The following is a 144,179-nucleotide window of genomic DNA, read 5'->3' on the forward strand; positions in this document are numbered from 1 at the left end:
CTCTATGTCTGTCTGTTTTACCCAGTTTGTTCTTTCAGTGTGTCATTAGTTGTAAAGTGCAACGGAATCTACTGCCCTATATAAGAAACCAAATACATTTCATCTGAGAGTGTTTCCACTACCGGCAATCTTGAGTTTTTGCACGCTTCTGTGGTATTAATGAAGGCATGTCCACCAGGGCAGCTGAGAGGAATGTCGGGCCCTGGTAAAATGTTGGGGGCGTGGCCTAAGTGTGGGAGGTGTGGACACCCCCAAAATGTTAAAGAGGAGGGTGAAAGAATACTCTAAAAATTCTAAACTCCGCAGCAGCAGCAGAACACACCTACAGCATGTGCTGTGCTGACAGTAGGCTCAGCATGAGCTCATATGCTGTCAGTGAGATGCTCATGCTGAGCCTGCTATCAGCACAGAAGAAGTGCGGGACAGAGGGGGAAGGGAGGGGTCAGACCAGGGGCGCTCCAGCGAGCCTGGGCCCGGGTAATTAGTACCCGCTCCCCCTCCCCTCTCGGCTGCCCTGATGTCCACATGTAACAAGAACAATGTTTTAACGGGTGTGGATCAATTGGTCACCAGCAAGTTGTTGACAGTCATTAGGTTGACACCATTAGGTAGACATGCATTCAGGTAAAAAAAACTGTGAAAACCCCATGTCGACCTTTTGACTGTGGACCTAACCCATATTGACCTAATGACCCTGTCGACCTTACCCATGTCGACTTAGAGTCATGTCAACCTAAATGCATGTCGACCTAATGACTGTTAACAACTTGCTGGTGATCCAATGACCGTATCCCGTTTTAACATGAGGAGGTGAAAACTGCAATACAAAGAATGATAGTTATATCATGAAAGTATACTATTCCCTAACATCACAAATGAATGACTCCAATCACCCTGATGAAGATTGTGGTGTCATATGCACCTCTATATAAAATAAAGCCCATACTGTATATAACACTTGATAATATAAAAGGCAGCATATACCATAGACTAAAGCCGTGTACACATGGCTGCGATAGGGGCTGATATCGCTGGGAATATGATCGCTGGCGACCTTATTGCCCACGACGGGAGTGTGCACTGGCGATATATCGCCGGGTGCGCTCTCCCGTTTTCTCCCCCCGTAGTGATCGCTGGTCGCAGGAACATGCTCCTGCGACCAGCTGATTTTCACCCCCCCCGGCAGTTTCTTTTTCATCAGCGACCATCTCTGGTCGCTGATGCAAACGGGACACTGAGCGATATATATCGCTCATCGCGAGCGATATATCGCTCGCCGATATATATCCCCCCGTGTGTACGGGGCTTAATAGTAAAAAGGATGTTATTACATTGGAATGTAATGACAGTTGGAATGTCCTCTGACCTTACCTGTGTCAGAGATGCACAGGAAAGAGCGAGAGGGGGCATTACAGCTAGTTTTCTATGCGAAGCGTCTTGTGACCAATCCACTTTCCATAGATATCAGATCACTGCAATTACTAAGATATTTTAATTATATGTTTATGGATTGGAACTTTGTGGTTACCTCATAGCAAGCGTTACCTTCTCAGCAGAGTAGTATTAGGTTTGTTTTGATGTGATCTATACATACATAAATAGTGCACTCTAGATCACTGTGTTCCAGCAGTCTCATGACAAATGTTTACTAAAGCCACACTGACTTTCTTGCTTTCGTCATGCTCCCTGCATTCCAGATTCATGGTCTGCTGTTAAATTTTATAAGTCACAGGTGATAACCCTTGGTGGCCCTATCCTTTGTTCTTCCCACATCTGTCCAGGCAATTCCGCTACAAGATAACAAATAATTAAAATCCATGAGTTTATGTATATACATATGGCCAGCGTAATGACTGGATTAGAATGCTACATTGTCAAAGAATATAAAGTTAGCAATTTGTTGCTTGTTTTCTCTGCTTGGATAACTCATGTAGTCATCTTTAGATAAATCTCCCACGTGTTGGTTGAGTGTTGAACCGATGACCTCTAATCTTGCGGAGATGAAGGTTCCAGTTGGACTGTCATACAGAATCTGCTTCTAGATTAGTAAGCACTAAGCAGGCATCTGTACTCCAGATGCACTTCAGTTTATAGGCTTCTTTGCTTTGTATTGCAAAGAAACCAGGCCTGTAGAAGAGCCTGATACGATGGGGCTCTTATATATTTTTTTTTGGTGCAAATATACTCATTTACACAATGCGTTTAAGAACCAAAATTTAGATGTGGCGATTCAAGGAAGTCAAGTCATTTTGGGGCCCATTTACAATAATCAACCCTTTTGGCCAAATGTATCCTCCTGCAGGTTTCAGTGAAAAGGGCTTCGAAAGGACCTGCTTTGATGGGTGCCTGTGGTCTGCACATGCGCGGTTAGCACTGACCCTGGCTGATCTAGCTGATCTGCTGTAAGTAGCCCATAGTAGGGATGGCCATCAACCATCGATGATTTGAAATCATCCATGGTTTATAACCAATGTTGAATACTTTTGCCATCAATGTGGGAGAACCAGATGGTTTCCCTATATCGATGGCAAAGGAGCACAGATGTTTCCGTTTTTGTTATTTTTTTCAAGGTGCCGGGACACGGAGCATAGCTCCGACCCTTGACACCCGTAAATCCCTTCCCCAAGTTCTGATTGGCCCACGGGACATTCAGTGACATATAATGGATGACCATCAATAGCTAAAACTATTGATAGTTATCCATCAAATAGTTTACTACTATCGATGGCTGGGTGCAGAATCACCATTGATGGCAACCATCGATGGCATCTGCACCTATGGCCATCCCTAGCCCATGCTCTACAATTACTACTAGCCCATAGGCTACAGTGGGGTAATGGCATCTCAGAATGGTGGTAGCCGCGAGACCTGGTGCTATGCTGCCCAATATTGATACATCAGGCAGCATTACATTGCCCATAAAAACCTATGGGAGATGCGGCTGCCATTTCGGCAGGAGGGATCGCTGCAGGGATCGGAGATTCTTGCTGCAGTCCCTCCGTGGTACATTCGGGGAATACTTAATATTTGCGACTAACCACAGAAAACGGGTGTTTTCCGGGAATTAGCTGAAAATATTATATGGGAAATGGGCCCAAAAGTATCATAGCTATCACGCAATAAAGCAAGCATACTGTATATGGAATACCATTTTGCTAGTGGCGGAACTTGTGATTGGCCCAGGTGCAAAAATATAATTTGGACCCCCCCCATCCTCCAGTCCAACCCTAGTTCACAATATGCCACACAGCAGTGGGTTACTGGTAGGGGCTGCGGTGACAGAGTAAAGCAGGGGGAGGCAGTGGATAAAAATGGAAAGCATGGGTGTAAGAAGGGAAAGGGGAACCAGTGGGTAACTGGGAGAGGCAGAGGGTGACAGGGTATGGCAGGGAGAGGCAGAGGTTGATATATAGAGGCACACAGTGATAACAAAAGGCAAGGGGAGGCCGAGAGTCACAGTGGCAGGCAGAGGGAGGCAGAGGGTGATGGAGAACAGTAGGTGACAGGGAGAGAATGACAGTGATGCAGGGATTAGAAGAACAATGTCCTGCATGGTATGTAGAACAGGGAACATGCATTTTTGTTGGTGCAGATACACCCCCGCCGTTGGTGCTTTCTGTGTTTGAGTTGCCTTTATTTCACAATCTATAGAGGCAGTATACAGTAGGAGCAAGTTTCATCTTTGCTCCTTTGCCCATGACTAGCCATGGCTAGCCATGGCTATTCAATTGTTCTCAGCTGCAATACGTATTGTAGCCATGGCCAAAGGAGCAAAGATGAAACTTGCTCCTACTGTATGTCTGTGATCAATAGTGCAGATAGGTGGCAGGACTCCTCCATAGCTGGCACAGAAAAGGTCAGCCCTGCAGCCCCAAGGTAAGGGGCAGGTCTCTACAGTGGGGTCCAGCCTGCTCTCTTAACTGAACCATGCATCTGACATTGCTCAAATGGTCTGCGGGGGGGGGGGGGGGGGGCAGGGTCAAATCATTGCTGGTCTGGGTCGAAGTCGGCCCCTTAGTCCTCAGGAGACTAAGCTTCGCTTCTGCACTTTGCTGTCCTGTCAGCGTTATGAAATATTATAGAGATGCAGATATTTGACTAATTTCCTCCCAATTAACAAATTCACAAACTCACTATGGGGTCTATGGCAGTTTGTGCCTCGGAGCTCAAGAACAACCAGACCTGAATGAGGTCTAATTCCACAGACGTGGGGCATTTGCATGAGAATGCCCAGCGCTCTCATGGGAACGCCCAAGAAACACTGGGCACTCCCATATGCAAATGGCCTGGCCCACTGCCCCACGCCTCTCCATGCCTCCTCCCCGCACACTTGGGTGCACGTACCTGGCAAACACCCTGTTCGCCGTGGCCGCATGCGCCCTGCATCGGCACATGCCCAGATGTAAAACATCGCTCCCCTGTGTGAACACACAGGGGAGCGAATGAACCAGAGAGTGCTGCAGTGGTAGAAAAGAAAATAGATTAAAGAAGCTCCACACTGCAGCACTCACAGTGCCAGCCTGGCACACTACTAAACGTACAAAAAAAAAACATTCCAAAAGAAGCAGTGGGTTTGTTTGCCTTACTGGGCCTTCAGGCCCACCTACCGGCCGGAACCCATAACAGCAGCATCCACTGCACCTTCTATAGTTACCCCACTAATTGTGCTACTTACAGCAAAATCAATCTTCATCTATTTTGCATCACTAAAAAAAAAAAAACAACATTCCCATGCAAAACGTTTTGCTCCCACTAGGTGGCAGATGAAACGCTTTTATCAGTGGTTCCCAAACTTTCTGGAATGATGTGCGGCACCATCAGTGTTTGTAGCCAGAATGATAACCACAATTTTAACTGCAGCCTGGGTGCTCACTCCTGTCTCTGGGGGTCAGGATCCAGACTGTCCACTCAAAACATAATGGAAATTAGAGGGTCAGTTACCTGCTGGAGAGGAACCACTGATGAACATGGGTGCTTGGCCCACTTCTATACAAACTACACCACAATTATTTATATATATTTCTAAAGGGTTCCAGACCAAGCACTCTAACGTAAGCCTCTGTGGGGGCTGGCCAGTCCACTTAAGTATTGGCCTCTTTGACTATATTCCTGAGGTGTGTACTACATGCCCTAATCTGACACCGGCTAGCCCTAGTGTATAGGCATTATAGGCAAATGCCTAGGGGCATCTGGAAAGGCCTAGGGGGTCTGCGCAGACTGGAGATCTAAGCTCCATTGCGCCATAGCCATAAATTTCAGAAGTCTGGCTGACAAATGGGTGTAGAGGCTTTCTGGCACTTCCACACTGTTATATGACAGGCAGCAGAGTAGCAGCAGCAGAAAGCCTGTACAGCCCCACACCAATCAAACAGCTCCTCCATCAGTGTGACTTAAAGTCATGCCAGTGCCATTCACAGTCGAAACTGTGCTGAGGGGGAGAGATGTGATTGCTGGAGACACAAGGCAGATAGATGTGATTACTGGAGACAGAAGGGGGAGAGATGTGATTGCTGGAGACACAAGGGGGAGATATGTGATTGCTGGAAACACAAGAGGAAGATATGTGATTGCTGGAGACACAAGGGGGAGAGATGTGATTGCTGGAGACACAAGGCAGAGAGATGTGATTGCTGGAGACAGAAGGGGGAGAGATGTGATTGCTGGAGACACAAGGGGGAGATATGTGATTGCTGGAAACACAAGGGGGAGATATGTGATTGCTGGAGACACAAGGGGGAGATATGTGATTGCTGGAAACACAAGGGGAATATATGTGATTGCTGGAGACACAAGGCAGAGAGATGTGATTGCTGGAGACAGAAGGCGGAGAGATGTGATTGCTGGAGACAGAAGGGGGAGAGATGTGATTGCTGGAGACACAAGGGGGAGATATGTGATTGCTGGAAACACAAGGGGGAGATATGAGATTTCTGGAGACACAAGAGGGAGATATGTGATTTCTGGAGGCACATGGGGGATAGATGTAATTGCTGGAGACAAGCAAGTGTGTCATAGCTGCCTACCCTTCTGCATTCTGCAGGAGACTCCCTGAAATAACAGCAATCTCCCTCTCTCCCTCATTAGTCTACCAATCTCCCTCATTTCACCTAGCCCACATTACATTGTTATATTTTTTTGGGAAAAATGAATGAGAGATAGATACATTTACATTGAATCATCAGCACCATTTCCCAGCACTTTACCAAGTATAGTATCTTTTCACAATCTCTCCATAAATGGAACTAGACACGCCCTGTAAGTGGAGCATGACACTCCCTCTCAATGGGGTGCTGTGCAAAATTCTACTACCTAACTATAATCTCCCTGAAACTAGTTTTCAAAAGTAGGCAAGTATGAAGTGTGTGCGATGTGATTGCTGGAAACACAAGGGGGAGATATGAGATTTCTAGAGACACAAGAGGCAGATATGTGATTTCTGGAGGCACATGGGGGATAGATGTAATTGCTGGAGACAAGCAAGTGTGTCATAGCTGCCTACCCTTCTGCATTCTGCAGGAGACTCCCTGAAATAACAGCAATCTCCCTCTCTCCCTCATTAGTCTACCAATCTCCCTCATTTCACCTAGCCCACATTACACTGTTATATTTTTTTGGGGGAAATGAATGAGAGATCGATACATTTACATTGAATCATCAGCACAATTTCCCAGCACTTTACCAAGTATAGTATCTCTTACTAACTGCTTTGGGGCTCATTTACAGTTGGATATAAGTCATTTTAAAAGATTCCTCTCAGATATAGCAGTACACACCCATGCTTCTAGGTGTCACGTTCACAATCTCTTTTCACAATCTCTCCATAAATGGAACTAGACACGCCCTGTGGGTGGAGCATGACACTCCCTCTCAATGGGGTGCTGTGCAAAATTCTACTGAAACTAGTTTTCAAAAGTAGGCAAGTATGAAGTGTGTGCGATGTGATTGTTGGAGACACAAGGGGGGACATTTGATTACTGGAGACAAAAGGGGGAAAGATGTGATGGTACTTGTGTATTATAGCGGCGCCCCCGATGTACATCGCGCAATGTTTTTAGCGCATCGCATGCCATGCACCCGATGGCATGTGATGCGATGCGATGCGACGCGATTTTGGCCCCCTATGCGATTAAACATTGTATAAGCACCCTAAAGGGTGCTTTTAAGCACCCAAATGGGTGCTTACAATGTTAAATGCACCCCCACGCCACCCCCCCACTATAAACCTGAACCCGAAGCGTGGCAAGCGCAGCGAGCCCGCAAGGGGCGGCGGTACGCGTCCTCCGACCTTTTCATACCCCCACTATCCACGTCGGCGTGGAGTTGAGAATAGAAAGTGTGGCGAGCGCAGCGAGTGACCGAGCCCAAAGCGTGGCGAGCGCAGCGAGCCCCGCGAGGGGACGCGGATACCTGTGAAGCCCGCGAGGGGACGCCGATACCTGTGAAGGTATCCGCGTCCCCTCGCCACGCTTCGGGCTCGGTGGCTCGCTGTGCTCGCCACACTTTCTATTCTCAACTCCACGCCGACGTGGATAGTGGGGGCATGAAAAGGTCGGAGGACGCGGGCTCGCTGCACTCGCCACGCTTCGGGTTCACGTTTATAGTGTGGGGGTGGCGTGGGGGTGCATTTAACATTGTAAGCACCCATTAGGGTGCTTATACAATTTTTAATCGCATCGCATCGCATTGTATGGCATTGTATGCCATACACAATGTCATACAATTTTAAAATTGTATGACATTGTACAATATCGCGCGATATTGCGTCGCATCGCATACCATCGCATGCCTTATGGTATGCGATGCGATGGGCGCCGCTATAATACACAAGTACCGATGTGATTGCTGGGGATACAAGGGGGAGATATGTGATTGCTGGGGACACAAGGGGAAGATATATGATTGCTGGAGACAAGCAAGTGTGTGAGATGTGATTGCTGGAGACACAAGGGGGAGATATGTGATTGCTGGAGACAGAAGGGGGAGAGATGTGATTGCTGGGGACACAAGGGGAAGATATATGATTGCTGGAGACAAGCAAGTGTGTGAGATGTGATTGCTGGAGACACAAGGGGGAGATATGTAATTGCTGGAGATACACAAAGGAATTTATGGCTGAAGATACTGGCACCCTCTGACGCTAGGCCGTGTCAGGTAAGGAACTAGCAGAGAGGGTTAGGCTGTGTGGGGGGCAGGAGGAAGGTAAGCATACTTACCAGACCCCTACCGCAGGGATGGGGAACCTTCGGCCCTCCAGCTGCTGTTGAACTACACATCCCAGCATGCCCTTCTACAGTTTTGCTATTTTGTCATGCTAAAACAGTTGCAGGGCATGCTGGGATGTGTAGTTCAACAACATCTGGAGGGCCCGATCCCTGCCCTATCTGAATGAACTCCTTCTGAATGTTGGCATTGGATTTAGGGCACCTGCCTCCTGTCTGTCGGTCAGCCATATGTAATCCGTCATGAAAGCTGCTGCACAACCTGTGCGAATGTAACATAATTGCTCTGTATATACTTTAGAGAGATCACTTTTTATTCTATTTAACAACACTACTATATTATAATTTTTGAAATTGAACAAAAGATCATGACTGGAGACTTCATGCCGACCCGATGGAACAGTCCTGATTTGAGGGCACTGATCTGTGTGGACATATGTGTCCTGCAGTAATAATAGTTATGCAGTCTGAATGGCAGAGCAGGGATTAACAGATGCCATATACACCTCCTTTAGCATCATCATGCTGAATGGGTGTTCAGACATGAAGTAGCGAAGGGGCAGATTAATACATAACAAGTGGTAGGCAACACCAAGGCCCTAGTCCGTCCTCCCCCCTTCCCCCTCTGTCCCTCCTGGGCGGCAGCAGCAGCACACACCTACAGCATGTGCTGTGCTGACAGCAGGCTCAGCATGAGCATCTCACTGACGGCATGAGAGCTCATGCTGAGCCTGCTGTCAGCCCAGCACATGCTGTAGGTGTATTGCTGCTGCTGGGGGTGGGGAGGGGGGGGGGGGGGGCAGGTGTAACACTCCCCCCTCGACTTTAGAGTGTCCCTCCCCTAAACATTTTTTTGGGGGTGGCCTAATCACGGGAGGTGGCCACACCTCCCGCTATTAGGCTACGCCCCCAAAATTTTACAGGGACCCGGCATACCTCTCGGCGGCCCTGGCCATACATTCACTGTAACATGACTGTATCCCCTATTTCGCATCTTTGGTCTAAAATATTGCAAAGTGTGATACAGATGGCTGTGCCATATGTATTCGGAGAGACATTTGTGTGGTGCTATTTGCTTTGATTTGTTTTCATCTACTGTATGTTGGAAATATGGAAATTATAGCAATTGTGTGGCCTACACCTTTCCAGCCAAGTTGCCTGAGCATCAGATTTCATAACTGTCTCCAAATGTCTTCATATTCTAGTCTTTGTCTTAAAGCGAGATTGTCCTCACATTACATCACAGAAATGTGCAGACGTGTGGATGTTATATTGGGAAACAGCACTTTGGGGAGGTCTGTCTGGTACCATGGTCCAAATATATAGTATGTGTGGACATAGCTGATATCCCACATCTAGTTACCTCAGAATGTATGTCATATAATTAGGAACAACAGGGCCTCAGTACAGAACTTCAGGTACTAAGCATAAGACAGCAATACAGTGTCTAGGACATGATTATTAATTTAATGTAACATATACATGGTTTGCCAATGTATCTTCACATGCAGAGCATTGCGTCCAAATGCAAAATGAGGCAAATGTTTTGCAGGGCAGTTTTGAACATTTATCTTATCTCCTATTATATTATTTGAATGAGTGTAACTTATATATTGTGTGACCCTGGACAGGGCTGTCATCAGTAATTTTGGGGCCCAGTACTCATTTCATGTCCAGGCCCTGGCCCCCCCCCCCCCCATCTCACGGGAAACGGTCATCTGTCAGATCACACTTAGGTCGACAGTCATTAGGTCGACCCCCAAGGTCGACAGGGTTAAAGGTCGACGTGGGCCAAGGTTGACATGTTTCTAGGTCGACAGTCATTAGGTCGACATGAGTTTTTCACTGTTTTTTGAGCCGACATGTGCCGACAGGCGGTATTTCATGCCCTAAAATCCACTAGGGCGTGGTGGGAGAATAAAATTGTGTGCCTAGCGTAGCGAGGCACCGTGCCCGAAGCGAGCGATGCGAGGGGCTGCGCTTCAACTCCAACTGTGTCCATGTTGACCTAATGACTGTCGACCTAATGACTGTCGACCTAGAACCATGTTGACCTTGGCCCATGTCGACCTTAAGTAATGTTGACTTGACCCATGTCGACCTTTAACCCTGTCAACCTTGGGGCCAGTCGACCTTCCGGGGTCGACCTAATGACTGTAGACCTAAGTCTGTTCTGACAGATGTACCGCTTCCCATCTCACTTGGCTTACCGTAACCTGGCTCCTGCTTCCCCATCTCCTGAGTTGCAGCCTGGTGGCCCTGGAGCGCAGGCTTCTTCAACTCAGGTTGCCGGCGGGCAATTAAAATTCAGCACCAGCTGGTGAGCCATTCAAAGCTTGCATACCGGCAACCGCTCTGCCAGTACACGAGCTCTGATTGGCTCAAAAGCCGGTGCAGCATTTTAATTGGCCGCCAGTGTCTTGGGTTGAATAAGCCTGCGCTCCGGGACCTGCTTTGTTCAGCACAATAAGCACAGCCCAGTGGTAGGAGTTGGGGGGCGGGGGGTTTGTTGCGGTGGGCAAAATGAGCTGCCAGTGCCTTTCCAGAGGCTGGGACAGCTGTACCCACAGCACCCCCCTATTGGCGGCCCTGACCCTGGAAGTGATTCAGCGGTGGATGGAGGAGAGTAGCTTCTGCGACGCTATGGTTGCTCATACTGTCTGCTACGGTAAAGTCCCTGGAAATGGCATGTCCCTGTCGGGTCAATTCAATGTTGCCAGAATGGAAAGTTATTGTTCACCACATTTTTGCAGCTTATGTATGTAAGTAGCAGGCGAACGTCCAGCTTTTTTTGTTTATACCCTTGAAAACGCTGGGCGCTCCCCTGCAAACGCAGGCGCGTCGATGCCTGCTCGGGGAGGGCAGCTGATGTCACATGACACCAGCGCCTGCCTCCTTTTCAACCTCCAGCATGCAAGGGGATGTGTAAACATACACATCCCCTGGCATGCAAATGTGTAGTTTCACGCGACGAGGGGGCGAGGGGTCGGATGTTTGCTCGGCCAGTGCGCAGGCGACGGGTGGTGTTTATCTGTGCGCTAGTTAGCAAAAATAAGTCAGCAGGTCTGAATTAGGACCTATATACAGGATGAATATATGGTTGCGCTGTCAGTCAATTACATATAATACATTGATACCAATGGAAACAATCCTAAAACTTTATGTTGTTACACAACACACAAATATCGTCCCAGTTATCAGACAGTTGCATGTTATCATGTATAGCACATGGAGAGAGAGCAAGTTTGGTGACATGAAGTTAGGAAACTAGAGGGGGGGGGAAAAGTTGAAACCTGATTCTAGAGATTTATGAGCTCAGGACTGGCTTGCATTGGTAGAACCGGTCTGGGGGCGGGGAGAGAGTGCTTAGCATAGAATACAGGCTAAAAGCACATTTGTTTAAATACTGTAGCTCGCTCAGCATCAGTTGGAAAAACGTGGAGCTGACATGCAGGGAATTTGCAGACTTCCTCTGGATCTGTGTGAGCTTAGAGCGCGTGTACAGCCCAGCCTGCAGATGTCTATCCTGGGACACAGTCTGTGGTAAGCACTCCGAGTTTAATCTACAAAAGTTATGGCAGGAATTTATGTAATCTGTATAGTTCAGCATGCAAACTGGAGCCATTGGAAGCAGGGTTTTTTTTTATAATAGAAAAAAATGATTATCTGAACGTATACTTAGAATATATATATTATATATAATCTGCAGATCTGTACTTTTACACATTGTTTTGACACTCTGTTGCCTGTGCTATCTACTATCCTAAAAGATCTCTGGGAGAAATTTACTAAAGTTGCCCATACACAGTGCGAGGGTGCTGTTCGGTACTATGCGCGCTCCCGCAGGCATCCCATCGCACAGCACATAAAGTCTGTGCCGCCCGAGCTTTTCGAACTAGGTCATGATCACATTGCACCGCATGCGAATTGCGATCTAGTTCAAAACGCACAGGGATATTGTACCGTGTATGGGCACCTTGAGATGGGAATTCTATTACACAGGGGATGTTGCTAATAATCTACTTCTTATTTATTTAACACCTTCTACAAGATAATAGATAGTGGACCTTATTCAGATCCATTCGCTGGGCGTTCTCATGCCAATGTGGCCGTGACGGACATGCGGGGGGTGGACAGCTGACATCACCGGATTTCAGCTGCCCGCCCTGTCCTCGAACAGGGCGCCTGCAGTTTAAAGTGACTATATAGGTGTCTCTGAACTGCGTGCGCGGGAGAAATGATTTCTCCTTGTCTGCGAATGGATGATTATGGATGATTATGTAAATCAACCATTCACAGCCGTGCGGGGGGGGGGGGGGTGGTCCTGCATGCGAGGGTGGGTGGGTGGCCGGCACTGCGGGCGGCAGGTAGCGTCTGATGGACTCGCAAGGCTGCAAAATGCGCAACCTTGTGAGTCAATCAGAATAAGGTCCAGTATCTGATTGGTTGCCTATAGCAAAATCCCATCTGAATTAGAACTCACCTCTTTGTAAATCCCCCCCCCCCCCCTGTCTCATGCGGGAAGATACTTGGAATGCTGTTCCCAACAGTAGAGGGCAGGTCAGGTAATAGCCTCAGGCTAGGGAGAAGCTGTTTATCACAAGGGACTTGAGTACATGTCTGTACATAAGCAGGCACCAGTGTCTTCTCATCCTCACAATGCAGGTTATTCAGACCTGATCGCTTCTCTACCCCCTTTACACCAAAATCCCTGGTCAGACCCTGGTCTTTAAACATGGGAGTTTCCAGGGTTGGACCCAGCTTCATACCCCACACAGCACTATGACCCAGGTCGGACCCAGGTCTGCGCTGTTACACTAAACCTAGGTCAGCCCTGCTTTTCCCTATGGATGATATTAAAAATTACCATTTTAGGACTGATTAACTGCCAGCCAACCTTCCCTCAATGATTTAAAATAAAAATGAAAAGACATGACTAGTTAGCATTGAAAAATGTTGGTTTGTTTATTTTGTAAAATATTTTTCCAAAAAGTTATATTCAGTTCTTAGCACACATAGCGGTATAAAAGTGCAGCATCTCCCATGTGGTCCCCTCCTGCCCCCTTCCCCTGCAGCAGCAGACCGAATCTCCAATTTTTCCTGACACTCAGCAATAATGGGCATACAGCGGCTTCCTGTCATCAAATTCCTCCGGTTTGCGATAAAAAAAATTGCATAATTTTTACGCTGTTTGGCATTGCACATGCGTACTGTGATCCAGTGCAATTATTTTGATCATATATTTATTTACAGTTTCTTATATAGCACAGCAGATTCTGTCGCGCTTTACCATTGTAATTGATCGCTGTGCAAATTCGCACAAATTCACACAACAGCAATCAGGTGTAAATAACTTCCAATGTCCTTTACACCAGAGGACATTTTTACTATATTTATTTATTGACAGTTTCTTATATAGCGCATACATATTCCGCAGCGATGTACAGAGAATATTTGAACATTCACATCAGTCCCTGCCCCAGTGGAGCTTACAATCTATACTCCCTACCACATGTACACGCACACACAGACATCCTAGGGTAATTTGTTGGGAGCAAATTAGCCTACCAGTGTATTTTTGGACTGTGGGAGGAAACCGGAGTACCCAGAGGAAACTTACGAAAGCACGGGGAGAATATACAAACTCCGCACAGTTAGGGCCATGGTGGGAATCAAACCCATGACCTCAGTGCTGTGAGGCAGTAATGCTAACCATTGCACTGTCCGTGTTGCCCTATATAAGTTATTAAAAAATGGAGAGCTGTATTTAGGCATTGGAGATTGATATAGTGAAGAGTTATAAGCCCCATACTAGCCGATCCACTCTATGAGCTCTATCGTCAGTGTTTCCCCCTGAACTCCTGGGCAAAGGACATTCAGTGTACACCATACCTCCCAACAGTCCCGATTTCAGCGGGACAGTCCCGATTATCAGGGCCTGTCCCGCTGTCCCTCCCACGGCCGGCAGTGTCCCGCGGTGAGGGGGGGCTGTTGGGAGTCCCCCCTGTCGGCTGCTAAGCAGCGGGGAATAAACGCTGTGTGCATGCGCACAGCGTCTATTCCCGCAGCCAGGGGGCTGGGGGCATGGCTAGAGGCTCACAGAGCCTCTGGGTCATGCCCCCTAGCGGCAAAATGGGGGCGTGGCCTCGCGGGAGAGCCGCGAGTATAGGCCACGTCCCCGGAATTAGGCCACACCCCTCGCAGCAGCATCGTCCCGGCTCCATCACATCAAAAGTTGGGAGGTATGGTACACACTGAACAATATTGTTTACTGATCATTCATTGATGCCACCGGGACCCAATGAACAGTTGTCTATATAGCCAAAATTGACCTGAAGTTTGACAGAAGCATGTACAAATCAGGGAGATCCGTGCATGCTTTTGTCTGAGAACCTATATAAAAATTTAAAATTACAAATAAAAATAGCATGGGGTATCCCCCCCCCCACACACACACACACACAAAAAGAGTAGGGGTATTTCCATAACCAGCACCACGCTCTTGGATCTGCCCTGGTTACAAAAAATATGGGTAGTAGGGTAGGGTTCCCCCGTATTTTTACAACCTGCATCGGCCGAGGGGACACTTTTTATACAAGGTAGTGGGGACCCTCCCCCAATGAAGGGGTCCCCTCTCCAGGCCACCCCCGGCCAAAACTGAATCCTGGGGCTATCCCCAGCACTCCTGGGCAGTGGGTGCTGGGGTGATAGTTTTAGTGTAAAATAAAGGATTAAATAAATAGCATTGGGGTTCTGCTACAGGACGTAACTAATACCCCTTTCACACCAGAAGCAAATTACCGGGTTAAAGCTTTTCAACCTGGGAATTTGATGAAAAACCTCGGTATTTCTTTGGTGTGAAAGGGTCAACATGGGTCCTAAATCCCTGCACTCCGACTCTGCTCTTGAACAAGGTCAGAGTGCCGGGATTTAAGTCCCATGTTGACCCTTTCACACCACAGAAAAACCAGGGTTGAAAAGTTTTAACCCGGTAATTTGCAGGTGGTGTGAATTGGGGCCAGGCTGCACCCGGCAAAATGACCCAGCACTAAAAAATGCTGGGTAATTGCCGGATGGCCATTAGTATTAAAGTCACATCAAGTCCCTGCATCCGGGGGAGGCTTGCTGGGACTTTAAGCTGCATTACACTGCTGATTGTTGGAGCTTGGTGCTGGTTGCAAAAATACGGGGGACCCCTACTCTTTTTGTCCTCTGTATTTCTGAAACCCAGACTGGCTCAAAGAGCACAGAGCTGGTTATTCTTGTGGGTAGTCTGACACCACGCCATTTTTTTTACACCTGCTTAAAATAAATGCACATTCCCATTCCTAAAAAAATCACACTTTGCCTAAATCAGTTGCATTTTCCCATTACTAAAAACTTGCCAGAAATTGCAATCGATTTCGGTCTTGTACTAGCCCCCCATGTTTGATCCCTACCATGGCTCTAACTGTGCGGAGTTTGTATATTCTCCCCGTGCTTGCGTGGGTTTACTCCGGGTACTCCAGTTTCCTCCCACAATCCAAAAATATACAGGTAGGTTAATTGGCTTCCAACAAAATTAACCCTAGAATGTCTGTGTGCGTGTACATGTGGTAGGGAATATAGATTGTAAGCTCCACTGGGGCAGGGACTGATGTGAATGTTCAAATATTCTCTGTAAAGCGCTGCGGAATATGTGTGCCCTATATAAGAAACTGTCAATAATAATAGGCAACTACTAAAATGAAGAATATTTTAGGTGTCAGCAACGAGAATTGCTCAGCATGTGGAATATAATCTTGAAACTGCAGGGTGTGGGTCGGTTATGGTATTTTGGATCTACAATGTCTAGGTCTGCAGTCAAAGGTCGACCACTAATGGTCAACAGTGAAAAGGTCAACAGTGAAAAGGTTGACAGGGTTCAAAGGTCGTCAGTCAAAAGGTTGACATGGTCAAAAGGTCGACAGCCAAAAGGCCGACAGGGTCCAAAGGCCGACAGTGAAAAGCTCGAAAGGGTCAAAAGGTTGACAGTGAAAAGCTCGAAAGGGTCAAAAGGTTGACAGTGAAAGGTCGACAGGGTCAAAAGGTCAACATGATTTTTCTTGTTTTTTGTGTCTATGTCGACATATGCACACTATTATATTCTCCCTACACGCCGCGGTGGATGGTAGGCATAGGCGAATCTAGAATTATGGAAATGGGTGGTCCCAGATCTAGACATAATTTCAGGAGGACCATTGCGCGGCGTAGCCACGTGCCAAAAAGGGGCGTGGCCTCATGGGAAGGAGGCATGGCATCACACTTTAGACCATACACAGTAATGCCCATTACACATTTTAGCAAACTCCGTAATACCCATTACACATAAAGCCACACGCCGTAATGCCAATTACACATAAGGCCACACCATAATGCCCATTACACATGGTGCCACACATCATGATGCCCATTACATACTATATAACAAACCGTAATGCCCATTACATATTTGCCACATAAGTGCTGCTTACCTACGTGCTCATTGCTAGGGGGTTCTTGCTTGATGGCACCATAGTACCCATTACACATGATGCCGCACACCATAGTACCCATTACACATGATGCCGCACACCATAGTACCCATTACACATGATGCCACACACCATAGTACCCATTACACATGATGCTGCGCACCATAGTACTCATTACACATGATGCTGCACAGATAATGTCCTTTACACATGATGCTGCACACATAATGCCCCTTACACATGATGCTGCACACCGTAATGCCCCTTACACATTAAGCCACACATTATGCGTAATGCCCCCACATACCACCACTTGTAGCATCCCTTAAGCAATGTCCCCAAAAGTGCCACTTAAAAAAACGCTTTAACCTCAATATCCCTGGAACTAATTAACCCATATGAATCCAGCCTGGTATCAGATTGAAGGCCCAGCGATTTGGTTTTGACTGAGATCAACCTCGAGCTTCAGTGATGCCGAAGGGGGAACTGGCAGCCGTTGAACTGAGTGATGGTCGGAATTAGCGGGTCCCATGTTATCCTATAGGGAAAACATTCCAGCTTTGCCTGGCAGTATCTCCGGTTCCCAGGGGGCTAGAGACACGGGGCTGGGCTCGTTGGAAAGCTACAAAATGCTACAAAATGGGCTAATGGGTGGTCCGGTGCACCCCCGGACCACCCCCTAGATTCGCCTATGATGGTAGGGTATGAATTACCACCTGTCGGCACATGTTGGATCAAATGGTTGTAAAAAAATGCATGTCAACCTTTTGGCTGTCGACCTTTTGACCCCATCAACCTTTTGACTGTTGATCTTTGGACCATGTTGACCTTTTGGATGTCAACATTTGACCCTGTTGACCTTTTGACGGTCAACCTTTTGACCCTGTCTACCTTTTGACTGTCGACCAATGTCGACTTTATGACTGATGACCTGGAGTCAATATATCATAGTCCGGATACCTGCAGGTCCGGTATTTGGCTAGCTAGAACGGCCAAACGATGCTCCGGGCAGGCACTCTGTAGTGTGTAGAGCTGCCCAGAGTAGCCAAAAGCTGACAGTGGACCTCCCTTGGATGAATTTACATGTACAGGGATGGCACAGGATGTCCTTTAGCGCTTCTCCAGTGGGCTAGCCATCCGCTATAAACATTAATGGCAGCATTGTTGGTAAGCCTTGATGGAACCATCCATTGGTCATCCCTTACTCATCCGGCAGTGGGCCAATCAATGGTGGGGATGGGGCTTCACAGGTGGCATCAGGGGCAGAGATAGGCTCCATGTTCAGGCAGCAGGGAGGAAGAAAAAAACATTGCCATTGATGGTGGAGAAGGCATCCGGTTGATTGGTCGACACAAGAAAAGGATGACATGGTCTAGATTGACTTTGTAAAAGCTGGACACAAGCAAAAGTTCAACATGACAAAGGTCGACACATGAAAAGGTCGACATGAGTTTTTTTCATTCATTTTTTTTTTTATAAACCAACTTATTCTTACCTTACAATACAAATGGACATTGAGTTAGACTAGAATAGTGTGCCGGTTCCTAGGGGTTGTGGTACACTTATACAGTGTCTATGTCGCCAGATTTTGACATAGACCCCAAAAAAGTGAATAACACGTTGACCTTTTCCCCTGTAAACCTTTTTCATGTCAACATTTTGTGTCAACCTTTTGTCAATGTCTACCTAGACCATGTCAACCGTTTTTATGTGTCGATCTATTGACGACCTAGACACTGGGGCAAGGTTCTTCAGCTGAAGTTCCGCGAGACTAACTTTAATTCAGTGAAGGCAGATATGTCAGGAGTAGCAGGCCACAGCACCCACAGAACTTGCTCATTTGTCTTCAGTTCATGTTTTGTCTTCTACTTATCATTATTTGATGGACTTTAGCATCAGTGCTTCATGCGTTGTACAGTAAATACAATAAATAGTAGGGATACTTACTACATACTTAAACCCGATTCTCAGCATATTAATATTACGCAGATAGGCATTCTCTACATAGCTGGGATGCGGTTAATATCCTGGCTGTCGGAATGCCTGCAGTCAACGTCAGAATCCATACAGCACCACGAAGCCTGGTGCTAGCCAGACGGCCAGACTCCTAACATTGATAGAGATGCCGACGTTGGAATCATGACTGCCGGCATCACAATCGTAACTGTGTGGGTCAAGTTAGCAGTAGGCCGGGGGGAGGGGATGGTTAGCTTTAGGCACTAGCAGGGGACATAAGATCCCCACACACAGGCCAGACTTGTCCTACGGACAAGTCGGACCAGATTTCCCCTACGGACAAGTCGGACCAGATTTCCTTTGAAGCTCCCTGCCCGGGAGGGCTACATACGATTTGGGAGGGCTCCATAGGACAGCTACGTACGATTGGCACTTGATGTGCCATTTTTTACATACAATTTATCACATACAATTAATTGTATATAAAAGGACTCCTTGGGAGCTTTGCTAGCAGCGGGCAGGCAGGAGATTTGAAAACTCCCACACAAATGAATGGGCTTCCACTGATTGGCTGAAAAAGTGCTACTAAATAAATAAAATCGCCATTGCCATATCGACCCATTGCTTGTGTCAACCATTTGGCAATGTCAACTATACATATGCCATATGGTGTCGATCTTTTAAATGTTGACCTAGACATTGTCTGTCAACCATCTGGATACTGTGAAAATAATACTGTAGCCGGACGTCAATAAATAAATGTTCTCTAAACTGAATTATACACATTAAAGGCCTATAAAACTTACATAGCAAATATAGCAAATTATAAACATACGAAAGCTAAAAAGTACATGCAAACAAACTAGAAACATACTGTTTCATTTAGTACTTTGTATTGTACTATAATAACATAGTATGCAATATTGAAACATTTAAACATATTATACAATAGATTATGACGTAACCAGACATCAGCTGCCCGCCAAGTTCTTGGAGCAGGGCACAGTAGATCTAATTCAGCAGAGATTGATATATACCCCTTTCAGACCGCACTTTTTACCCGTTATTTTGCAGTTTTTTTTACCGTTTTAAAACGGTAATATGTGCAGTCTGAAAGGTGCCGAGTGAATTTACCGGTTCTATTGAACTGGTATTTCTAAACAGTAATAAAGCAGGGTCCTACCTGTTTCAGACCCTTTTTATTCATCCACTGTGTTCTATGGGTTAAAACGGGTTCAGTGTTGTGAAGGAACAAAAACTGCACTGAAATACCGTTTAAGGACAAAAACTGCACTGAAATACCGTTTAAAGACATGCGGTGTGAAAGGGGTTTTAGCTGGCAGGCCCGTTTTTAGAAATGTTTTAAAATACCTGGTCAAAGCCAGTTTTGCGGTCTGAAAGCAGCATTAGATTTGCGGGCGCTACAGAAATCATTTGATTTTGGGCCCTCGCGCAGCCTGCGAATGGAACTTTATGCAAAACGTACATTTGCAGTACGGTGAGGACAGTTGCCGTGTAGCAGGGGGCCGGCTAGCGGCGTTACATGGCTCGCAAAGCAGTGAACTACCGCTCCTTTGTGAGTAAACCAGAATGACACCCTAAATTCCCTTCACCCAAATGGCACATGACACATAATGCACCCACTGACGTGATCTATATTTGATTAGATATCTTCACATGTGATAAATGGCATCCAGAATCTAATTGGTTATTCGGTGAGTCCACAACATGTGTCCTATTAGAGGGATGTTTGGCCCTGATTCTGGTCTCTTCGCTCCCCATAAACATTTATGCGCATGTGCAGCTGCTGGCACGGTGAATTGCTTATTTGCTGGCCCCTTCGCACCTAGCAGTGCGGACGTGGGGCATAGGGTGGCGGAGAGGGGAACATGGGTGCCGGGGTTGGGCAGCTGATGTCAGCAGATGTCAGCTGCCTGACCGCTTCTCGTACAGGGATGCCATAAGTCTAGGGGCCTTTGAGCCGGGGTTTGCTGGTGCCTCTGGAGTTTCTTGTGAGGCTAATAGAGATTGTTGCCCAGCTGCATTGGTTGTGAATTACATAAAATCAGAGCTGCCGGGAAACATTCCGTAAAGCCTGCAGCCAAACAGTTACTGGCTGTAAGCTGCTAATTGCTGGATGGCTGACAGCAGGTGGAGAGACACCGCAGGAAGCTATGATTTCTATACTTAAGTAGGGGCCCCGTTGCATTGCTTTGCCTAGGGCCCACAATGTCTTTAAGATCATTACACTTCCTTCTGGCCAGCTTCAGTAGGGCAGAATCTTGGGAAATACTCTCCTGGGAATTTGGGACATTCCAGTATACAAGTATGGTGCTTAATGAATACACAGTGATTATTTATTTTGACTGGGTACAAGTCATCTAAGAAGAGCAATATAACTGTCATACAGTGGGGGATCTGATTAGGCCCTATTGTGCTTCCTAGATTTTGGGGCCAATTCAGAGCTGAAAAAAATTCAGGCAGAGGCGGCCATTGGCCATTGGATCTGCCCAGGGTCATCCCAGCACTGCAAAAGCACCACCCCCGCTGCACACGGGGGTGGTGGTGGGGTGAATCCATTTGATGGTTAGTGATTGCTAATGGATTCCCCCCTCTTTGCTTGGCTGAATCGGCCCCTTTGTTTGAAATTTATACTTGTAATTTTCAGCACTTTAAAGTACAAAAGCAATTCCAGAGGTGGCATCCGCATATTCTTTGTAAATAAGTTTCTTCTTTTAGTAAGCTGGAAACCTTATTTATATTCTCTACCAATATTATGGATTTTAGTCACTGGGCCTAATTCAGTCACTGGGCCTAATTCAGCATCGATCGCTAATAAGACAATTCGCAAATCGTGCGATTATTGTGTGGGTGCAAATAGTGGAAAACTATCCATGCACATAAAAGCGCCAGAGGTTGATTAATGGCATTTTTGTGTTTGTGAAAATGCAGGCATGCCCGGGAGTTTCTTGGGTGGGTCTCTGATGTCAGTGATGACCATTACCAGCCAGGTTCGTAAGTTTATTAGTGGTAGCCCTAGATGGGCGCAGATGGAGATGGAGAAAACTGTTTTTGCAAAAGGATCTGCGAAAACATCTCTATTTGCGGATAAACTGCACATTTTCTAATAAGAAATCCATGCTGAATTAGACCCATTGTGCACAGTCTATTACAAGCAGAGGTGATGGGTCATAACCGTGGGTCTGCCATGTACATTATCTCCTGGGAAAGTGCTCACTTTCGTCATAGGACACAGGGTAAAAGATTACTAAAATAAAATGCAGAGTACAGTGTTTACCTTGGAATAAGTGGAACCTGCGCTCAGACAGTACAAAAGAAAAGCACAGGTGGTCTGTTCCCGCAGACAGCGAAAATAAATCAATCTCCCTTCCCTGTCAGCAGGAACAGAGTAATGTCAGAGCATGAGGCAATCAGACTCTCCACATGTCTCTAATGCAGAACAATTGTTATATACCGACCGGGTTTGCAATAAATACTTAAATTAGCATGGCAAAGTCTATGACAGTATGGCAAACAGGATGTACTCAGCACAAACTCCAGGACATGGTAAATACTTGTAACACAAGTCACAACATATACTGTATATACTTATTATGCTCAGGGCCGGCGCTACCACTAGGCAGGACTAGGCATTTTCCTAGGGCGCCGTCCACTGGAGGGCGGTAATGAGCCGCCGAGGAGAGGTACCATAGAGGTACCATAGAAAGCTGGGAGCAGGGAGCAGGTAAAACAGAGGGCTTCCCTCCCCCCCCCCATCCCGCCTGTGAATTAACGCTCCCCCCACCCCTGGACGCAGGGGCTGCGGCAGCAGTATTGCCCGCACCCCCCCTCCCAGAGTGCAGGCACCCGCTGCAGTATCGCCCGCAAACACCCGCCCCCCCCCCACCCCCAGCTCGGGTGCCCGACGCAGTATCAGCCCCCGGAGCGCACAGGGGGTGGGGGTGCATCTTGCGGCGGGCGGAGGATTTGCCTGGGGCGGGGGGGAGGCTTGCACCGGCCCTGACTATGCTGCAAATATAACACATGCTAAAAAAGATACACTAATTAGTTTTAAAATAGCTACACTGAGCTAAAAAGTACAGCAAGTATAGCACATGTAAATTAGCGGTGCCTAGAAGACCCAAATATACAGGGAAGATGCAGGTACGTTATTTCATTCCAGTCACCCCAAATTTTGTGTGCATCTGTATATACCTTCCAACTTTTGCATTTTTAAATTCAGTACCTGCCGCACCAAAGGCGAGGGTGGCCTAAGAAGGGTGCGATCTACACGACAGGTAAGGGTCATAGGCAATGTTCCCTCTAATTTTACAAAGCTCTGTGAGGCAAAAAATATTGGCTGTGCAACTTTGGAAGGAAATTTATATTTTTGTGCGTTGCTTATATATAGAACTGGAAAACGACGTTCAGCATTTGTGTCAACTTTACTTCAAAATGATTAAACATTCAAAACACAGCAGACAATGTAGTTAATGGGTGAAACACACATTGAGTCCACAACTGCAAAAAGGGGACCATTGCTGCTTTGTGCGCTCTGTTGTAATGTCTGTGCGTGCACTCGGCAAGTTGTGTGCACGCGCACAGCTTAGAGGGAACACTGGTCATAGGTGCCGATTTATGTTTTTGCTGGTGGGTGCTCAAGCCAAAAATATAGTGGAGTGGCTTCATGGGAAAGGGGCGTGGCCACAACATAATACTGATTTATATGAAGCAGCACAGTTGTCTCCAATATTCAAATTATGGCAACAATGCCAAATACATAAATGCCCACACAGTGCAGGTACAAAAATCCTCCCCACAGTGCCAAATACATAAATGCCCCCACAGTGCAGGTACAAAAATCCGCCCTACAGTGCAAAATACATAAATGCCCCCACAGTGCCAAATACATAAATCCCCCCACAGTGCAGGTACATAAATGCCCACACAGTACCTGTGCCAGCGACGAGGGAAGGGGAGTGCAGTGGGACACGGGCGAGTGGGCCGCTGCTGAGCGGGTGGGTGCTCTTCAATTTCCATGGGTGCTCGGGCCCTCAAGCACCCACAGAATCGGCACCTATGGTAAGGGTGGCCTTAGACAGGCCTTAGGATCTGTGGGGGCATGTTCGGCACTCCCCAAGCAGCTGAGCAGCCCCCACCTCCCTCCTTGCACTTCAGCAATCAACAGCTCCCCCCAGCAGTGATCTCTGGCTCCCCCAACTGCCACCCCACCCGCAGGATACTGCCACCTGCGGTAGGGACAGCGGGACAGTCATCAATTGAGGTATGTGTGTGTATATTTATTTATATACACACTCACACGATTTGCAGCATTATATAGATAGCAATCTCATTCGGTACATGTACTGAAGGCTGCAGTAAATTGTCTGGACTCCAACTTTGCTGTGTGACAACGGCCAGTGGGTCAGGGTCAGACTCACAAGATTCAGCCAGAATCTGACAGCTGCATGTACAGACGACGGTGGTTGTCACTAGCGACCCATGGAAGCGCAAGTCACTAATGATGTAGTGGGTGCACACTGGACGTTTTTAAGAATTTGTCGTAATGACATGTCTTTATTGGAAAACTTACTTGGTTGGGGTGGACCTCTGCATACATAGCCAATCAGCAGTTTTTAGGTATAACCTGGATCAGGTTATCTGGGGTTGAGCTGTTTACACTGCACCATTACCTGGGTCCAACCATTGTAGTTAACAGGGTCAGGTTACCAGGTCACTCAACCTGGGTTATTTTTCAAGGACCCTTTTACACTAAGCTGTGACCTGGGTAGATTGTGCAGTGGAAAAGGGGTATAAGGAACACCACATTGATATATAAAGAGCTGGAAGGGGGAGTTCAACTTTAGAACAATGCTCCTTATAACCCTTTGCCACTTGAAAATCCTGGTTTATTGCACATCACAGCACAGCCATGGGCAAAACTATAGTGGGTGCAAGGGGTGCTGTTGCTATGAGGCCCAGAGGCTTAGGGGGTCTGGACCCAGGTTATAACGTTTCATGCCAATTTCCAAGAGTTGCCTGCTAAGCAATTGGGTCTGATCCATTGCCCAGTCTGCATTGTGTCATATTACATATTGCACTGTACTGTATGTCATAATATCATTTGGGGACATTGTGTGGCATAATATGTACTGCCAGCCCTATTATGTGGCATAAGCTCAGTGTCATTTGCTGAGCTACAGTATATAAGAACCAGTACAATGGTTCACAAAATAAAATACTGCATTACTATGGGACATAATATTATCTAGGTCACTAATATTGTTCAAAAAATGATCTAAGGCACTACAATGGGGAGAGGTGTCTCTCAAGAATCATTGGGAGAGGGGCCCCTTTATTATGTTGTTATGGGGCCAACAAAGTTCTGGTTATGCCAATGCGCACAGCACTAAGGGATTTAGGTGGAAACTGCTCTACTTGGATCCAGTCACCTAGGAATCCTTCCCGGGTACCTAGCAGGGCTTTACTGTACCTGGGAAAGTACTGGATGAGCTGCGGTGTAAATGGGTAACCGTTTACAGGATGGGCAGAGCTGCTTTCACTGGCGCAAACAGATGATGTCACCTCCAAGCACTGGCACTGCAGCCATGTCCAGCACAACCTGCACCAAAACAGATCTGTAGGCTGGTACAAATGGGACTGTCCCGAGTCAGACCTGGTTTTGAACTGTATTCCAAATCTCAGGTCAGACAGAATTAAGTGTAAGAGAGGAATACGTGTGAGGGAGAACTTAAAAGCAATAATGGCATCTTTTCATTTGTACTTGGTATCCACAATGCAACAAGTGTTGATGCTTATTAAGACTAACAGGTGTGGTTACCAGAGGGCGAGAAAATTAGTGTTTTCACCATATACATTAAGGAGTTACTTCGGTACTGGTTTCCTAGCACGGCGCCTGTCGTGGGTCATCGCATACCTTAAGTTAAGGTATGCGATGGATGCGACCGACACGATTTTTGGGCTATTTTTATCCTTTCCCGACAATTAAAAAATCGCATCCATCGCATGCCTTAACTTAAGGTATGCGATGCGACCAACGCGGGTTTGACATTGAATGCATTGTATTCAATGTTAAATTCCTATGTAAAATCGGGTCCATTGTATGCCATTATAATGGCATACAATGCGACCGATGCGATGGACCCAATTTTACATAGGGAACAATGTTAATTGGCCCAATGGACCCGATTTTTGATTGTATACCCACCCTGATGGGTAATTTGTATGTCAAATGCCCCCTCATTGTTAACGCCACCCCACGATGAACGCCAACCTGAAGCGTAGGGAGCGCAGCGAGCCTGCGAGGGGCGGCGGTACGCGTCCTCCGACCTTTTCATACCCCCACTATCCACGTCGGCGTGGAGTTGATTCTATATAGTGTGGCGTGCGCAGCGAGCCACCGAGCCGAAGCGTGGCGAGCCCCGCGAGGGGACTCGTAATACCTGTGAAGTAATGCACGTCCCCTCGCGGGGATCGATGCGCTCGCCGCGCTTCGGGCTCGGTGGCTCACTGCGCTCGCCACACTATATAAAGTCAACTCCACGCCGACGTGGATAGTGGGGGTATGAAAAGGTCGGAGGATGCGTACCGTTGCACTCGCCACGCTTCGGGTTGGCGTTCATCGCGGGGTAGCGTTAACAATGGGGGGGGGGGGCATTTGACCCATCACGGTGGGGATACAATAATAAAAAGGGGTCTGGGGGGCATTTAACATTGGGGCCAATGTAAAATCGGGTCTCAGGGACCATTTTACATTGGTTCCAATGTAAAAAACGCGTCGATCGCGTCAATCGCATCACATGCGATGTGGTTGCATGCGATGCGATCAACGCAATTTTTTTAGGACCCAATGGATACAATTTTTATCGCTGACGCCGTGCTAGGAAACAAGTACCGTTACTTTCAGTGATATCACTGCTGTTGCCCTGATTGATAGTATCCGCTGAATTGTGCCAGTGACAGCTTTCACGTGCATACTGTAGATTCAGGGTGGCAATAACAGAAAACGAATGAATTAAAAAATGCTTTATTTATTTTATTTTTTACTCTTCAAAAGTTGTAAAAAAAGGGGGTAGTGATTGGTGATGGCCTCTGTTTCTTAAAACAGAGGTGTGTCACCGGCGTTGTGTGTGTGTGGCAAATGCGGTGGGCAGCTTGCGTGACCCCATGAGTCATGCAGCCAGTGGTAATAGAGTACAAGTGACGCCTCCTGCGTTACCATATTACTGCTGTCACTGCTGCTTCTATGTAAGCAGCAATAGCAACTCCAACCACATCTGACGGAGGTCTCATGTGCCCTACATCTGGACGCAAAGACTTTAAGAAAGTTAAAATGTTTTATTTATTTGCAAGATTTCCACATACTCCTCAAGGAACTGAAGAACGTTCCTCTGATCCAGAAAGTCTGCGGTCATTTTGGAGTAGTTTCTGCGAGAATGAGCTTTAACTTTAAGCATACGTCTTAATATAATTTAATAACGTACAAACTCCCTGGCAATATATTAAGGACAAAATGTTTTTTTTTTTTTTTCTGCAGTAGAGGATGGTGCCCGCATGTGTCCTGCATGTACCTTGTATGGGCCTCCCCTTCTCTTAATCCCCCCCCCCAGGTAGAGAAAAGTAATAATTTACAGGCCAAATGGAAACCATACACAACTACAGTCTATAATATCTATGAACTAGATAATTATATAGGAGATATTAAAGCCCAATATTCCCACCCACTCACTAACATAGCCAATCATGGGTTACATGGGGTGAATCATTTGGTCATATTGGCTGAAGCATCTCCTGCTCAACCCCTTAACTTTCAGAATGTAATATATAGACAGAGAGATTTCATTCAATGCTGGAGATGCTGTTTGCCATCACATTGAGCCTTCCTCAAACTCTGCCCTTACTGCTAGCAAGCCAACAATAATACCCTTATACACAAGAATTCCAGGTCTGACTCAGGATTTGGACCACAGTTCCAACACAGGTCAGACCCAGGAAAAACCCTGCTCCCACTTTGGCTCCAATGTCTGGAGATGACATTATCTCCAAGTGCCGGGAAATCCGTCTCTCCGCATTCTGTAAATGGGACCCAATTGGATGACCATGGTTACGCCTTTACACTGCACTCTTACCCTGATCCTTCCTGGGAGTAACCCTGGTAGCTACTCAGAAAGGATTTACGGTCGCTGAATTTCCACTGAGATGTGACCAAGCTTGTTACAGCAATTAGCCGCAGTGGAAACGGGGTATTAATTGGCCACAGCTGAAATCTGTACCATATGGTCAGTAACAGCGTCAGCATGATCGCTATGTTAGATATCTAGCATTTTAATGTGAAGCTGCTTATAAAGTGACAAGTCCAGGAGATTCAGTTGTGTTCTACCTTACGGGTCTTCATACTAAGTTCTAATCAGTTAATGGTCCTTTTCTTGTGCATTGCGTAATATGTCCCAAGGCTCTAATGGTTACACTGAGAGCTCTATTGTAAGGAATGTTACCATGAAAATTTGTATCACAAGCCTTAAATACACCAACTACTTGTTTAGTGGGAAGTTTTCCTATGGGAACCATGAGAAACATGTAACATCTTACCCAGCCAAGCATCATTTGCAGGTAGGAGTCCATGAGAGCTGCAGCAGTGAGTATAGACAACATACTTACAATTACATTATGCATGAATTTTGTTTTACATAGAAGTGCTAATGCCTTCCCATTCCAGTGTGACAGGCGGCTCACAACATTTCTCTGTGCTCTCTGGAAGAACCTGCTTTTTCCACTACATCAGCTGTTCTTGTTCCCATTTCTGTCCTCTCATCATGACGCTGCTCTTTCTGCATTGAGGCCATATACTAGATACCAGCCAGTCAAAATGACAAAACAACATAAAACGTAATGCATGTGCCTGAAAGGAGCAGAGCATTAACCCCCCCTGTAGAGGTGAGGAGCAGCTTTATCTTTTAATTATATAGGATGATGCTAATTTAGGGGCCAATTCAGATCCATTCGTACGGGTCCGAATTAGGCCCCTTCCCCAATGTTTGGGGCTTGTTCATGCACAACCCCCCCTGGGAGCGAACGGCATCAGCGACTGTAACACACGCAGAGCCGTTTGCTCGAGGAGGGGAGGGAAGAGGATGTCAGCAGGGGAACACCAAGTATTTATGGTGTCCCCATAAAAAGGCTGGGCGACTCCCTAAAAATGCATGGGTGGTGATGCCTGCTCGGGCCAGGCGGCTGACATTACATGCCGTCATTGCCCGATTCCATCTGAAAACTTAGTATGGACTTATTTTTCAGAGCGAAGGCTGCAGGAATCATTCGATGGTCAACGGCCATCTCTTGCTGATTCAGTAATTATCCCACCTGCTTCCACAGAGAGAAATACTCAAAATATGACCTGTTGGCAGAGGTTAAAGTGGGGGGGAACTGAGTTCGACCACCTCTAATAGTAGGGGGAACTAGTTCCCCCTCCATCACAGCCCTGCACAGTAATTCCAACAGAAAAGACTGTCCCTGCAGCATTCTTTTTTGGCACACCATATGTGATTTCAAGCTGTCACAAGGTACTATTGCTGTGGGCATTATGTGAAAGGGGCAGTACTACTATGGGCATTGTGTATAAGCAATGCTACTGTGTTGCATACAAGTATATGGAGTACTACTGTGTAGCGTAACATGCAAAAGGGGCAATACTGAGTGTCATAACGTGAGTAAGGGGAATTACATATGGTGTAATGTGAATGAGATTGTGCTACTGTGTGAAATTATTTTAATTAGAGGTACAATTGTATGACCACTGTCCCTTTATAAAGTATGGGAGGTAGGGCATAAACTTACAGTTTGCAGGGGGGTGCCAAAAACGTTGGCGCTGGCACAGATTTGCCTAATAGGTGTGGGGGTCATCGATGGCAGGAGAAATTAGTTCCACCACCTCTCCATGACCACTTTAAGCCCTGCCTGTTGGCTTAGTTGAATATGGAGGTCAGAGGTGCGGTATACCAAGACGGCAATGTCTAAGTGGACCCCAAAAGGTCAACATGCACAAGGTCGATGCAGGAAAAGGGTTTACACAAGAAAAAGGTGGATGCAGAACAGGTCGATACATTTTGCTTATGTTGACATTTTGACCATAGGTTGTCGACCAACTGACTATCGATCTAGATATTGTCTGTCAGCTGTCTGGATAATGGGGGTCAGAATCACTATTGTAGAAGGTACAAATATTCTACCGTACCAAAGAATATTGCTTGCTAAATATAAAATATGCAGTGGTTTATTTACTTTAGACACTTGCTATTCATGTTTACAAGATCCATAGGATCACATGCTCACAATATCCATCGGATCACATGTTCACAAGATCCAAAGGATCACATTGGTACTGGTGCTCTCCCCGCGAATTTCGCAGCTTTGCGGGATAATTAGAATGACGATTATACACAATATACAAATGTCATACAAATATATCCACACTCATCGATAATCGATCATCCACCATGTCACAGATGCAATACATACTTGCTTACCCTCCCGGAATGGCCGGGAGGCTCCTGGGAAGGTGGGCAATTTTCCTGCACTGCCTTTGCACCTCCCTCCCCGATGCACCAAATTCCAGGTTTAGCGGCTCTGCGGTGTGTTGACAGGGCTAAAATGCTGCAAATCGCAGCATTTTGTGTTGACCCGGAATTGCCATGTTAGACTGTCAGGGGGTGGGGCTCAGTGACATCAGCCTCATCTCACCCCCTTGACATTCAGAATCTGGTCTCCTCTCCAGGACAAAAAAAAATAGGTAAGTATGATGCAACATTCATGGCAAAAGGCATGCACACGCCGCCGCCCTTGTGCATCAAAGTCGCACACGTGACTCATTGAAAAGCATTAAGCCGGCACATAGCACAGTTTATCTGAATTGTATCCAAGTGGGCACTAGCGGCCATATCTTATATCAAATTAATCAGCACAGTCTCCTTGTGCATCTTAGTCACAGTGCGTGGTGATTAAGATGCATCTTTATGCAAAATAGAGAGTTGCATGGGGCCTCGTGATTCACTCATGCAAGATACCTCATCTGTGGTGTATTGTGGCTAGATCTACAGGGACTCATCTGTCTGTGTTGTTTGTGGTTTTTAAGCCCAGATTTATATTGTTCTGTCTGTGTTGTTTGTGGTTTTTAAGCCCAGATTTGTATTGTTCTATGTGACCATGCTGAATGTTTGTGAAGAAATAACATTTTCCTTGATCTTTAGTAAAGAACATACTGTATTATAGTTTTGGTAAATATTTTCCTATTGGTCTAATCAGAGAGCACATCTGTTACAGGGGCAAACACAGGATTTTCAGAAGGGGGTTTCCAGAGCGACGGAGATGGACACTTAGGTGACCCAGTATATGCCGCGTCAGTTAAAGTATTATAGATAGACCAAATGTATATAAATAATAATAATAAAAAATTGGGGCCCCTACCGATCCTCCAGTGGTAGGGGTGGGGGAAGCTTTGATGTACCGCGGGTGGCCTGGATCAGTAATTTCCACTAATTACCCCTTTACTGCACATATGGTGGGAGATGAGGTGGGAGAAGGGGGCATTGGGCTGAATGAAGGGGCCCTGATACATAACTTCCAGGGTGTTTAATATGCAGAGGAGGGGTGTATAGTGGAGTGGGCTTATTATTCGTTATTTTCTGGGGGGAAGACAGCTTGCTTGACTGCAGATATCTTCAGCTTCCGGAAATAGATTTCTTAGATTTTAATGGAATTAAAAACTAGAGAATCCCACCTACCAAATGGTATTGGGAACTAGGGGATCAGAGTTCAGGAGGGAGAGCAATCTGCCAACGAGTATATAAAACTACATACCAGGTGTGTGGAGCTGGAGCAGTAACCAGCTGCTGGAAGGCTGATATCCCTGGTTCTGGGAACAGTAGAGACAAGCTACTAGTGTTCCTCAAAGGGTGAGAGTCCCAACTTTTGGAATATACCCTCAGAAAAATCAGAACCTGAAATATCTGACTAGGAAGAGCAATTAACAGGCTTGGATGGGGACCACTGCTTTTAAGTCAGATATCTCCGGTTCCCAAGGGCCGATTTTTAAAATTCTTGTACCTATGGAAAGAGGGGTCCCTCAGCTTTCAGACTAGGGCTCTTAGACTCCTACGGGGGTTTCTGGGTACTCAGAAACCCCCCCTGCGTGCGCTACTGTGTTATCATCAAAGTCCTTTCCGAGAATGCTTTTCTCCAAAAAGTAGCATTTTATGTGTTTGTTCTATGACCTTGAGCTGTCCTTGTCTTCTTGTCTTACCAGGGACCAGATTTAACATTCTGTACAGTAGACCCATCCAACCGACCTTGTACTTATACAGACTAACATTTAATCAGATTCTCAGAATATTCCAGTCATGCATCAAATCTATGGGAACAGAAATACATTCTGGGGCTGTTACAGTTGCACACATAGATCAGGGTTGCCTACCCTCCCGGAATGGCTGGGAGTCTCCCAAAAATCGGGTCCCCCACGGCGCCCCCCAATCATGGCATCTTTTCCCAACCTCTGCATTTAAATGCTGCAATCCGTGGGTCTCAGAGGGGGGCGGAGCTAAAATGTCACATTTGCATCATTTTAGCCCCGCCCCTCCACTGAGATCCGTGAATTAGGCTATTTTACATCCTGGGGGAGGGGCTTTATGATGGCATGTTCAAGCCCCGCCCTCCAAACTGCTGCAGAATGTCTCCTCTCCGGGCTTCTCCCGGAGAGGAGACTCTAAAAGTCGGCAACCCTGACATACTGTAGATGCGACAGCATTGCCTCCTCAGAAATTACTGCCTGTATTCAGATTTTGGGCCAGATGCACTAAGCTTCAAAAGTGATAAAATGGAGAGTGATAAACAGCCAGCCAATCATCTCCTACCTGCCATGTCACAGACTGTGTTTGAAAAATGTCAGACAGGAGCTGATTGGTTGGTGGTTTATCGCTCTCCATTTTATCACTTTTGAAGCTAAGTGCATCTGGCCCTTTGTGCATTATATATCGACGGCAAAGTTTCGTATACAGCAAATGTGCGAAATGACATGATCTGCAACTTCTTTTTCCCACACATGCTGTGCATTGGGGTGCCGGACGGGGTCCCGACAGTCAGGATCCCGACAGACATTTACCCGACGTCGGGATCCCAACTGTGAAAACACCGATGGCCGGGTTCCAGACTGCCACCTGCTATTTTCCCTCGTGGGGGTCCATGACCCACATAGAGGGAAAATAGAATAGGTGGCTCGCGTAGCAAGCCACCGCGCCTGCAGCGTGGCGAGTGCAGAAAGCCTGCAAGGGGCTTAGTTGCGCTCACCATGCTGTCTGGGTCCGGCCAGTCGGGATCCCGATGTCAGGCTGATGACTGTCGGGATCCCGACTGTCGGACCCCTGTACCACACCCGTGCATTGAACTCAGTTGTGGACACTCCATATGGCAACTTCATGTGAGGAAACCAGTGAGAACTAGATGGATTCGTATGCTGAGTATTTCCCTATACTGTATTGGTTTACCCTGTACTGTCTTATCGTTTTGCCATTTGCTGGGCTTCCAACATCAAATCCAGCAATGCAATGGCTACTAGCACCATTGCATCAGAACCATTTGACGATCTACAGTATGGTTTCAGTGTGTGCATGCACAGAAGTACTGCTGGTTGTCTACAACTGCAGTCATCCTTCGGATGGACATGGGAAAGCTGCATTTGACAGCTGGCACTCATCAAATACATGCAATTCCATGATAAAAGTACTTTAAATCATGAACATCGATGGTTGCTAACCATCAGCTCCTGATTTTGTGCAATAGATATTGTATTCACCACAGTGCGCACCAAATGTGAGCCGCTAGGAAGTATCAATTCTAGGGGTTTTCTTCTAGACCCCCAAACAACAGGCAATAGTAAAACAAAAGTGAATAAATCCTTCAACCAGCGCTCAAATAAATGACCAGGAAATTACTTCCCTTTTTTCAATTTCCCCTTGGGACACTTCTTGTAATAATGCTGGCTTTTTACTCCTCCGTAATTGCAGCAGATGACATGTAAACATGAAAAAGATAGGGAAATGTCATTGCATAACATGCATTTATTTCACAAATGACATATTAAAAAGTACAGGAAAGCATAACAGTAAAAACATCAATTCCATAAAATGTAAACAGGCACACAATAAAGTGACAATGTGCAAAGGTTTGTGGAAGGGTCGTTACCAGATGGTATTGAACTGCCAGAGTATGGAACAGTTCAAAACAGGCATGAAGCAAATATGGATCCCGGGGTCACATACAGCATACAGCTCTGTTGGTAGGTAAATCTCCTTCCCGGTCCAACTGCACAACGTCCTCACCGACTGGATCCTTTTTCAAGGTGTATATGTGTGTCCATATGTATCCGCTATTTAAGCCCACTGTGTGCCAATCAGTGAGCTGTGCAATGCCGCTAAAACGGTAGTACACTTCCGGGTGTACTTGAAGCTGGCGATGGGTGTATACTCAGTTCCTGTACCGCGTCACTTCCGGTGACGCGGTCATGGTCAGCCCTCCTTTAGTTATTGTTCCTTAAAACTGCGTCGCGTCACTTCCGGTGACGCGCTCGTGATTCCTCTCACTGGAACTTAGCGTCGCGTCATATCCGGGGACGTGTCACTTCCGGTGACGCGTTCGCGACTTGTCTGACTGGGTGTACATCTTTGGAACTTCCGGGTGTACTCACGTCACCCGTACTTGCGGTATCGGCATATCTCTTAACACCCTTTACCTGTATATAGGTCACATGATAAGGAAGTAGTCGGATTCTCCTTTTGCCCTCAATGTTCCGTTTTTTTTGCCCATACTGGGGTATCTTAGTCCATATATATGAGAGTCCAACTACATTAAACTGATAAATAAATAGATAAAAACACATTAAAAAACACATTTTAAAACTCATATTGGGTATAATACAGCTGTAAAAAGTACAATATAAAATTACATCAGAAAATTCATAAAAACCATTTGAGTTCAAATTCAGTATTTATGCCATTCGGTTTTAATGTATTAAAATTATAAATCATCTGCATCTCAGTCTTGGCTAACTGAGTGCTGAAGTCCCGTCTGCGGTTGTTTCCCTCTACGAATTTTAATCCCACAAAAGATTTTATGTGTTTGATGGAACTCGCGTGGTGTAGTTTGAAGTGGAGAGGTAGTGAATGAGTTTCCACTCCTTTCTCAATATTTCTTATATGCTCTGCCAAGCGAGTTTTAAGGGGGCGGGATGTTCTTCCAATGTAGTACATGTTGCATGTGCATCCGATGGCATAAATTACATTTTTCACATTACATGTGATGAACTCATGGATTTTATGGTCCACACCATTAATTGAGACAGTTTCTACCTTCTTTTCCCCTTTAATATTAATACAAGCTTTGCAGCACCCACATCTATGAAAACCCCTTGTTCTAATTCCTCGTCTGGGGTTATTATTGGGGTGCATGCTTTGTGTAAGCTTGTTCCCCAAATTAGGGGCCTTACGGTAGATAAAGCAGGGTCTTTCCGGTAATTCTTTACCTATAATGGGATCCTTTCTTAATAAGTGCCAGTGCTTTTTAAAAGATTGTTCTATTCTCTTGTGCTGGGTATTATAATTGGTTATAAATGCCCATTTGTTCCAATTGTTGTTATCAGGTTCCTTTATTTTGTTTACCAGAAGATTTACCCGATCTATTTGATCTATATTTAAAATGCCTTCCTCTAATCTCTCTTTCTTATAGCCACTTTCTACGAATTTCTCCGCCATTATGTTGGCTTGTTCTTTGTATACATCTTTATCCGTACAGTTTCGCTTTAATCTTTTGAACTGGCCCTGTGGTATACAATTAAGCCAATTCCTATGGTGGCAACTTTCCAAATTTATATAGCTTTGGGAGTCCGTTGGTTTGTTGAAAGTTTTGGTTTTTAGACATCCGTCTTCTTCGTATATCGTGATGTCCAGAAAGTTTACTGAATGGCAGCTCACGTTGAAAGTAAATTCGATGTTAAAATCATTGTCATTTAAAAACATACAAAAGTCATCTAAAAGTGAGCGGCTTCCCTTCCATAAAAACAGCACATCATCTATATATCGGCACCAGGACACCTGGCCCGCCCCAAGTGGATGCCCCGTCCAAACATAGTCCAGCTCCCATTGGCCCATGAATAAATTAGCATAACTTGGGGCGAACCTGGTGCCCATAGCGGTCCCGATCCGCTGTATTAAAATATTCATTTTTAAACATAAAATAGTTATTATTCAGAATAAAACCAACTCCTTCAATTAAAAACTGTTGTAAGGATAAATCCAACGAACTTCTTCTGAGAACTTTGGTAATGGCTCCTATCCCTTGTTCATGGCTAATAATAGTGTACAGGGATTTTACATCCGCTGTCACCAAATAGTAGCCTTCCCCCCATTCATAATTCGGTAATTTCTGTAGAAGGTCTTTGGTATCTCTCAAATGGGACCTATTCAATAGTACCAGGGGTTGTAGGTGGTAATCTATAAATTCAGATAAATTCGAGGTTATAGATTCGATCCCTGACACTATGGGACGTCCCGGGGGTGCCAGGGGGTCCTTGTGCACTTTAGGCAGGACATAAATGACTGGAGTCATTGGTTCTGCTATCCACAGGAAGTTGCTCTCTTTCTCCGACAGAGTGTTATTATTGCGGTAGGTTTCTATGAGGGTTTTTAAATTATCCATAATCCTTTTGGTGGGGTCTGATCTGAGTTTCTGATAGGTGTTTTTATCTCCTAATTGGCGGCCTCTTTCTGCCTCATATTTTATGGTATCCATGACCACCACCCCCCCGCCTTTATCGGCGGGTTTTATGACGATGTTTAAGTTGTCCTTTAACTGTTTTAGAGCCTCTCGTTCTTTCATATTCAGGTTATATTTGGTACCTCCTGTGTCGACCTTTTTAAGGTCCTCTTGGACCAAAGTGCTGAAGGTTTCCACCCAATTTCCTTTTAAGTAAGATGGAAAGAAGATAGATTTGGGTTTAAAACGGGTTTGGGTTTCAAGTTCTTCTTCATTAGTATCCCTATTTTGACCTGAAAAATTTTTTTTTTAGACATATCTTCCTTACGAACTTATTAATTTCCACGAAGGTTTGAAATTTGTTTATGTTGGAGGTTGGGGCATATTTCAGTCCCTTCTCCAGTACACTGGTTTCCTCCTTTGATAATAGATGTGTACTCAAATTAAAGATTTTTTACCTTATTCCTTATGAGGGGATTGTCTGTCTCTTTCGGATTATTCTCTATTTGTTTTTTCTGTTTTCTTTGTTTTTTTGAACGTTTCGAATTGTTCTTTTTGGTTCTCCCCCTTTTCCCTCGATGTACAATTTTTTGGGGGGTTATTGTCTGTAACGGGATGTATTCCCTCTCTAAAAAACGTGGTGATTCCATTTCTCTTAGTGGGGAGTATCTGTTTCTATTGTGTCTATTTATGGGGTTACCTTTGTGTCTGTCTCTATTATAGGGCTGTCTGTATCTCCAATTTTGGGTCTCTCTGTTTTTATTATAAAAAGTATTGTTACTGAAATAATCCAGCAATGCAATGGCTACTAGCACCATTGCATCAGAACCATTTGATGATCTATGGTTTCAGTGTGTGCATGCACAGAAGTACTGCTGGTTGTCTACAACTGCAGTCATCCTTCGGATGGACATGGGAAAGCTGCATTTGACAGCTGGCATGAACATCGATGGTTGCTAACCATCAGCTCCTGATGTTACATCTAGCGAGACATAGACAGACAAGCTGCTGCTGGAACTACTCCTTATCAGCTCCAAGCTTGCATATGTGTATATGAGAGATAAAAGAGCAAAATTCAAGTTCCGTCTGTCATCCCTATGACCTGCAGCACTGGGAAACTCACCACTTGTAATCTATGGGAGAATAGTGGCCCCATTACCAGACTGATTAAATATTTGTTGGATAAAGGTTCTCTCGTTCTGCTGAGTGTGCGCTAAATAGTTTGTTGCCCTTGGGACACAAATGGGTATTTATGTATAGCGAATTGGTTTCAGTAGTACTACTAGTCATACATTTCCTTTTTTAAACAGTAACTTGTTATTAGTAACTGCATATATTTAACTAACACACTTTACTTATGTGTCAGAGACAATGGCCCTTATTCTAGTTCACTCTTCCAACTGTGTCCATGTCGACTGTGTCGACATTCGGGTAAAAAATGAGTGAAAAAACACATGTCGACCTCGCGACCTGCCGACCCAAAGTCATGTTGACAGTTTCACATGTACATTCTAAATGTTGGTATTTTGACCTTGTCGGGATTTTAAATGTCGGGATTTTGACCTTGTCGGGATTTTGTCCTTGTTGGTATTATGACCCATTCGGGATTTTGACCCTGTTGGGATTATGTCCGTCAGGATTTTGACTGCATCCCGTCTATATAGACATATTCAATCCATATACAGGATTCATACTAATACAAGCTTATCGTGGCTACATTGCACCGAGGGTGTGACATGTACGGCGTGGTGAGCGTGCGCACCGGTGTCTGTGGGAATCGTCACACCCATGGCCCGTTACAAATGCATGGGCCGTGGGTGTGACGATAGGTGGGTGAATATTAGTTTTTATTTTTTAATGAACATTTGCATATAAATATATGTGTACATATGCATAATATTTATTTGCTGCACCAAATAGTATTACAGTGTGTGTGTAGGAGCTAAAATTGGGCATCTCGGTCTTTGCACATTGGACCACACTGATGTACACAAGAGAAGGCATTCATAGGTAGGGATGGCCATCGTTGCCATTGCCATCGATGGTTGCCATCGATGGCAGTGCTAAACTATGCAGTGGATGACCATCAATATTTTTACATATCGATGGTCATCCATTGTGTTTGATTGATTGGCCTTCGGGCCAATCAAAACATGGGGGGCGGGGCTTCGCGGGTGTCGGGGGCGGGGCTATGCTCAGTGTCCCGGCACTTTAAAAAAAAAAAAAAAGCAAAACATTGTTTTGCTGTTCCATCGATGGAGGGAAACCATCTGGTTCTCCCCCATTGATGGCAAAAGTATTCAACATCGGCCATGGACCATCGATGATTTCAAATCATCGATGGTCGATGGCCATCCCTATTCATAGGCCATTTGCCTAAACACACAGTTGGGCGATCGCCCATATTGCATTGTTTTTTTTTTAGGTTTTTTTTGGAATGTTTTGTATTTGTTCTTTTTTTGTAACAATCATCAATATATAAAATGTAATAAAAAATGGTACTTCTATATATGAATTATAAATATTCTAAAACATATAAATTAGCAGTAAAAACAACATGTTTGTTTTTAGTTGTTAGTAGAGAGAAAATCTATAATGTATTTGGATTTCTTAGGTTAGGTTAGAAGGTGGGAAGTTTAACCTTAGTTGGATTGCACTAAGTACACAGTATGTTTCTCAGCGTGGATATAAATAAACATTCCAATAGCGAAGTTATTGATTCAGCTAATTTTTGTCACTGGCCTTCAGAAACACGTTACGTGAATGATTACACTGATGTTCTGGAATAAGAAATAAGCACTCAAGTGTATCCTGAAAAATGTTGGGCTCTTAAAATGTGCTGAGTATCATTGGTGAATAGTCACCTTTCATGCCTGACTAGCGCAGTATTCCATAGAATGAAGCAGGCCCACTGATCCTGAGAACTATTACTACAGTGAAACAATCATTAACATTTATTTCTAACTCCAGTTTTCAGTATATATATTTGTCTAGTCTCATTCATGTGCCCACGTCAGGGACTGTTACTAAGGTAAGAAGTATCTTCTTCTAATGAATAGTCTATCACTGCAGAGTAAATAAAACAGGTTATTATAACCATACTTGCCTACTTTTGAAAACTAGTTTCAGGGAGATTATAGTTGGTAGTAGAATTTTGCACAGCGTCCCATTGAGGGTGTGTGTCATGCTCCACCCAAAGGGCGTGTCTAGTTCCATATATGGAGAGATTGTGAAAAGAGATTCTAAACGTGGCACCTAGAAGCATGGGTGTGCACTGCTACATCTGAGAGGAATTTTTTAAAATGACTTTCATCCAAATATAGATGAGCCCCAAATCAGTTAGTAAGAGCTAATGTACTTGGTAAAGTGCTGGGAAATGGTGCTGATGATTCAATGTAAATGTATCTATCTCTCATTCTTTTTTCCCCCCAAAATGTAACAGTGAAATATGGGCTAGGTGACATGAGGGAGATTGCTAGACTAATGAGGGAGAGAGGGAGATTGCTGCTATTTCAGGGAGTCTCCTGCAGAATGCAGGAGGGTAGGCATTATTATAACATACTGTAATAGGGGTCATTTGCTGTGGAATGTGGCATGGAAGTGCAGGAATCTGGCAAAGACTGAGGAGCTAGGTGGGTCAGGGAGGTCCTCACTGAACGTGGTTAGAAGTTCTCCTGTGCTTCATATTGCATCCATAATTATATCCATATCCCCCATCCATAATTATATGTATGAGCTATAAGGGGTGCAGGAGTATACTTTTATTTTGCAGACCTAGCTTAGCATAACATCTGATTAATTATCAGGTGGTACGGTTGGACAGTTCATCAATAATAATAATTAAAACAAATACCTTAAATATAAAAAAAAATCGAAGAAATGTATTATTATTATTATTATCCTATATATTAAAAGGCTAATGCTGCTTTTCTCCTCTGTGTGGTGGATTCAAGTGTTTTGCATGCCGGGGGTAACTAGATAGGGCCCATTGGAGCAATTCAAGTGTTCCTCCATTAGTTGCACACAGCCGCCATTGCTAACATTGCTGTTATGTTGTTCCGCCAGTTTGACAGGCTGGTAACTAGTTATTATTATTAGTACAATTGTGTCCATATTAATTTCTAATTGCACTGTATGTTAAACCCAGTAATATGAATTTCTAATTGTATGTAATGTGCAAAAAGTTTCAAATTGTGCTGCGTGTCATAATGGCATTCCAGGTCATAGATGCAAGCACTGTCATATCTATAATGGGTGCAAGGTGTGTGGTCATAAAATTGTGGGTATTTTCCAGTGATTTGTGCATGCGCAACAGAGGTATCCCCGGGAACATGGCACAAGCACCATGGGCCTTATTCTAGTTCACTCTTTCTGACAAAATCCTTCTTAGATGGACAAAACCATGTGTACTGCAGGGGGGCAGATGTAAAATGTGCGGAGAGAATTAGATTTGGGTGAGTTATTTTGTTTCTGTGCAGGGCAATACTGGCTGCTTTACTTTGAAGTAAAACCCCACCCAAATCTAATTATATCTGCACAAGTAACATCTGCCCCACCTGCAGTGCACATGGTTTTGTCCATCTTAGAAGGATTTTGTCAGAAAGAGTGAACTAGAATAAGGCCCCATGTTCCCAGTGCATATGCATGCACAGTAGTCACTGGCACAATACTAGAGTCTTCTTAAGCGCCTTGAGTCCTGTTGGAGAAAGTGTCCTGTTGAAATAAAGTACCAGCCAATGAGCTCCTGTGACAGTGATGGCTAACCTTGACACTCCAGCTGTTGTTGAACTACACATCCCAGCATGCCCTGCTACAGTTTTACAATTTGCCTATGCTAAAACTGATACAGGGCATGCTGGGATGTGTAGTTCAACAACAGCTGGATTGTCAAGGTTAGCCATCACTGTCCTATGATAGAGACTTGAGGTCAGATGTACTAAGCTTAAAAAGTACTAAAATGGAGAGTGATAGACAGCCAGCCAATCAGCTCCTAACTGCCATGTTACAGGATGGGTTTGATAAAAAGACAGGTAGGAGCTGATTCGCTGGTTGTTTGTCAGTCTCCACTTTATCACTTTTTGAAGCTTGATACTGTACTTCTATCTGTCCACTTAGTACATTGACCCCATAGAGTATTAACACTCAGGAAACCTGCTCTTTGCTAGAATGCAGTGTCAGAAATTATAAAGCTGACATCACATTTTTGTAAGAGGGATAATTGAGTTTTCGCCACAATACTGTAGATTAGTGATCCAACATGATGTCCTTAGATGAACTTGCTCAGTGCAAAGTTCCCTTGGAAACTATTTTGTAACGTTGAGAGCTATGTTATTCTGAACAGAGATGAAGATGAATGGGCCCGATTCTGATGGGGGAGTTATGCAAAAAAATAAAAAAGAGCCAGTAACTGTTCACCTTGGTAACACTGCACTACAGATGGTTTAAAATATGTAGATAGATTTAGATTTGAGAGGGGTGCGCCCAAACTCAAATCTATATTGAAGTGTAAAATAAAGCTTTCCAGTATTTGTGGGCTACATGCAAAAGCATCCATTATTTACCCTGCATGCAAAACAAAATGTTTGCTCTTCTTGTATTGCAATGTGGTTTGTCATACTTGCCTGGTCTCCAGGATCCTGCAGGAGACAACCAATGCTTTTTGGTGGTCCCCCACACCCCTAGAAGAATGGGAAACCCTTCTCATCTCACCCAGTTCCTAGTGAAGTGGGCAGAAAGGGGTAGATATATACCTTGAAACCGCGTTCCATCAGGAGGTCTAATGGCATGAGTAATTGTACTGTTTTAGCCCTGCCCCTATGCAAATATCGGTGAATCACCGAATTTTACCGCAATGGATCAGATGAACTTGACACGACTGGCCCCGCAGCACCCCAATCACTGCCTACCAGCTTCTCCACTCTGTGCTTCTCTTTGATTGGGAAATTCAAATGTAGGCAGGTAGGATTGTTTGTGCAGGTGCACATTTACCCAGGGCAGCCGAGAGAACTGCCGGGCCCCGGTAAATTTTTTGGGGCGTGACCTGCACTTCCCACACTTAGGCTACACCCCAAAATGTTTAGAGGAGGGTGAAAGAAAACTCTAAAAACTGTAATCTCAGCAGCAGCACACACCTACAGCATGATCTCTCACGCTGTCAGTGAGACAATCATGCTGAGCCTGTTGTCAACACAGCACCTCCAGCAAGCCTGGGCCCGGGTAATTAGTACCCACTCCCCCCCCCCCCCCCCCCCCTCTCAGCTGCCCTGCATTTACCTGCTATTCCCAATTCAGAATCCAGACCTACACCTGGAAGATGGGAATTTTCTTTAATGCAGCACACAGCCATTATATTATGATTGGAAGTGACTGAATAATATAGCTACTATCATATATAATTATTTATTAGCATATAAATGTCCAGTAAATGTTTTGTTGCTATCTATAACAACTGCATTCTGACTGGAAGTAGTCATCTAATAATAGCGGCTTCTAATTATAGTTTGGCAAGTAACATTTGTATACAATACTGTATGTACAAATAACTGTCTGGGAGACTGTACACATACAGTATAATGTTTCAGGCTCTGAACGATTTCCACAGCTGAAAACAGCGTAGCTGCCATCTGTATATTGTAATCAACCAGGTGTAAGTCATACCAGCAAATGCTAACGCACAAAAGGATGTAGCCAGCTATAGAAAGCCCACAAGCACCTAGATATACATGTTTACTTACTGGATACCCATGCTTTATAGACAGAGCATTTATAAAAGAACACAAATAACAGTAAGGACTAGCATCCAGTGCTCACTGGGTATTGCAGACCATCTTTACCCCCCCCCCCCCCCCCCTCAACTTTTAAATACACTCAAACACACTGTAGATACTGTAATGCATTTTAGTGAAGTAAATGCTCCTCACCACCTTTCCTACTTTTTACCATTATTACACACTCTGATCCATTGGCTTGTAAAAAGAAAATAAAAAACATAAATAACTTTGCAGACGGGATCATATGTTAATTAATTCCCATAGGATTAAAAACCTATGTTGTTGCTGCTGGTCCTAACCAATTAGAGACAAATTTTCCCTGCCTAACCAATCAGAGCGTGGCAAACATGTAATCCAGGCTTGCCTACCCTCCTGGAATTGCCGGTAGGCTCCTGAAACTCAGTTCCCCCTCCCGGCCACCCTGGAAGGTGGGCAATCCTCCCGCATTGGCCAGGCAGCCCCCACACCCCCCCTTCCCTGAAACACAAAATTACCATTTTCACGGGTCCGTAACGAGGGGCGGGCTAAAATGACGTGAATCGCGTCATTTCGCATCATTTTAGCCCCTCCCCCAATTCACGGACCCGCAAATTACGTTGTTTGACTGTCATGGGGGTGGGGCTTGATGACGTCTGCCTGTCCCGCCCCCCTGACAAGCTGCTGTCGGGTCTCCTCTCCGGGTTTCTCTCGGAGAGGAGAAGAAAAAAAGTCGGCACGTATGATGTAATCAGAAGTACAGGGGAAGGGAGGGATTTGGCTGTGGATGGGGCTGCTTAACCATTATGACCCATTGCATGTTTCCAGTGTATCACAGTGATGACACTTGTAAAGTAGATAAATGAGGCCTTGAGTATCTCAAAAAATATATGGTTTGGTCATTTTGTTTTTTAGTACATAAAGCATTGTATCTCAGACACGAAAACATTGCTATTCTTCCTTTTTAATTATTTTGACACTCTAGTATCTACTGGAAAATGTTCACAGTATTTTCATATACAATTTTGGTCTCTAAGTCCCCCCTCCAAATGTGTCACGTGGATGTCGTGTGATATGTTTACACACCCGGTCACAGGGCACACAGTATCTGGTATAATTAATAGATTTAGAAAAAGTGGCACCTGCTGCTCTCAAACGAGGAACTCTGCAATCCCCAGTGTTAATCAAATGTAAACAAAATATAAAAACAATATTAATGCGGGGTACACACCAGGACGACCCGCTCACGATGCACATCGTGAGCGGGTCGTCAGTGTCTCGTCCGACCCGCTCACGATGACGCGGGAGGGCACGACCCGCTCACGATGTGCACCGTGAGCGGGTCCGATCCGATGGCGACCCGCACCCGGTTCTATGGTCGTCATTGAGATCCTACCTGCAGCAGGTAGGATCTCAATAACGACCGACCGACCCGCGGGACCGCGCATCGGATCGGAATCGCTCCACACCAGGTCAGAAAAGGGCCCAATCAGCACACAATCTACATCCGATTGATCGGAATTGGATCTAGATTGTGCTGATCGGGCCCTAGTCGTCCTGGTGTGTACCTAGCATTAGAGAGCGCACATGTGTCACTATTGCTTTTCTAGTTGAAAAATGTATTCATGTTCACACACATATATAGTAGACAATAAACAAATATAAAAAACTAGATAATTTGTATTATATACATCAATTGATGTTAAAAAAAAAACATAAAAAAGCTCTGGACATTTATCAGCATATCTCAATACTTCATAAACTCATTAGCCCAATTAATTTTTAGCAGCATGTATGGAAGGTTGGGATCATTGGTCAATCTCTCCAATTGATAAACGTTATCAAGGATGTGTTTGTAAGGTATGCAGAATTCTTAAGCTCAAAGTAGCTTCCGATAGTAAAGTTTGTAAATCAAACCAATTCAAATCCTGAATATTATGGGTGTTTTTTAATATTGACTTATTTCCCTGTAATCAGGTTTTTGGGCTGTATATAAAGTTATTGTCAGAATTGGACCCAGTCAATTGTGCTTTTATATTGACACTATGGCCCTTATTCTGGTTGGTGCGGTAATGTCCGCGTGCGGTCGGTCCGCCGATGTTTTGTGTCTGCGCATGTGCAGAGGCGTCTCTGTGCATGTGCGAACGGGACGCACGTCCAAATTCCGCATGAAATGTGTACACTACGAACAGGGGGTGGAGAGGGGCGTGAAGGGCTGTTTGGGCTCATTACCATATGTTTACACCCCGCGTTTCATGGGCGTTCCCATGAAAACGCTGGGCGTACGTATGGTAATGCGGTCGTGACGCACGTGTAGGGGGCGGACATATGACATTGCCGGATGTCAGCTGCCCGCCCAGATCCCTGCTTTTGCACGGAGAAATGCTCGTGTGGTCTGAGGTTGCGGGAGCTGCCTGACCACTCTGCGACCATCGAATGATGGGGGAGGTTCCCTGAGATGGAGGAGGTGTATTCATGAGAAATACACTTGCGGTCTGTTCGGACAGCTTCTTACCGCATTCGGACGGAGTGAGCGATCCGTACGAAAGCGGGGTTTAGGACGCACGGTCCTGGCCGCATATTCGGCTCCGTCCGCACAGACCAGAATAAGGCCCAATGTTTGGCCGTTTTCAATAGCTCCTCTAAGGGGTTTAATGGTGTTAGTGGACACTCCAGATAACCAGTCCAGAACAGTGGGGATTTGGCAGGGTAATTGGTGGTAGATATCGGCTGCTGTTTGAAATAAAGCTGACTGCAGTATAAGAACCAGCTTACTGCATCAGCGAGCCGTCTGCACCCACTCAGCCGGGGGCAGACACTCACAGGGACAGACTTACGGCCGCGTATGTGCTCCCTCTGGATTCCAAGCAGACAGGAGCCAGCAATCACCTGTAAATTTGCATGGCTTCCACCGGTGTAATCAACACGGACGGCAATAGGAGCAGGTTTCTTTTGGAGGCGGCCAAACAAAGTGCTGGGGTCCACAGCTTAAAACAGGTACCAATGCCTGTCTGGGGGGTGTCTTTACGCGTTTCTCCGACTTCCAAGTATGTCAGTTTCCTCAGAAGATAACCTCCCAGTGGCGCACGCAGTATTCCAAAAGCTGGGACTCTCCCCGTTTGATGGACACTAGTAACTTGTCTCTACTGTTCCCAGGACCAGAGATATCAGCCTTCCAGCAGCTGGTTACTGCTCCAGCTCCACACACCTGGTATGTAGTTTTATATTCTCGTTGGCAGATTGCTCTGCCTCCTGAACTCTGATCCCCTAGTCCCTAGTACCATTTGGTAGGTGGGATTCTCTAATTTTTAATTCCATTCAAATCTAAGAAATCTATATCCGGGAACTGGAGATATCTGCAGTCAAGCAAGCTGTCCTCCCACCAGAAAATTATGAATAATAAGCTCACTCCACTATACACCCTTCCTCTGCATATTAAACATCCTCTACCACCCTGGAAGTTATGTATCAGGGCCCCTTCATTCAGCCCAATGCCCCCTTCTCCCACCTCATCTCCCACCATCTGTACAGTAAAGGGGTAATTAGTGGAAATTACTGATCCAGGCTCTACATGTTGAGCGGTTGATATAATACCCCCTACCACCTGCGGGACATCAAAGCTTCCCTCACCCCTACTGCTGGAGGATCGGTAGGGGCCCCAATACATTGCTATGCCTAGGGTTCTAAACTGCTGTTAACGCCCTTGTATGTATATATACAGTATGTATATATATGTATGTATATGTATGTGTATATATATATATAAATATATATATATATATATATATATATATATATATATATATATACTTTTGTAGGGGTAGACGTAGCACTCCAGACACTTGGATAATCCAAAATAGAAAAACTTTATTGAAGACAAGCAACGTTTCAATACTTGCGTATTTTCGTCAGGCAAGTATTGAAACGTTGCTTGTCTTCAATAAAGTTTTTCTATTTTGGATTATCCAAGTGTCTGGAGTGCTACGTCTACCCCTACAAAAGTCTACATACTCTTCGACGAGGCACCCGACCAGCAAGGTCGACCTAAATGCATGTCGACCTAATTCTTGTGTACCATCTATCAATACCCATATAAGAGTAAACCAATAGATAAAAAGTGTCTGCAAATCTATAACCTTTTATTCCTAGCTACGTGCGAACAAAGCATAGCGCAGCGTAGTGAACCTTGTCCGTGTATAAAACACGCTATGCCGATACCATTAAAGTGGTATCTTTTCGCAGTACTTGGTACTCAAACTTAAGTACAATATTAGGTATTAATTCCTTATAAACCTTTCCGCTTATTGCGAATAAAAGCCAAGACACAGTATAAATGCCGGAATAGGAGATAAAGTCCCTGTACCATATATTTAGTCCCTATCGGACAACAGGGGGTTACAGAATTACAGAAACAGATCACAAGGTATGCAGACTGTTACATAGTACAAAACAACAGATATAAAAGCAATGAGCCACAATACAGAATTAACATACAGGAATGCAAATGTTACCGTATCATCAATAGCGCTGGCGCAACCCAGTCCGAGCTCACTATATTCTGTCCAGAATACAGTCCAGGGAAGAAGAGGAGGAACAGTGAGAGTGAGTTTAGGTTGTGCTTGACTTCTTATAGTGTCCAGGTGGAGGGGGGCAGTGAGGGTCTTCATTGGTCAGAAAATCGGATGTCGCTTCTCTTGGATTGGTGCAGGGGAATGCACCTAGGTCTCTTTGTCTTAAGGCATCGTCATAGGGGTCATAACTCAAGCTGAGAAACCTGTTAGATCAGGATCTTCTGGTTACACTGTCCTCGTGGTGAAATGACCATTAAATATGTGATTTTTCCATAACTTTTGGCTGTTATAATTTGCAAACTTTATACCAGAACCGGGGTGCTGCGCATGAGAGACGGAACACACAGATGTGAAATATGACCGTATCCCATTTAGATTTGGGTGAGTTATTTTTGTTTCTGTGCAGGGCAAATACTGACTGATTTATTTTGACACTGCAATATAGATCTCACTTTGAAGTAAAACCCCACCCAAATCTAATTGTCTCTGCACATGTTACATCTGCCCCCCTGCAGTGCACAGGTGTGTGTGTGTGTGTGTGGGGGGGGGGGGGGGGATTTGCATTTGCGAGTGAACCAGAATAAGGGCCAGTGTGTACCCAGCTTAAGGTGTGTTTGTGTCTGTAAAGAACTGCAGTGTAAGCCCGCTCGTACAGCCGAGTGCAAGGTGGAACTGCAGTCTCAGCAAAATCTATTCACAGCTGGCCAGCTATTTATCAACAAACACTTCTACCAGGAATTGGACTAACAACAAAGTACCTTGCATTAATTATCCTGTAAAGCATGTGTTTGATCAGAGTCATGACGTATCATTCCTCTATCCACACTATACTCAAGTATATGAAGTGTTGTATCATTTCTTAATAGTGTTAAATATTGGTTTTATTTAGCAAATATTACCATACATGATATATATATATATATATATATATATATATATATATATATAGATGGGGCTTTTCATTCAGAAATCTAACAAGAATGTCCCAATTTAGGACTGTGTGCAGGCTCCATGCGAGCCCCTGCCTTCCTGGCCTTTGTAGACTCTGGCATAGTGCCAGCGATGATTCAGCGCGTTAATGCCAAGGGAAAAAAAAACAACAAAGTATTTCTTGGTGGTCTTTAAAAATAAAAAAAAAGATAATGCTACATTTGCTCTAATCATGAGGCCATTTCAACTTGCCTTGTGATTAGACGAAAATAAACGAATGTGGTTTTGTCAAACAAGGTACCGTTTGTGGAGATACTGTCAAAAAAATGGCTGACATTGATGTTGGAAGGTGACCAAAGTAAAAACTGTCGTATAGGCTCAACACAGGGGTGAGAAAAGCCTCATCAGTGAAAGGGTTAAATATGTTTATTCACACTTTACATAGCAATCTTTCCCTGGAGGAACCCAGCAGGAGGTTCTTTGGCTGCAGAGGCCACTGTTAGCAATAGCATGGCTCCTACAGTATATGAACAGGTTGTGAGCCTGCTTAATAATGAAATGCCTAAACTATTGGGCCCGATTCATAGAGCCACGCTAATGCTGCTGCAGATGTGATGTTACTCAGAGGATGTGTGACAGGATGCTAACGTAGCAGTCGCCAGGACTTGTATTGTGGTGCCCACTGTCATTCTCGCAGCTGCCCTCAAAGCTATGCGGCCACTAGGTTGACAGTGTCTAGGTCGACCACTATTGGTCAACAGGCAGCAGGTCGACACATGAAAAAGGTTGACACACATTAAGTTGACATGGTCTAAAGGTCGACACAAGCACAATGCCGACATGTTGCAGGTCAACCTTTTGCTTGTGTTGACCTTTTGACTCTATCGACCTAATGTATGTTGACCTTTTTCTTGTGTTGACATACTACCGGGCAATAGAGGTCAACCTAATGACTGTTGACATAAAAATCTTTTAGATCCACACCCCCCTCAGCTGCGTACACAACTCCTTGATGCCCCCCTCAAAATGCTGCTTCCTGTGAGTCCCGGCTGCATGTGTGATCGCACATCAATCACTGCATGTTGTGGCAGGGCCGCATGTACAGTGTACCAATAATTGTGAATACATCAGCATAGCGTACAACGGGATGCAGTTACCATCCCGGCGGTCGGGATCCCGGCGTTCAGAATCCCGACGCCGGAATCCCGACCGCCGAAATGCCGACACTTTCTCCCTCCGTGGGTGTCCACGACACCCCTGGAGGGAGAATAAATTAGTGTGCCGAGCGTAGCGAGGCACCGGGCCCGCTGCGCGGCGAGCGCAGCGAGCCCGCAAGGGGGGGCGATCCACGTCCCCCCCTTGTCGGCATTTCGGCTGTCGGGATTCCGGCATCGGGATTCTGAACGCCGGGATCCCGACCGCCGGGATTCGATACTGAATCCCGTACAACTGACTCTAAAGCAAATGAGTTTTGAACAGTTTCTCAGAGAGTGTAGAACTCCTTACAGACTTCACATGCCAGCAGGATCGCCTTAAGGAAGAGATGGCTGGGCCTAGACTCCCAAACCCAGACAGAGAAGGTAGCCCACCAGGTACTTGGCAGGTGTGCAGAGCTAACACCTATATATATAGTGTATAGCACTCCATTGTTTAGTGAACTCAGTGCTGCAAAAGACGATCACTCAGTTGGAAAGAAACATGTAGGAAGTCCATACTAGATGCAGTTATAGCAGCAAGGAAAGGGTGTTTCAGGACAGCATGTAACTATGCACTGCCCTGGACTTAAGCCATTGATGATGTAGCAGATGACTTGAGACTGTATGTACATGTTAAAAATACTTTGCAGCAAGGAAAAATGCAACAATAGCAACTCGATCTTACAGTAAAATGCAGCAGATTTGGAATTCTATGTCCTATAGCTTTTAGATACTTTTATAATGTTTTAATTTAGATATGTAAGATATTTATTGTTATGCCCAGCTAGTAATAACAACCAAGTTTCTTTAAATATATATATTTTTTTATGTCAATAAATGTGTTTAAATGTTGTGGTTTTTTTTATGAGGTTTTTGATGCATTTGAGGTAATACCGAATATGGGGCCTGATTGCAAAAGCAAAAGTCAAATGGACAAAACCATGTGCACTGTAGTTAGGGCAAGTGTAACATGTGCAGAGAGCATTATATTTGGGTAAGTTATTCTGTTTCTGTGCAGGGTAAATACTGGCTGCTTTATTCTTGCGCTGCAGTTAAGATTTCAGTTTGAACATACTCCACCCATTGAGCCGGTGCTGGTTATAAAAACACACAGGCAAAAATTGCATAGGGTTCCCCTTTATCTTAAGAACCAGCACCTGGCTCATGGACTGGTCCTGGTTCCAAAAATACAGGGGAGAGTGGACATTTGACCTCCGTGTTTTTAAAGCATTGGGATCCAGTAGCCAGGGAGGTAATGCCATTACCACCAAAGAAGCACTGCATGGACCTGTCTGATCCTTGCATGATTCCCCAAACCCGCCAGCCAAAAGGTGATCTACATGATAAGCGCATTTTGAGCCAATTCGCGGAAATGTTTGCAGAAATGAATCTTGGCACATTACATTTCCGAGTTGTAATGTTGCCTATGGAAAGTCTTGCCAAGTAATACAGTACAGGAATAATGAAGTACAGAAAAGCTTTTCATAAACTGCAGAGAGATACTTAGGGGAATTATGCAAATGCTTGAGTAAACAGGAAAGTCTTGAGTGGGGGCTTGTCGACCTGTGCGGGGAAGTGAGTTCCTTAGAGTCAGAGCCGCATGGCTAAAAGCTCGACCCCCAGATGAATTATTAGAGATCCTAGGTACTGCTAAAAGTCCTTCATCTACAGATCACAGTAATGGGGTGGGACAGTATGGAATCAGAAGCTGCTACTGGTACCTTGGGCCTTGGTCATGCAGGGCGTTGAAATGCAGTAAGTTAATCTTGAAGAAGATTCACCATTTTATAGGCAGCCAGTGAAGGTAGTAGAGCAGCGGTTCTCAAACTGTGGGTCCTGACCCCCAAGTGGGTCCCGACCTTCTCAGTATGGGGTTGCAACTATTCAAAAATCTGTTGAATTGTTTATTTTAGACTCCTCCCATCATTTTATGCCTCCACAATGCTGCCATGCAGGTGCTCTCTGATGACTACACATGTTATGTGATCTTCTGCAGTAACTTTCTGGGGTCCCGTAATCATTTTTATTGTCTGATGGGGTCCCAGAGCAAAATAGTTTGAGGACCCCTGGAGTAGAGAATGGGAGTTATGTGGCTAGAACGAGGCTGGTTGGGTAACCGCCTGGCTGCTGTGTTTTGTACCAGCTGTAATCGGTGCAATTCATTTGCCGGGAGACCAAGGTAGAGGGCATTGCAGTAATTTAATCGAGATGATACAAATGTATGTATGACTTTTGGCAGATCTTCAAAGTGTTTGATTCTGACTATGTTTCTCAGATGAAAAAATGAGGATTTGATTGTGGCTGATATCTGATGTTTAAATGTCAGGTCATCATCCAGCACAATGCCAAGATTCCGCACATAATCAGAGTTTCATAATTCTCCCTCCAACCACCCTCCAACCACCGGGATTCCGACGGTCGTTTCTCCAACATCAGAATCCCGACTGTCAAAGCCTGAGGGGGTGAGTGCATTCAAGCCCCTTGCAGACCCGCTGCATTCACCACTTTGCCGACTTCTGAATTTACACCTGTTCTATTCTCCCTCTATGGAGGTTAAAAAATAGCCCATGTAAGTTGGGATTCCGATGTAGGTGAAATGACCATCGGAATCCTGACTAACGGTGAGTCATATGGCACCACGCCCAAGTGTCAGTCCAGTTGGAAGGCTATGCTGCAGTCTTGTCCTTTGATGTTGAGGCCCTATAATCAGGACCTCTGCTTTATTAGGATTCAGTCTCATCCAACTTGCACTCATCCATTCCTGGAGCCCAGCTAGGCAGCCATTTAGGGTTGTTATTGGGTTCTCAGTGCCTGGAGCAAAGTACAAGTACAGTTGTGTATCATCTGCATAGCAGTGGTTGACCAGGCCATGTTGCCTAATTATTTCAGCCAGTTGCAGCATGTATACTGCAAAAAGCATGTGGGATAGTATAGAACCTTGTAGGACACCACATGGTATTGGCACTGATGGTCATGAGTATACTCCAAATGATATGCTCTGTAACCTGCCAGTGAGAAATGATTTGAACCAGCTTAGTACTGTGACCCATGTAATAAAGACAGGCACCTTACTATAATAACTACTTTATATTGTAAACAGATTATCTGAGTAGCATTTTAGGAAAACTGTTAAATACTTAAATCCAATAAAAGGCGTGGGCCTAAAGTTAATGTAAGATTAACGCTTCTCTACAGATATTTCTAGCAAAGCCCACTTCTACAGAGTCCTTTCTAGAGAAGGGAGTGTTAAGCTGGCCATACACTAGGCGACTTCTCCGATCGCAGAAGTCACCCGCAATCCACCCTTGAGCCGCCCGGGAACCACCAGGGTGGCAGGACAGTATACGGGGAGGGAACATAGAGGTGCAGAGTGTAAGAGGGGAGAGATGTAGAGGTGATGGGGGGATGGAGAGGTGTAGGGGAGACAGAGTGGGGTGCAGCAGTAACGGGGGACAGCGAGGGTGATGGGGGAAAGGTGCAGGGTTAGGGACAGAGAGAAATAGCGGTGACGGAGGGACGGAGAGGAGCAGCGGTAATGGAGAAGTGCAGGTGTGTGTGTGATATATATTTATTATGATTTTAATGTTAGCCTTTGAGGCCCCCCTGTCTTAAGTACCCCGGGCCCTCCAGAGCCTTAATCCTGCTTTGATATGTGGTCCTTTTTCATACAATGTATCCAGTAGCTCTGATGGGATGCCCACGGGACCGTGCATGGTATAGGATCTCAAACACATGCAATTTTGATACTTTTTTATCCGATTTATCACTTGAAATGCATAAAAAGTGACCAAATCGCATGCATATCGCCCTAGTGTATGGGCACCTTAAGCTTGCACCTTTAAGCGCATCTGTGCAAAACCAAACCCTATTTCAGACATAATCAGCACACTTCCAAGTGGTGCATGGATTGTTTACACTCACCATTTATCACAGATCTCTCTGTTTGAGAACCTTAGACCTTTAGGAAGTACATATGCTGGCGCCCCCCTCCCTTCACAACATAACAAGGGGTCAAAGGTGCAAAGCACGGGATAGGTTGTATAGCAGCTTTGGGTCCAAACTATGTTACTGTCAGCTAGATCTTCAGCAAAATGTATAACCACATGGGCCCTGCAAATGTGCTGCTTTATGGTAAGAAATTCTCTTTATAATGGTCTAAAAATGTGCCACCTGATGTCCTGGGCAGTTCTAGGTGTTCTTTACATGTATATGTTATCTGTGCTTTCAGATATAGTATAAGTGAGCAGTATATGTTTGTTAAATTGTAATTATTGCATTTGTGCGTAGAACACTGTTCTTGGGAATGCAAGTTCTATCTATCTATCTATCTATCTATCTATCTATCTATCTATCTATCTATCTATCTATCTATCTATATATATATATATATATATATATATTGGTGAACAATAACATTTAGTACATTTAAAAAAATTACCATTTAATAAAAACAGCATAAAAAGAGTTAACAATAAATAACACAAATAAATAAGTTAATCTTATATTTTAGAAGTAGGTGGTCATTGTGGAAACCACTCGCGTTCTGTCCATTAGACTTCTTCAAGGGGTAGGGGTGGAATGAGAATGGACTGGTATTTATACCCCTAGTAGTTATCAGTATAATAGTGCCACTTCCTGTCATGTGACTAATGATAATTTGTACTAATAATAATCTTTAAAAAAAAACAATACATTTATTATGAGGGGCAGATATTCTATACTTATAGTTGTTAATGTCTAAACCGTCATTATCATCTGCTCATAATAAAAATATTGTTTTTTTAAAAGATTGTTATTATTAGTACCAATAATCATTAGTGAATATCTTGAATATCTTTGGTCCAATTGGCCGATATTTCCAACTGTCCGAAATGTTGCAAAAGTTGGAAAAAGAGATTGAATACCTCCCATAACCTAATTCTCACATAATTGGATCTGGTTTATATTTGGTTTAAATCCACTAGAGCATATTTGCCTACCCTCCCATCCAATACTGCAGTGATATGAAAAAGGCATGAGTGTGATGTATCAATCCTCATGTAGTGTTCATTCTAGCACCCGCTAGCTTTGAAAACCCATGCAGTTCCTCTTCCCTGCCTGGGGTGTCGCTGTCTACTGTAGTGCTTCTAGCACAGTGTGGTCTGTATATCAACACTGCTATAAGAACTACAGCAGACAGCGACACCCCAGGCAGGGAACACGAACTGCATGGGTTTTCAAAGATAGCGGGTTCTAGAATGAACACTATCATGTGCCCATCCCCCACTGCATAGTGCCATAGATAGTAAGTACATTTTAGTAAGTTATATTTATGTAGCGCATTTTATCCAACGGATCTCAAGGGCAAGCATGACATAAAGTTGGACATAACGGTGTTTTTTTTTTTCCCATAAAATAAGTATTTTCATAGTGCACGTGTCTGCTGAAAACTCTTACCCTTCCACGTGAACGTAGATTTGGTCACATATTTTAGTTACGGTTTCTCATTTTTAGAGAAGCAGAATGGGAGAGAGTATGGGTGTTCACACATAGTCCAAGTATAGAGTAGGCATGATGGATCGCTCCATCCTTGTCCCAAATGAAAAATCATACAAATCACAGCTTTGATGATGCGATCACAGCACTGTGCCCCTAACCCAGGGGCGGATCCAGGATAAAATGACAGGGGGGGCACCATGATAAAAGAGGGTTTAGGTGGGGGAGGGGCAGTGTTAGTGGTGCCAGTGTACATGCTAAGAGAGCGGCAGAGAGAGGGTGGTAATGGGATTAAAAATAGGCGCTGGCATTTAAAGTACGCAGGCCCACCATGGCGACAAAAGCGAAGGATGTAGTTGTACAGAAAAGGGGTGTGGTCACTCAACAGAGGTGTGTCCTTGAGTGTAGTCTACAACACCATATACAACTTCTACACATTATGCAACAAAATACTAGACCCCTTTATACTTCCCCCTTACACATGATGCCAAATGGAATGAAAATAAATTCACATAATTCCACATGGATTGAGCCAAAATTCAAATAATGCCACACGGATTGAGCCAACATTTACATAATAACACACGGATTGAGCCAAAATTCACATAATGCCAAATGGATTGAGCCAAAATTCACATAATGCAACATGGATTAAGCCAAAATTCACATACTGACACACGAATTGAGCCAAAATTCACATAATGCCACATGGATTGAGCCAAAATTCACATAATGCCACATGGATTGAGCCAAAATTCACATAATGCCACACGGATTGAGACAAAATTCACATAATGCCACATATATTGAGCCAAAATTCACATAATGCCTCACGGATTGAGCCAGAATTCACATAATGCCACACAGATTAAGCCAAAATTCACAATACGCTTCATAAACAGGGACATTGTCCACCAAAGGCACGCATTAAACATTTACACCATAATGTCCATTACACGTTAAGTTACACGCCATTATGTCCATCATGTATTATGCCAAACACCATAATGCCTATTAAAAATTATGCTACATAAGTGCTGCTTATCTGCATGCTCATTGCCAAGGGTTCCATGCTTATTGCCAGAGGTTCCATGTTTGTTGCCATGTGGGATTACATGTTCATTGCCAAGGGGGAATACATGCTCGCGGTAAATGGGGGACAGCCGCCGCCAGGCAGAAGTGATAGCCACTGACAGTGGCAGAGCCTGGCTGTATTCAGAGCACTGCAGGTACCGGCTATTTGAAATAATACCCCTTTCACACCAGAAAATGCATTCTCAGTTTGGCCCCTTTTACACCAGCCTAGTCCCTGCATTTTCTGGTGTGAGGGGGAGAGAAAACCACGCCCCCCCCCCCCCCCACACTTTTAACCAGTTATCTCATTTAACCGGCTATATCTTCGGAAGCAACTGACCCATTTACATGAGTATCATATTGAAGAACTTTTGAGTGGGCTTTGAATGATTTTGGTCCAGTGAAACTGGAACGTTTGGTTTCAGAGTAATCTGCCCTCAAAGAACATGAACAGCCATGAAATTACATTTCAAAAATAAAAAAATCGGTTTACATGCAATATCTCTGGAACCGATTGACCGATATGGACAAGCCTGGTATCATATTGAAGGCCCAGCGATTTGGAATTGAAAGAGATCAACCACAAGCTTCTATGATGCCAGGGCGGGAACTGGCAGCCGTCGGAACCAGGTGGGGGTCGGAATTGACGGGTCCCATATTATCCTATGGGGAAAAAACGTTACAGCTTTGCCAGGCGATATCTCCGGTTCCCGGGGGGGCTAGAGAAACGGGGCTGGGTTCGTTAGAAAGCCCTGGTCCTCAGCTACAAAATGCAATGACAGGGGGGGCATGTGCCCGGGTGCCCCCCCCTGAATCCGCCACTGCCCTAACCCATGTTTGTCACATCATGACTCTCCCGTGCGGGGCTTGCTAAAAGTCTGAAATAAACTGCTTGTTAGTTTACATGTTCCAGAACTATATCTTACACTGCCTACACTAGCAATTTATTTCAGTATACACAACCCTCTTTGTTATATCTCCACAACTATACCCATATGTGTAATACGGGTGCTGGATGACTGACCGACAGTTGGGATTCCGTCAGTCATTACACCGACATCAGAATCCCGACAGTTAAAACCCCGTCAGGCGGGCAGCGGCTATTCTCCCTCGTGGGGTTCCACAACCCCCATAGAGGGAGAATAGAATAAGTGGTGAGCGTAGTGAGCCACTGTGCCCGCAGCATGGCGATTTCGTTGCGCTCGCCCCACTGTCTGAGTCCCGGCAGTCGGGATTCTGAAGTCGGAGGGTTGGGAATTGTGATTGCACATTTACTAACTACTGGTATGTTTGTAAATAAATAAGTAATTAAACTTATGGTGCTTTAATTTTTTTTCAGATGGTGAATCAAATTGTTCATAAAAAGTCAGCCTTCCTGGAATGTCTCTGGAAATCTGTTGGTTTTTGGATGTGATCTTATGTGGACGAAGAAATTTGGACAAATTTTCTGTGTATTTGAGGGGGCAAGTTCGGGCTGGAGAAGAGACTGCAGATGGCATCCATGGCAAAGCAGCGGTCTTTGCACACAGCGCCACCTGATGGTGGTTGGGGGTGGATGATTGTGGTTGGCTGCTTTCTTGTTACAGTTTGCACGCGTGCTGTTACAAGGTTTGTGCTTTTCACTCTCAAATGTATGTACAACTTGCAGACTGAATATAGACAAGACAGATGTTTAGCTATTACCCGCAAGAGTGGCCATCAGAAGCAGGATTGAGTAGGGCAACTAGGGGTTGACTTTAGAAGATCAGCATCAACTGGGTGTTGGGCTTTTGACATGTAATGCAAAGGTCACCATGGACGGTTATTCAATGCACAGAAGCAGACGGACCTTTACACACTTGGGCTTTGCTGTAGCCATCACTTCTTGGTATTCATAGCTGAATTGAAGCCGTCAGCCATTGGCTGGGCAACAGAAATCAGCATCTAATGACTGGCATCTACAGAAAGCCGTTTGTAAGAAAAAATATTTCCATCAGATGCAAATCATTGTTGGTGCTAACCAATGGCTTGTGATGTCTATTTCTAATGATGCACATAATATTAATACCGCAGGAAAGGCACTCACATTCACAAAATACCATTTAGTGAACCTAGTGCACCAATGCTGAGGGAGCATGTAAAATATTAGATGAAGGAAATCCCTAAAAATTTCTCTGGCGCATTCAACATTTGGAGTGTACTCAGAAAGTTGCTGTTAGTATTGAGATGCTCAGTATAAGATGTCTGGGTGTTCCTTGGCAGTGACTGGGAGGTGGCGAATCAGACATATGGGTGTTCACAGGTATGTCACTAAAGTGTTTGCATACTCAGATGTTCAGTTTTTTTATTGGTGGTGTCTAAAGATGTACCATGAGGTACTGATGCTGGAAGTTGGCATTGCACATTCTTACAGACAGATGTATACTAGGGAAGGACATTGTAGTGGTATGTGCTAAAGCCACAGAGTGTGTCTACATCATGCTCTTAATCAGGCTCATCCTGTTACCATTTCAGTATTTTTATTGTCCTCTTGCCCTCAATTAGCATTAGCAACTGATAACATCTTAGTTATGAAGGCATTCTCCACAACGTGCTTATGTCAGTGAGGGACACTGATAAAGGGTTGTAGGGAGGGTGTGGTATGGCGGTTTGACAGGGGGGATCCTGACGGTTGGTATCCCATACTCGGAATCCAGACTGCCGCTGCTCCGACAGGGGCGGGGGGGGGGGGGGGGTTTGCAAGCACAAACAAGCCTCTTCTGGGCTTGCTGAGCTCACCATGCTGCGTGCTCGGTGGCTTGCTTCTTTCCCCACAGATTCTATTCTCCCTCTATGGGGCGTCTGCATCCTGTCTCTCACAGTTGAAGTGTACTATGATGGAAATTACAGACTTCTCTCATCTTTTTAAGTGGTTCAACGTGCACAATCGATGGCTGTCCGAATACTTTTTTGCCCCGCTGTATATAGTTACTAATGTTACTAGATATATCTTTTAAACAAGTATTTCGGCATAGACACAACCATATGTGGAGTCAAACATGCCGTTCAGATGGAGTGTCCTGCTACAGGCTTCCTGTGTAGTGTTGGCAGCGCAACTCCAGCCTCCTTATATTTGCAGATGCGAGTGTATGCATGTAAATGGATTGCAGCCTCCCCTGGCATAGATCTCCCGCAATAGCACTTAATTACGAAGTGGGCAGAATGCGGAAGGGGTGCCCAGTCTTGCAGGATGCAAGGGGGTGGAGCAATTTTCCTGCTAGCGATTTTCACATCAACGCTGCCCAGTGTGTATGGACCTTTACAAATACATTAGAAAAAGTTCTAAAGATTACGTTGTATAGATATATTATACTACGCTTGACTGGTTTCTGAAATGGGGCACAAATTTACTTGTCTCTATGTCGCCTGTTTTTTTTTTTTTCCAGATGTATCTCAATATTCTTTGTTGAGTTCCAAATATATTTTGGTCAAGACTATTCAAGAACAGCTTGGATACATTCCATTGTTGACTGTGCTACTATGTTATGCGGTAAGTGACAAAAAGCAGATACAGTATATCTCAATGTCATTGTGCATGCTTAACGGAACTGTGTAATAGGAAAGTAATGCTGAGTACACACCAGAACAATTTGGCCTCAATTCCCCCAATTTGAGGCCAAATCGTTTGTATGTAAATTGGCCATGTTTTTGCATGTTTTAGATCCGATTCCGATCAGATGCGCGTCCCCACTGGTTGTTTGGTCGTTTTGCAGATCCTACCTGCTGCAGTCAGGATTTGAAAATGATCCCTTCAACTGGGTACAGATCGAGAGCAGATCGTGTGCTACAACAGATCGTGGGACCATCCAGTGGCGTAGCTATAGCTCCGCAGCCCCTGCGGTGGTGGGGAGGCGCAGAGAACATGTGGGCGCCGGGGGATGCGGGGCTATAGTTACCACTTGCCCTGCCGTCACAGTCCCGTCTCTCCCAGACTCCCAGCGCCGGCTCCTGCTGCTATAATGAAAACTGACACTTTGAAAATGGCTGCCCCCATACTGCAGACAGTTTTCTGTCTGCAGTATGGGGGCAGCCATTTTCTAAGAGTCAGTTTTCATTATAGAGCAGGAGCCGACGCCGGGATAGACGGGACCGTCACCGCAGATGCGGCTTGCAGGTACACCGAGGGGAAGGAGGGGAGGGAGGGCGCTGAGGGTAGGGAGGGGGGCGGCAAAAAATTTGCGGCGGGGGGGGCGAAAATTAGGTAGTTACGCCACTGGGACCATCATATGATCGTCTCACGATCTGCTTACGATCATGAATGTTCTGGTGTGTACCCTATATTAATGTCACTATGGACATGATTACCATGCATGGCTTGGACATTGGTGTCCTGTGCAATCCAATAAGAGGACAGCGTTTCCCTTATTAGAACTTCATATACAAAAAATATATATATACATTTTAGAGAAGCTTCTTGTCAGAAATGACCAACATTTCAGGTTTATTGAATGACAGAATGAGTAGGAGAGATGCATGGAGAGAGATAAAGAATCAACCAATCCCCTCCTAAACCATTTTCAAACTCAGCCTGTGAATTGTTAGGTGCTAATTGGTGGGTACTTTACCTCTCTCACCATTACAGTACCTGTCTCCAAAGTTTGGTACATCTCCCCCATGAACATGTAAACAAAAACAACATCTTAATCAGACTGTTTGGCTTAAGTACTATTGCCTTGTATTTTAGTAAGGTTTATTTGCTAGTTAATTCATAATGTCTGTTTCCTATGTGTAAAAACTTGAAATCAAGTTGTTTTATCTCCAATCCTTATTCATGCTCCTGCTGTTGGAAAAATATCTGTTTCTAAATATATTCGGAATAAAATGTTATGTTGTGCTTAGCTGACCGCACACCAGTAGGCTAATTGGGATCACTGATGGTGTCAGTGGAATGTGTTAGCATAGTTGCATGTATGAAAATGCCAGATAATGATCCTGCTGTTTTCGACAGATCCGTTTATAAGACATCAGGGGCATTGTCAGGTCATACATACTGAGACTGCCACAGTGGAAATGGTCTGAGTGTCTTTTGTTTGCAGTCCTAATGTTCCCAAATATTGCCTTGGAAGTGAGATGTTAGAATAAAGCAGTATTGTTATATAAAGAAAGCTGTGGGTTTACATATATAGAGAAGTAAGATTCTACTTACTTATCTAACACCTTAGTCAGGGTTGCCTACCGTCCCGGAATGGCTGGGAGGGTCCTGGAAATCGGTTCCCCCTCCCGGCCCCCCCGGAAAGAGAGGCAACCCTCCCGCAAAAAAGCAGGGCTCCCGCGACCCCCCGCCGGCATCCGCGACCCACCCTCGGTGGGGGTCCGCGGGTCAAATTACACAAATAGCGCCATTTTAGCCCCGCCCAACGCAGTGCAATGCCATAAAAACGGCATTGCACGTCAGGTGCATGGCTAAAACAGCGCTATCGCTCTGGTCACGCCCCCAACAAGTATTCACCCAGTGTGGCTCTGCCCCCTCCCCACCCCTTTTCACTCCCGGCGCCCCTCCCCTGAGCTTGCTGCCCTCTCCCAGAAAGGGCAGCCAGAAGGTCGGTAAGTATGACCATAGTAGATAATAGGTGGAATTTGATTGGTTATTATAGGAAACATCTCCACTTCTATAAACCCACACCTTAGTAAATATACTGCATACCCCATGTATTTTGTGAGAAAATAATAAGCACGGAACAGTTTTATGAAATGTAACTATTATTAAAATTAAAATATGCTTAATTAATAAGACAGAGTACCTGTTTTAGTTTCTGTTTTGGTACTATATAAATCTTGTTGTCTTGGTAAGGCAAATTATCTTTAGTATTATAATTAATGTTGAATGAGTCTTTAACACTTTCAGTCAATATGTATCAAACGCAAATTTATAATGCTGCAAAATATTCAGTGTCTTTGTGGCCGATAATGTATTCAAAGACCATATGATTGATGTCGGACAAGTTGGCTTACAGTATGTACAGTAATAGAAAGGTGCACTTTGTTAAATTAGTGATAAGGATCAGCAAGGAGAAATGGTTTGCTTTCTGTCATCCTGATAAACAAAGCAGCCTGTTATGATAAGATAATTGCTTGCATCATCTTGAAGGTCAAATATGACTGTTAGTTCAAGAGAGAACAGAAGAAAAAAAGAAAACTCTATTTGGGGGCACCCTTACGTCCCAAAATATCGTGTGTACTATGACTATTTATTAATATTTAACTTTTATTTAGATCTTTATTAAAATTATGGACCACCTCTTACTGTTTTGTTACACACCGCGAAATTATGAGTGATTTAAACTAACCATATCTTGCATATTCAAATACAAGTGTTTTAACAATCCTCTTTATAGAAAATTGCGAATCCGAGGTCCACTATGTGTAAAAAGAATCTCGGAACTTAATTGAAAAAGAGTGTGATAAAAATGACCGTCATATATCCAGCCACTTTTTACCCAATAACTCGGGTTGGTTGTGTGGTCAAATCATTGGTCATCACCTTCACACACTCTCATTAGGTATAAATCCTGTTTTTTCACATAATATTAGATATAATCTTAAGCAAAAGATGGAATAATAGATAGTCCGCCCTTTTGGACCTTTATTACCTCTGCTGTTCACCCCTCATGTCATTGGAGGCAGAGGAAGGGGAATGAGAGAGTGTTTAGTCCCAGGGTTATGACACACACAATCAACTTTGAGAAAGCTGAGGCGAAACGTACGTCAGAGAGCGGCGGGTCACGTGGTGCACTCACGTGACCGCAAATCAAACCAGTCCAGAGAAGTTCCCCATAGAGTCGGACGTAACAGGGAATCATTCCGGAAGAAACAGATCCTGCCGGCGGGAGAGGTAACAGGGGGACGCCAGGAGGACCTCGCGTCACTGCGAGTAAAACACTGGCGGCCCGCTGCTAAAAGCCGGGTTTTGTGATATCAGCCCACAGGGGAGCGGCAGTGCTAACCAGGACACCCTGTGGATACGCGCAAATCAGTTACTGAATGTGCGGGCACAGGAGTATCTGTCCAGGACTACTGCCTGCCGCTTCTATAAGCAGGGGATAGAGATATCTGCCCACAGGGGTGAGTGGCAGCGTTAGCCTGGGACAAACCAGCAGTCACGCACAGAGTTGTTACTGAATGTGCGGACGCATTAGGTCTTGTCCAGGACACCTGCCCAAAGGATAGATTACCCCACAGTCGGGCGGGATCCCCCTTAACTGGGGAATGTATCATTTGAGGGTACCTAATAGCTACATGACCTTCTAATAGATAAACATTGTAACCGTTTATATACCATGCAAATGTATCATCTTTGGTGTGGTAATCAGTGACTTAGAAACTGCATGTAGCTTAAAAAAGGAAACATTCTTCTGCAGATTGTCTTGTGAACTACGCCTGAAATACTAGACAGGCATAAGGCTTTGTCTGGTAGGAGAAAAATCATTTCTCTTTGGGGTAGCCATTAATTAATATGGTCTGGAAGCAAATCAATGCTGGTAATTGTTCAATCAATAATCAATTGAAACTATCTTGTATGAAATAAACACTAGTTAAATTTTCCATTAAGAGAATTTATTAGAAACAAATCAATGCTGGTAATTGTGTAATTAATTGAAATTATCCTGTATGAAATGAACACTGGTAAAAATCCTTTACTCAGAGAATCAATTAATGTGGTTTTGAAATAAATGAATGTGGATGAATTTTACTCATTTAATATTGTTTGAGATTAATACCGACATTAAGTAATTAATTAAAAAAAATTTAAGCAGAAATTAATTGATACCGTTTGGAATTAAATTGATGCTGGTAACAAGTAACACTGTTCTGAACTGAGTCAATGCGGTTAATTTTTTAATGATTTCCCTCTTTCGAGAGTATTTTGTGATCAATATGTGGGGGTAAAAAATTCTCAAGCATCATCAGTGAAAACGTTATCCTAGCTAAATTCTACCACACCTACAAAGGAGTAGGAAATAAATTGATATTTTGAGAGTTGTTGATTTTTTCCAAATTGAATAGTAGATAGGTTTAGAACAATAGAGGCATCACAGATAGAGAGATAATTATAGAAATGTGAAATAGAAAAATGGATAAAAAGATATAGAGTGAATATTATTTACATTCCTTATATGCTCTAAAAACTATACTGGATCCTTTTTCTCCTTTCATGACCGATATCGGAATGGGATCATTCGTCAGACTGCATTTAGGTCTACAGTCATTAGGTCGACCCCACTAGGTCGACTGGCAGGAAGGTCGACCTGACTTAAGGTCGACATGGGCCAAGGTCAACATGACTTAAGGTCGAATTTGCATAAAGGTCGACATGAGGAAGGTCGACTGGTCATAAGGTCGACATGGGTTTTTCACTGTTTTTTGATCCGAATGTCGACACAGTCGACATGGACACAGTTGGCAATGAGAATCGGACCCTCGCATCGCTCGCTTCGCTTGCTATGCCTCGGGCACGGTGCCTCGCTGCGCTCGGCACACTATTTTATTCTCCCACCACGCCCTAGTGGATGGTAGGGCATGAAATACCGCCTGTCGGCACATGTCGGCTCAAAAAACAGTGAAAAACCCATGTCGACCTTATGACCAGTCGACCTTCCTCATGTCGACCTTTATGCAAATTCGACCTTAAGTCATGTCGACCTTGGCCCATGTCGACCTTAAGTCAGGTCGACCTTCCTGCCAGTCGACCTAGTGGGGTCGACCTAATGACTGTAGACCTAAATGCAGTCTGACGAATGACCGCATCCCCCGATATGAGAGCCGACCTTCAGCAAGAAATGTATCCTGCAATGCTAATATAGTACCTGGAGCACCTTGCAAGAATTGCCGGCACTGGAATCGGTCATCTGACTGTCTATAGGTCAAAACCCGGGTGGACCCCACTCTCTCATTTTCCCTCCACTGTTTTATTACAAGAGGGAGAAAAGCAGAAGTGGAGTTCCACTGACAGGGGTGACCACTGCTATCTGTGTAGTGAGAAGTCCTCCCTATCTCCTATATGTCAACATTTCATAGCGAACTAAACAACCAACTGTGACCCAATGGTGATACCTTGCAATGCCTAATGTGGCAACAGGGGGGCCAGGGATAATCACAGTGGTAGGATAGTTGGCTATCTCATCTACCTCAGTCATAACCCTGGGACTAAACACTCTCTCATTCCCCTTCCTCTGCCTCAAATGACATGAGGGGTGAACAGCAGAGGTAATAAAGGTCCAAAAGGGCGGACTATCTATTATTCCATCTTTTGCTTAAGATTATATCTAATATTATGTGAAAAAACAGGATTTATACCTAATGAGAGTGTGTGAAGGTGATGACCAATGATTTGACCACACAACCAACCCGAGTTATTGGGTAAAAAGTGGCTGGATATATGACGGTCATTTTTATCACACTGTTTTTCAATTAAGTTCCGAGATTCTTTTCACACATAGTGGACCTCGGATTCGCAATTTTCTATAAAGAGGATTGTTAAAACACTTGTATTTGAATATGCAAGATATGGATAGTTTAAATCACTCATAATTTTGCGGTGTGTAACAAAACAGTAAGAGGTGGTCCATAATTTTAATAAAGATCTAAATAAAAGTTAAATATTAATAAATAGTCATAGTACACACGATATTTTGGGACGTAAGGGTGCCCCCAAATAGAGTTTTCTTTTTTTCTTCTGTTCTCTCTTGAACTAACAGTCATATTTGACCTATCCTAAAACTCGGGGTGCAACACTGACTGTCACACTAAACCCAAGGATATATCCGAAGGGCGGAGGTGACCTATTGTGAGATGGTACTCATATAGTCAGTAGTCCCAAAATACACCAATTAGACCACAAGCAACAATTAATACAACATAGTGCCCATTAATACTGGTGCGTTCCCCATTCCACTTCCCTTTTTCCCTTTATGTATAAATCATCTTGAAGGTACAAGTGCCACAATACAGTACACCTGGATACGTAGTGTTCATTCTAGCACCCGCTAACTTTGAAAACCCATGCAGTTCCTCTTCCCTGCCTGGGGTGTCACTGTCTGCTGTGGTGTTTCTAGCACAGGTCTGATTTGCATATCAGTACTGATACACTGACCGCACTGTGCTAGAAGCACTACAGCAGACAGCGACACCCCAGGCAGAGAAGAGGAACTGCATGAGTTTTCAAAGATGGCGGGTGCTAGAATGAACACTAGATATGTAGCTTACTGACTTATATGGGCTACAAAATATCACAACATTGGTATGAACTACGCAAATAGTCAAAATGCACCTAATTATATGTAATATAAACAATCTATAATATTTTAATGGTTTAATATTTTTGTACAGCCCCCCTTGGAAGCTATGTGAGTAATCATGTCTCATGTCAAATGGGAATCATTCTTGGTGGGCTCCTTGCTTCCACGGGACTCATCCTCAGTTCGTTTGCTACAAGCCTGGAGTATCTCTACCTCACACTTGGAGTCCTAACAGGTAATATCCTCTGTAATACTATTTTTGCTGTTCTGTAACTCAAACAAATTACAGGGAGAAGTGTTGTCTGATTCCTCTTTTACTGTACATGTCGGGAAATTGGCAGCACTGTGAACCTGGCAAATTTCCAGGACTCAGCCCCGACCCTAGATGTGTGCAGGGTCACCGAGCTCTGACTTCATCCTGGGTCATTTGCTTTTAAACTGACCTACTGTAAATCCAGGGTTGATGTGTGTGTGCATTTGCAAAAAAACAGGATTTTAGTGGCAATGGAAAAGTGGTATAATTGGCAATTTTTTTTTATTTCTGTTAGTTTAGTTGTGTGTCATAAGTAACTTAGGCATGACTGCTTACATGTTGTACACCTGAACCTAGTACAGACTCCATGGATTTGGGACAAAATTAATGATTACATAAATTTCAACACTAACAGCGTCATCTGTCTTTTCCCTTACATGTCTTACAATGTCAGGTAATGGCACACATTTACAGAAATATAAACGTATGCAATAGCAGCACACATTCAGGACAAGACCTCTGGCTCAACTCTGTTTACCTTGTTTCATTTTATTTAATTGATCATAAGATACCATAAGATACCATAAGATACCATAAATCCACTTGACCTTTATATTAGAGTCAGCAGGAAATACAGCTAAAATTGCAATTTCGTACCTGTTATAACATGTTACAATTCGAGTGATACAAATGTAATTTGGGGGAAATAGAGGGAAAATCCTACTTTGACTACACAAATATTAGGTAGACTGATTTTACTATGTACAGTATAGAGAAAGGAGCTTTGGGGCGGTTCACCTGTCAAACCGTAACGCGGGTGTCCTAAGGCGAGGGACAGAAACCTCCCGTAGAGCAGGAGGGATATAAGTAAATCTAGCTAAATATCTATATTTATTATTACATTTTATGTATAAGGTGCCACAAGTGTTTTGCAACACTGTACAAAGGGCCTTATTCAGATCTGAGCTCAGTACAAATTTGTTCGGAAAATGGGCAAAACCATGTGCACTGCAGGTGGGGCAGATGTAACCTGTATATAGAGAGTTAAATTTGTGTGAGTTATTTTGTTTCTGCGCAGGGTAAATACTGGCTACATTATTTTTACACTGCAATTTAGATTTCAGTTTCAGCACACCCCACCCAAATTTAACTCTCTTTGCACAGGTTACATCTGCTCCACCTGCAGTGCACATGGTTTTGCCCATTTTCCAAACAAATTTGTACTGAGCTCAGATCTAAATAAGGCCCAAAGGGCATACAATGCAACAGTACAAGGAGACAGACCTTAACAGTACAGTAAATAAATTGAGTACAGGTAACAAAGAGCACCACAGTACGATACACAATACAGCTTAGGTGTATGTAGCGAGGGAGCACTCAGCACACTACAATGGGCTGGCGGCCTTAGGCAGCCCTTAGTAGCGGGAGTGTATGCGGGTAAAGATGGTCGCTCAGTAGGAGAGGGTAATTAGTGAATTGTGAGGAGAAGAGGGATATGACAACAAGAGGGAAGAGGGCCCTGCTCTGAGGAGCTTACAATCTAATATATTTAAATAGTTATTCCGACAGCACTTTTTCTTAATGCTTGCACTGCGGGAATTGACAACCCCCTTAACAGCTGCTGTTGACAGTGCACCTTATTAACTTGTTTTTATTTTTAATATGCGATTCCAGTTCAGATAGGATGCATTTCACTCCCAATAACATGGGCTATATATCGGAAGCTGTGGCTTTGGTAAACCGCCATTTTTTGGGGGGAGTTGAAGCTGAAAATGTAAAACGGCACTAGCACTCGGGTTCATTATTATTATACTAACTTATTATACTATTATTGCTATTATTGTATGGGCAGCCAATCAGAATCCACTTCTTATTTATTTAGTGGCTTCTAAAAGATAATAAATAGAAACTGATTGGTTGCCCAAAGCAACATTCCATCTTAGTAAATGTACCCCTTGGTGTAAGTATATCATGGTATTATGATCATGCAAATTTAAAATACATATATAAAGGTGGATTTAAACATTGTGGCCCAGTCAGTTGGCATGTAGTGTGTGTGAGTGTGTGTGTGTAAATAAGGCAGGAAGTCTACCCATCTATCTATGGTGATTTTGGCTCTCATTCTGGTTGGATCACACAAAAAGAACCAACTCACAGTTTCCAGGTAGTCGGGAAACAGGGCATGCGCAGAACCTGTTCTGCATTACTTGGTCTTGCATTACCTGTGACTGCAAGCCTGAATAAGGTCAGATGGTTGCAATGTTCATCCTGAACTGCAATTGCAAATGCTAATGCAGGAAGGATGTGGTATACAGGCCGGAGGTGGTGTGCAGGCAGGGGGTAATATGCAGGCAGGGGTTGGTATACAGGCCAGAGGTGGTGTGCAGGCAGGGGGTAATATGCAGGCAGGGGTTGGTATACAGGCCGGAGGTGGTGTGCAGGAAGAAGGTGGTATACAGGCCGGAGGTGGTGTGCAGGAAGAAGGTGGAATGCAGGCAGGGGGTGCTATGCAGGCCAGAGGTGGTATGCAGTCAGGGGGTGCTATGCAGGAAGGTGGTGTTTTGCAGGCCAGAGGTGGTAAGCAGGCAGGGGGTGGTCTGCAGTCAGGGGGTGGAATGCAGTCAGGGGGTGGTATGCAGGCATGAGGTGGTATACAGGAAGATTGTGGTATGCAGGCAGGAAGTGGTATGCAGGCAGGGGGTGGTATCCCTACTAATCTTATGATTACCGTTTCTGACCCGGGCTGTTTTTACTACTCAGATTTCTCCAATTCTGACCTTGGCCTGTCTCTGGACTTGTTTTCATTAGATGTCAACTCTGAACCTAGTATGTTTCTGCTATCTCTTGCTCTGACCATATTTACGTAGACCCGTTGGCCACCTGTAAAGACCCAGCTAGTTTTGCTACTCCAAAAATGGATCAGGGCTTGTATGTTTTGGATGGCCATTGGTAGGATGAATCATTGATGCAATGTGGTGCCATATTATCGATGGTTTCCACCATTAATGTTTTAAGTCAGGGATGGGGAACCTTTGGCCCTCCAGCTGTTGCTGAACTACCCATCCCAGCATGCCTTGCAACAATTTTAGCATGGCCAAATAGCAAAACTGTAGCAGGGCAGTATGGGATGTGCAGTTCAACAACAGCTGGAGAGCCAAAGGTTCCCTATCCCTGTTTAAAGTACATGCGCTGTGGGCTGGGAGGGGCGTGGGCTTTGGATGCAGCTAGTTGTGTAAGACTAGTTAGTTTACTTTTTAACTGTTCCCTCTGCTAGAACAACCAGCATAACGCTCCTATAAGCCTTAATAATAACATATAAGCATTGATTGGATATCATATGTAGACAGTAGATTATACTGAGTAGCCATTGTATCTTCAGTGAGCAGATACTACTGCAAAGTAAATACAATATATTTGTTTAGATGAAAAATAAAACCTGAATTGCAAACTGTGGTGTGGTTCCATATACAGATGCCAAATGACAGTTGGCTTAAATTAGCCTTTTCACTAGCTAAATGGAAAGGAGAATAATAGCATCCATTATTAGCTAAGAGTAGCCCTGGTATTAAAGGCTTAGTATTTGGTCTCCTAGAGGAGAGTATTAATAATCTGGCATTACTATTGTTTTTGCATGGAAACCTGCCAGACATTTACAAAGGAAGTATGTGCATCACAGAGGCACCTGCATCAACAGACAACCCAGTGCTTGCTGTCTATCTGTTTTTGTTTTAAAACATTTTTAAATATGATGATGTGTACAGCAAGCACTGTTTATCCTGTTACATAATGAATTCCACCCAAAAAGTGTGCGTAATGGGCACCATAGTACATAACACGTGTCTCTAATTAGGCGGTTGGGGATTGGCTGGAATACAGTGTTAGGGTGGATCTGATTAAAAGGCTATAGATTGGCTAGAATACAAAATGTAAAATCCCCATGATTAGGAAGCTATTGTGTTCCAGCTATTGGCTGGAATACAAGGTGTAAGGCGGGGAGGCCTGGGCTAGGGATTGGATATAATACAAGGTGTAACTGAGCCTCATATAAGGGAGCTGGTATTTGCCGGATGCATGGTGTAAGGGTAGGACTGTGTAGGAGGCTAGGGATTGTCCTTGTATACAATACAAATGTTCCTCTAATGTAGGGTTCACACCAGAATGATCAGGATCGTAAGACGACCTTAAGATGGTTGCACGATCTGCATCCGATCAGATCTGTACCCAGTTGAAGGGGTCATTTTTATATCCTGACTGCAGCAGGCAGGATCTGCAAAACGTCCAAATTACCAGTGGGGATGCGCATCGGATCGCAATCTAAAATATGCCAAAACATGCCCAATTTACATACAATTGCTCAAGATCATATCAAATTGTATCAAAATTGGGGGAATTAAGGCCAAATCGTTCTGGTATGTACCCAGCATAAGTAACGTGCTAAAGATTAGCTAAGAGACAAAGTGTATGGGTGCCTCTGATTAATGGGTTAGAATAAGATGGAATACAAGGTTTAAGGGTAGCTGTAATTTATGGGCTAGAAATACGATGGAATACAAGGTGGCTCTGATTCAGGGGCTAGGCTTGGGTATCTGATTAAACAGCTGCAGTGGCGATTGGTGGAGATGTAGAAATATAGACTGGGATGCTGAAGGAGATGCAGAACTCTCTGTATTATATATACATGTATTGGCTATTATATATACATATATTTTGTTTGTCCAAATGGTTTTCAGTGTATTTGCTTTGTTCAGTAGTAATCGTTATTTCTCTTATTGCAGGCCTTGGATTTGCACTCTGCTACAGTCCTGCCATTGCCATGGTGGGAAAGTACTTTAACAAGAGAAAAGCCTTGGCATATGGAATTGCCATGTCGGGAAGTGGGATCGGCACCTTTGTTTTAGCCCCTGTAGTTCAGGTGCTAATTGAACAGTTTTCCTGGCGCGGAGCTTTACTCATACTTGGTGGCTTTGTTGCCAATCTTTGTGTCTGCGGTGCTTTAATGCGACCCATAAACCTGAAGGAGCATAGTCCGAATGAGCTAAAGGAAAGCAACATTCCATCTTCCACATGTTCCCCTCTGGGCCAAGAATGTACTCACAAGAGTTTATGTTACTGTTCTCAAAAGGAATACAGCTTCCTGCTGAAAACAAACTTCATTATACTAGCCATATCCTTTCTATTCCTCGCATATGGATGCAGCCCTCCATTTGTCTACCTGGTGCCCTATGCTCTCAGTGTTGGGGTGAGCCACCAACAAGCTGCCTTCTTAATGTCTATTCTTGGCGTGATAGACATTATTGGTAATATCACCTTTGGATGGCTCACAGACAGAAGGTAATTTCCAATAATTCCTTATAAAGTTTTGAATGGAATGTTCTATAAAATTGTAAGACCAAAACAAATAATTGGTATTAGAGTGTGAAAGGGATAAATATTATGTGCAGGGTTTAAAGTGAGGGGGAACTGGGTGGAACTGAGTTCCACCTCTACCACAGCCCTGAAAGGTAATTCCAACAGAAAAGCCTGTCCCAGCGGCTTCTTCTTCTGGCATGGTGTACAGTATGTAATGTAATTCCATAAACTGCAGCTAAAGTGAAGAGCCACTAATGCCCCTTTCAGACCGCACTTTGTAAACAGTATATTGCCGTTTTTTTACCGTTTTAAAACGGTAATCTGTTTCTTATAAGAAAAGTGACTTTTGGAAAATGGCTGCCCCCATACGAAAGACAGTTTTTTTAAACAGGTTTTCCTATGGGGCAGCCATTTTCTGAAAGACACGGGGGGGGGGGGGCGTCGACACGTGCGGGGTCGACACGCGCGGGGGGGAGCTGCACGGAGGGGAGGGCTGAAGGCTGCACTGGCTTTGACCCTGTATTTGGAAAGTTTCCAAAAACGGGTCTGCCAGTGTCAAAAAATCGGCACTTAAACGGTAATATACCGTTTAAGAGCTGCGGTGTGAAAGGGGTTTTATCTGGCAGACCCGTTTTTGGAAACGTTTTCAAATACAGGGTCAAAGCCAGTTATGCGGTCTGAAAGCAGCATAAGAGGTACAGGCTCTGTGCTTGTGGAGGTGGGGGACTCAGCAGTGGGGGAAGGTGCTGGAGGGACACAGGGCATGGAGCTTCTGAGGGACATGAACAGTGAGCTGCTGGAGTGACAGAGACAGATGTGTATAAGCAGCACAACTGTGGACATTATGTGTATAAGGGGCACTACTGTGTTATTTAATGTGAATCAAGGGCACTACATGCTGCTGTGTAATGTGTACATGATTGTGCTACTGTGTGTTATAATTTTTATTGGAGTTACTATTGTGTCGATGTTAGGGGAAAGGAGTTCTGATCCCTCTCCATGTGATAGCCGAAGAGAGGAGGTCCATGCGGAGTATGCAATGAGGCTGTCACGGCAGCCCGCCGCGGGTCACGGCAGGGCCGCTACTCACCTGTCCGTGCCCGGCGGCGGCTCTCCGTGGGGCTGGTGCGGCGGTCAGGAGGCTGGAGGCGGCAATCGGGTCCCGGCGCAGTGAGAGGCGGCCAGCGGGAGCAGTGAGCTGGTTTGGGCTAGACGAGAGGCCGGCGCCGCCATCTTGGTTAAGGGCAAATGCCCAAACTTGCCTGAAACGCCCATTTCCTTCCCCTGACTCTCTGCAGCCAATGGCAGCCGTCCTCTCCTCATAAGAGGGATCTGTCAAGGCAGCTCTGAGTCAGTGCAAAGTGTCAGTTAAGCTGTGCACATCCTGGCTCTATTCCTGTTACCTTTTTGATCCTGCTCTTCAGTTCCAGCTATCCTGCTCCTGTAGTGCTGTGGTCTGCCTACTGCTAATTCCAGCCGGAAGGTTCCTGATTGGTCTACTGCCCTAGTCTTCCACATCTGCCATACCATCGCCAACCAGGGGCCCCGTGATCAGTGGCCCTATTCCCTCGGCATCCTTCCTGTGGCTTTTATTCTTCAGTTCTTCATTTATTTCATTATTTCGCAGTCCCCTGCTAAAGACTTTCACAAGAAGTATTGTGATAGCCAAATTCCTGTACAGACTCTCAAAGACATTATTTGGGACAAGTTTATTTTCTTTGTAAATGCAGAGGTCTCTTATTAAACCCGCACGTTTTCAACCTACCCCCTCTGGCTCAGCAGTTGTTCCTGATAGTCACACGAGTTCATCCAATCCTCAGACCGTGACAGTTTGCACTGACCCAATGGACTCGGGTGGTGCTTCGGGATTAACCGCTGAATTCATGCAAGGACTTCTCAATCGTCTGGAACAAGTGGAATCCTCACAGCGGCAAATGGCTCAGTGTCTGCAAGAAATGGTTCAGCGCCAACAGGCCCCTCCTGACACTTCTTCTGCCTCCCCTGTAACAGTCTCCACAGAGGGCACAAGTACAACCCCAGCCAGTCCTGCTTCAACTGTTCCTAGTCATCTCCATCTACCCATTCCAAATAAATTTGATGGATCGCCCAAAGCCTGCCGGGGGTTCCTCAACCAATGTGAGGTTCACTTCACTCTCCAGCCTTCGAACTTCCCCACAGCGAAAGCCAGGGTGGCATACATCGTGTCTCTGCTCACAGGACCAGCCCTTGATTGGGTCTCTCCCTTATGGGAACGCTCCGATCCATTATTGTCCGACTACTCGTCCTTCATTTCAACTTTTCGTCGGATCTTTGACGAACCAGGAAGGGTCTCGTCTGCAGCTACTGAGATTCTCCGGATCCGGCAAGGAGGAAGACCAGTGAGCCAGTATGTCATACAATTTCAAACATTGGCCTCTGAGTTGAGATGGAATGACGAGGCACTCCTGTCGGCCTTCTGGAACGGGCTTTCTGGTCGTATAAAAGACGATTTGGCCACACGAGATATGCCTACCACTTTAGACGATCTCATCTCGCTGTGTAACAAAGTCGACATCCGATATCAAGAACGTCAGATCGAGCGTAGCAAGTACGACCGACCCAGACCTCGTCCATTTGTTAGTCCAGCTCCGTCCACTCCAGTCTCCATGCCACTTGAGGAACCCATGCAAATTAATCGGTTCCACTTAACCTCTGAAGAACGTTCCCGACGCAAGAGGGAGAACTTGTGCATGTACTGTGGAGCATCCACTCATCTGATCTCATCCTGTCCCCGGCGTCCGGGAAACGCCTCTTCCTAATCGGCGAAGGAGAGGCCAGATTGGGAATCTTATTAACTTCTCCTACTCCTCTTGAATCCACTCTACCGGTTACCTTAAACCTGCCTTCAAGGTCAGCCAAGATCAAAGCGTTACTGGACTCTGGAGCCGCTGGTAACTTTATCAGTAATGAGCTCATTCTTCAGCTCTCTATCCCAATTCAAGCTCTGGAGCAACCCATGTACCTAACCGCAGTTGACGGCAGCCGGATTCCGAGTGGTCACATAATTCATCAAACTTGCCCTCTGGGATTACAAATCGGAGCTCTACATAAGGAGAAGATCCAGTTTCTCGTTATTCCCAAATCCTCTCATCAGCTGGTTCTCGGTTTGCCATGGTTGACCCAACACAATCCACACATCAACTGGTCGTCCATGGAGGTTGAAGCCTGGGGCCCTTCGTGTTTCTCCTCTTGTCTTCCTCAAGTGACACCTCTTCGACAAACAACTCCTGAGGGTCCGTCTTCTCTTCCAGCTCAATATTCAATGTTTGCCGATGTCTTCAGTAAAGGTGGAGCCGATTCACTTCCCCCTCATCGTGAATGGGACTGCCCCATTGAACTGATCCCCGGGAAGATTCCTCCTCGGGGCCGTACATACCCATTGTCCATTCCTGAGACTGAGGCCATGTCGGAATATATTCAGGAGAATCTTCAGAAAGGGTTCATCCGACCCTCTTCTTCACCAGCTGGAGCGGGTTTTTTCTTCGTAAAAAAAAAAGACGGCTCTCTTCGTCCATGCATAGACTATCGGGGTCTCAACGACATAACAATTAAGAACAGATACCCCCTTCCGTTAATAACTGAACTGTTTGACAAGGTCAAAGGCGCCTCCATCTTCTCGAAACTCGATCTGCGGGGCGCTTACAACCTGATCCGCATCCGTTCCGGGGATGAGTGGAAGACAGCCTTCAACACTCGTGATGGACATTACGAATATCTCGTGATGCCTTTCGGTCTTTGCAACGCACCCGCTGTCTTCCAGCAATTTGTCAACGATATCTTCAGAGACCTTCTTTACAAATCCGTGGTGGTCTATCTGGACGACATCTTGATCTTCTCTTCCGACCTACAAACCCATCGATCCATCCTGAAGGAAGTACTCTCTAGATTACGTCAGAACCACCTATTCTGTAAGCTCGAGAAGTGCGTCTTCGAGGTAACATCCATTCCCTTCCTTGGACACATTCTTTCCGGCACCGGTTTAGAGATGGATCCAGCAAAATTAAAAGCCATCCAAGACTGGACCGCTCCCACAACTTTGAAAGGCATCCAAAGGTTCCTCGGATTTACCAACTACTATAGACGTTTTATTCATAACTTCTCAACATTGGCAGCTCCCTTGACTGCTCTAACTCGCAAGGGCGCAAATCCCGCTCAGTGGCCTTCAGAAGCTACGTCCGCCTTCATTCAACTAAAGCAAGCGTTCCTCACTGCTCCTATCCTGCTACAACCAGACATGGACAAGCCTTTTTTCCTGGAGGTTGATGCATCTTCGGAGGGGGTCGGAGCTATTTTATCTCAGAAAGGGGACGATCAAATGTTTCACCCTTGTGCATATTTCTCCAAAAAATTCTTGCCTGCTGAAAAGAATTACCCCATTGGGGAACAAGAACTTTTGGCCATAAAATTAGCCCTAGAGGAGTGGCGCTATCTGCTAGAGGGGGCACGTCATAAAATCACCGTCTACTCGGACCATAAAAATCTTTCTTTCCTTAGGAATGTACAATGTTTGTCCTCCAGGCAAGCTCGCTGGTCTACCTTCTTTGAGCGCTTCGACTTCCAGATTCTCTTTCGGCCTGGTGCTCAAAATTGCAAGGCAGATGCGCTGTCCCGATCATTCGACTCTTCTATGGAGGAACATCCCAAATCTCAACCCATTCTCCACCCGTTAGTCTTTGCTCACACAAATCCAATTCCCATGCCTCCACCGGGGAAAACCTATGTACCTGAAGAACTGCGCAGCAAGATTCTAAGTTGGGCTCATGTCTCCCGATTTGCAGGTCACCCTGGGATCCAAAAGACTTTAAGTTTACTCCAGCGCTCCTATTGGTGGCCAACCATGCGCAAAGACATCATCAATTTCATTTCTTCATGTGTCGAATGTGCTCAACACAAAATGTCCCATCAAGCTCCAGCCGGTGTTTTAAAACCCCTGCCAATACCAAATCAACCTTGGTCCCACATATCCATGGACTTCATTACAGATCTTCCACCTTCCGAAGGCCATTCAGTAATCTGGGTAATTGTAGATCGTTTCTCTAAGATGGCTCATTTCGTCCCACTCAAGTCTTTACCTTCTGCTCCAGTCCTGGCAAAGTTATTCATATCCACCATCTTCAAGCTGCATGGTCTACCTACAGAAATTATCTCGGATCGTGGAGTACAATTTGTGGCCAAGTTCTGGCGATCCTTATGCTCCTCCCTGCAGATCAAACTCAAGTTTTCTACTGCATACCACCCTCAAACCAATGGCCAAACAGAACGAGTGAATCAAGACCTTGAGAGTTTCCTCCGCCTGTATTTGTCTTCCTCCCAAGATGATTGGGTGGACCTACTGCCTTGGGCAGAATTCGCCCACAACAACTCCTACCATTCTTCCTCCGGTACGACCCCATTCTTCACTGTGTACGGTCAACATCCTCGTGCACCAGAATTCCCCAGTCTACCAGTTTTCGATTTACCAGCGGTGGATTCCTCATTACGCCGATTTTCTAAGATCTGGTCAAATGTTCACTACGCCCTCCAAAAAGCCTCAATTCGCTATAAAAAGGCAGCAGATAAGAGAAGGAGAGCGGTTCCGCCAATGAAGATTGGGGATCGGGTCTGGTTGTCCACTCGAAATATCCGGCTTCGTTTGCCTTCCATGAAGTTTGCCCCGCGTTACATCGGACCATTCCCCATTATTCAGGTCATCAATCCTGCCGCCTACAGATTGAAACTTCCTGCTTCCATGAAAATTTCCAATTCTTTCCATATCTCCCTTCTGAAACCATTAAAATTAAGTCCCTTCCAGCCTAAGCCTCCAAGAGTTCCCGCTATCCAAACTGAAAAACAAGCCGAATTTGAGGTCAAACGGATTCTAAATTGTCGCCAACGAAATTCCCGCGTGCAATTCTTGGTGGAATGGACAGGCTACGGCCCAGAAGAGAATTCGTGGGTCGAGGCATCTGATTTGCATGCTCCCAAACTGGTGCGACAGTTCTTCCATCGGAATCCCGACAAGAGACCAGGAAGCTCAGAGGGTGTCCAAAAAGGGGGGGGTACTGTCACGGCAGCCCGCCGCGGGTCACGGCAGGGCCGCTACTCACCTGTCCGTGCCCGGCGGCGGCTCTCCGTGGGGCTGGTGCGGCGGTCAGGAGGCTGGAGGCGGCAATCGGGTCCCGGCGCAGTGAGAGGCGGCCAGCGGGAGCAGTGAGCTGGTTTGGGCTAGACGAGAGGCCGGCGCCGCCATCTTGGTTAAGGGCAAATGCCCAAACTTGCCTGAAACGCCCATTTCCTTCCCCTGACTCTCTGCAGCGAATGGCAGCCGTCCTCTCCTCATAAGAGGGATCTGTCAAGGCAGCTCTGAGTCAGTGCAAAGTGTCAGTTAAGCTGTGCACATCCTGGCTCTATTCCTGTTACCTTTTTGATCCTGCTCTTCAGTTCCAGCTATCCTGCTCCTGTAGTGCTGTGGTCTGCCTACTGCTAATTCCAGCCGGAAGGTTCCTGATTGGTCTACTGCCCTAGTCTTCCACATCTGCCATACCATCGCCAACCAGGGGCCCCGTGATCAGTGGCCCTATTCCCTCGGCATCCTTCCTGTGGCTTTTATTCTTCAGTTCTTCATTTATTTCATTATTTCGCAGTCCCCTGCTAAAGACTTTCACAAGAAGTATTGTGATAGCCAAATTCCTGTACAGACTCTCAAAGACATTATTTGGGACAAGTTTATTTTCTTTGTAAATGCAGAGGTCTCTTATTAAACCCGCACGTTTTCAACCTACCCCCTCTGGCTCAGCAGTTGTTCCTGATAGTCACACGAGTTCATCCAATCCTCAGACCGTGACAGAGGCTTCCTCCTCTCTTTAAATACCCCTGTATATAAAGGATATATAAAAGTAGCATTATCAGATGGATAAAGGGTTACATATTCTAAAGACAGGGGGGACCAGTGGCATATCTATAATGGGTCCCAGGGGGGGGGGGGGGGCACACTGTGCACACTGCACCCATATAATACTTACCTTGCAGAGTCCTGCGGCAGCAACAGGAGCGCTGCAGAAATCTCTGGTAAAATGGAGTCTGAATGCTCTATTGCTCAGACTCTGACACTGAGTAGCGGAGGTTCATGCATGCACAGTATGGTCTGAGCACTAGAGTGATCACACCATACTGCTCCCAGTGCCGCTCCTGGCAGAGAGGAGGAAGCCCGGCCGAGGAGGATTGCACAGTTCTCTAAAGACACCCCCAGGGGGGACAAAAAATACAAATAAGCGTACTTTGCTCATTTCAATTTTTAATGATTTTCAGAATAAAGGCAGATCCTCAGGGGTGGTCAACCGGTCCTCAAGAACTAGTAATAGCAGAGCCGGCCCTAGCCTAAATGATGCCCTAGGCAAGATTTTGGCTGGTGCCCCCTAGCACCGCCACTAGTTCCGCCTCTGACTCTGCTCCCCTTTCCCAGCACCATCAACCCTCATCATAGCAGTCATCATTTTGGTGCTCCTACCCGCAATATTTTAAATAGAAACAGCGCACACATTCGGTGAGCAGCCCAAACAGGGAAAGGGGCATGGCCACACAATAGTACCCCCAATTCATATTATGCCACACAGTAGTGCAACTTTATTCTCATTATATCATGCGATGGTGTCCCTTATTCACGTTACATCACACACTTACCTTATATACATTACTCCTCACATTATTCACATTATACCCTTAGAAAAAAATCCTGAGAAAATATTGCATTTTAAGCACCTCCATGGCCACACTGCAACCCAGCACAAAGCAGTGTGTGCTGGGCAGAGGAGAAGAGCTGCAGCTGCTGCGGTCACTTAAGGGGAGGGGGCCCGGGGCCCCCACTGGGCCCTTCCTTCAGACTTTGGCCTGGATAATTTGTACCCCCTACCCCTTTCTCTCTGCACCTCTGATAATACCACACAGTAATGCCCCTTACACATGACACACATTATTAATGTCCTTATAACCATAATGCCCCTTACACATTATGCCAACCTTTATTAATGCCCTTCATACACATGACACACATAATGCATGTTACACATATGTCGCACATTATTAATGCATTTATACATGACACACATAATGCCTTTTACACATATGCCGAACACTATTGCACAACCAACCCACCCGCAGACAGCACTCGCACAGCCACTATCACTGTGACCTCTGCCTCTGTTTGGATACAGATGTTTCCTCATACATCTTGCCTAAATAGGCCATGCAGCTCCTGGCCAGTTCTGCTAACGTTGGGTGCCTTTTTTGCTGAAAATTCATGCATTGTTATGTGACCAGCACACACAAGGAGCTTCCAATGATTAAAATGATATGCAGCATGCTTATATTCTGTGTGCGACTGTGGCTGTATCTGCATTCGGAATGCTATGTTACAGTGATTTCCATGAAAACACTATTTCATATGCAAATACAGCCTCACTCACACAGAATATAGGCATGTTGCATATCATTTTAATCAGCAGAAGCTGCTGCTGCCCCTAGGCATTCCAAATGCCCTAGGCAATTGCCTAGTCTGCCTATGCCTAAGGCCGGCTCTGAGTAATAGTTCATATTTTCAAGACCAACTGTAGAATGTCTCAGTTAGGAATGAATGCAGCACGTGTTTGAAAATGTGACAGTCAGTAATAACTACACCTGGGCATCTAGGTAGTCTCAAAAACATGAACTGTTAGTAGATCTTAAAGACCTGTTTGGCCAGCTCCGCACTGTATTCTAAAGTTGCTATTAAGCTTGGTACACCCTGGAGCGATGTTTTGCAAAAACATATCACCAACATCGCTCAGTGTGTACTAGGGATTGCACACTTCCCCAGTCGCTAGTGATGAACTCTTGATTTGATGTGCCGCACATCAGACAAAAAGATCACTAGCGACCTGTAGTATACTATGAAGGACGCAGAGCCGGCACTAGCCTAAATGACGCCCTAGGCAAGATTTTGGCTGGTGCCCCCTAGCACTGCCACTAGTTCCGCTCTCTCCCTGCTCCCCTTTCCCAGCACCATCAACCCTCATTATAGCAGTCATCATTTTGGTGCTCCTACCCGCAATATTTTAAATAGAAACAGCGCACACATGTGTTGCGCAGCCCAAACAGGGGTGTGTTCTTGCTGGGAAGGGGCATGGCCACACAATAGTACCCCCAATTCAAATTATGCCACACAGTAGTGCAACTTTATTCACATTATATCATGCGATGGTGTCCCTTATTCACGTTAAATCACACAGTAGTACCACTTTACCTTATGTACATTACTCCTCACATTATTCACATTATACCCTTAGAAAAAAATCCTGAGAAAATATAGTATTTTAAGCACCTCCATGGCCACAATGCAACCTAGCACAAAGCAGTGTGTGCTGGGCAGAGGAGAAGAGCTGCAGCTGCTGCTGTCACTTAAGGGGAGGGGGCCCAGGGCCCCCACTGGGCCCTTCCATCAGACTTTGGCCTGGGTAATTTGTACCCCCTACCCGTTTCTCTTGGCACCCCTGATAATACCACACAGTAATGCCCCTTACACATGACACACATTATTAATGTCCTTATAACCATTATGCCCCTTACACATTATGCCAACCTTTATTAATGCCCTTCATACACATAATGACACACATAATGCCTGTTACACATGTCGCACATTATTAATGCATTTATACATGACACTCGTAATGCCCCTTATACATATGCCGAACTCTATTGCACAACCAACCCACTCGCAGACAGCACTCTCACAGCCACTAACACTTTGACCTCTGCCTCTGCTTGGATACAGATGTTTCCTCATACATCCTGCCTCAATAGGCCATGCAGCTCCTGGCCAGTTCTGCTAACGTTTGGTGCCTTTTTTGCTGAAAATTCGTCTTATTTGCATTGTTGTGACCAGCACACACACAAGGAGCTTCTGATGATTAAAATGATATGCGGCATGCCTATATTCTGTGTGCGACTGTGGCTGTACCTGCATACGGAATGCTATGTTATAGTGATTTCCATGAATACACTATTTCATATGCAGATACAGCCTCACTCACATACAGAATATAGGCATGCTGCATATCATTTTAATCAGCAGAAGCTGCTGAGCCCCCTAGGCATTCCAAATGCCCTAGGCAATTGTCTAGTTTGCCTATGCCTAAGGCCGGCTCTGGAAGGACGGAACATGATCTTGCCATCCTTTCTGCTCAAATTATTCCCTCTGATGAGCATTCAATGTGTACCGAGCTTTAGAATAACAGATAGGGTGAAATGTAATGAATCTCTCATCCTATTACATTTCACCCTTCATCTCATATAAGGTGCCCATACACTGGTCTAACTTATTTTGACTGGATTTCCCTTGAACTCCTCCGGCAGCTCCCCGGGAGGGCTTCCATATGATTTTGCACTTGATGTGTCATTTGTAAGATGCGATAAATGGCATGTGATTTATCATGTAAAAAGAGGGGTAGTTGAAGGGAAGTCGAAAGCAATACATCCCAGGAGCTAAAAATCACTTGTGATGTGGCGCTGATGGCTACGATTCAGATTTAACCTATATGCTGCATCACAGAATACATAGTTTAAACAGGGCTATACATCAGCACTACGGCTAGATAGTGATAAAGTGTACCAGATACTACAAAAAGAAGAAAATTGGGCCCATTTACATATGTAGAAAATGACACACCCACTGTACTTATCCTATATGTGGCCATCCCTGGTTGCTGTCAATCAAACTGTACAGGCATAAGCGGATCCTAATCATCAATATGACAAATCTATATGCTTACACATTGCTTACACATAAGAGTTGAACATTAGCATCTTCACTATGAAAATGTATATTTTATGCACAAAAATGGACTTATGTCTTGCTTTTAATGAGCCACTATATGTTCAAGAAATGTTAAGACAATAAATACAACTGATTAACATGTTACATTATTTATGTTACCATGTTTCTAGAGGCCAAACATATTATTCTATGCATTCTATTGGTCTACTTGAGTACATCATAAAATATACATTTGATGATGGCGCCCTCTAGTGATGCATGTGGATATTTGACTTGTACTCTGCCAGAAGTGGAACTTCAGAACGCTCCATTCTACAATTACATTGTATTTGGTACAAAATTATTATTTTGTTATTAATAATCTTTTAATTCTGTAGCGCCTTTTAAAATGTGTAATCAAATGTTTCCCAATTATCTATTACTTATAGTTATACATTTTTATTACCAGTTATTTATATAGCGCACACATATTCCGCAGCGCTTTACAGAGAATAGTTGAACATTCACATCAGTCCCTGCCCCAGTGCCCCAGAGGAGGAGCCCAGTGTGTATGGACCTTTACACACTGGGCTCAAAAGCTGCCCAGTGTGTAGGGCCGGCAGTGATCGGTGAGCGCTGATGCACACTCCCGCATCATCGCCGGCCTTCACCGCTCATCTGCTGGTGGAAAGCCGTCCACCCCCGGGTAAATTGCTTGAACAGGCAAAAATCGCTTAGTGTATGCACTCGTGAGCAGATCGTGAGACGACCATACGATGGTCGCACGATCTGCTCACGATCTGCATCCGATCCGATTCCGATCTGTACCCAGTTGAAGGGGTCATATTTAAAGCCTGGCTGCAGCAGGTAGGATCTGCAAAATGATCAAACGACCAGTGGGGATGCGCATCGGATCGAAGTCGGATCTAAAACATGCACAATTTACATCCAATTGGTCGAGATTGTATTAAAATTGGGGGAATTGAGGGCAAATCGTTCTGTGTGCATGAGACTGAGAAATCTATGACATTCATTTTCTTTTGTAATAAAACGGAAGCCCTATTATTTACAAGTAATAGAACATGAATGAACTGGTACTTTATTTTTCTTGCAGGTTCCTGAAAAAGCACAGATACATATGCTACCTCATAGCAGTGGGAATGGATGGACTGAGCTGCCTTTTCCTTCCAGTTCTACAGTGCTTCCAATTACTTGTGCCTTTCTCTGTTACATTTGGTTATTTTGATGGTGCCTATGTGGCTTTGATTCCTGTTGTGACTGGAGATGTTGTGGGTACAGACAATCTATCGTCTGCCCTTGGTGTGGTGTTCTTCCTCCATGCAGTGCCGTACCTGGTGAGCCCACCCATATCAGGTAGGTCTACGTCAGATCTATAGCCTAGGTTCTATGTTTTAGGCAGCTGTATATATAGGGTGTATTCAATCTTTCCCAAATTTTTCGCAAGGTGAAAAATCTGCAATTTTCGCCCATTTCTAGGGCAAATTAGATTAGTCAATCTCCGTGCCAAGTGTTTGCCTGGGCAAAAAAAATCCAGGACGGGCAAAAACTACATCAATCGGTGCCAATCTACTTGTTCTGTCAAATTCACGGGTGCTTTTGCCTGAGTTTGAGTCCGTTTTTGCCCATGCCGGTTCGACAAAAAATAAAAGTGGAAAGATAAGGGAGAAAACGTATAAACAAATGGGCTAAATTTAAAAAGTCCGTGATTGAATGCGGATTGGCGATGTATTGCCTTTTTTTTCACCTGGTGAAAAAAAACGGCCATGATTGAATACCCCCTTATAATAAGGATATATGATTGCATCTCAGCAATATTTCTAGTTGTAAATATAAAAAAGAGCCAATTTATCTAAAGCACACATATAATTATTATAATTTTTATGGCGCCACATTGCTTTTGCAGCATTACAGAGATTAAACACAAGGCTAGTTTCTTCTAGGGGGTGGTGGGTCCAGTATTGTTTTTTTGGTCCAATCTCCCTAGCTAATGCAGCTCCATGATGACTGGTCTGTGTTTGGGTGGCCCTATGCCGGAGGGACCTCATGCACTTTATCAGCTAGTTTGTTTGAGAACCAGCCCAGACTGAATGGCTTGTGCAGTTTTGGCAATCCCCATCTCATTTATTTTCAATTTAATAAAAACCAGAGAAAAACAGTGCTGAATTGAGTTACTGGATCACTACCTCTTCAAAAGTGCTGTGGTATACAGATGGAGCCTTCTTCAGCTAGCCGTCTCTGGATAGCTATGGTGAGCCAAGGACTATTGTTCTCAGCTGCAATACAATACTTAGAACAATACAGTAGGGGATTAGCATAGGATTAAGTCCGACATCTCTGGCTCACTTAATCCTATTAAAGGGCTAGATGAGGATGGCTCTAGCTATATATATATATATATATATATATATATATACATGTAGGGTGGCGGGCGGCACTCTCGGACCTTCAAATGCGTGAGATGTCAGAACAAAGATCTCACAGCCAAGTATAGATACAACGTTTCGATATTTAATTGTCTTCAGGCGGCACTCTCGGACCTTCAAATGCGTGAGATGTCAGAACAAAGATCTCACAGCCAAGTATAGATACAACGTTTCGATATTTAATCGTCTTCAGGTACCTGAAGACGATTAAATATCGAAACGTTGTATCTATACTTGGCTGTGAGATCTTTGTTCTGACATCTCACGCATTTGAAGGTCCGAGGGTGCCGCCCGCCACCCTACATGTATCTATCCCTTTGGGGAAGGCACCCGGCAACATAATACCTTGTATTGGAGTACCTGAGTGCCGAGCAATCTATCCGCATATATATATATATATATATATATATATATATATATATATATATATATATATATATATATAATTTTTTTATGTGACTATTCAGCATGAGATTTGCTACATGAGGACAGAAAGGATTTGAAGAGAAGATAGTCAACATGAGTATGTGATTCCAGTATCACTCAGCTGGCTGTGCAGTTTATTTCTGGGGGTGGCACAAAGAGACATAGACTTGAGGATGACAGCTGGAGTGAGGCTGGTTTCATAAGGTGAGAGAGCTTGTTCAGATCAGGAGAAAGTATAGATTAGAGCAGGGGCACTTTAAAAGAGGAGGAGGCCTGTGTGAAGCCTCCTCTCTGCCAGCAAAAGCGCAGAGCAGCGCTATATAGGTATGGACATCGTTGCCATTGCCATCGATGGTTGCCATAAATGGCAATAGTGCAACTGGCCATCGATAGTGGTAAACTATGCAATGGATGACCATCAATATTTTTACCAAACGATGATCATCCATTGTGTTTCACTGATTGGCCTGTAGGCCATTTAAAACATGGGGGTGGGGCTTCGCATGTGTCAGTGAGGAGCTATGCTGTTTTTCTGTGCCATCGATGGAGAGAAACCATCTGGTTCTCCCCCATCGATGGCAAAAGTATTCAACATCGACCACAGACCATTGATGATTTTGAATCATCGATGGTCGATGGCCATCCCCAGTGCTATAAAGTCTGAGCACTATTGGGTTGAGACAAGACTAACGAACATGCAACGTTTTCTATGATTTCTGTTGCACTGTTTCTGTCTTCATGGCATTCCTCAGGGGTCGGCCCCATCAGATTCAGGGGCCCAGGTGCACCGCACACTGCACTCACTGGATGAATGAGAGAGAGTGCAAGGTGAGAGTAACCTTAGGAGTGGGGGCAGAGATTCAGATTAAGCTATACAGGGTCTAGGGCACTTAAGAAAAGGGACCCCCCAATCATCCAGCCCCCCATTTGCCTGCCTATCACAAAATTAAGTACATCCTTGTTGTAATTAATGCAAGTGGCGGCTGTTGAACTTCAAAGAGGCCACCCTCCACACTTCAGCTGTGTGGTCTTTACTACAGCACCACATGTAAACACCATTGCATTCTCTCTTTCTCATTAAATTAACCTCTTTTCTGCCAAAACATTTAATATATTTTTAAAGAACACACTGTATTCTTACAAATAATCTTTTAAATATGTATACCTCCATTACTTTTATTCCTATAACATTACAATTTATAGCCTCAAACTCAAGCTCATGAGCCAGCTGGATATAAAACAATTGAAACGAACGAACGTGTTCTCTATAGTGATGCAATCTAAGTTTCTTTGTTTAGGTTCTGTAATCACACCTTAACCCAGCCCATTATGGTAATTTTGTTTACATCTGACTTGTAACCAGAATCGGGAGAGTGTGTACTGTGGTGCAATCATTCTCTTGTGATAGTTAGACAGGAGGAGATCGAACAAATCGCAAGTAAAATTGTATAGGCTTGCATGCGCATATCTGCTGTAGTTTGGGGATGTTCAATCGGGACTAGGGTCGAACGAACGCTCGGATGAAAACCTAGATTGTATACGTGTGTACCTAGCTTTAGTCTTTTATTATATCGGATGATGCTAAATTGATGTTTTCTGTCTTTTGCAGGTTGGCTGGTGGACACAACAGGAAATTATACAGCCGCATTCCTTTTGAGTGGATTTTCTATGATTTTTTGTGCCGTTTTACTAGCTGTTGCCAAACTGATACAGAATATAAAAAGCAGAAAGCGAACACTGACTGTGCCGACCACTGAAACCAAGCAAGAGATCTGGACTAATGGAGACACGTCCAGTCCAGTCACTGAAGAGTTTAACCACAAAGAGGTTTAGATGAAAATGTTTTTAAATTTGCCAGTGACTAAAAAGGGCGGGATTCCTGGAAATAGACAGAAAATGAGAAACCAATGAAGCCTGTTCTGTATCGCAATATACTATGACAAATACAATCCATCGTCTTTCAAACAGAAACTTACAGTTTTGTGACAAAGGAATTTACGACTTGTAAAAGTCCATATTGCATATCAAATGCAGACAACCTGCACTTTATACGGAATGTTCTAGAAAACTTTATGAATTGTCTGGTGTACTCCTTTACCAGGAGTAGTTTTTTGGATTATGAAAAAATATATTTTAATTTGAAATACTACAGAGAGCAGTCCTATGTGGATGTGAGACTTTGATTTAATGCAATGCATTAAAGAAGATAAGCTATGAACTGGTCAATCTGTACTACGGAACAAGATTAAGCTTTATTTAATTTGAAATTAGAACGTGCAATACTTAAAATCAGTATGGGACCTGAGATAAAAGTATATTAGAACCCACTGTGCCATTGAACTTAAGCAATATAGATAAGAGTTACCAAAGTTGGTGACTTCACTCTGCTTAATTGCATCCATTGACCCTTATTCACTATAGGCCGCATTGGCCATCTGCAGCGCAGGCCCATTCTGTGAGGTGAACTACATACATGAGAATGCATATATTGATTTAGTAGAGACTAGTGGCATCACTGGAGCATAAGGTGCATATTACATCATTCCTCAGTGATATCACTAAGCTAAGCTATGCTAAGTAGTGAATGTTAGCTAAACAAAATGGCTGCCTCATGGGTGTGCAGAGGATGGGTACATTTTGTTAGTATTTAGATGCATATTATGCACATCTACATCATTCAGAAACTATGAAGGAATATGTGGCCTTTAAAGGTTTTGTCTGTGGCCCTTATAGGACTTTTTACGAAAATTTTTGTTTGCACAACCCATAATCCTTATCATCTCACATTAGAACTAGCAGATTAAGTATTTGTTAGTTATGGATCTACCTGATGTTTAGCTGTGTATACGCTCTCTGATTATACAGAATGAGGCTGTTAATGAAAAGATCTCAGTAGCTTCGTAGTTTCATGGCTCAGTGCTGCCTCCCTGAGGTAGCAGAGGGTACATACTGAAATATATTTATCTCTACTACTAGTGGTCTATTTGTTTGACCATTTAGTCTTTATTTGTGCCTTAATGAGTTTGGGTGCCTTATAACCTCCTGACAGGCGGGAATCCAACGGTCAGCAGACCAACGTTGGAATCCCGACTGTAAAAAAACGCAACAACGGGGTCCTGACTTACAGGGGCTATTCTCCCTCGTGGGGGACTACAACCCCCATAGAGGGAGACTATAACCTGTTGCTAGCGCAGCAAGCCATGAGCCTGCTAGGGGCTTCTTTGCGCTTGCCTTGCTGTCGGAGTACAGGCAATCAGGATTCTGACTTCGGTCTAATGACTATGGGAATCCTGACTATCGGACCCCCATACCACACCCGATTCTTAAAATCCTTTTACTATATGATCATTTCAACCACCAGCCACTGGTAACAGCTGCTGAAACTGCCATACATGTACACAACATATTACACAGTGGTGTACATTAAGAAGGTTGACATGACTGAAGGTCGACAGCGTTATTAGGTTGACACGAGCATTAGGTTGACATGGGAAGGTCAACAGTCAAAAGGTCAACATGGGGACTCTGCTGACCTAACCCCATGTCAACCTTCAGTCATGTCGACCTTCAGTCATGTCGACCTTCAGTGGTCGACCTAATAACTGTCGACCTAATGCTTTTCTATGCTATGATCCATACCCAAAGGTTGAACGAGGATATGAGAAGTAAGATAAATATATCCTGGCCCACAGGAGTTCTCAGTCTGCCAGGCATGGGGTATATTTGATGCATACAGTGACATCAGTGGCGTAGCTCAGTTTTGGGCGCCGCCCCGCCAAACACCCCTCCCGCTGCCCATGCAAACCCCCCAATCCCCCGCAGCCAGTTACCTATCGCGCTGGTCCCGGCGGCTCCGTTCTTCTGCTGTGGACCACCACAAAATGGCCGCCCCCGTACAGCAGACAGTTTCAGAGAACTGTGTGCTATATGGGGGCGGCCATTTTGTGGTGGTCCTCAGCAGAAGAACGGAGCCGCCGGGACCAGCAACATAGGTAAGTCTGCGGGGGATTGGGGGGGTGTAACTATAGCACCGCAGCCCCCGGCGCCCCCACATGCACAGCGCCCCCCCGCGGTGGTATAGTTACGCCGCTGAGTGACATTGTTGCTGGGGTTACATGTTGCTGGGTAAAGGCACTATTATAGTTCTTGGCCCCAGACAGCTGATTATTACAGGTAAGAGACAGCTGATTGCTGGTAATATGCTAATTACTGGTGAGGTGGGGGTGACTTACCAAGTATTGGGGGTAGATTACTCAAAGCTTGGAAAGAGGTGAAGAGGAGAGAGATAAAGGGGGGGGGGGGGATGCACTAACATGCCGGTTACTGCAATGTTAATAATCTCATACGCACTAACATACTGTATGGAATTGTTAACACAAAGGACAGCTCTTGCGATAAGAGAAGCGGCTCCTGTGCTGGACTTACAGGTCTGGGACCCGGGAGTCCCTCTGCCCATGCACAGAATGATGGCCCCGGCCACAGGGCATGCTGGGAGGGATCCCTCAAACACTGCAGCAGAGAGAAGCCCAAAGGCTTCTATAGAGTAACGCCACCTGTTTCTGGTGTTACTCTATATTGGGAGAGCCAGCAATAGGGTTTTAGTGAAAGGGAAAATGACAGAAGCTAATTGGCTGGTAGTTTATGTCTCTCCACTTTAACTCTATTGAAGATTTGACAAATCTCCCCCTTGATGATGATGCTGGACATGTTGTGACGACACTAGCACTAGTTCCTGATGATGATACTGATGATTATTACAGTAGTTCCCATCTGTATGCAGGGCTTCTGTCTCAGGCAACTGATAATCATAGTTATAGCATGATAAATAAAGAAAGCTTTGAATGGTCATTGTTTGCATTGAAATGTATCAATAAAGCAGAAAGATACCCTTTTACACCATTCTTGACTTTTTCTGGTTTTTGGCATGTGATAACTAGTAAATATCTTGACACTAGTTAAAAGCCTGTCAAAATGACGGCTTCTGCAATGTACTGTCACTTTGAGCTGTGACCGTTTTTACTTTCACTTTGAGTTGTGACAGTTTTTAGCCCACAAATTCTCCACCCCACCCCCAATCCCTATCTGCTCCTCCCTCCAATCTGTCTTCACAGCTCCCTGTCTGCATATCTAGCAAGTTTAGAACAGATCAGTGTCCCTGCAAAAATTGCTTTCACTTTAGAGTAACTTAGTCCATTGAGTGGACTCTAGTGGTCACAGGTGTTACTACACCTATTAGAGGTGAGGAGTAGTTAGCCTTATATGTGTATATATATATATATTTATATATATATATATATATATATATATATAGATAGATAGATAGATAGATAGATAGATAGAGTAGTCAATAAATGAAGAAAGCATAGCTAGCTGTTGCCTGATATCTAAACATTGTGGGAGATTTATAATTAGTTATTGTGATTTTTTTATATACAACCTGTAAAATGACAAATGTTCATTTGGTTATATTTTATCTCTCTCTACTTTATTTCCAAGATTTGATCATTCTCCCCCATTATCTTGTTACTTTTAATAGGTCTTCAATTAAAGCAGTCCCAGTATTAAGATCCATTAGGAAGACCGATTATGAACATCTATTGCACCAATTTGTCATTATGATGGCAATTCATTGTGCTCACTGTTCCATGTGTATAGCTCTGTAGTGTTATGCCTTGATCATATCAAAATAAAATAATCATATTCTTGTTTTATTTGTTGCTGCGTTGTGAGGCCAACATTCTCTGTGCTATTGCACTTGAAAGTCTTAATTTGCCAAAGTGAGAAAGAATTACAAAACGTCTTTTTTAAAGCTGATGCAACACCATTTTCTGTAGTGCTGATACAGGTGCATAGGCAAATGCAGGGGGGGATTCTGGTTGCACAGAGACCCCCCTCCTTTTGGCAAGTGCCTTAAATTATGACAACAACAGCACTGGTATATAATATGATCACATCAGTGTAAGGGGCAAAGCAGAGCTGTTGTACATGCATGTGGAAGTAGCTTCTTGTACCAAGTTTGCTGTGTGTGTGTCCTCAAACATCACAATAGACCAGAGAGTAGCTGCCAGGAGGAAGAGACAGGAGCCTTACCATGAAGTAGGAGATCGTGAGCTTATAAAGTGCAGTACTGTTACTATTATGTCTGTGTATTTATTTATTTATTTATGTATTTATTTATTTATTATGGCATGTTTAACCTTTTCCTGACCACTTATCTTATTTAAATGTTTGAAACCGCCTATACTATAGACCATCTGTACTGTTAAATATTAATACTGTATTCCATAATGTATCCAGTGTATAAAAATACCAGTTTACAGGGCTGTTACCCCCCCCCCCCCCAGACTCCCGTACTTACTCCAATGTGCTGCAGATTTGGAGATTTGGGATTACATCTGGAAACCCCCCTCTAAAAATCCTGCATTTGCCTCTGAGGTGGGTTCATAGAATTTAGAAATTTCCGCCAACCACAGGCCAATCACTTCTCATGGCCTGGCAACTTATCAGGATCAGCGGCTACAAGCCAATCATGGCTGTCTGCATCAAAACTTTGCCCACAGTGTGGCATCTTATGACAGCAGTTCAGTACATCAGTGAAAAGCTTTATGAAGATTGCATCGATGTCTGCAAAATAGGCCAGAAGATGATGAACTCAAGAGAGAGCAGTGGCAGAGCCTGGAGGATGGCAGGAGTCAATGTGGGACAAGGCAGAAGCGGGAAGCAAAAAAGCTGTGTATATATATATATATATATATATATATTTATATATATATATATATACATATATAGGTCCGTGGTGAGCAGCACATCCTCAACAAGAATGAATCTTTGCGGTGCCTTCCAAGTCCCCACGGGGAATCAAACAAACTTCCAGACGGTGGCACTCATCCAGTAACAAGCTGTATAGGCAGGATACATCAACGTTTCAAACTTTATTCGTTCCTGATGACGAAAGAATAAAGTTCGAAATGTCGATGTCTGAAGTTTATATTTATATATAAAGCAGGTCGGCAGAGCATTTTCTCCCTGAAGGAGAGGGTCAGATAGGCAACCATGGCCCTTATACAGTTGGATTTCTAGGCAGACACAAACATGCCAGAGCTGTCGGCTCAACCTTAAATTCAGGATAATATTTACAAAAAACATTCATGCACATAAACAGGTAACTCTCATACCGGGCTGTAGGGATTTAACAATTCTTAGAAAGAACTTGAAAATCAGGTTTACTATTGGTTCTCCTTCAATATTTACATACCTGAGGCCATTACTTAAGCTTTTATGAATCTGCAGAGCAATTGTTTAAACCAGGGGCGGCCAAACCTGTCCTTAAGCTTTACCAACAGTTCATGTTACTCAGGAAACCTGTGGATCTATAGTAGGAATGAATGCAGCAGGTTTGAAAATGTGACAGTTAGTAATGACTACAGCTGTGCACCAGATAGGTGATTTGAAAAACTTGGGACGTTGGTAAATCGAGAACCCGGTTAGGCCAGTCCTGGTATAAACCTTGTCAACAATGGACTCTTCAATTTGTTTAACCCCTTCACAGCTAAGACTTTTATCATTCCTGTGCTGAGTCTACTTTGGCACCTTTTGGGCTGATTATATGCCAACATTAATATTGGTGATATTTTTATGCAGGACCAACATAAGTAAAAGCCAATATAAAATAGTTTGCGGACCTCTGCTCTAGTGTGTACACTCAATATTGTTAACGATGTGCAGTCACGTTCCTCGGTAACAACCCCTGCCATCTTCTGAACATGCAGGTCACTTTGGCTACATAGCCAATGACCTGCCTGTTCAGTGTGTCCCGCTGACATCACTGTCTGACATCATTTACCAATATCGGTCAGTGTGTATGCTTATATTGGCCACCCATGGCCGTGGCTTATATTGTTAAGAACAAATAGAATTGCACTGAGCGCAACAACCTTAAATATAGTCCAAGCTGCTATCTCCAAGGGATACTCAACCCTTGGTAAGTGGAAGAACCAAATAGAAAAAAATAGACAGCGCTATAGGACTATATTGAAAACATATAAAATATTTATTAATTAATAACAATCACACTATAAAAAAACTTTTTTTATACGACAAAATATTACCGGCCGGTGTTCAGTGCACATAAAAGATTCTCACTATTCTTTTGACACACAGTGGTTAATAGCTTTTAAGGGATCAAGGTAAATTTGCACAAAAATACATACACTGGATTAAAAGCCACATTTCACAGCTCCGTTGCGTAATTAAGCTGGGTTAGTGAGTAACTTTGTTAGAGCTCAGCATGAGCAGCAGCGTTCAGCTCCTCAGAGCCTATATAGTTCCTAGTGATAGGATTTTTGTAGTTATAGGTGCAGCAATTGGGCAGCCGTATTAGGCAAAAGCAGCTGTTAGTAGATTAGTAGTTCCCTTATGCATAGATTAGCAGTTCCCCTATGCAGGGGAGCAGGTGTAGTAGAGCGAAAACAATTTGAAGTATACTTGCTCTTTGATAGATTTGTACAGCCAAATGGCACAGTCCCTTTGCGCTACCTGGAGCGGGTCCCCGGCTGCTGGCGCTTCCCCAATAGTACAGCCTTCTCTGGGAGTCCTCTGCTCCGGTCTCTGGGTCTCCGGCCGGAAGTGCTTGTGCGTGATTACGTAGCTGGATGGCGCGTTTCCCCGCCTTGCTGGATAATCGGCGGCTTCCTCAGATGAAGGAAGCCGCGGCTGATGTCGTTAACAATGTTTTTAACACGGCCCAGGTCGTCTAGTATGTATGGGCTTTTAGAAAGCGGTATTTGTGGTAGATTAACAGTAACAAATTAAAATCTGTAAATATAAAGGAATTTCCATTTTACAGTCATGTAGGACGATGTGCTAGGCAGTGACTGTCTAGGAGAAGGAACATTTCTCCTAACTCCTGCATAATGAGAAGAGTCTTATATTTCCAATAATCATTATAATTGGCCTTCAGTACTGCATTTACTATTCCAAATGAGCTAAGCAGGTCCATGGGCCATATTCTGGTTCACTCTCAGGGGCAAATTCCTTCTCAAATAGCAAAACCATGTGCAGATGTAACGTACAGAGAGAGTTAGATTTGGGTGGGGTTTTTCTTCCAAGTGAGATCTATATTGCAGTGTTAAAATAAAGCAGTCAGTATTTTCCCTGCACAGAAACAAAATAACTCACCCAAATCTAATTCTATCTGCACATGTTACATCTACCCCACCCTGCAGTGCACATGGTTTTGTTCATTTGAGAAGGAATTTGCCTCTGAGAGTGAACCAGAATAAGGCCATATGTTATTTGTAATATTATATAACTGAATTGTTCTTTAATAATGATTTTCAGTAGAAGAAGGCATTCTGGCTTCATGCTGTCTACTGCTAGTACAATACATATTAGTGGGTATGATACAGAAACTATTACTACCACTGAATGGCAAGACATTTTAGCTACAGTAGATGTCATATGTATTACATTTTATGTATAAGAGAGGAGGGTGCTAATTTATTGATTAAAGGGGGTAGGGACAGCAAATTGTTATGCTATAGTGGATCGACGCTGTCTGGATCGACCATGTTATAGTCATCCACTCTTAGGGGGGTATTCAATCTTTGGGTCACGGCAGATGAGCTTGCTCGCCTGCCGTGACCCAGTCCCGTTCTCGGTCAGCTCGACCGAGAACATGCAGGCGGGATTCAATGTCCCGCCTGCAGCGGGACGAGAAGGGGGCGTGGCCGCGAGTTGCGGCCGGGAAGTGACGAGATGCAGCTTGTCACTTCCCGGCTGTTCTCGGCAGAACGAGCCCGACAGCTAGAGATGTCGGGCTCGTTCTGCCAGGAAACCCTGTTCAATGCTGTCGGGGAAGACAGCATTGAATAGGGCCCGTCGAGCATCTCCCCCACGGGAGATGCTCGACGGCGATTGAATATCCCCCTTAGTCTAACCCGTCTAGTTAGACGCCTAAAGATAGTCGACATGAGTTTTTCACTTTTTTGTTGCCGGATGTCACTGTATATATGCACAGTGTCCCCTCGCATGACTCGCTGCACTCGTCATGCTTCGGGCACACTATTATATTCTCACTTGGATAGTAAAGTATGAACCAAGTCGGCCTGTGACAGTTGGCACTAAAAAAAACACGAAAAACTATGCTCCCGCCCCTCTAAAGCTGGAGTCTAACTTCCATTACTGTCCATCTAGATGCGGTCGACTATCTTTAGACATCTAACTAGATGGTTCCGACTAAGCATGGTGGACCATAAAGTGGTCCATCTAGACATCATAGATGCATAGACTGATTACCCTGCAAATATCCTAGATTTAGCTTCCTATCAGGTCTGTTATTGATGAACTTAATGGACACTGTCCAGTTTACATCTTGATGGGGTGACTCAATTGCAAAGATTAGCTAAATCATACACCCGCCACACCAAAATTGTGGATCTGACCCAAGAAAATGAAGAATGTATCCCGCTTGGATTAAGGAGTAACCTTGGTAATGACCTGGGTTGCGAATTGGCACCCATAACCTGGGTTGACCCTTTCACATGAACACACAACTCCTGTTTACTCGGGTTAGATTTAAAATAAATTTTTGATTTGCCATTTTACTTTTGTAGGAGATCGATGAAGGCATCTGTAAGAAGTTGAACTGAGTGTTGCATTTATTTTATTTTTCATATTAATGTACATTTCTTAATGTTCTGTATTAACATATATTTTGTGCAATATATTGTGCTATAAATGTAATGATCGTATACCAACCTTGTGCAAATGCACAACAATTGATCATTTTATCATAGAAATACATTTTTCATGTATATATAAATTGACTGTAAACCAATTATTGTTCATAGCGCTCAACCCACCCCCTTCTTTTTCCATTGTAATTGTTACCAGGGGATTGACACCCCCAAGTAGGAGCAGCTTGACAAACCACCCCAGAAGGCGCCCGATACCTACAGGCCACCAGGCTACTAGTTAATTCCTTTTTTCAAAGGGTTTGTGGACGCAGCCTTAAATCCCCATTTTACCAACTCAGTGGCGTTTCATGACATTTTAGGCACCAGTCAGCCTGCTGTGGCTGGTCATCAGATCTGGGCATCTGGGGCTAGTAAGTAGACATGTGCCTGTTTTGAAGGAGGTGCAGGTTGCACCAGCTCCATTCACCCACCACTCCCAAACACCGCAGCACGTAATTCAATTGCACAGGAGGCTGGAAGCCATATTGCAAGACTTGTTCTACACATGCACAGGACAGGCATGATTAATGTGCATGCGCTACACTATTGGATTTGTACATAAACCAGATACAGTATCTATAACATAGCAGATGGGTCCAGAGGGCTGTCTGCACTCCAGTTTGTTGGCTTAGATTTGTTTTACATAGAAAAATAAAAATCCTTATATGTTGAAAACTTTATTAATAGAGGTTTTAAAGAATACATTATGTGGTATAATTATTATTTATCAGGTTAGACACACATTTGAATTGATAATTATCACAAAATCTTCAAATAATAATACCAGAGTACTGTAATTATGAAAACATAGTCAATTTATGTATTCAAAATTAAGAAACACACTGTGACTAAAGGGGGATATTCAATGCCCTTAAGGCGAGCTATGATGGTGAGCAGTGCTGATAGCTAGCCGTTTCCACCTCGCTGGTTCTTTTCAACAAAAAGGGCGAGTGTGGTCATCAAAATGGCGGGGCTCGCCACAAAATGCAGCGGGCTCACTGCATTTGCATTTAAGGGAATCCTCACTGTCCCCTGAACATTGAATACAGTGAGCGGCCGGTAGGGGGTTTGACGTTGTGAAGTCTCATTATATTTAAGTGTAAATTGTATATTTTGTGTACACACAAATATGTGTTACTCTTCTAGGTATATTTTATGTTACCTGTAGTTTACTATATTTGCAATTTTAAAAGTAAAGTAGTGTATAACTAATATGTCCTGTGCAAAGATGCAGCTATTTTCATCAACTTGGAAACTTGCACCAAGGGCCTGTTTCAGCTGTTATCAAAGGAAAAATGCGCACAACTAGACAAAGCCAGGTTATACTGTAATAGGGGCAGATGTAACATGTGCAGAGATATTTCAATGTGGGTGGGTTATATTTTTATTGTGCAGGGTAAATATTGGCTGCTTTATTTTTATAATATAGAATTCAATTTGAACACATCCCACCCAAATCTAAATCTCTCTGCACAAGCTACATATGGGCCCTTATTCAGATCTGATCGCAGTACAAATTTGTTCTCAAAATGGGCAAAACCATGTGGGGCAGATGTAACATGTGAAAATAATGCAGCCAGTATTTACCCTGCACAGAAAAAAATAACTCACACAAATCTCACACAGTTAGATTTGTGTGAGTTATTTTTTTATGTGCAGGGTTAATACTGGCTGCATTATTTTTACATTGCAATTTAGATTTCAGTTTCAACACACCCCACCCAAATTTACCTCTCTCTGCAAATGTTACATCTGCCCCACCTGCAGTGCACATGGTTTTGCCCATTTTGAGAACAAATTTGTACTGCGATCAGATCTGAATAAGGGCCATGCTCTACCTGGTAGGTGAATTGGCTCCCAATAAAAATTAACCCTAGAATGTGTGTGTGCATGTACATGTGGTAGGGAATATAGATTGTAAGCTCCACTGGGAAAAGGACCGATGTGAGTGTTCAAATATTCTCTGTAAAGTGCTGTGGTATATATGTGAGCTATATAAGAAACTGATAGTAATAATAATAATAATATAATAATAATGTTAATTTTTTTAGAAGCTGTAAATGTACCCCTAAATATACTATTAAATTGCATATACAGTATGTTCTGTACAGTCACATTTTTGTGTGGCATATATAGATTTATAATGAACTCTAAATCAAGAGGATTCAGTATGAAATCCCGGCGGTCGGGATCCCGGCGTTCAAAATCCCGACGCCGGAATCCCGACCACCGAAATCCCGACAAGGGGGGACGTGGATCGCCCCCCCCCCCTTGCGGGCTCGCGGCGCTCGCCACGCAGCGGGCCCAGTGCCTCGCTACGCTCGGCGCGCTAATTTATTCTCCCTCCAGGGGTGTCGTGGACACCCACGGAGGGAGAAAGTGTCGGGATTTCAGCGGTCGGGATTCCGGCGTCGGGATTCTGAACGTCGGGATCCCGACCGCCGGGATTTTAACTGCATCCCCGTTCAAAGGTACTGTACACAATAAATGAATAATTTTATTAAAAACATACACACATAAAACAATACATAGATACAGAAATAAAAAATATAGAAACAATTTGTACATATACCAAGTAATGCTATGCTGAATGATATGCCACCAACTGGGAACTTATATATTGAAATATTTATCCAGCACAGCCTCAGCTGCGCTAATTGGCATGTAACTTGCAAATAACTTGAAACCGTCCAGTATTAATATGTGCCAAACGGGTGAGGATAATACTATCTCTGTTATATATAAAATATAGCTGTTATAATACCTCCAATTTCATAGGTATAAACGCCAATTCGTGATCGGCGGCAGCTTGGGTTAGCTAGATCAAGCCCAAAATATCAATTCCATAAACAATACCTTTCTTATTATGCATTAGTCTTGTAAAGGGATGCCAATCCCAGGGCATTTTTTCAATGCTAGAATTGGCCTACTTAATAACACCCTCCCCCCCAAAATGGCCGCCCTGCACATTTATTCACATGGGCAGGCGGTGCGGTTGGGAACGGCAGTGTGGCTGGCAGGCTGCGTAGCAAGATTGCTGACCACATCACGCTGCACAGAGTTGTACAGCCAGGGACGTGGGCAGCTGGGCAGTGTCTAAGCGGTTGCTCAGATTTTGTCTGGCATTAGGCTGCGCATGCACAGTCTGATCCTAAAATCCCGAGATTGCAAACTGCAATTCTTGGATTCAAATCCTGGCAATTTTAAGACTTAAACCCGGGATCCCACCGGACCCGATCCCGGGATTGGCCACTTTAGTCTTGTACTTCATCAACCAGACCACAGAGATCGCTCAGATATTCTTCATTGTTGGGATCATATTTTAAGGCTTTTTCATAACACTCAATTGCCTCTAAGATATTCCCATTATTCTTATGGACAAATCCGAGCAAACCGAACCCCAGAGCATCTCTGTGGTCACTCTGAATCTTCCTTTCCGCTAGTCTTTTTAGAGCTCTCCCACAAGCTTCTCTGGATCGGCTTGGATAGGTTATCTGGAAGCCTTTTTTATAATATTTTATAGCTTCTCTTTCACATTTCTTACTATTTTCTTGAAAATATCCATATGAAAAGTGGATCTGCTGTTTCTCTTCATCACTCACATTGGGGATAGACAAAGCCATTTCAAAAGTATCTTCTGCTTTTCTATATTCCATTATTTGAATGTACATATTAGCTAGCTCTATGTATGCACAGACAAATATTTTCTTGTATTCCAGAGCTTTTATAAAGTGAAATATGGCTTTTTGAATGAGTTCATCAATTTCTATGTGCATTTGTCTATGTCTGGATTTTTGGATCTTTCCAAATGTATCTTTTTTATTATATATTTTTCGTTTGTAACACAGTCCCATTTGGTGATATAGAAATCCAGAGGAAGGTGTAAGTTCTACTGCATCATTTAGGACATGCAGAGCTTCATCCACCAATCCAGCTCTTCTGTAAAACTTTGCCACATAGCGCAGTAGATATGGAAGCCTTGGAGCTTGTTCTAGAGCTTCTTCAACATATTGTCGTCCCTCACCAGCTCTGTCCAGGTCTTGCAACGTCAATGCAAGAAGTGCCTTCACCACAGCATCCTCTGGATTTAGTGCTACAGCACGTTCCAACAGCTGTAATGATTTGCATTCAGTAGCTGCGCCATTGAATCTTTCCAATCGATAAACCACTGTGGCGTAGCCAGAGTTCCACTCAGGATCGTCTGGGTCAAGCTCAAGAGCCTTCTCAAAACATTCTTTAGCTCTTTCATAATATTGCCCACAAAATGTTAACAATGACCAACCTTGTTCCCCATAAATCTCAGATAATTCTTTACGGTCATCTGGGGAAAGTTGCAATTCTTTATTAATTCCATCTATCTTGTCTATGTAGTTTTGAGAAGTTTCATATTGATTCAAGTAGTAATACACCCAGGCGTAGTCCCCAAATGTCACCAGATACTTCCTGTCTGGTCCATCTGGATAGGTCTCTTTAATCGTTTCTTCTGCTTCCACTAGATTGACAATGGTTTTTGTATAGTCACCTCTAACGTACATTATGTAGGCCAGTAGATTGTATACCATGTGTTTGCTCTTAGTGACTAGATATGTCAGCTGGCTCTGCACTCTGTTTTCCAAATCATCAATGTCAGTGTCCTTTTTCTGAAGCCTCCAAGTGAAATGGCATTTTAGCTGTAGCAGGCGTGATTTTAGGGCAAACTCTGGAGGCTCACTACAGTACGAAAACAAGAGATGTAGTTAGTATTAGCAATTTTTAAACACGCCAATGGCAGCCTGTGTAAATTAGGTTTACAAAATGAATCTAGAACAAACCTGTTTAACTAGGTATTGTTATACAATATTTCAGGAGAATTACTTTTCTGTTGGCTCTGTATTCCTTTTACAGTATATCACTCATGCAGTATATCACTCATGCAGTAGTGTAGTAAGAGCTTAGATGTCTTTATCAATAAAATTCTTTAACTTTTCAGCTCATAATAAAATTTGCATAGGAATAAAAGCAAATACATTCCAATCAGATATGGAAACACTAAGGAGGTTATTCTGGTTGGTTTGCAAAGCAAATTCCTTCTTTAATGGACAAAACCATTAAAGAAGGTGGGGCTGATGTTCAAACTGAAATCTAAATTGCAGTGTAAGAATAAAGCAACCAGTATTTACTCTGCACAGAAACATAATAACTCACCCATAAAGTGGTCCCCACTACCCCAGGTACCCCGTCCAAGGCTGACCAGCCACGGTGCTCATGGTATAGCTAGGGGACCTTATGTAAAAAGTGTCCCCCGGCTGTGGAATGACACCGCGGGCTGTTGGAGCCCTGTGCTGGTTTCAAAATATGGTGGACCCCCATATTTTTTGTCCCCCATATTTTTGGAACCAGGACCGGTCCAAGTGTCCGGGGGTGATTTCAGAAATACGGGGGACCCCTATGCTTTTTGTCCCCCATATTTTTGGAACCAGGTCCGGCTTAACCCCTTCCCGACATTTGACGTATATATACGTCATGGCCGGGAAGTACTTCCCGACACATGACGTATATATACGTCATGACTTCTAACTGTCACTGCGTCTAGAGACGCAGTGACAGAGGGACGATGTCTGCTGTCCCTGACAGCAGACATGTCCCTGCATGCCCAGGGGGGGCTGCGATGCAGCCCCCCCGTCGGCGATCGCTGTGATTGGCTGTTCAGTGTGAACAGCCAATTACAGCGTTTTCTGTGTCACCGGCGAATAACGTTCGCCGGTGACACGGGATCGGAGGTGATTGGTGCTGTAAAGTACAGCACCAATCACCGCGGGGTGTAAGGGTGACACTGGTGTCACCCCACCTCACCCCGCCCGCCCCCAAAGGCCGTGATTGGTCCGTCGGACCGACGGACCAATCACAGCCATGGAGGGGGGTTTAAACTAACGGGGACTACACTGCAGACGCCATTCCGGTCTGGAATAGCGTGCAGTGCGGTCACCGTGCCCAGCTGTCGCCATTTACTGACCAGAACCTTGCTCAATACTTACCTGATCACTGCTTGGGATCTTGCTTCATCTTGTGACATCCTGTGCTGTGTTGTGCTGTGTTGTGCTGCTGCAGTGTCATCGAGTTAGAGAGAGAGAGATAGAGAGAGAGAGATAGAGAGGCCTAGTGACAGAGAGTGCTATATTTTGTGCTGCTGCAGTGTAATAGAGTTATAGATAGAGAGATAGAGAGAGAGAGCTAGAGAGAGATAGAGAGATAGTGACAGATCGTGCTATATATTTTTTATATAACTGACTGCTGCCCCCCCTTTTGTGCTGATCAGTATAAATTAACTGATCAGCAACTTTTTGGGGGCGCAGGGTATTTTTTATATATATATATATATACCTGTCAGTGCTGCTGCTGCAGTGTCATAGAGTGATAGATAGTGAGAGATAGAGAGATAGAGAGATAGAGAGAGATAGTGACAGAGAGTGATAGAGACTGCTATATTGTGTGTCTGCTGCCCCCCTTTTGTGCACCCCCAGCAACTTTTTGGGGGAGCAGGGGTTATTTTTCATATATATAACTGTCAGTGCTGCTGCTGCAGTGTCATAGAGTGATAGATAGTGAGAGATAGAGAGATAGAGAGAGATAGTGACAGAGAGTGATAGAGAGTGCTAAATTTTGTGTCTGCTGCCCCCGCCTTTTGTGCTGATCACTATATCTGAGGTGATCAGCAACTTTTTAGGGGTGCAGAGGTTTTTTTTTTTATATATACCTGCCAGTTGCACTGTCAGTTGCACCAAAGGTTGTGCACCTGCTGCCCCTCACTGGTAATCAGTGTTGCATCACTGATCACCTTTTTTTTTTTTGTGTGTGCTGTGGGGTCTTTTTTTAATTTTTTTTTTACACACACTGTGATTTTGGGGGTGTCCTGTGGCCGCTGTGCGCTGATCAGTGACGTACATCACTGATCATCTTTTTCGGCACAGGGTTGATCTATTTTTTTTTTTTTTTGATCAAATTCCTGTTGCCTTTGAGCGCTGTTCAGTGACGGACGTTACTGACCAACATCTGTGCTCAATTTTTGGCGCAGGACCTTTTTTTTTTTTTTTTTAACCCCTTCAATTTTTTTTTTTTAACCCCTTCAATTTTTTTTTTTTTTTAACCCCTTCATTTTTTTTTTTTGTATAAAGTATTTTTTTTTTTCTGCACTACATACACACTACACACTACATACCCCCCTGGTTGAAATAAAGTTTGTACCCCCCCCTACACTATACACGTGTTGAAACATTTCACTACCAGTAACACAAAAATAAAAATGTCATCCCAAATGTCATCCCAAATGTCATCACAAATGTCATCCCAGTCATCCAGAAGAATGTATTCAGTGGAGGAGGCATATGCCATGCTTGCTTCTGACTCTGACACAGCCAGTGATGCAAGCGGGGAATTTGAAGGATTCGCCTTAAGCTCCTCTTCCTCCTCTGGTGATGAGGGACCCCCTCAAAGACGCCCCCGTAGAGCAGCTGAGACCCCCCCCCCAATAATTGATCTCGTATGGACCCCACCACCAGACAATTTTGAGCCCCAGGTTCCTGAGTTTTTGGCCATGCCAGGAATCCAATTTGATTCCACAGGTCTCAGAGAAATTGACTTTTTCAAAGTCTTTTTCTCTGATGATTTTATAAATTTAATGGTGGACCAAACTAATTTATATGCCCAGCAGTTTATTGCCCAAAACCCCACGTCATCATTTGCTAGGTGGACCCCTGTAGATGCAGTAGAGATGATGACGTTTTGGGGTCTGGTGTTTCATATGGGCATAGTAAAAAAGCCAGAAATTAGGCAATATTGGAGTACAGATGTTCTGTACAGCACCCCATTTTACCGTATGGCCATGCCCCGGGCTCGATTTGAGACGATCCTTAAATTTTTGCATTACAACGATAATGCACAGTGCCCACCCAGAGATGATCCCACCTTTGACCGGCTATTCAAAGTCAGGCCGGTCATTGATCATTTCAGTGCCAAATTTGAAGACATGTACATCCCAGATAAATTCATTTGCATAGACGAGTCCCTTATACATTTTAAAGGAAGGGTTAAATTCCGCCAGTACCTTCCCAGTAAGAGGGCAAGGTATGGCATAAAAATGTATAAGCTGTGTGAAAGCACCTCAGGGTACACTCACAGGTTTAGGGTATATGAAGGGAAGGATTCAAGAATTGAACCGCCAGAATGCCCCCCCTCCCTCGTAGGTGTTAGTGGAAAAATTGTCTGGGATTTAGTGCACCCCTTCCTGGATAAAGGTTATTACCTCTATGTGGATAACTTTTACACTAGCATCCCCCTGTTTAAGGCCCTTGGTTCAAGAGGTACAGCAGCTTGCGGTACTGTGCGCAAGAACCAAAGAGGCCTCCCAAAAACGCACATTGCCCAAGTAATGAGAAGGGGTGAAAGCAGGGGAATATGCACCGAAAATATGTTGTTGGTCAAATATAAGGACAAGAGGGATGTCCTTATACTGACAACAATTCACGGAGACAGTACCACCTCCGTCCCTGTACGAGGTACCAGTACCCACACCTCAAAACCTAATTGTATCCTGGATTACAATAGGTACATGGGCGGAGTGGATCTTTCAGATCAGGTACTGAAGCCGTACAGTGCCCTGCGGAAAACAAAAATCTGGTACAAGAAGCTGGCCGTGTATATCATCCAGATGGCACTGTATAACGCTTACGTGCTATTCCGTTCTACCGGCCAGAGGGGGACATTTATGCACTTTCAAGAGGAAGTCATAAAGGGCCTAGTATTTGGGAACCAGCAGGCAGAGGGCCCCAGTACTTCTAGTACTGGCCCCCGTATTGTACCAGGGCAGCATTTTCCGAACGAAATCCCCTCCACTGCAAGAAAGGGCAGGACACAAAAAAGGTGCAAAGTTTGCTATAAAAAGGGAATAAGAAAGGAAACTATTTTCCACTGTGAAACTTGCCCCGACAAACCCGGCCTATGTATAAAGGAGTGTTTTAAAATATACCACACATCTATGGATTATTAGGTTCATCATTTCACCGTGCTTCGGGGGTCTTGCTAATGCCACATAGCACCCACCAACATTCCACCAGAATCTGAGCTGCAAAATCCAAAAATCACTCCTTCCCTTCTGAGTCCTGCCATGCACCCAACTGGTATTTTTTGGTCACATATGAGGCATTGCCATACTCGGGAGAAATTGGGGCACATATTTTGGGGTGCTTTTTCTCCTTCATACCTTATGAAAATGAAAAATTTTGAGCCAGAACTGCATTTTTGTGTAAAAAAATGTAATTTTTCATTTTCACTGCCCAGTTGTATCAAAATTGGTGAAACCCCTGGGGGTTTGAAATGTACACTATACCCCTAGATGAATTCCCTGAGGGGTGTAGTTTGCAAAATGGGGTCACTTGTGGGGGGGTTCCACTGTATTGGTGCTTTGGGGGTCTTGCTAATGCGACATAGCACCCACCATCATTCCACCAGAATTTGTGCTGCAAAATCCAAATATCACTCCTTCCCTTCTGAGTCCTGCCACTTTTTGGTCACACATGAGGCATTGCCGTACTCGGGAGAAATTGGGGCACATTTTGGGGTGCTTTGTCTCCTTCATTCCTTCTGAAAATGAAAAATTTTGAGCCAGAACTGCATTTTTGTGTAAAAAAATGTAATTTTTCATTTTCACTGCCCACTTGTATCAAAATTGATGAAACCCCTGGGGGTTTGAAATGTACACTATACCCCTAGATCAATTCCCTGAGGGGTGTAGTTTGCAAAATGGGGTGACTTGTGGGGGGGTTCCACTGTATTGGTGCAACATAGCACCCACCATTCATTCCACCAAAATCTGTGCTGCAAAATCCAAAAATCACTCCTTCCCTTCTGAGTCCTGCCATGCACCCAACTGGTATTTTTTGGTCACATGTGAGGCATTGCCGTACTCGGGAGAAATTGGGGCACATATTTTGGGGTGCTTTTTCTCCTTCATACCTTCTGAAAATGAAAAATTTTGAGCCAGAACTGCATTTTTGTGTAAAAAAATGTAATTTTTCATTTTCACTGCCTACTTGTATCAAAATTGGTGAAACCCCTGGGGGTTTGAAATGTACACTATACCCCTAGATGAATTCCCTGAGGGGTGTAGTTTGCAAAATGGGGTCACTTGTGGGGGGGTTCCACTGTATTGGTGCTTGGGGGGTCTTGCTAATGCGACATAGCACCCACCAAAATTCCACCAGAATCTGAGCTGCAAAATCCAAAAATCACTCCTTCCCTTCTGAGTCCTGCCATGCACCCAACTGGTATTTTTTGGTCACATGTGAGGCATTGCCGTACTCGGGAGAAATTGGGGCACAGATTTTGGGGTGCTTTTTCTCCTTCATACCTTCTGAAAATGAAAAATTTTGAGCCAGAACTGCATTTTTGTGTAAAAAAATGTAATTTTTCATTTTCACTGCCCAGTTGTATCAAAATTGGTGAAACCCCTGGGGGTTTGAAATGTACACTATACCCCTAGTTGAATTCCCTGAGGGGTGTAGTTTGCAAAATGGGGTCACTTGTGGGGGGGTTCCACTGTATTGGTGCTTGGGGGGTCTTGCTAATGCGACATAGCACCCACCAAAATTCCACCAGAATCTGAGCTGCAAAATCCAAAAATCACTCCTTCCCTTCTGAGTCCTGCCATGCACCCAACTGGTATTTTTTGGTCACATGTGAGGCATTGCCGTACTCGGGAGAAATTGGGGCACAGATTTTGGGGTGCTTTTTCTCCTTCATACCTTCTGAAAATGAAAAATTTTGAGCCAGAACTGCATTTTTGTGTAAAAAAATGTAATTTTTCATTTTCACTGCCCAGTTGTATCAAAATTGGTGAAACCCCTGGGGGTTTGAAATGTACACTATACCCCTAGATGAATTCCCTGAGGGGTGTAGTTTGCAAAATGGGGTCACTTGTGGGGGGGTTCCACTGTATTGGTGCTTGGGGGGTCTTGCTAATGCGACATAGCACCCACCAAAATTCCACCAGAATCTGAGCTGCAAAATCCAAAAATCACTCCTTCCCTTCTGATTCCTGCCATGCACCCAACTGGTATTTTTTGGTCACATGTGAGGCATTGCCGTACTCGGGAGAAATTGGGGCACATATTTTGGGGTGCTTTTTCTCCTTCATACCTTCTGAAAATGAAAAATTTTGAGCCAGAACTGCATTTTTGTGTAAAAAAATGTAATTTTTCATTTTCACTGCCCACTTGTATCAAAATTGGTGAAACCCCTGGGGGTTTGAAATGTACACTATACCCCTAGATGAATTCCCTGAGGGGTGTACTTTGCAAAATGGGGTGACTTGTGGGGGGGTTCCACTGTATTGGTGCAACATAGCACCCACCATTCATTCCACCAAAATCTGTGCTGCAAAATCCAAAAATCACTCCTTCCCTTCTGAGTCCTGCCATGCACCCAACTGGTATTTTTTGGTCACATGTGAGGCATTGCCGTACTCGGGAGAAATTGGGGCACAGATTTTGGGGTGCTTTTTCTCCTTCATACCTTCTGAAAATGAAAAATTTTGAGCCAGAACTGCATTTTTGTGTAAAAAAATGTAATTTTTCATTTGCACAGCCCAGTTGTACCACAATTGGTGAAACCCCTGGGGGTTTGAAATGTACACTATACCCCTAGATGAATTCCCTGAGGGGTGTAGTTTGCAAAATGGGGTCACTTGTGGGGGGGTTCCACTGTATTGGTGCTTGGGGGGTCTTGCTAATGCGACATAGCACCCACCAAAATTCCACCAGAATCTGAGCTGCAAAATCCAAAAATCACTCCTTCCCTTCTGAGTCCTGCCATGCACCCAACTGGTATTTTTTGGTCACATGTGAGGCATTGCCGTACTCGGGAGAAATTGGGGCACATATTTTGGGGTGCTTTTTCTCCTTCATACCTTCTGAAAATGAAAAATTTTGAGCCAGAACTGCATTTTTGTGTAAAAAAATGTAATTTTTCATTTTCACTGCCCACTTGTATCAAAATTGGTGAAACCCCTGGGGGTTTGAAATGTACACTATACCCCTAGATGAATTCCCTGAGGGGTGTACTTTGCAAAATGGGGTGACTTGTGGGGGGGTTCCACTGTATTGGTGCAACATAGCACCCACCATTCATTCCACCAAAATCTGTGCTGCAAAATCCAAAAATCACTCCTTCCCTTCTGAGTCCTGCCATGCACCCAACTGGTATTTTTTGGTCACATGTGAGGCATTGCCGTACTCGGGAGAAATTGGGGCACAGATTTTGGGGTGCTTTTTCTCCTTCATACCTTCTGAAAATGAAAAATTTTGAGCCAGAACTGCATTTTTGTGTAAAAAAATGTAATTTTTCATTTGCACAGCCCAGTTGTACCACAATTGGTGAAACCCCTGGGGGTTTGAAATGTACACTATACCCCTAGATGAATTCCCTGAGGGGTGTAGTTTGCAAAATGGGGTCACTTGTGGGGGGGTTCCACTGTATTGGTGCTTGGGGGGTCTTGCTAATGCGACATAGCACCCACCAAAATTCCACCAGAATCTGAGCTGCAAAATCCAAAAATCACTCCTTCCCTTCTGAGTCCTGCCATGCACCCAACTGGTATTTTTTGGTCACATGTGAGGCATTGCCGTACTCGGGAGAAATTGGGGCACATATTTTGGGGTGCTTTTTCTCCTTCATACCTTCTGAAAATGAAAAATTTTGAGCCAGAACTGCATTTTTGTGTAAAAAAATGTAATTTTTCATTTTCACTGCCCACTTGTATCAAAATTGGTGAAACCCCTGGGGGTTTGAAATGTACACTATACCCCTAGATGAATTCCCTGAGGGGTGTACTTTGCAAAATGGGGTGACTTGTGGGGGGGTTCCACTGTATTGGTGCAACATAGCACCCACCATTCATTCCACCAAAATCTGTGCTGCAAAATCCAAAAATCACTCCTTCCCTTCTGAGTCCTGCCATGCACCCAACTGGTATTTTTTGGTCACATGTGAGGCATTGCCGTACTCGGGAGAAATTGGGGCACCGATTTTGGGGTGCTTTTTCTCCTTCATACCTTCTGAAAATTAAAAACTTTGAGCCAGAACTGCATTTTTGTGTAAAAAAATGTAATTTTTCATTTTCACTGCCCACTTGTATCAAAATTGGTGAAACCCCTGGGGGTTTGAAATGTACACTATACCCCTAGATGAATTCCCTGAGGGGTGTAGTTTGCAAAATGGGGTCACTTGTGGGGGGGTTCCTAACTTTTAGCATCTTATGGTGCCTAGAAACCTACATGGTGCCTAAAAAATAATCTCATAAAAAGGAGGCTCCAAAATCAAGTAGGTGCTCCTTCTATTATGAAGCCTGTGGTTTGGTCAACGTGCACACTAGGGCCACATATAGGATATTTGTGAAAACAAAAGAATTGGGGAAATCAATTTTTAGTCACATTTCTCTAGTAAAATGTACTGTGTTCCTTAGAAAAATGTATTAAAATTGCAAATCTGCAAAAAAAATGAAATTTTGAAATTTCACCTACACTTTGTTTTAATTCCTGTGAAACACCTAAAGGGTTAACAAACTTCCAAAATGCTGTTTTGAATACTGTGAGGGGTGCAGTTTTTGAAATGGTATCATTTATGGGGGTGTCTCACATACAAGTCCCTCAAAGTCACATCAGAACTGAACTGGTCCCTAAAAAAATCAGTGTTTGAAATTTTCTTGAAAATTTGAGAATTTGCTATTCATATTGTAAGCCTCCTAGTGTCCAAAAAAATTAAAAGGAAGTTGAAATAATGATGTCAACATAAAGTAGACATATGGTCTATGTTAGTTATTAACTATTTTGAGTGGTATGATTATTTGTCTCACAAGCAGAAAATTTAACATTTTGCAAATTGCTAAATTTTCCATTTTTTTACGACATTTTGGTATTTTTCACAAAAAAACACAGACTGTATCGACCCAAATTTACCACTAATTTGAAGTACAATGTGTCACGAAAAAACAATCTCAAAATCACTGGGATAAGTAAAAGCAAAAAAAAGTTATCCCCACTTAAGTGAGACATGTCAGATTTGAAAAAAAGGGCTCTGTCAGGAACGCAAAAACTGGCTCTGTCAGGAAGGGGTTAATGAGCAGGGGGCTGGTTATGCTCAGGAGGGGAGACCTCACAACATTTTTTCTCAAACTTGCACATTTTCATGACTAAAAATCGCACATTATCGCATCATATCGCCCTTTTTTGCCACAAATTTGCATCTCCTTAAATATGCGAATTTGCGGCAAAAAATGCAATTTTATAAAGTGCGATATGGTGCGTTTTCGGAAAGTGCGATTTTTTTCACATCCCATTAAATCTCGCCCATGATTTGAGGAACTACAGGCTGCTTTGCCTACTATTTGGATATGTGCCTCTAGCGGTTCTCATGTGGTAAATATACCCACAAAGGGACATATCATATCATTATTCCAGGAATCCTAATTGTATACTTAACATAAAACTGGTGATAAACATAGGAACTGATTAATTATCAGCTCATATGTATATCAACTTATTATGAAAGTGGCTTGATATGTGTATTTATCCATTTTATTATTATATATCGGTATTAATTTATATTGGTTGACCCACTATTTTTTCCACTTTATTTCTGTCCTTTTGGGTTTGACTATCCCATACTAGTGGCTGCTTTACAACACACCTCAGGTAGCACCTGATTCATACCCTGGTATATTGCCTTCTTCCTGAGGTGACATATTGTAGCTTCTGAAGGGAAGGGGTACCCCAAGGGTTAGGTCTAAATTGTAGTGGGCTAAAGGACCTCAGGGAGGAGAGGGGGTGGAAAGAGGAGGAGCAAGGTCGGAAGAAGGGTCCCAAACGGACCCTCGCATCCTCGCTTCACTCGCCACACTTTGCTTGCCACCTGGTTACTAAAGGCAACCAGTGGTGGCGTGGATAGTGAAGGAGCAAACCCCCCTGTCTGCTCCTCCCCCTGGGCGTGGAAGGTCCTTTAGCCCACTACAATTTAGCATCTACTGTACCGTACCCCAAGTGCTAGCACAGGCTATGAATGTAGCAACTCTTTCAGCTCATGCTGCATACAATAGAATCATTTACTGCATAATTTACATGTAAAGCACACAACAAAAAAGGGTTGTACTTACTAAGCCAGTGGGGGATATTTACTAAGATGTGTATTCTACTTCACATGTGATGTTGCTATAGGCAACCAATCAGATCCTGTCTACTATATTCTAGAGGGTGCTAAATAAAAGTAGATTCTGATTGGTTGCTCATAGAAATATCACATGTGAAGTAGAATACACATCTTAGTAAATTTGCCCCTTTGAGAGAGATAAAGTGGAGAGAGAAACTACCAACCAACCAGCACCTGTCATTATTCAAACACAGGCTGTAATATGTTAGGAGCTGATGATTGACTGCTCCAGTACTTTATAATTAATATTTTAATTGTAAATAACCTAAATGCTTTAAAAACAATAAACAAATACAAGTTTTCAGGATGAATACAAAATTTAAAAGATCTCTCTCATCTGTGCAATTAAAAGTAGATACATTCATGTATAAAATATTATTAAATAAGGGAATGAAGGTATTTGTACATAAATAACTACTTTGAGTATGGGAAATTGTGAAAGACATTTGTTGTGTTGTACTGTACCTCATTCTGTTACTTTCTCATCAGCTGAATGTCCCCGCTGTAGACAGAAGATGTGCAGATCCCCAGTTCTGTGATAACGAGCTGTGTCTTCACTGCTAGACTTTTAAAGTCTTGTAATGTATTATTTTGTTGGGAGGAGTAAAGGAGAAAGGAAACTCAGGACCCATTACCAAGCAAACAGAATCAGTACTAGAGTTCTATAAAAATGAAACTGAAACAGACTTTAAATTATACACCCAACTTGTTTAGCCATTATACTGGCTAATATTTTTTCCAAAAAGCCCTCAATCTCAAATGATCATATACAGTCCCAGTGTTAGAGGACTTGGTGCCACCCTGTAAATTATACATTTGCGACCACCCTCCAATCTACATAAGTATAATTAAACAATGTTTGTGTGTGTTTGTGTATGGATGTTCCACGATATGTCCCGAACGCTTTAACTAATCATCTTCATACTTTGCACACTACTTTATCATCTTAAGGGACAATCTAATTCAGGGTTGCCTACCCTCCTGGAATGGCCATGAGGCTCCCGAAAATCAGGTCCGCCTTCCGGTCCCCCTGGAAAGGTGGGCAAGTCTCCTGCTTGCCGGCCAGAGCCCTGCTGACTAGTGGTGTTTGAACGGATTGGGGGCGGGGCTTTGAGTCAGCCGCCTTGTTCCCACCCCCCCAACCCGGAGATTCGGCTGGCCTCTCTGGGCTTCTCCTGGGCCCTTATTCCGATTGGTGCGGATTTCTCCGCATGCGTACGTCCCGCCGATGGTGATCGTCTGCGCATGTGCAGAGGTCACTCTGCGCATGTGCAGGCGATTTCGCCGCACATATTCTTGACACGCCGCACAGGGGGCGTAGAGGGGCGTGAGGGGCTACTTAGCCTCATTACCCTATGCATACGCCCCGCGTTTCATGGGCGTTCCCATGCAAACGCGGGGCGTATGCATGGTAATGAGGCCGTGACGCGTGTGTAGGGGGCGGGCATCTGACATCGCCGGATGTCAGCTGCCCGCCCCCATACATGATTTCACACGGACAAGTGTCCGTGTGGTCTTGTTTGGCGGGACCTGGTGGAGCGTGCGGCCCTGCATCCGATGTTCGGCGACCATCGAATGCAGGGGCTGCTCCCAAGACGGAGGAGGTGTATCCCCGTCCAATTTCATGCGGATCGCCACATATCCGCGTACGGACGGAGGTGGCGATCCGTATGGAAGGCGGGGATTCGCCTGCACGGTCGCGGCCGCATATTCCTGATCGGGCCGTACCGATCAGAATAAGGCCCCTGGAGAGGCAAATGTAAAAGTCGGCAAGTATGATCTAATTTCAAAGATGGGTTTGAATCAGATGAGCCCTTAAGGTCACAAAGGTCCATGTTATTTCTGTTGTTTTCATGCATTGTGATATGTCGTTGGAAAGCTTATGACTTTCTGAATGCAAAACAATAAACAGACTCCCTTAAATGGACTCTTAAAGGCCTATAATGCCCCTTTCAGACCGCACTTTGGAAACGGTATATTGACGTTTTTTTACCGTTTTAAAACGGTAATCTGTGCGGTCTGAAAGGTGCAGATCGAATTAACCAGTTTGAAAATACAGTTTTTTCAAACCGGTTAAAATGCAGGGTCCTACCCGTTTCAGACCCGGTATTTTGGGATCAAAATGGGTCCTAAATTCAGCGTAGTGAATATTTAATGAGCGCTCATTAAATATTCACAGCACTGGAGCCGCCCCGCGCCCCCCCGCGCGCGTCGACCCCCCCGCGCGCGTGTCGACCCACCCCCAGCGCGTGTCGACCCACCCCCCGTGCAGCCGGTACCTCCGTTGTGGATCCCGGCACTGCAGTATGGTCGGAAGCACTCGTAAAAAAAAGTGTCTTTCAGAAAATGGCTGCCCCATAGGAAAACCCGTTTAAAAAAACTGTCTTTCGTATGGGGGCAGCCATTTTCCAAAAGTCACTTTTCTTATAAGAATGACTTCGGAAAATGGCTACCCCCTTACGAAAGACAGTTTTTTAAAACAGGTTTTCCTATGGGGCAGCCATTTTCTGAAAGACACTTTTTTTCATAAGTGCTTCCGACCATACTGCAGTGCCGGGATCTGCAACCGAACTCAGGTACTGGCTGCACGGAGGGGAGGGGGGGACGAGGGGGGGAGGGGGGGGGCTGCACGGAGGGAAGGGGGGAGGGAGGCAGCGCTGAAGGCTGCACTGGCTTTGACCCTGTATTTGGAAAGTTTCCAAAAACGGGTCTGCCAGTGTCAAAAAATTGGCACTTAAACGGTAATATACCGTTTAAGAGGTGCGGTGTGAAAGGGGTTTTACCTGGCAGACCCGTTTTTGAAAACGTTTTCAAATACAGGGTCAAAGCCAGTTATGCAGTCTGAAAGCAGCATAAGGGTCCATTAAATGAAAAACATTTTCACTTTAGAAAACTTTGGACAAACTGATATTAATAAGCGACTCATCAGCAGAGTGGTCTGTGAATGGAACACTGTAGATATCGTGGTGATTTTTCAGGCAGTTATTTTTTTGATTGTTTTCTTATTCATTGAGGGTTTTTGGGATCTTCTGTACCTGCTGCAGCAGCTCCTGTCCTTCTGTGGTTGGCAAGGGTAGGTGGCAGTGGCGTGTGGTGTAGTGAGGCAGGTGAGGCAGAACTTATCCTGGCATACTCACCTATATGCTGGAATTTAAATAGAAAATACAAAGAATATCTTAAAAATGTCTAATTTGCATAATTCTAATAATTTTTATAGTCAAAATTCTGAAGTAAATAGTCTATGGCAGGTGAGGCAAGTCCTCACCTGGCTACCTTTTCCACAAATTTCTAGCAAATTTCCAGCAGTATATACTGCTGCTCCTGTGTATAATGCCCAAATGAAACCTTGGGCTCATATATTGTGCATAAAACTGGCTTCGGCACTAGACAGGGACTTCTCAGACATTTACTTCACTGCACATCCCTGGTAGTTGAAAAGTTGGAGACTTGCTCTGGCTGCTGCAGCAGCTTCTTCCGTACTGTGATTGGGAAGAGAAGGTGAATAGTTGGAGACTTGCTGTGCCTGCTGCAACAGCTTCTGCTCTGCTGTGGTTAGGAAGGGAAGGTGGATAGTTGGAGACCTGTTCTGGCTGCTGCAGCAGCTTTTGCCCTGCTGTCGTTGGGAAGGGTAGGTGGAACAAGAATTGCATAAGCATAAACTTTCACCTGTACATAATAAAGGGACAGCACACAGTGAAGGGGTTTTAAAAGGGGCATATGCATAGTACACCCAATTCAAATTATGCAACACAATAGCACAATCTTATTCACCCTTTAGCTGTCGACCCAATGCATGTCGACTTAAATAGGGTCGACCGCTAAAAAGGGTTGGCCTTGATGTGAGCTCAAAGCACAGCCTATTCAATGAGGCAGATGTACAGCTGCCTCTTCTCTCCATTTTTATCAATGGGCTTTTCTTGCCTGTGGCTTGGCCCCGCCCCACCCCTTAGCCTGTTTATAACTGTTGGCAGGAGGCGGTGCTCTTGATGCCTCCAACTAACATTTGGTTAGGATTTCACTGCAGAACTGAGCAGAGTATTATAAGGAATATATAGAGACATTTTTGCTGCCATACTAAAGTGCTAAAAACTGCATAGAGACTTTTCTGTTACTATACTAACAAAACTAAAAGTGAAACACCTGCTTCTCTAATTCGATCAAGAGTTATTTCTCTGTCATTTTATATCATTTCTTTTTAATTAATTTATGCATTTTTCTATGATTTTGTGTATGTTTGATTTTTTGGTACTCTTTACCTAGCACGGCGCCCACGATTTTGATCGTGGGCATCGCAGGTAAAAAAAATCGCGGGCATCGCGGCCATTGAATGCACTAAAAATTGGGTGCGACGCGACCGACGCGATGCCCGCGATTTCCCATAGGGAACAATGTTAAATTTCTCAATTGACCCGATTTTACTGTTCAATGCCTCAATTGACACGATTTTTCCATAGGAAACAATGTTAAATGTCCCACAGAGGCCAAATAGGCACCCTGAAGTGTGAAATGGCCCCCACAATTGTTAACGCCACCCCACGATCAACGTCAACCCGAAGCGTGGCGAGCACAGCGAGCCCGCGAGGGGCGGCGGTACGCGTCCTACGACCTTTTCATACCCCCACTATCCACGTCGGCGTGGAGTTGAGAATAGAATAGTGTGGCGAGCGCAGCGAGTCACCGAGCCCGAAGCGTGGCGAGCGCAGCGAGCCCCGCGAGGGGACGCGGATACCTTCACAGGTAAACGCGTCCCTTTGCGGGCTTCACAGGTATCCTCGTCCCCTCGCGGGGCTCGCTGCGCTCGCCACGCTTCGGGCACGGTGGCTCGCTGCGCTCGCCACACTATTCTATTCTCAACTCCACGTCGACGTGGATAGTGGGGGTATGAAAAGGTCATAGGACGCGTACCGCCGCCCCTCGCGGGCTCGCTGCGCTCGCCACGCTTTGGGTTCACGTTGATCGTGGGGTGGCGTTAACAATTGTGGGGGCCATTTCACACTTCAGGGTGGCTATTTGGCCTCTGTGGGCCATTTAACATTGATTCCTATTGAAAAATCGTGTCAATTGAGGCATTGAACAGAAAAATCGGGTCAATTGAGAAATTTAACATTGGTCCCTATGGGAAATCGCGGGCATCGCGTCGGTCGCGTCGCACCCGATTTTTTAGTGCATTCAATGCCCACGATGACCGCGATGGGCGCCGTGCTAGGTAAAGAGTACCTATTCTTTTCCTATTTATGAGTTAGAATTAAAAATATTAATTTATCTGATCCTGTATACTGCTATTGTCTGTGCTAATAATTTGACTAATGAAAGTATAGTGACCCCTACTGGTGGTAAAATAATATTGATACCAGTTGATATTTGAGTCACATAGAGGTATCTCTACACAGCGTGGTATTTGTATTTTTGTCTTTTTGAGCTTTTTTGTGTGGTGAAGTACCCACATTTATACTGCAGCTCGAACGTGAGATCCTATATTAATAGATATTCAATTAGAACATTCTGAGTCAATTTGGACTGTTTTCTATAGTGTGCCTCTATACGCATAGCCACACCAAAACTCCTTTATTATATTTTTTTTTGTTACAAATATTTTATTAGTATTATTATACTCACAGGTTTGGGATATGACAGGTGAGGAACTGCCTCTCCTGCCTCACCTGACTGCACATCCCTGCTATTAACATTATGACTGTTGGGATTGTAACTGTAAGGATCCTAACCATTGGAATCCTGATTACATCTTGTCTGAGTGATCCTGGGTAAATAATCTCCCAAATGCATCATTTAAGCTACTGTACAAATAGATCCTGGAAAAAGAAGTACTTCGAGCATTCCACTTTAATGTTGTAAACAGAACCAACTGCAGACCAAGGTGTTAGAACTAGGTTAATATAATAATTAGTGTCCACATACATAATACAAACATAGAAACTGCGTACAATCACTATGACAGAAAATTGATGCAAATAGGAACAAACAATAGAGTACTAAGAGGATGCAAACTATGTGAACGTTTATATACTGTAAAGCTGGATATACATTAGGCGATGAGTACTCAACATAACTTGAGATGGCTATACCGCATTCGGTCGCATGGCACCGCTAGTGATATCAGATTGAGCTGCATGCACGACCATCCTAACGCCCTGATCAATGACTCACGGAAGCACGCGATAGTGTGTACACACTGGATGATGTAAACGATTGTAAAATTACGATTATATAGAATCGGGCACATCATTTATAATATTCCCATCTTAAGGTGTTTGTTCTTTAACCCTTTGAGTGGCAACATCTGTTAGAAATGCACAAAATATCCGCTAAAAATGTGCACAGAGTCACATAGAGGGTAAGGGATGCAAAGAGGCAGTGGGTGGGGAATGCGGCGAGGGGACCAGAGATCCGGGTAGAGTAAGGGAAGCCGGGAAGCGCACACACATAGAAAAAAGAGAGAGCTGTCAGCCAATCACTGGCTGCCCATTCATTTGTGTGGGTCTTCTTTACTATGTGCACCCGCTGCCCGGCTTCCCATACCTGGCTCTCTGGGCCCTGAGGTGGTGGGTTCCCCTGTGCCCCTGTGGGCTAATCCAACCGTGTGTGAGAGATTACACTGTATAGAGCAGGAATGGGGAACCTTTGGCCATCCATATGTTTTTGAACAAAACATCCCAGCATGCCCTGCTACAGTTTTGCTATTAAAAGAATAAAACTGTTGCAGGGCATGCTGGGATGTGTAGTTCAACAACAGAAGGCGGGCCAAAGGTTCCCCATTGCTGGTAGAGCGGAAAAGACATGAGTGACACAGCGAGGAGCAAAGTGTCTGTTTAAAACTTATGGGGGGAATGTAATAGGGTGAGAGAATCAGAAAGTAAGAAATTTGGTAATAATTCTCCCGGTTTTTTTAAAGCGGCAATCATTTATACGGCAAAACCACTTTGATTTTGCAGTGTAAATGATTGCCGCTTTAAAAAAACTGGAGATTTTTTTTTTACCAAATCTCTCACTTTTTTTTTTGCAATCAATTTTTATTAAGAAAAATGGAAAACAAGCAAACATCAAATGAACATCAACTAAGCGTTACATTAGTAGCTCTCATCATATTACAATACATTGTGTGGCAGACCTCTGTTCCAGACTTGAAGAATTCGTTATAGACAATCTCTTTCTCGCACCTTTTTAAAATCCCCCCCTTGGTGTAGATTTAATATTAGACACTGCCGGGACATGGCAGGGTGCCAGCATCGACCGGCAGGGAGGGAGGGAATAAGGGAAAGCGTGGGGGGTAGCCGGTGCCGTGCTGCATTGAGCAGCATGGCCCTCGTTCCGAGATAGTAGAAATAGACTACTGCTGCACAGTCTATTTCTACTTTCGATCCCATTGACAGGAAATCCATAGCCCAAATTGCACCATGTGTACACATCTTTAGGGAAGTATAGCCTGATAGGGAGAGAGTTCCAGTTGTGGGTAGCAGCATGGATCATCTTGGAGGAGAGAGTGAGATGCGTTAAGCATCTGGGTTGGGAGGAAAGGTGGCAGTGATTCACAGAGAGAGAAGTGCAGGCGGAGGCATGGAGGGAGATGCATGTAAATGAGAGAAGACTGGTTGAAAGGAGTTTGAAATTAGAAGTGTACAGTATACACACTGTATGTCCAAATTTGTAATGAATACATCAATGTTCAATAGATATGAACATTTTCTATTCATCCAGATGGACAAAAAATTTAATTGATAGCCTCATGAGAATATATTCAATATTCCTCAGTATCCAACACACCTAGAAGGACTTCAACGGATTCTGCCAGCTCCTTTTCATCTTGTTGATTGACAAAGTCCAGCAAATCATACCCGGTATTATCTGATGGATATCTGGTGGTGATTTGTTTAGCGAGGGCCTTGCACTGGTTTATAGCATATCTTCTGAATATTGTTGGACTTTTTATGTTGATGACTGTTCTGTAATGTTTAATTGCTTCAGCATGGCATTTTCTTCTATCTAGTTCATGGTTTGCCCAACTCAAGTGAAGCTCCTGTTTCTCTTCCTGTGTGACATTATCCATGTTAAGAACTTTGTGAAATATTTCCTCTGCTTTTTCATACTGTTTTGCCCTCCCGTACATGCTGGCTAGCGCAATGTATGCAATGACAAATGTTTCTTTATTCTCCACCGCTTTCTCCAAATGATACGTGGCACACAAAACCGCTTCAGTAATTTCCTGCGTATAGTTCCTTGTTGACTGAAAATGTAACTTCGCTTTTCGTGCGCTGTCCTTTAGGGCCGTAATCCTATGCTTGTAACACATGCTGAGCTGGTGATGGAGGTGACTAGATGTAGGGTTTAAACGTACTGCTTGGTTAAGGACGATTATAGCTTCATCAATCATTTTTTCTCTCCTGTAAAATTTTGCAACATAACAAAGTAAATATGGAAATTCTGGTGTTCTTCGTAGAGCTTCCTCTATTAGTAACAACCCTTCCTTGGAATTATTTAAATCTTGATATTTCAAACCTAGGAGTACCTTGATCATTGTATCGTTTGGGTTTAACTGTTCTGCGCGTTTCAAAAGCGGAAAGGATTCATCAAGTGGTTTATTTAGGCAGTTGTAGCCTTCTAGTCGGAACACGGCAATGGCATAGCTTGAACACAGCTCTGTGTTTTCTGGATCCAGTTCTAGAGCCTTTTCAAAACAAGCCCTCGCTCTTTCACTATGTCTTCCATTGAATGTTAGCAGAGAAAATCCCTGCTCACTGTATACGTCAAACAGCAGAACAGCAGCAGAGTCAAGATTTTTACAGGCTTCTTGGACCTTTTTAACATGAGTGTAACATTTAATGATGTGGTTTCTGTGGTAGAATATCCAGGCATAATTACCATATATTATGGCCCTTCTAGCGTCGGTGTTATCTGCTGAAATCTCTTGAATTTGCTCCTCCGCTTTTTGTAAATAGGCAATGGCTTCCTCGTGGTCATCTTTCAGGTGATTTGTATAGGCCAAGAGATTGTACAGTCGGTATTTATGTTCAGGAGTTAGAAATTGGATCTGTTCATAAATCCTGTTTTTTACTTTGTCAATGTACACTTTTTCTTCAAGCAAATTCCATGTAAAATGGCACTGTATTTTCAACAAACGGTTTTTCAAAGAATTCCTTAATGAATCACTAAAAAAAGAATAAAAAAAGAGAAATGCAAATGTGCTAATATGGTTTTGAGGCAATAAGCATCAGTTTCTTCACTGAAGAGGCTACAATAAAGGAAGGGGAACTGATAGTGTGTAAACACTTGTACAATGTGCATGAGATATTGACTATATAGTCAAAATCTCATCTGGATCGCATGCAGACAGCACAGGTTTTAACCCTTGCGATCCCGATGCGCGCTCCCGTATCACAGCCAGAAAGTCTTGGCTGCATAGACTATATAGGGCCTTATTCTGGTTGGTGCGGTCGGATGCGTATTTGCGGACAGGAACCGAGCGTTCTTAGCCCCGCCTTCCGTACGGATCGCTCACTCCGTCCGAGTGCGGTAAGCCGCTGACCGAACGGAGCGCGAGTGGATTTATCATGTGAACACCTCCTCCATCTCTGGGAACCTCCCCCATCATTCGATGGTCGCAGACCATTGAATGATGGACCAAACGGTCAGACAGCTCCAGACCACTCGGACATTTTTCCGTGTGAAAGCAGGGATATGGGAGGGCAGCTGACATCCGGCTATGTCAGCTGTCCGCCCCCGACACGTGCGTCACGGCCGCATTATCCAGGACCGAGTGGTCAGGCAGCACCGAGTGCTCCAGACCACTCGGACATTTTTCCGTGTGAAAGCAGGGATATGGGAGGGCAGCTGACATCCGGCTATGTCAACTGTCTGCCCCCACATGTGCGTCACGGCCGCATTATCCAGGACCGAGTGGTCAGGCAGCACCGAGTGCTCCAGGCCAGTCGGGCATTTCTCCATGTAAAAGCAGGGATATGGGCGCTCAGATGGCATCCGGCTATGTCATATGTCCGCCCCCCACACGTGCGTCACTGCTGCATTACCATACGTACACCCAGCGCTTTCATGGGAACGCCCATGAAACGCGGGGCGTACACATATGGTAATGAGCCCAAACAGCCCTTCACGCCCCTCTCCACCCCCTGCTCGGAGTGTACAAAATTCACGCCGCATTTGGACGTGCGTGGCGTTCGCACATGCGCAGATATGCCTCTGCACATGCGCAAACACCAAACATTGGCCGTCCGACCGCACGCGGACAGAACCGCACCAACCAGAATAAGGCCCATAGTGCAGATCTGCACTATATAGTCTAAATTGTATGCAGATAGTCTAAATTGTATATATTGTATGCAGATAGTCTAAATTGTAATATAGTCTAAATTGTACAAGTGTGTACACACCATTAGAGTTATGGTGTGTACACACGGTGAGATCCCCTTGCTATTGATTCAAGTGCTATACAATCTTTGCTATCTCTGTACTATTTGCATACAATTCATGCTATCTACATTCGATTTGCACTATATAGTCATTGCAGCCCTGTCTATCTGGGTTTCGATTGGTGCTGTCACGGGAGTGCGCATCGGGATCGCAAGGTAAAAAAAGCCTGTGCGATCTGCATACGATTTTGACTATATAGTCAAAATCTCATGCTGATTGTACCCGTGTGTACACAGCATTAGAGGATGGTCCCCCGGTCCTGTGTCTTACCTAGGGCTGTTTGAGGCATTAATCTGCAGTATAAAAATGTTAAGTCTTTCAGAGATGCATTGAGGTGGGTGTCTACAAATTTGTTCTCAAAATGGGCAAAACCATGTGCACTGCAGGTGGGGCAGATGTAACATTTGTCATTGTGGACTGATTTAGCATTAGTAAATGTGGGGGCGCCTAGGAGCATCATCGGGGGCAGGGGAGGAGGCAGCGCTTAGAACTGGAGCTACTCCAAGCGCTGCCTCCTCTATAGTGTGAACGTGAACTGGGTCGCTCGACCCGATTAACCCGTTCACACTGAACAGCAACACGGCAACTAACCGGTAAGAACCCTTCTTTTTACCCGGTTCGTATTGCTGTGTTGCTACCGGTTAGCTGTAACAGGTATCCCCTTTCATATCGCGGCAAGAAACCGGCATGAACTCAGTAATAAGGTGCGATGTGAAAGGGGTATTAGTGTATACAGGGCCAGTGCTAGGGTGTCCGGCGCCCTCCTGCAAACCATACATTTTGCGCCCTTTCACATTGCCATTGCAACAAGCTGCAGCCGGATTGTGGGAGCGTATGCAACATGCGATCCTATGGAGGATCTCGGATGCATGTACATGTATGCATACACCATCTCAGTGCTGTGTCCGCAAAATTTTGCAGGCACTAAAGGGATAGATCGCATCTCACGGAATGCATGCAATCCGAAAGCAGTACAAAAGTATGTGCAGCGCATACTTTTTGTACTGTGCGATGGGGGCGGATCCGGACATGACATGTCATCCAGGCATTCACAGACAGCGCTACATGCCTCAGCGCAAGTGTCCGTGAGGAAGAGGGGGCAGGTTGCAGGAGGAGGACAGTGTGTGTGCGGTGCAGGGAGCTGCTCAGCCTCTCCATACTGCTGCCCACTGACAGACAGGCACTGCGGGTGGCATACAGGCTGTGTGCACTCACGGTGCAGGGAGCAGCTCTTTATACTGCCGCCCGCCCCCGCTATCAGACAGGCGCTGCAGGCGGCATGTAGGAGGCAGTGACAGTGAGGGCTGAGGCAGCTTTAGCAGAGCAAGGAGGGAGACAGCACCTTTTCAGCATGGCGCCTCCCTGCTTTGCAGGAGCTGCTGAGTGGGTAGCGCCGGCCCTGAGTGTATACAGATGTAAATGTGTAGTGTAAATACTGTACAGTTACTAGATTTGTATCTACATGTTATTTCATGACTGTACCACCTTGTTTATAGGTCTGAGTAAGCCTAGCTCACAACTTTTGTAAATTCTAAATTGGGACATGCCGCCCCGATGGCATAGCATTGCGAGTTTGCGACCCCTGTTTTTATCATTTTCAGGGGCATGCCCAGTGCTTCCCTAGGGACTGGGCAGCCCCCGGCTCCCGGCTACACTAAGGAGAGAGGGGCATCTCTTCATCGATCACTGGGTGCTCTCCAGAGCAGGGGTGATCTATGGCTCCCCTCAACTGCCCCCACCCCCCAAAGCAGAGTGACAGCGGGGTAGTCTCCAAATAGCAGAACTGTCCTGCTGTAATAGGGACAGTTGGGGGGTATGTAAGTTAAATTATTCTAGAGGTATGTAAAGGATGAGAATGATTGTAGAACAAAGACAAATCATTAGAAATGAGAGAACGGCACATTTATTACCTCATTCTGATTGCTGCGTCCTCTCTGTAATACAAAGCCTGCCACAGTCTTCTGTCTGTGACTACATTCAGCTTGTGATATTGTTGTTCTAAGCCAGAGGAGAGATTGGGAAATGAAACTTGGCAAGCTGAAAAAAAGCTTTGAAATGAAAGGGAAACTACTCTATGCCAGATTTGTCTCACTTGTGTAGAATGCAGTATTAGAATTGTAATTCTGTTGTTATTAAATAATAATAATAATAATACATTTTATATATTAAGCTGTGTACACCCGATGCGATACCGATGCACAGCCCAGTGGCATCGGAAGTCGAAAGTAGAAATACACTGTGCAGTAAAGTCTATTTCTACCATGCCATGTCTATTTCTACCATGAGCCCGCCCCCCCCCAAAATCACTCCCTCCTTGCCAGATAACGATATTGATGACTGCCAATCGCAACCAAGGCCGCCAAGGGGAGGGGGGGGGACTAATTACCTGGGCCCTGGTCAGACCCCCCCCCTTCCCCCTCTGCCCCTCCCGGGCAGCAGCGCACACCTACAGCATGTGCTGTGCTGACAGCGTGAGAGCTCATGCTGAGCTTGCTGTCAGCACAGCACACACTGTAGGTGTGTGATGCTGCTGCTGAGGGGGGAGGGGAGACAATAACACCCCCCTCGACTTTAGAGTGTTTTTTCACCCCTAAACATTTTGGAGGCATGACCTAATCACGGAAGATGGCCATGCCTACCGCGATTAGGACACGCTCCCGGCATACCTCTTGGCGCCCCTGATCACACCATGTGCAACACACCTACACACCTTTACTTTTCTATAAAAATACTAAACGCATACCTTCCAACAGGAAGGGAGTGAGAGGTGTTAATCAGCTGGGTTAGCTGGGTTAGGAAGAAAGGCATCAGTCATTCACAGTGATAAGTGTGCAGGTGCATGTACAGTATGTAGGGAGAGGCAGACAAAGATTAAGCAGGAGATGATTGGTTGAGGGATTGGATGTGAATGTGAGGAGTTTGAAATGGGAAGTGTACAGTGTACCCATTGTATGTCCAAAAATGTAAATAATAACACAATGTTCAATCGATATGAAAATGATCTATTGATCTAGAGAAGCCCAGAGAGGAGATGTTGATGCAGTCTGTGGGTCTACAAAGAGGTGGCAAGGCTAAAATGATGAGGTTTTCATTATTTTAGTTCCACCCCCCTTCCTGAATCACTACGATATTCAGTGGCTGAGGGCAGTGAAAAGGAATGGGGAGGATATCAGAGACTTGGCCACCTTTCAAGGAGACCAGGGGAGGGAGTGCATCCAATTTGTGGGAGCCTCCTGGCCATTCCATATATCATCAGAGAACCAGCACTCAGCTGTATAAAGCAATTACACTGGTGCCATAATAAGTAATAAGTCATGGATAGGCGGCACTTGCTGAGACTTTCATTGATATATTCTAATGTTTCGGCATTTAATACATCATTAGAGAATAAGTCTAAAACATGTAATGCATTTACCGATATAAAGCTTGGAGGAGGAGCCGAGTTAGAGGAATAGAGAAGAAGTATTTTTTAAGGGGGGGGGGGGGGGAGGGGACAAAACAATCTATAAAGGCAATGGAAGAGTCAAAATAATGGACGCAGTGGTCTTGGAAAACATTATAATGGGCACAGGGTGGGTCAGCATAATAATGGACAGTGGTGGTGGGGGCACATATTAGAGGACACATCGGGCATGGTTGTTACATAAATCATACTTGCCTACCCTCCCAATTCAGGCCATAGTCTCATGATCCCCAAAGAACTCACATAAATTCCCCGGATTCCCATCACTGCCCCATCACAATGGGGATAGGATGCACCCCAGAAATCCCAGGTTCCACAAGGCCTGGCGCTGTGATGGTGGTGGGGCAGGGATAACTGATAATAAATTGGCAGACCACCCAGAAGTCCAAACTCAGTGCCAGCACTAGCACCACCACTGTGTCCTACTATCACCGGCATCTGTACTGCAGCTTCATGGTGAGGAGACCGGCCAGAGCCCTACACCAGAAGAGGAGGACTGTGAATGGAGTTCTGCAAGTGGAGGTGGGCATCTCTTCATTGATCACTGGCTGCTTTCCAGAGTAGGAGTGATCTCTGGCTCTCCTCAACTGCCCCCCTGCCCCCCCCCCCTTGAGGGACAGCAGGGTAGTCTCCAAATAGCGGGACAGTCCTGCTGTAATATGGACAGTTGGAAGGTATGTAAGTTAAATCATTCTAGAGATATGTGAAGGATGAGAATGATTGTAGAACAAAAACAAACCATTAGAAATGAGAGAACGGCACATTTATTACTTCATTCTGATTGCAGCTACGCGATAAGTCCTCTGTAAAACCTGCAACAATCTTCTGTCTGGGACTACATTCAGCTTGTGATATTGTTGTTCTAAGCCAAAGGAGAGATTGGGAAATGAAACTTGGCAAGCTGAACAAAAACTTTGAAATGAAAGGGAAACTACTCTATGCCAGTGTTGTCTCACTTGTATAGAATGCAGTATAAGAATTGTGATTCTGTTGTTATTAAATACTACTACTAATAATAATAATAATACATTTGATATATTAAGGTGTGTACACCTGATGCGATCCCGATGCACAGCCCCGTGACAGTGGAAATCGAAAGTAGAAATAGACTGTGCAGCACAGTCTATTTCTACTATATTGTAATGAGGGCCAGGCTGCTCCAAGCAGATGTCCCCCCTCGTGCCATCACTCCCTCCCTGCCCGCTACCGATATTGATATTAGGGATGTGCACCTGCCACTTTTCGCATTTGGATTTTGGGTTTTGGGTTCTGATTACCTTCAGGTTTTGGGTTCTACTGGGTTTTGCCAAAACATTGCCAAACCACCCCTAAACGTTTTGGGTTCTGATTTTTTTTTTGTTGCTCCTACGCTATTAGTAACCTCAATAACATTAATTTCCACTAATTTCCAGTCTATTCTGAACACCTCACAATATTGTTTTTAGGCCAAAAGGTTGCACCAAGGTAGCTGGATGACTATGATAAGTGACAAAAGTGGGCGGCACAAACACTGGGCTGATACGGCACACTTAGTAGCACCCCTGGACTGATATGGCACACTTAGCATCACCCCTGGACTGATACAGCACAATTAACATCACCCCTGGACTAATACAGCACACTTAGCAGCACCCCTTGAATTATACGGCAGACTTGGTTCACCTCAGGAATTATTTGGCAGGCTTGGCTCACCCCTGGACTGATACAGCACACTTAGCATCACCCCTGGACTGTGACGGCACACTTAGCATCACCCCTGGACTGATACAGCACACTTAGCATCACCCCTGGACTGTGACGGCACACTTAGCATCACCCCTGGACTAATACAGCACACTTGGCAGCACCCCATGAATTATACGGCGGACTAGGCTCACCCCAGTGTTAGCCTCTGCGCCGTGAAGCCAGGGACGGGCAGCAGAAGCGAGGCATTCAGGGACGTTGCCAGGCAGCGTTCCGGGCTTCAGACTCGTCATCTCTAGTGGCCGGGAGTCGGGCGTTGCCCGGCAGTGCTCCCCGAACTTCCGGCCGGCAGCTCCCCTCCGTGCGGCTGACGTAATCAGCCAGGGGGCGGGCAATTCAAATAAATAGCTGGCATCTGCTGGGAACAGCATCCTACTCCGCGTCCTGCTAAGTTGTGGTGTGTTCCTGGTTCCGGACCCTGCCTGTCAGCGTGCTGGATTCCAGTCTGCTCTCTGCTAGTCAGTGTTCCTGGCTTCCGTGCTGCGTCCTAGTCTCAGTGGATTCCTGCTCTGCGCTGCACTTTAGAAGACTTCATCTGTGGATCTGTCATCTCCCAGATAAGGCAGGGGCAACCCTGCAGTGCTTTCTATTGTGCACTGTTTCACTTATATTCCATCACTTACGCATTGTTGCGCCTGTATTTGTTATATTCCATCTCCTATGCATTGTTGCGTCAGTATTGTTATATTCCATCTCCTATGCATTGTTGCATCAGTATTGTTATATTCCACCTCATATGCATTGTTGCACCTACACCGTGTGTTGTTGTATTATTGCAACCGGTGCAGTCTGTTATTTCCTGTGGGTTATCTCCTGAGCATTTCCTCTGGGATCTCTGGGAATACCTCATTCCGTGTTGGTTCTTTAGTCAGTGTTCCCCTTGCTGTCTCCTGCCTTGACGGATGCGTTGTCACCCATAAGACCTGGTGGCATCGGGGTTGGAGCCGGCGTAACCAGCTCCTTCGAACACGGCTATTACAGATGAAGCGTAGCATCGCACGCATCCGTCAATCTCAGTTAGAGGCAACGGAGTTAGGGCACTGGTTCGGGGATATTTCTAGAGTCCTAACACCTAGGAATAATTTGGCAGACTTGGCTCACCCCTGAGAAAAAAGGGATACGAATATCCACAAAAAGGCGCTGATGTGTGAGTGGGTTTGGCTAATAAAGCAGCAGTCTAAAAAAGGGGGAGTCAACCCCAATACAATAATGAACAAAGGAAAAGAAGTGGTTGACTGCGCTAAATAATGGAAAATGATATAAACATTTGTAATATAATAATCGATTTGAAATGGTCAGGTGTATGGTGAAAAAAGATTGTACAATTTATTATAAATCTCTTACATAGATAAAAATAGACATAAATAAAGTCATTTGGCGCTTGTTTCCGTGTCTGTTGTTAAGCATGGCGCGTCATAGCCAAGATTTACAAATTTAATCTCGGACTGTGTTTCCCTGTGGAACGCATGAGATGCGGAAACGATTGTTTTATATATGGAACGCATGTTCCGGTTTCCATTATTTGTTTACATTGGTAGTGATCCCCACATTGGATTTACTTTATATAAATAAGTACATCTGAAGCATATACCCATTATGTATATATTATAGAAACTTGTTTTGTTTTTGTATTTTGTTTCTAAGTAGACATTGGTTATATACTTTGAAATGATGGTTTCCATAGTAACCTGAAAATACATATAACTACAGAAAAGAAAGGACTACATATATAATAAATTCAATGTATTTCAAAAACTATACACATTGTACACAGAATTGTTTCTTATATAAACAAATGTTATCAAAAAATGACAGTATTTAGAGATGTTGTTCAAACAGTACATGTAAATATATATACATATTGATTAATTTTTCAGATTACATGAAAATATCTATCTACAATGTATAATTATATGGGAGGGTACAATTAAATTATTCTACGTGAATATATATGCATAATTTTTTGGTTTTCTCAAAAATGAGGGATATCAAAATTCATTGGTAATACAAAAAAAAGGGGGGGGGGAACTTAGCTGATAACACAAAAGACAAACACAAAAATTTCATTTAGGGGGTCACTTTTCAGTAGATCTTGACAAGAGTGTACATGTCTAATGATTTTTTATTTGTTATTATTTTCTTATATATTTTTTTTTTATTTTTTTTTTGTTGTTTATTTTCTGTTTTTTATTATTTTTTATGTACTAAAGAGCCTTTCTGTTAGTTTATTAGCTTCGCAAGCAGGAGGGTCAGATGATTGCATTCAGTTCGATGACCTCATTAAGACCATCCAGTCAGTCCATCCAGATGGTCTTAATAAAAAACAGAAAATAAACAACAAAAAATAAATAAAAAAACAACAACAGACACGGAAACAAGCGCCAAATGACTTCTGGCAGCTTGTGTGTCAAACACCGGAAGCACGGGTAACACTGCACTTCCGTTTTTTTGCGATCCCCACATCGGAGATACTTTTCATCTGTTTTTAAAGGTAATTTTTGATATTCTTAGTATCTGTAAAGTTGCCAGCAATAGGTCGGTCTCCCTCCATTGAATATATATATATATGTTTTATTAGTATTTTTAACAAGTCTCTTCAATTATCACGGTCAGGTATATGTGATTATCCTCATTATACAGGGTATTTAAACCCTCTCAGTATACCATACAAGTCACCTTGAAAAAGCTGCTGAGAGCGGCGAAACGCGTAGGTGCAGTACAGATGACCTGATCACCATTTAGATCTGACACCCACGGTCCTTGCCACTTCATTTGGATCCCGCACCGTCTCTACCAGGAGAATTTTACTCCCAGCTGATCTGCTACAATTACCAACCATCCCCACACCTACAGTGGGTGTAACACTCTGGTTACCCATACATCTATCCGAGGCTCCGTTACATCGGGAAGTACGCCACCCACTTAAGAAAGCCCAGCTCAGATTACATAGGTTCCGGTGGTTCCCACAAGTACCCAGGGCCGCCAAGAGAAATCCTGGGCCCCGGTACAACAACTTCCTGGGGCCCCCACGGACGGAGCTCCCGCACACTCTGTGGACCCGTTGTTACGCCACTGCTTCCAAGGTGGATACACGTACAAATATTTACACTGTAATGCCTATTACACGTCACACACCCATTACATATTATACCACATGCCATAATGCTCATTACACGCTATGCCACACACCGTAATGCTCATTGCATATTAAGGGGTTAACATGCTCTGCTAGGGGTTAACATTCTCTGCCAGGGATTAACCTGTCTGCCCTGATTTACATGCTCTGCTAGGGGTTACATGCTCTTTGCAAAGGATTTACACATACCCTCCAACATGGCCCATTCCATTAGTTACAAAATGCTCTGTTCCTGGACTACCTGCAGCACAGTCCAATATTCAAAAAGGGGGGGTCATACAGTATATACTGCCACCCCAAGCATCACTGTCCTGGACTCACTGGCAGTTGATGTGACTGCCCCTCTTTGAATTTTGGACTGTGCTGGAGTCCAACCTCTGTAACTACCACTGGCAGGGAAGTCCAGGAACAGAGTATTTTGTACCTAATGGAATGGGTCATGTTGGGGGTACTTGCCACCAAATAAAAAAAAACCTGTGTGTCCAGACCAGGGCCCCCCTGACAGGCCCGGGCCCGGGTAAATTGTACCTGCTCCCCCCCCCTCTCGGCACCCCTGCAAGTACCATCTCCAAGACCGACTTGGTACCACATCCAACAAGGCTGTGAACAAATTATTCCCCACAAAGTGAATTGGCCCCTCACTTTGCTACAATATCACAGGAGAACTCAAATCTCCAGGTGTGGATCCATCCATCCAATTCCACCAATGGACTCTTAATACAGGACCTACCAATCGGACTGGACTTTTCATACCGATCTAAGGGTGACTATATCATCAGTGTCATTTTTATTAATAATTTTTTATTGTTATTTTAATTTATGTCTATTTTTATCTATGTAAGAGATTTATAATAAATTGTACAATCTTTTTTTCACCATACACCTGACCATTTCAAATCGATTATTATATTACAAATGTTTATATCATTTTCCATTATTTAGCGCAGTCAACCACTTATTTTCCTTGGCTCACCCCTGGACAGATATGGCACACTTAGGAATTATATGGCACAGATGGAGGCATTCCTGACCTGATACATCACACATGGTATTATACGGCACAGATGGCGGAACCCCTGGACGGACACAGCACACATGGAATTATACAGCACACGTGACATGCCTGCAGTAAAAAGAGTTATTCTTTTAATAAAAAAATGGCAGCACCCCTGGATTGAGTTATTCTTTTAATAAAAAAAAGACAGCAGCACCCCATAAATTATACAGCACACTTAGCAGCACCCCATGAATTATACAGCTGACTTTGCAGCAAACCATGAATTATATGACACACTTGGCTTACCGCAGGAATTATGCGTCACACATGAGGGCATCCCTGACCTGATACAGCACACATGGAATTATACGGCACAGATGGCGGCACCCCTGGACTGATACAGCACACATGGCGGCAGGCATGGAATTATATGGCAGACATATTCCTGCAGTAAAAATAAAAATTTGTATTCTTTTAATTAAAAAACAAGAGCAGCACACCTGGAATTATACGGCAGACATAGCAACACCCCATGAATTATACAGCACTCTTGGCTCACCCCCCTTGATTTAATGAAACCAGCACCAGGCTCAAGGTCCGGCGCTGGTTCCCAAAATACGGGGGACAAAATGACTAGGGGTCCCCCGCATTTCAAGAACCAGCACCAGACCCAACCAGCCAGCAGGGTAATGCCACAGCCGGGGGACACTTATTATATAAGGTCCCGCGGCCAAAGCATTAACCCCCTGGCTGGTCAGCATGGGCAGGGGTCCTGGGGAAGTGGGGACCCCCCCAAAGAAGGGGTCCCCCCCCTCCAGGACTTACCAGCCCATGCTGAAAGTCCGGGGCTGTCCCCGATGCCCCTGGGCGGTGGGCATCGGGCTGAAGTAAAGTGTAAAAAAAAGAATATAAACTATTGTTTTCTACTGTAGAACTATGAGTCCCAGCAAGCCTACCCCGCATGCTGGGACTTGGAGAACCATAAGTCCCAGCATGCGGGGCATTAAAGGGCCCGCTGGCACTTGTAGTTCTACAGTACAAAAAATAGTTAAATAAAACATACTGACACCCTGAAAAATAAAAGTTTAATACACACATAACACACACACTGATACTTACCTACCTTGAGCCCGTAGGTCGGTCCCTGGATCCTGGGTCCGGGCTCCGGGTCTCCAGGGCAGAAGAGTCCGGTTCCGGGGCCTTGGTCCTGGTTCCGGGGCTGGTCCGGGGTTCCGGGGCTCCTGGGCTGAAGAATCCGGGGTCCAGGATCTGAAGTAGTCCACAGGGGTACCTGAGGAAGGAAATCCTACTCACCTGGTCCTCGGCGACGGCCTCGGCATCCTCCCCGGTAGCCGCGCTGCTCCCGGCTGGTACCCGCTCTCGGACTAAAGAGGCGCAGAGTTTTCATTTTCCGCGCCTCTCCTCCGGATGATTCTATTGGCCGAGAAAGTCGGCTCCTGATTGGCCGCTAGGCGGCCAATAGCATCATCCGGAGGAAAGGCGCGGAAGATGAAAATCTCTGCGCCTCTCCAGTCCGAGAGCGGGTACCACAGCAGCCGGGAGCAGCGCGTCTGCCGGAGAGGATGCCGATGTCGTCGCTGGGGACCAGGTGAGTAGGATTTCCTTCCTCAGGTACCCCTTGTGGACTTCTTCGGATCCTGGACCCCGGACCAGCCCCGGAACCAGGACCAAGGCCCCGGAACCGGACTCTTCTGCCCTGGAGCTCCGGAACCCCAGGACCAGCCCCGGAACCAGGACCAAGGCCCCGGAACCGGACTCTTCTGCCCTGGAGCCCCGGAACCAGGACCAAGGCCCCGGAACCGGACTCTTCTGCCCTGGAGCCCCGGAGCCCGGACCCAGGATCCAGGGACCGACCTACGGGCTCAAGGTAGGTAAGTATCAGTGTGTGTGTTATGTGTGTATTAAACTTTAATTTTTCAGGGTGTCAGTGTGTTTTATTTAACTATTTTTTGTACTATAGAACTACAAGTGCCAGCGGGCCCTTTAATGCCCCGCATGCTGGGACTTGTGGTTCTCCAAGTCCCAGCATGCGGGGTAGGCTTGCTGGGACTCATAGTTCTACAGTAGAAAACAATAGTTTTACTTCTATTTTTTACACTATCCATCAGCCCGATGCCCACCGCCCAGGGGCATCGGGGACAGCCCGGACTTTCAGCATGGGCTGGTAAGTCCTGGAGGGGGGGGACCCCTTCATTGGGGGGGTTCCCACTTCCCCAGGACCCCTGCCCATGCTGACCAGCCACGGGGATAATGCTTTGGCCGCGGGACCTTATATAATAAGTGTCCCCCGGCTGTGGCATTACCCTGCTGGCTGGTTGGGTCCGGTGCTGGTTCTTAAAATACGGGGGACCCCTAGTCATTTTGTCCCCCGTATTTCGGGAACCAGCGCCGGACTATGAGCCTGGTGTTGGTTTCATTAAATCAAGGGGACCCCTATTTGTCGGGGACCCTGATTTTATGTCACCAGCACCGGCTCAATGAGCCCGGGGCTGGTTATGCTCTGGCAGTGGACCCCGCGCTGGTTTTTTTTTTAATTTTAACTGTTTAAGTTTTTTTTTACACCAGAACCCTGCACAGATCATTGCGATCTGTGCAGGGTTCTGGCTAATTCGCCCATCAGAACCTGGTCTGATTTTTGGGCGAATTATAGTCACACTTTATACAAATCGCATACCATTAAATATGCGATTTGTATACTTTTTCATGTGAAAACATCTGGATGCGATGTGCTGCTAAAAGCAGCCATCGCATTTCCAGTGTGTCCAACTTGTTGGCCAAAATCGCATTTTTTTCACATTTTCGCAGCTCATTAAATATGCGAAAATGGAAAAAAATGCGATTTCGGCCGTTTTTGCGAAAAAACTCGCAAAAGTCACATTCTCTAATCCCATAGAAAGTCACCCCTTATTTTTATTTTCATTAAAAAAAAGGGCAGCTCCCCTGGTCTGATATGGAACACATGGGGGCACCCCTGAACTGATACGGGACACAGGCGTGCACCTCTGGACTGATACAGTACACATGCAGGCACCCCTGGACAGATACAGCACACATGCGGGCACCCCTGGACTCAGAGGTGTAGGGAGGGCGGAGCCACCGGAGCTCATGCTCCGGGCGCAGATTGGTGAAATGGTGCCGCCGGCCCGCCCCCCCTCCGCAAATGATCCCCTGCTACACTAATGGCGGGCAGCGTGTGATGTCGGCTGCCCTGCCTGGCGCCTAGCTGCTGGTCCTATCACTCAGCGTACCTACAGCCTGATGTCTGTTGCTGGACGCTGCTTGAGAGATCAGACAGGGCTGCAGGTCCGAGCACGGACACGGGCATGACGCTGGTGCAGGCTGCTTGTGTTCTCTGGGGCTGCAGACAGAGGATCAGAGGCTCACAGTGCCGGAGAAGCAGCTCGCGTCTGGCACTTCTCACCTGCCAGCTCGGACAGCCAGCGTCTCCCTCCGCAACTGTAAAGTTTTATCTATAACCTTTGACTTGTGCACACACATCAGCTGACCCCCGTTATTGCCGCTGATGAGTGCACACGGATGGGAGGGAGGAGGGGGAGTGAGGGGAGGAAGCTACAAATCTCTGTCCTTTAATTAAAGTAAGCATTCCCCCAAATACACACAGGATAATGTGGTGGTGTTATCATCACTAGGCTGCCTAGACGTTACAGTGTCTTATATAGCGCAGCAGATTCCGTTACAGTGTCTTATATAGCGCAGCAGATTCCGTTAGAGTGTCTTATATAGCGCAGCAGATTCCGTTACAGTGTTTTATATAGCGCAGCAGATTCCGTTACAGTGTCTTATATAGCGCAGCAGATTCCGTTAGAGTGTTTTATATAGTGACGCAGATTCCGTTACAGTGTCTTATATAGCGCAGCAGATTCCGTTACAGAGTCTCATATAGCGCAGCAGATTCCGTTACAGTGTTTTATATAGTGACGCAGATTCCGTTACAGTGTCTTATATATTTCAAATGTAACATGCCAACACATGTTAGCCACGCCCCCAATTCATTACCGGGAGGGGGAGCGCAAAATATGCCCTTGCTCCAGGCACCATGGCACCTAGCTACACCGCTGCCTGGACTGATACAGTACACATGCGGGCACCCCTGGACTTGTACAGCACACATGCGGGCACCCCTGGACTGATACAGGACACATGTGGGCACACCTGGACAGATACAGCACACATGTGGGCACCCCTGGACTGATAAGGGACACATGGAGGCACCCACGGAATTATACGGCACACATGTGGGCACCGCTGGACTGATAAGGGACACATGGAGGCACCCACGGAATTATACGGCACATATTTGGGCACCACTGGACTGATACAGGACACATGCGTGCACCCCTGGACTGATATGGGACCCATGCGGGCACCCCTGGACTGATACAGCACACATGTGGGCACCCCTGGACTGATACAGCACACATGTGGGCACCCCTGGACTGATACAGCACACATGTGGGCACCCTTGGATAGATACAGTACACATGTGGTCACCCCTGGACGGATACCGTACACATACAGGCACCCCTGGACTGATGCAGCACACATGTGGTCACCCCTGGATGGATACAATACACATACAGGCACCCCTGGACTGATGCAGCACACATGCGGGCACCCTGGACGTATACTGGGCACTGGCAGCAGTAATTAAAAAAAATCTTTTTTTTTTCTTTTCATTTTTTTATTTAATTAAAATAATGCAGCCCCCTCTGTAGCACTAGCAGCCCCCTCTATGCATAAATCTCTAGGATCCGAACCCGCTCATCCCTAATTGATATTAAATTATTGATGACTGCCAATCGCAACCAAGGCCACGATAGGGGGGTACTAATTACCTGGGCCCGGGCTTGCAGGAGGGGCGCGGCGGGGGCCCTGGTCTGACTCTTCCCCCTGTTTTATTTAATTACAATACATTGGGTATTTTTTTTTTGCTAGAGAATGCTTAAAGTTTGTGTATTTTAAGTATTTGTCTTTTTTTTTATTTTGACAAAGCATACAGTACTTCCCTCATTGCAGCATAGATGGCCTGTTCTTCCGGTCGTCCACCTGTCCACACTCTGGAAGTCCGAGCGGACAGGGTAAGATCCGTATGAACACGGTAGTGTAGGTGCATTAGCACACCACTCCCCTTTGTGTGTTTAACTGAATGAATGGCTTTGGTGGCCTTACAGACGTGCAAATGTGTAAGCGAAGAAATCAAAAAGAATAAGGGCCTCAGTACAGAAGATTTCATTAATACACAATAGACCAGTGTTTTTCAACCACTGTGCAGTGGCACACTAGTGTGCCTTGAGCTGTTCTCAAGTGTGCCCCCAGATCTAGAGATGCCCAAACTAGTTTACAGCCACCACCAGTTCAAATGTTATTTACTGGTCTCTTATTTTCATGTAAAGGGCCAATGTATTTTATTTGTGTTACCTGTGGGGACCAGTGTGATTGTTTTTTATATGGGGGGCAATAGGTTTGGTTTTTTCCTGTGGGGGCTAATGTGTTTTGCCCTATGGAGATCTCATGGTGTGCCTTGGCAATTTTAAAATCTTATTTAGTGTGCCGCACGGTAAAAAGGTTGAAAATCACTGCAATAGACAGTCACACAGGCATAAAAAGGAAAATCTCAAGTGAATAAGCATAATGCAGGGATATTGTAGGTATTATGGGTGATAGCTTCCACAGATTGTGTACTCCAGCCTCACATTTCCAGGTGAGGCAGCCATCTTGGGTGAATTGCAGAGGATTACCCTGGGCAGAATAGTCTACTCCTAGATAAGATGACACAAAATGGGGTGACTGCAGCATCAGTTTATTCTATTTTTCCACTTCAACCTGGTTCCCACCGCTATGGGGCACTGGGGATAGCCCCAGGCTTCTGAAGGGGGGGGGGGACCTCCTTGTTGGGGGGTTCCCACTTCCCCAGGGTCCCTGGCTGGGCTGAACAGTCAGGGGGGATTAATGCTTTGGCTGGGGGAATTAGCATAAATAGTTTCCCCCAGATGTGGTATTACCCTGCTGGCTGGTTGGGCCTGGTGCTGGTTCTCCTTTTCTCCTTTGTATTTTGGGAACCAGGACCAGCCCTTAAGCCTGCTGCTGGTTTTAGAAATTGTGGGGATCCCCTATGTTGTTGTTTGGACCCTGATTTTTGAAAACCAGGAACAGGCCCTTTGAGCCCGGGGCTGGTACAGCCGTGGGGAATTGGACTCAATGCTGTTTTATTATTATTTATTTATTTATTCTATTTATTTTACAACGGGCAGCCTGCATGGATCTGACTGATCGGTGCAGGCTACAGATTCGTGTTTGTATTTGTCGACCATATATACAGCCGCCAAATAAGAATAGTAAAAAATACGGTGACCTACACCATCAGGAAATATGAATACAGTAAAAATGGCAGATTAGTAAACCTGCTTTTTTACAAGTCATATTTTCTGGAAAATATGGCCGATGCCGGTCGTATGCACTCGTATCTGGCATCGGACGTATTTGTAAATGTTAGTAAATTTCCCCCTACAGTGGGGCTGAATGATATGCTGTAAGAACAATAAAAAAGCACATGTTAAGAACAGATTTGCAGGTAACCAATGAAATTAGGAAAATTATTTTGATTAAATTAGAAATGTCTCTCCGGAGATTAATATTTCCTGACACCAACTTCAATTGAATACTTTATTGATTGTGACATAGCAGTAAAAACAATTGTATCAACATAACAATTATTGTCATAACACACAATTATAATATATATCTTAAATTTATAAAAAATTTCAGAATTAACCCTTTGAGTGCCCAGTGGATTTGTCAAAATAGGTGGGAAAAGTGCTAAGCAAACATGTCTCGGGTTAATTTTGTTGGGAGCCAATTAACCTACCAGTATATTTTTCAATTGCAGGTTAAAACCGGAGTACCCAGAGGAAACTTACGCAAGTCCGGGGAGAATATACAAACTCTGCACAGTTAGAGCCATGGTGGGAATCGAACCCATGACCTCAATGCTCTGAGACAGTAATGCTAACCATTACATCATCTGAGGCATGGGTCCAGTACAGTGGGTGGGCAATCGGGACTATGCCCCCCCTTTGCACTGTGTGGCTTACCATATGCTGCTGTTTGTATTTGTTGTATGGCAGCTTTGTGAGGTTCAAAGGTCTTATACTGAGTGATTATGCTGCCTGATGTAGTCTACATTTATCGAGTGCTGAGCTGCTGATGAGCCTGGGCACTCTGATCATGCTTGGTTGTAATGCTGCTGTTCACACATGTGCGTAATTATCGGCAGACTGTGCATATGCCGCAATCACACTGTAATTGATGGAAAGAGACTGCCGTACTTCAAGAAAGTAATGGGTAGCGACCTCAAAAACGCAGGCATGTCACAAAAGTATGTTTTGAGGGCATTTTTGCATTCAGCTGTGAGCATGTACAGTATGTAGAGAAACATAATGTCAGTATTTCTGCTCCTGCAAGCATAGACTCACTCAAGGAGTGTTCCTCAATACTAAGTTGTTGCTGCGTACTGTATGTATATACACAATAGCTGAGGACAGTGTGATGGCTCTGATGGTCTATAGGATTGGAACTGGAAATAATTAATTCTTAAACTGCCCCCCCCCCCCCCTCCCCATATAAAAATCTAGATCCTTCCCAACTTAGTTCTACTCTGAACGAGGTCCAGAATGCTTGAGTATTATTCTAGCTATAGGATTTAATATTTTTCTTTTAGAGATTTGAAACGCTGGATTAATATATTAGTTGCACTTAAATGTATTTATATCCTTTATATATTACTATTGCAATGTAGTAAAGGCAACTTATTTTTTACCAATGAGCTTAATCAGGTGCAAAATGTGCATCCGTGCTCAAAGTAGCTTAAAACAGGAAAAGTGAGCTACATTGTGCTCAAAATCGCCTAGTGTGTATGTAACTAAATGGCTCCCATAATATTCTTGTTATAATCTATGAGTTCTTATATCATCAACTTTAACTCACAGAGATCAGCCAGATATCCCTTATTTAATTTATAGGATCATATTTTAAAGCTTTTTCATAACACTCAATTGCGTCTGAGGTTCTCCCCTGCACACTCTCAAGGGAGCCACTGGCGCCAGGGCCGGCAACAGAAATCTTGGGGCCCTGTACAATAGTGTTTCTGGGGCCCCCCACCTAATCCCAAATCCACACAATGCTCTTTTGCATGAGCCTCTTTTAATCTTTCGCTGCTCCAGAGCCTGCTTTCAGGTGCAGACTTCTCTCATTTTAAGTCCTGCTGACCTGGCTCCTGCTTCCTGCTGGCTTCCGGCCTGTCACTTTCACAAAAGATTGCTTAGCACTATGAGCAGGCAGGGCTGGTCATATGCAGAGTGCAGAACAGACAACACGCGCAGTAAAAGTACAGGGGCCAGAGACTGAGGCCACAGCGGCAGGTGCGGCCCCAGGCCATGTGCACACACAGAGTAGATGTCTCTGAGCGCCGAGCGGCAGGGTGCACACACAGAAGACTGCAGTGGCACACAGTGAGTCAGTCAGACAGCCACACACAGATGGGGCCCTTCAGATCACTGGGGCCCGTCACACTTGTCCCCCTTGACCCCCCTGTCGCCGGCCCTGGCTGGCGCTGCCGCCTGTATGAGGCTGAACTGAATGGACAATGGAGAGAGTAAGGAGCTGGGCGGGCGCCGGACGAGATTGCGCTGTTCCGGGCAGGCACATAAGCTTGGAAGGGGGACTGCGAGGTAGGAGCTGCCGCCAATACCCTCCCCGCAGCCTAGACTCACTGCGGTCGCCGCTGCCATCCAACCCTCCTCATGCTCCCCACTAGTGACAGGGGCAGGAATCCGGCGTGGACAATGATTGAAAGCTCCTAAGCTGAATGAGACCACCAGACCGCTGCTACTTCCGCTCCCTAGGACTGCCTGTTAACTAACCCCTGCTCGCAGATCGGCAGTCGCTCCTTATTGGCTGCCGGCCTGTAAGCTGTAAGGAATTACACCCCATTCCCTCCCCCCATTAGGCAGAGACAGGGCCAGTGGTAGGGTTTTTGGCATCCCCCTGCAATCTAGAATTCTTTCCTGTAAGAATTACTGTGCAGAGCCAATGTGGAGGTTAAAATGTTCCACCTCACCATTAGAGGTGGTGGAACTCAGTTCCACCCCATTCCCCCTCACTTTAACCCCTGGTAATGGCTTTGCGGTGTGTCGCATAATGTGTAATGGGCTTTGCGGTGTGTCACATAATGTGTAATGGGCTTTGCGGTGTGTCACATAATGTGTAATGGGCTTTGCGGTGTGTCACATAATGTGTAATGGGCTTTGCGGTGTGTCCCATAATGTGTAATGGGCTTTGCCGTGGGTCGCATAATGTGTAATGGGCTTTGCGGTGTGTCACATAATGTGTAATGGGCTTTGCGGTGTGTCACATAATGTGTATTGGGCATCGCGGTGTCACATAATGTGTAATGGGCTTTGCGGTGTGTCACATAATGTGTAATGGGCTTTGCGGTGTGTCACATAATGTGTAATGGGCTTTGCGGTGTGTCCCATAATGTGTAATGGGCTTTGCGGTGTGTTGCATAATGTGTAATGGGCTTTGCGGTGTGTTGCATAATGTGTAATGGGCATCGCGGTGTGTCACATAATGTAAAATGGGCTTTACGGTGTGTCACATGTGTAATGGGCTTTGCGGTGTGTCACATAATGTGTAATGGCATTGCGGTGTGTCACATAATGTTCAAATTACCCTTTGAACCAAGGCCATACTTCTTTTTTTTTTTTTAGAATGTGTTTATTTTTAAAATATCTATTGGAGGGGCACATTTTTACTTTTCACACTAATGATGGCCACACATGGTGCGATGTGCACTGGTAGAGATCCAAGTTAGGGGGGCCCCATTATAAATTTTGCTATGGGGCCCACAAAGTTCTAGTTACTCCTCTGACAGAAACCTAAGCAGACCAAACCCCAGGGGATCTGTGCTGTCTCTCTTAATCTTCCTTTCTGCTATCCTTTTTAAACCTTTCCCACAACATTCTCTGTATGGCTTTGGATCAGTTATCAGGAAACCTTTTTTATAATGTTTTATAGCTTCACTTTCAGATTTCTTGTTTTTTTCTTGAAAAAGTCCATACATGAAGTGGATCTGCTGTTTCTCCTCATCTATAACATTTGGTATGGCCAAAGCTTTTTCAAATGTTTCTTCTACTTTCCCATATTCCTTTGCCTCACGGTACATATTTGCTAGGCCTATGTATGCAGAGACAAATGTCTTCTTGTATTCCAGCGCTTTTTCTAAGTGAAATATGCCTTTTTTGATGAGTGCATCAATTTCTTCTGTGAGCCTTTGACTATGCTGAAGATTCTCCTTTCTTAAGTTCTTCTTTTGAATAATCTTGTCTTTTAAACATGAACTTATCTGGTGATGTAGAAATGCAGACATTGGCATAAGATCTAGTGCAATTTCCAGGACATGGAGAGCTTCATCCACCTGTCCAGCTATTCTGTAAAACTTTGCCACATAGCGAAGTAGATATGGATTGTTTGGAGCTTGTTCTAGAGCTTCATCAATATATTTTCTTCCCTCACCAGCTCTGTCCAGGTCTTGTAACTTCAATGCAAGAAGTGCCTTCACCACCGGATCCTTAGGGTTTAGCTCTACAGCTCGTATTAACAGTGGTAACGATTTGCATTCTGAAGCTGGGCATTCCTTGCCGTTGAATCCTTCCACTCGATAAACCACTGTAGCGTAGCCAGAATTCCACTCTGGGTGTCCTGGGTCACGCTCAAGAGCCTTCTCAAAACATTCTTTAGCTTTTTCAGAATATCGTGCACAAAAAAGCAACAATGACCAACCTTGTTCCCCACTAACATCAACTATGTCTTTACAGTCATTTGGGGAAAGTTTTAATTCTCTATTAATTTGGTCTATCTTATCTATGTATTTCTGAGACTCTTCATATCGCTTTAAGTAATAGTAAACCCAGGCGTAATCCCCAAATGTCACCAGATACTTTCTTTCTGTCCCATCTGAATTGTTTTCTTTAATATTATTTTCTGCTTCCTTTAGATTGGCAATGGCTTTTGAGTAGTTGCCTTTAAGGTGCATTATGTAGGCGAGCAGATTGTGCACCATGTATTTGTTTTCAGGGACCAAAAATGCCAACTGGTTTTGCAACCTGTCTGCTAATTCATCAATTTCCGTGTCTTTCTCCAAAAGGCTCCAAGTAAAATGACAATTTAGCTGTAGAAGGTGTGATTTCAAGGCAATCTCAGGAAGCTCGCTGTAGTAAGAAAACAAAATAAGTGCGATTATTAGTAGATTATTAAACACACCCATGCTTACAAATATAATTTCAGTACACAACATTTTGGATTAATTATTTTGATAAAATGTACATGTGATTCTCTTTGCATCATTTTAAGAGAATAACAATGCTATTATTGGTTCAGCTCTCTATGTATTGTGTATTGCAGATGTAGTTCATTCATATTTTTCAAGCAGGGTTTTTAGCAGGGTTCTTGGGGGACAGAGCCAAGCAGGAGCACCATTAGGCTACATCCACATTTTAGCTCCACCCCCCCCCCCCCATGAGGACTCACGATTTCCTACTTTATCTGCATATCCTGCCTGCTTCCCTAGGAAGCTGGTGGGGTGTGGGGGTGGAGCTATCACGCTTCTGGGGTTGCGGGGGACTATCCCAAAAACAGGGAGTCTCCCGCAACTTCTGGGAGAGTAGGTAAGTATACTGTAAATTGAATGTTACAACAATTAACCAAAACTATAGTAGAGCAATTGCCCAATAGTCCTGCTGGATGAAAATATTTTTTTAAAATATATCTCTAAACATGTAAATTAAATTTAAGTAACCAATACTATGAGCCTTGCAAAAGGTTGACACGCACGTCCCTATCAGCGAAGCGACGGGGAGCAGCTTCGCTTCAGGGTGAAGGGGAGCCGTGGGGGCAGCGGGGGGCTGTGGGTAGGTGCAGGGGACTGGCAGTGAGTGGCGGAGGGCTCCAACGGAATGGGGCACGCATGTGACCCCTTCTGTCGGCTGGTGCGAGGCCACGAATGGTGATTATATTGATAGGAGCAGCTCCATAATGGCAGAGTCGGAAGGACGGGTGCGGTTTGCACCCAGGTGTGAAGCACCAGGAAAAGCCCACATCTCCCTGTTCCTCTGGAACACCTCTGCTTCCACCTTGGCTTGTGAATGCCGCATAGCCACCCCGAAATGTTGTGTCACTGGCCATTGCATGCCCATCCCCTACCAAGACTGCCACCCCCAGGCTCTTCGGGTGGGCCAAGTAGAGGCAGAAGTTATGTTTAAGAGGGTCAAATCTAGGAAAGCTGCAGGCCCAGATGGAGTGTCTTCATCTACACTAAAGACCTGTGCAAC

General features: G+C 44.6%; 2 protein-coding genes and 1 pseudogene across 3 annotated transcripts; 1 reads left to right on the plus strand and 2 right to left on the minus strand.

Annotated features, from left to right (window-relative positions):
- Positions 1 to 11,625: 11,625 nt before the first annotated feature.
- On the plus strand, positions 11,626 to 89,899 carry SLC16A12 (solute carrier family 16 member 12). The gene is made up of 7 exons (XM_083149039.1): positions 11,626 to 11,762; positions 57,813 to 58,081; positions 59,878 to 59,981; positions 66,818 to 66,961; positions 71,755 to 72,310; positions 84,250 to 84,509; positions 87,615 to 89,899. Exons 2-7 carry the CDS (start codon positions 57,966 to 57,968, stop codon positions 87,836 to 87,838), a joined length of 1,404 nt encoding a protein of 467 aa, XP_083005165.1. The 5' UTR covers positions 11,626 to 11,762; positions 57,813 to 57,965; the 3' UTR covers positions 87,839 to 89,899.
- A 6,827-nt stretch (positions 89,900 to 96,726) lies between these two features.
- Positions 96,727 to 124,406, minus strand: LOC146009045 (interferon-induced protein with tetratricopeptide repeats 5-like). 2 transcript variants are annotated; one of them, XM_083149040.1, is made up of 3 exons: positions 124,323 to 124,362; positions 112,438 to 112,547; positions 96,727 to 101,451 (listed from the first exon to the last, which is right to left on the minus strand). In XM_083149040.1, exons 2-3 carry the CDS (start codon positions 112,440 to 112,442, stop codon positions 99,996 to 99,998), a joined length of 1,461 nt encoding a protein of 486 aa, XP_083005166.1. In that variant the 5' UTR covers positions 112,443 to 112,547; positions 124,323 to 124,362; the 3' UTR covers positions 96,727 to 99,995. The 2 variants fall into 2 exon arrangements, with proteins under 2 accessions (XP_083005166.1, XP_083005167.1); XM_083149041.1 differs by lacking the exons at positions 96,727 to 101,451; positions 112,438 to 112,547 and adding an exon at positions 117,584 to 121,133 and having other exon boundaries at positions 124,323 to 124,406.
- Positions 124,407 to 139,753: 15,347 nt separating this feature from the next.
- The window catches only part of LOC146007225 (interferon-induced protein with tetratricopeptide repeats 5-like), a 4,831-nt pseudogene continuing 405 nt past the window's right edge, over positions 139,754 to 144,179 (minus strand).

This window comes from Crinia signifera, chromosome 6 (assembly GCF_055691185.1).
Source record: "Crinia signifera chromosome 6, ASM5569118v1, whole genome shotgun sequence".
Taxonomy (NCBI): Eukaryota; Metazoa; Chordata; class Amphibia; order Anura; family Myobatrachidae; genus Crinia; species Crinia signifera.

What these genes read in the sequence shown, in the direction of transcription:
- SLC16A12 (XM_083149039.1), top strand. Translation starts at nt 57,966, where the DNA reads ATGGCATCCATGGCAAAGCAGCGGTCTTTGCACACAGCGCCACCTGAT. An exon ending in CTGTGCTACTATGTTATGCG is followed by an intron (nt 59,982 to 66,817) that starts GTAAGTGACAAA and finishes ATTTTTGTACAG; the next exon opens with CCCCCCTTGGAAGCTATGTG. An exon ending in GGTGAGCCCACCCATATCAG is followed by an intron (nt 84,510 to 87,614) that starts GTAGGTCTACGT and finishes TGTCTTTTGCAG; the next exon opens with GTTGGCTGGTGGACACAACA.